Raw genomic sequence first — 144,179 nt, 5'->3', positions numbered from 1 at the left:
GTCCTTGCCCTGTTTCCAGTCCCAGCTCCCTGAGAACGATGCACCCACCTCTGCTGTTTTCCTGCTCATAATGGTTATTTCAGTTGTTTTTTAATGTGACTGTATATAATATTTAATATTTTTTCATTCATCCTATGTGTTTAGAACAGAAAGTAGAGATTTCTGCATGTACTCATTCTGTCATACTGACCCAGAAATTTTGCTTCTATTTTTTAAATAAATTATTCTTGAGGTAAACAGCAAAAAGCAAACTTTTATAAACTTAAAAATCAAAAAACTTTTACCTAATTATCTGACCATGACATACAAAGGTAGATAAATAATTTTTCAATTTTCTCATTATGCTTAATATTATATAAACAATTGAGATAATAACTGTTATCATAATGACATGATATTTTCAAAGTATGTGGCTTCTTCAAAGCACTTGCAACTCACAAAATTCCTGGAGGAATAAATACAGTTTGAATTATTATCTCCATTTTTCCAATGAGTAAAGTTAAATAATCCACACAACTAGTTACATGGTCAACTCAGGATGCAATCTTACCTTTTATATAGAAAAACAACACTTATGGTTATTCAAAGATACATATTCCAGATCAAGTGCTCACTCCACTAGATAAATGACACCCAAGCTTTTAGAAAATATTTGTTGACAAAATACTTACTGATAAAATATTTTAATAGCTTTAAATGAATTCATATAACATTAAATTCTGTAGCATCAACAAATGTTGAAAATAGTAATAAATGTTATATAATCAGTTCAGAGGTTATGCTTGCTATAAATAAGAATTCACAAATCTTGATGGTAGCTCCACAGCATCCAAGCATTATACAAATCTACATCTTTCATGGAACATCCTCAGTCTCCAAAAATTTCATTAACAATATTACATAATGAAACTCTACCTGAATTTCTAAAAGAATTAGAAGAGTCCTGATATAATTTGATTATGGTGTAATGCAAAATGAATCATTCAATGGGAATACAGCTATATATAGATATAGGTATAGATAAGAATACAGATACACATAAGAAGACAGAAATATATAAGAAAACAGAAATATATAAGAAGGTCAGTAGGATATATAGCTTCTTATAATTCCTAGAAAGTAACAAAATTAAGGCAAAAAGAAGAAAAGATATTAGACAAAAAGAGAGACAAGAGAAAATATTAAATCTACCACCCTTTTTCCAAGGCTCATAAGTCTTCCACTCTACTGATTATTAAACGATGTTAGAGAAATATATTTCTTCTTTTTTTAAATATATTTTATTGATTATACCATTACAGTTGTTCTATTCCCCCCCTTCAATCCCCTCCACCCACACCCTTCCTCCCCCACCATTGTCCCCCCCTTAGTTTATAACCACGTGTCTCAAGTTCTTTAGATTCTATATTTCTCCCACTATTCTCGCCCTCCCCCCTATCTATTTTCTACCTACCATCTATGCTATTTTCTGTGCCTTCTCCCCTCTTCTCCCCCTCCCACCCCCCTGTTTCTAACCCTCCATGTGTTCTTCATTTCTATAGTTCCACTCCTGATCTAGCTGTCTTCTTGGTTTGCTTTTGTTTTAGGTATGGTTGTTAATAACTGTGTGTTTGCTGTCCTTTCACTGTTAATACTTTTCATCTTCTTTTTCGTATATAAGTCCCTTTAGCATTTCATATAATAAGGGCTTGGTGATGATGAACTCCTTGACCTTGACCTTATCTGAGAAGCACTTTATCTGTCCTTCCATTCTAAATGAAAGTTTTGCTGGATAAAGCAATCTTGGCTGTAGGTCTTTGGATTTCATGACTTGGAATACTTCTTTCCAGCCCCTTCTTGCCTGTAAGGTCTCTTTTGAGAAATCCGCTGACAGTCTGATGGGTACTCCTTTGTAGGTGACTGTCCCCTTATCCCTTGCTGCTTCTAGGATTCTCTCCTTCATTTTGGTCTTGGCTAATGTAATTATGATGTGCCTTGGTGTGTTCCTTCTTGGGTCCAACTTCTTTGGCACTCTCTGAGCTTCCTGGATTTCCTGGAAGTCTATTTCCTTTGCCAGACTGGGGAAGTTCTCCTTTATTATTTGTTCAAATACGTTTTCCACTCGTGGCTGTTTCTTTCCCCCTTCTGGTACCCCTATAATTCGGATGTTGGAACGTTTAAAGATGTCCTGGAGGTTCCTAAGCCTCTCCTCATTTTTTTGAATTCTCATTTCTTCATTCCTTTCTGGTGGGATGTTTTGTTCTTCCTTCTGGTCCATTCCATTGATTTGAGTCCCCGTTTCCTTTCCATCACTATTGGTTTCCTGTGCATCTCCCTTCATTTCAATCAGTCCAGCCCTCACACGTTCCTCTAATTTGTAACTTTGTTCCTCTAATTTGTGACTATAATCAACCAGTTCTGTGAGCATCCTGAGAAATAGTGTCCTGAATTGTGCTTCTGAGAGGCTGGCAATTTCTTGGTCGCTTAGAGTTATTGGCTCTGGGACTTTGAGTTCTTCTTGTGCCATCTTTCGGGTTGTTTGTGCCTGTTCCATAGCAGGATCAGAGCCCTAAAGTGTTCACTAGAACAGGGCAACTCAGTTGCTGGGTTGTGACGTTGTATGTGGGGGCGGGGTCAAAGAGGGACAATGGCTCTCACTGGTCTTGCAGGGCAACTAAGTCGCTGGGTTATGACACTGTATGTGGGTGCGGGGTCAAAGAGGGACTCTGGCGTCCCATCTGCCGCCTGCCACCTGCCGCCCTGGCCCTCACCAGTGCCGAAGGGCAACTAAGTCGCTGGGTTATGACGCTGCATGTGGGGGCGGGGTCAAAGAGGGACTCTGACGTCCTGTCCGTCGCCTGCCGCCAAGGCCCTCACCGGTGCCGCAGTTGCTGCCGTCAACGGGCCCACGCGTTTCGTCCCACTGCACGCGAGTGTGCCACCGCCGTCAGCCCTCGCCCCCTGGGGCCTGCGTGGTCTGTCTCACTGTGCCCGAATATGCGCCCGCGGTCTGCCCCGCACCCCAACTGGTTCCCGTCTGCCTGCGCGCCTGGGTCGGGGGCCGTGTCCTGCCCAACCCTGCTTGCTGCTGGCTCCGCCCCTCTTACCGTCCCGTTGAACGGTTAGATGTAGTCGGACTTCCGTATAATTCAATTTTCTGTCTTTTGGTTGTGTCTTTGTTTCTCCAAACCTTTGTTGTATTCAAACTTGGTTGTGGGAGAAGGCACAGTGTTTCCACCTATGCCTCCATCTTGGCGGAAGTCAGAAATATATTTCTTCTTAATGTAGCCTGTCCTTGAAGTCACTACAGGAAGGAAGATCTTGCTGATAAAGGCCAATGCTTTATTTTGTAAATATATTACTTGACTATCAGAGACTGAAATAAGGTCTGGCTGTCATGTTTTGAAAAACTATATATGGAATAAATCTTCACAGGCAATTTGGTTGCACTAAAATATAATTACTAGCTAGAAGTATCTCCACACAAACTTTTTACTCAAAAAGATCTTTTTTCTCCCTTCAAGAATAAGATAATAACTAGCATTATTTTATGTAATAAAATTAATTTTTCTGATTATAAAAGTAATACATGCAGTTTGTGGAAAAAAGAGAAATATTAGGAGGGAGCAACATTAACCACTATTAATATTTTGTCACTTATCATCTAGTCTTCCATACTTTATGTTTTCCATATCTAGGATCATAAGGTCATATACTCAGAACAGATGAACAGAGGCACACTACAGGAAAAGACCTGAATTAGCAATGGTCAGCCTCATGGAGTTCCTGTGGAGGGGACCTGGGTGGAACAGGAAAGATTTCTCAATTTCTTGATTTAATCACTTCTAAAATTTTTTACATCTTACTGAAAAAAAAATGGAATTCAGAAATAAAACTATTTAATGGAGAATAAATGAGGGAAAAGTCCGTTCTTTTTATACTTAACCTTTTTAATAATATTCTTATGGTCCTAAATTTGCACAGAATTGTAGAACCTGTGAGTTGAGAGATTATTTTTTTCCAGTCTCCAGAGGTGAAGAAATTAACCCAAGAGGAATTAAATTACTTCACAGTAAAACCACATCTCTAACCTCTTTGACTTACATGCCACAGGTTCATATTAATTTATTTTGTATAGCTAAATGGCATGTGTATTTTTCTGATCCACTCTGACATTAGTCTGGATTTGGCATCAGCAATATTCTAAGTCATTAAGAGCTTTACCCAAGAGACAAATTTAGATTGTCCCTTGTTATTCTCTTTCACAGCATTCTGTTCTTTCCCTTGATAGCACTTGTCACATATTTTAATGACATATTCACTTGTGCTTATTTATTGTTTTCACCCTCACCAGACTGCAACTCCACAGAGCTAACACATGTGTGTGTTCTGTTCTCCACTACATACCTAGTGCCTGGTATAGTGCCTGGTATATAATGACTGCCCAACAGCATGCAGGCAGGAGGTCATGAAGTTGTTTACTGTGGTTTCTCTTCATTGCCTGCCCTTTCACGGGCACCCAAATTACCTCAACTTATTGAGCACTTGCTATGTTTTAGAATTTATACAATGTAAGAAGCAAATCATATGTGTAAATGTACTTTAATTTCATAAATTATCTATTTTATTATCTCTGTTGTACAGATGAAAAAGACCAAACCTGGGAGAAGTTAGTTAAATGTCAAAAGGTCAGAAACCCAGTAAGTCGCAGACACAGGGCTTAATCTCATGTTTAACACCAGGGTCTAAATTCTGAACATTTATGCTATCTGGCTTCTAATTTCCTGGCTTTGACTGATGTTCAAGATTCAGTAATGAGAATAGTTACACTTTATCCTTGATTTAAATTTTTTCTGGGCTTCTGGGTTAAGACACCAGATTGAACATATGCATCTAATTTTGCTCTCTCTCCAAACCCTACTAAAATGACAGTAGAGAGATTTTTTTTAAGGAATAAAGTCATAAAGATGAAGAGAATGGAAGAGGAGAAAGCAGCAAATATATTTGGAAGCTGTAAAGCAAAAGGACGAGTGTAACAGATTTAGCAAAGCTAAGAAAGCTGGATCCTAAACTGGTAGTAGGGAATGCCAAGAGCCAAAGTGATTTACACTGTACAGATGGTTGGCAGTGGAGATGAAGAGTGGAGTAGCTAAAGTGAGAAGAATTAGTTGAGAGCTTTTCAAGAAACCCTTAGGTCCCAAGATCCCACCATGACCACCACGCAGCACAGCTGACAACTGACCTTCCCCACCTAAGCAGCACACTGGTGTGTTATTCCCTGGAGACAGTCTCTGTTCTGGGAAACCCAGGCACGGTTAGAGGCAGAAGCATCCTACTAAAAGGGGGGATCCTTTCACCATTCAGTTGAAACAGCAAAGGTACAACTGAACGGTGAACCCATCTCCTATCTGATCCCTCTTCCCCTTCTCAGGTTCCAGATGAGTGGAAGCTAAGCTCCACCTGAAGCTCCAGGCAGAAGACTAGAAGCTCCTTCTTGAGGACTCTGCCCAGCCCAAAGGAAAAGAACGCTGACACTGGAAGTCCCCCAGTGAAACGCCTCCAAGGACTCATCTTACAGAGAAGTGCACAATCAGCAAGCCTCACTCGTGTTCTCAGAGAGTCTTAGCAGTTTTTAGTCCTATGTACTTAAGTATTAACAAAAATGTAGAAGTTAGAGTTTAAAATAAACAGAAGAAAAGCACTTGAAGGAAACAAACTATGTAAGGGAAACTATACAGGGAAAAGAAAAGATGCAAAGACGATGAAATTAGATGGTTTCCAACTTATCAGCAACACTGGAAGCTAGACGGCAATGGAGAAAATACTTCAAAATTCTAAAGAAAAACTATGTCCAACAGAGAATTCTATGCCCGGTCAACTGTCAATCAAGAAAAAGGGTAAAATAAAGCTATTTTCAGACATGGTTGGTTTCAAGCAATTCACCTCCCATAATTCAGCCCCAGATGTTGTCTGTGTGCTACAAAATGAGGGGGTACCCATGAAAGAACACATGGGGTTCAGGAAATGATAGAGTCCAAGGAAATATCAAAATAAGTGTACAAGGGCTATCATCTCCAAGTCCCGTATCTGTGCCTGGAATAAGAGCACAGTCGGTCCACACCGGAGTGGGCCAGACGGCCATGGAAGGTGCCTTCTGGAAAACGCAAACCACTGGGAGGAGTTTTCAAGAATCAGCAAAGTTTGGGGTTGAGTAAGTGACAAGTATTAGAAAATCAAGCCAAAAAAATGACAAAAAGATGACAATTTTTAACCCCTGGAAAAAATAAATTTGAGTCAGAAAATGAAAAGTAGTCACAGTTTAATGCATGGCTCAACTAGACAGCATTTTCATAACTCTAATGTAAACGATGAATATTGGCTAGTAAAATAAAATGTGACTCAATTGGGACACCAAGGAAAGGCTGGTTAAAATAAAAATGGTTTATTTCTACTATAGTGAGAGGTCACTATAATGCTTAAAACTGAAAATTCAAAGAATTATACAAGGATGTTATTTAAAAACCTGTAAGTATATGTGAAATGAATGAACAAAAAGGCTTCCAGGAGGAGGAGCACTGGAGTGAGTCCAGGACTGCTTGGTGTCTTGTGAAGCTGTTAACCACTTTACACTACTGCATATACAAATTTAAAAATTGAAACCAACAAGAAGAATTTTAGTGTGGATAAATGTTTTTGTGGTAAAATACATCCTCTCTCCCTCCCTCTCATTATTAATCTATGCCAGCCCCTCCAGCCAATCACCTGGAGAGGAAATTTGGCTTGGTTTAAACACAGAAGTTGACTTACTCTGGTATCTCAGTAGAAATCAATTAGACAATAAAGAAGATGATCGCCTTCCCAGTACTCTATATAAATGGGTCCAAAGCTTGCTGAAAATGATACTGTAGTTTTCTCATGAAACAATGCCTTTGACAATTTCTTTTTTACTTCTGAGTAACCCTGTATTTATTTCTGCTGATCTTCTCCATAAAAGCTCTACGTAATGGTATGTGTTGATATGTGACACTCCTTCCAGCCTTTACTCCATTTATATTTGTTTATCTTGTTATTTCCCTTGACAGATAGATCCCTGTGTTAATATTTGACCCATGAGAAAGGTGTTCCGCCAAAGAAAGTCCTCGGTGGCCTGAAACAGATGGTGAGGCCCAGTCAGTGCCTTAGGGAACTCAGATTACATTTCCAAGGCGTTCTCATATAACAGCTGTGTGCCTTTGATCAAAATACTGAGACACACAAACCCTCACGTCCTCCTCTGCACAAAAACAGCCAGGATCCTCCTGTTCTCTTGGATCAAGGAAAGCCATGCCAGCTGCCCACAGGTCCTCATATGCAGGAAACACTCACGTTCCCAGAAGACCTGCAGAGACACAGGATGACATGGGTCAGACAGAAGGAGGACCTCAGCATCCACAACAGTGCTCGGCACATAGTAGGGGTTCAATAATTATTCGTTGGGTAAATTATCAAATAAATACACTGATGCTCCATCTGGCATGCCTTTACTTTTCTCAGATTAACACATTACTGCTCATCCTTCAAGATCCAGTTTACCTATCTCTTAGACACTTTCTCTGACACACTGTATAGCTGTAATGGAACAGGTTTCTGTTGCTTGTTCTTATAACATAATATTGCAGTTACTTGGTTACATGTCTGTCCTCCCTACAAAAGTTTTAATTTCTGGAGGTCTAAGGCTTTGCCTCATGTTACTTGGTTACATGTCTGTCCTCCCTACAAAAGTTTTAATTTCTGGAGGTCTAAGGCTTTGCCTCATTTATCTCTGTAGCCTTGCTGCCTTACATAGTGCCAGCATACTTATTTATTCATTCAGCNCTCATCCTTCAAGATCCAGTTTACCTATCTCTTAGACACTTTCTCTGACACACTGTATAGCTGTAATGGAACAGGTTTCTGTTGCTTGTTCTTATAACATAATATTGCAGTTACTTGGTTACATGTCTGTCCTCCCTACAAAAGTTTTAATTTCTGGAGGTCTAAGGCTTTGCCTCATTTATCTCTGTAGCCTTGCTGCCTTACATAGTGCTGGCATACTTATTTATTCATTCAGCAGGATTCAAGTACCTGCTGTGCTAGTGTGCTAGCTGTGTTCCAGGCACTAGAATGTGTCTGTGGATACAACAGTGAACAAGACATGTGCTTTCCATGTTCTCAAGTTTACGTTCTATTAAGGGTTGCGGGCAATTACAGTTAGTGTGGTAAGTGAAGATGACAGAGGTTGTGAGTGCATTATGGAAGCCCAAGGGAAGGGCATCACATTCAAAATCTGAGGAATCAAGAAGAACCTCCACAAGCAGGCTTCCTATAAAACCAAAGAGCATCTGAGGAATATAGAAAAGTTAGCCAGAAAGGGTGAGAATGAGTGCTACAGGAAGTAGAGCTGATTTGGGGAATGGAAGAAATGAAAAAGGAATGGAGAAACAGAAGAAAGGAAAGATTAGAAGAAGGGAGAAAAGGACAAGAGGGAGGAAGAAGGAAGGGGTGGAAGATGTGATGAAGGGACGAAGGAAGGAACACTGTAATATCTTATTTGCCAGATAGTTCTTCTTCATCAGGTGACATTACCAAAAGCCTTAAAACTGCCAGCTACCCCATTTCATTTGGAGAATCCATTTTTATCCCAGGCACAAAAGCTTGGGCTATTACAGAGCTCAAAGGGACCATCACACCTAGCTCTATCCCTCTTATTTTACAAATACAAAAACAAGCCCCACAGAAGTTAGTAATAGTATTTTGCTTTTATCACTCATCTTACAAAACATTTTCACTCCTATCCAGTTTGAGCCCCAAAGCCCTATGAAGCAGTCTCGTTTTTTTTTTTTTACATGTCAGGAAACTGAGGCTCAAATGGAATTAGTGGTACAGCTGCAATCCAGGTCTTCTGGTGTCATACTCAGTGCTCAATGTGCCATGCCTCAGCTCCTCCACCAAAGTCACACCATTAGGAAAAGAGCCAGCTGCAGACTTAACTCCTTCCAGAAGGCAAGAGCGTCCTGACACCTGATACAGATTGAACACTGCTAATTATCACACTGTGTCCCAATTACAAGAACACTGAATGACTTGGCCAGTAGCCTGGGGGAAGCTGAAATAATTGGGGTTTACTTGGTCTTGCCTTTATTTGGTGTCAGGATATAATAGATTAGCCTTGTTACACATTAAAAAATTGCTAATTTTGGTGATATAAATGTCTATAAAAGTGAGACTCCATAAACAAATTAAAAGATAAACCACAGACTGGGGGAAATATTAATCGGATATAAAAGCAAAGAAATAGCATCCATAACTCAAGAAATTCTTGCCAGTCCATAAGAAAGACTTATAACCCAATAGTGAAATGGACAAATGATATGAATAGACAGTTTATTTAAAAGTGAGGAGACTTAATGGCCAACAAACATGTGAAAAATGTTCACTGTAAATCAAGAGATACATAGAAAAACAGTAAGATAAACTCAAAGATGGGCAACAAAGAACTCCGATTTGGAAGGGAATCAGACAGCATACAGTTGAATTGCAAACACTCTATGACCCAGCAACTAGTTCCATTTCTAGATATGTAGATAGATAGACAGTCAGACAGACAGTCAGACAACGAGGTAATCACACACACACACACAGAGGTATGTAGAAGTAGGTTTGGTAAAGCAGTGTTTGCCACCAATTTTTAAAAAGCAAATCTCAGAATGCTATATACTATGTTACCATTTTATAACTGAGAATAACTATATGATATTCAATACATATGTATAGACAACAGTGTGAAAGCAGGGACTAAATACATACCGAGCCTATGATAACAGCTTCCTCTAGGAAAGGAGAGAAATAAGGTTAAGAGAAGGGAACATAAGACCTTTAACTTTGTTGAATGTTTTTTCTCAAAAAATGTTTTTAAATGTGTATCTAAAATTCTAAAGATATTATCATTCTAAAGAAATACATTATAATTATTTATTTCTGCACCAAAGTTATTTTTAAAACATTTTAATAAGCCTTACATTTCACATGTAAGTTTCAAATATTTTCTCTTCTACCCCAGACTTAACCTCTGTTTCCCCCTCTGTCAAAGGACCAAATGGTCATTAGATCACTTCTGAGATTCCTTTCTGCCTTGACTCTCTATCCTATGAAATCTTAAAGACCGAAGGGATTGTAGATGAGTGACCTTTTGTTCGAATGAGGTCTGGAAAGGGGCTAGGAATACACTGTCAGCTGTTACAAGGGAAGGAAGCCCTGGAACATTTTTTTAAACTAGGAAAGCTGCTTCTTTTCACAGTAGCCTCACCCCAGAGGCATTCCTCAGTTGGTGGCTTATCTATTTATGTTTTGAGAACCCTATCTAAATTAAGCTTTCACACAAGGTTTACAAGGTGATGGGTTCTGGACTTTCCCGATACCATTTGTCTCCCCTCACCCCAAGCCATACACTTTGACATGAAACTTCATTATCACTAATTCTTATATAAAATATTAGGCTTAGAAATTTGGTGACTTTATACCCCTAAAATAGAACTTTTATTTGGAACTTCCCATTTTCCTGTTTTTGGTTAGAGAAGTTTCTGTAAGGTTGGGGATTTTTTTAAGATTTTATTTCTGTATTTTTAGAGAAGGGAGGGAAGGAAGAAAGAGAGGGAGAGAAACAGCCACATGTGGTTGCCTCTTGCACATCTCCCCTACTGGGGACCTGGCCTACAACCCAGGCATGTGCCCTGACTGGGAATTGAACTGGTGACCCTATGGTTTTCAGCATTCAATCCACTGAAGCCACACCAACCAGGGCCTAAAGTAGAACTTTTGATCTGAAACAGGTGTGACAATAGGATAAAATGTTTGCAATCAGGATGGTCCCAGTATATCTTCAGTCTTAGGAAAAGCTGAAAAAGAAAACCAGTTAACAGTTTACACGGAAAGACTGGAAGGACCAAGGATTTCATAAATATTCAAGCTGTCCTTCAAGTGCACACAAAATCTTGTGGAGAAGTCTACTAGAGATAAGTTTCATTCAACCAAGAGAGTACTAAGAAAACTTCAGCAAAAAAACTGATGACAAGCATTTAATATATTTAATTGTAGAATAAGAATAAAACAAGGATTAAAAAATAGGTGGAAGAATAGTATGTAAACAAAATATAAATGATGCAACTAAATAATAAGAAGAGAAGAGGTAAAGAACTCCCCCCCCCAAAAAAAAGATGATGCATTCTGATGGGAAAAATACCATTTCAGATGTAAAGAATATTATTAGTTTTTTTAAAAAGTAACTAGGAAAACTAGGTAAGACTTTAAGACAAAGAAAATTATTATATGTAGCCCCATGTTTATTGCAGTGTATTTATGATAACCAAAATAGGAAAGCAACCTGTGCCCATCAACTGGTAAATGAAGAAAACATGTGAGATATATATGTATGTAGTATATATGTGTGTGTGTGTATAATATATATGTATATATTACATATATATTCAGCCATAAAAAATATGGAAATCACTTCTGGCCAAGATGGAGGCATAGGTGGAAACACTGTGCCTCCTCACACAACCAAGTTTAAAGACAACAAAGTTTTAGTAACAGAAATGCAACCAAAACACAGAAAATTGAACTATACAGAAGTTAACAACAACGAATCATTCAGCCATACTGGTAAGAGGGGCAGAACCAGCAGCAAAGCAGGGTCAAGCAGGAAAGATCCGCCAAAATGACCCAGGAGGGCAGGCAGCCATTGGCAGATCGCAAGTGTGGGGTAGCAACGGGTGGACCCAGTGAGGGTGCAAGGCAGCAGGTTGACTGCCGTCTCACATTCCTGCACAGATAAATGAGGCAAAGAAGCGAGCAGTGAGACAGACCTCCAAGGCCCCAGTGGTAAGAAGCAGCAGAGGGGACCGCCATTACCCCTCTCTGACCCCGCCCCCACATACAGCATTACAACCCAGCGACCTGGGTCACCCCACCCTGGTGAACACCTAAGGCTCCGCCCCTCATAGGTAACAGGTATGAACAGACCAAAACATTATGGCTCAAGCAGAAAAAGAGCTCAAAGCCCCAGAGCCAATACTTCTAAGGGACAAAGAGATAGCCAACCTATCAGATGCACAGTTCAAAACACTGGTGATCAGGCTGCTCACAGAACTGGTTGATTTTATTCACAAATTAGAGGAACAAATGAAGGTTAAACCAATTGAAATGAAGGGAAATGCACAGGAAAACAATAGTCATGGGAAAAAAACTGAGACTCAAATCAAGGGAGTGGATCAGCAGGAAGAAAAAGTGACCAAACAGAAAAGAATGAAGAAACAAGATTTCAAAAAAATGAGGAGAGGCTTAGGAACCTCCAGGACATATTTAAACATTCCAACATCCTAATTATAGGGGTACCAGAAGGGGAATAGGAACAGCAACAAGTGGATAACTTATTTGAACAAATAATAAAGGAGAACTTCCCCACTCTGGCAAAGGAAGTAGACTTCCAGGAAGTCCAGGAAGCTCAGAGAGTCCCAAAGAAGTTGGACCCAAGAAGGAACACACCAAAGGCACATCATAATTACATTAGCCAAGATGAAAATGAAGGAGAGAATCCTAGAAGCAGCAAGGGATAAGGGGACAGTCACCTACAAAGGAGTTCTCATCAGACTGTCAGCTGATTTCTCAAAAGAGACTTTACAGGCAAGAAGGGGCTGGAAAGAAGTATTCCAAGTCATGAAATCTAAAGACCTACATCCAAGATTGCTCTATCCAGCAAAGCTTTCATTTAGAATGGAAGGCCAGATAAAGTGCTTCTCAGATAAGGTCAAGTTTAAGGAGTTCATCATCANAAGCATAGTAGGGGAAATATAGAATCTAAAGAACTTGAGACATGTGGTCAGAAACTAAAGAGGGGGAGAATGGTGGTGGAGGGGGTGTGCAGGGTGGAGGGGAATGAAGGGGGGAATAGGACAACTATAAGGGCATAATCAATAAAATATATTTTAAAATAATAATAATAATAAAAATAAAGAAAAATTTCTGTACCAACAACAAAAAAATATGGAAATCTTTTTTGTGACAATGTGGATGGACCATGAGAGCATTATGTTAAGTGAAATAAGGCACACAGAGAAAGACAAATACCCTATGATCTCACTTATATGTGGAAGCTAAAAAAAAAATCCCAAATTCATAGATACAGAGAACAGACTGGTGGTTTCCACGGCGGAAGGGTGGAGGTTTAGAGAAATAGGTGAAAACCATAAAAAATACAACCATTCAGCTGTAAAATATATGAGTCATGAGGATACAATGTACATAGCATGTGACTATAGTTAATGATACTGTATTGTTGTGTGTTTGAAAGTTTTCTAAAGGGTAGAAAGTTTTAAAAGAGCAGATTACAAAAATTCTCCTCACAAAAAAGAAGTTGTAACTACGTATAGCCGTGGCCATTGACTGGACTTGCTGTGGTGGTTGGTCTTTCACATGCAAACATCAAATCATCATGTTGTACACCTGACACTGATGCAATATTGTACATCAAGTATATCTTAATTTAAACACAACAAAGACAGCTAGACAACTAGTAATGCAAATGTTCCTGGATACCAAAAGAAATGTTTTAAAATAGTAAACAAACACAGTAAATACAGCACATACACTAATCATAGCATTACATAAATTGTGGAGTTGAGGAGTGAGTTCCAGGATATATTAAGTGAAAAAAGAAAAAAACTAAAGAGAGGGTATAGTGTGCTAGCTTTCCTGTTAAAAGAGGGAAACAAGAAATACACATGTATCTATTTATTTTTTCAAATAAAAAGTAACCAGAAAATGAAATGGACCACCCACAAGGGGTGGGGTGATACTGGGAGAAGTGAGAAGAAAGAGCAGCAATGCCTCTCTCAAGTGTAGTATTTATTTTTGGAAGCATGTTAGTGTTCTACATATACAAATAATGAAATTAAACCCACCAGAATAGAGGAGACTGAAACTGAGAAGAAACAGAAACCAACGAAATCAATTGTATTTCAAATGAGAGAGAGAGAAACCTGAAGTGGTATGGATACAGCAGTTTTGAATGTACTTTGTATTCACTATAGGACTGAGTAAATGTAATTATATTTGAGGAAGCTAGAGTTCTCACAGTGGAAGAAAAGAGGTACAACTATGAAATGGGCAAAAGAAAGGAAGCACCTTATGATGCTGAACTGGCACTGGAGGTATACATATGAACTCCTGATAACTAAAGCATACCAGCAGCAATGAGCATTCCTAGTGCCCAGGTATTGGTTTATATAAGTAGCATCACCAAATTAGAGAGGGCAATGGTGTTGAAGAAAGGGGGTGGGTTAGCACCATTTTTGGCTTTTTAATGGGTAAAGATTTTTAAAGATTTTATTTATTTTTAGAGAGAGGGGAAGGGAAGGAGAAAGAAGGGGAGTGAAACATCAGTATGTGGGTATGTGGTTGCCTCTAGCACACCCCCTACTGGGAACTGGCCTGCAACCCAAGCATGTGCCCTGACTGGGAATCGAACTGTTGACACTTTGGTTTGCAGACCCACACTCAATCCACTGAGCTACACCAGCCAGAGCCGAGGGAAAAAAGTTTTAACATGGATCTACACTTCACACTATTAATCAAGGTAATTCCACACTATCAATCCAAGGTAAATCAAGGTAAATAACGTTGTAAAAGGTAAATCTATAAAGTGAATCACCTAATGCTCTTAGTAAAGGACTTTTTAAAAATAAGATCAGAAAGCAAAAAACATACAGAGAAAAGTTTATAAGATTTGACTACATCAGAATTAAGGATTTCTGTGTCAATTAAGCACCAAGTAATATGATGTCAGATCAGAAAATGTTTGCAACATATACATTAATTCCCTGTTAGCTGCAGCTTTACTTTCTGAGGTTTCAGTTACTTACAGTGTACAAGGTCCAAAAATATTATGTGAAAATTTGCAGAAATAAACAATTTATAAATTTTAAAACATGTGTGGTTCTGCTAGCATGATGAAATCTCATGATTCCCACTCCATCTTGTGGGAGTGCGATTCATCCCTTTGTCCAGTGCATACATGCTGTGCTGGTTAGTCACTACGAACCATCTTGGTTATCAGATCCACTGTCAGATGGATCTGATAGCCCAAGTGACCTTTATGTTACTCGATGGCCCCAAAGCTCAAGAATAGTGATGCTGGCAATTTGGATATGCCAAAGAGAAGCCAGAAAGTGCTTATCATCTACTGTCAGATGGCAAATAGAACTAACTCGAAGTCACGCTGCCTGTATCATTTACCTCACCTCATGTACTCACAGAGCCATTGTATCATCTTACATCATCACAGGAAAGGTGAGTACAGTACAATAAGATATTTTGAGAGAGAGAGACTACATTCACATAACTCATATCACAGTATATTGTTATAATGTTCTATAGTCTTTTATTATTACTTACTTGAATTAAAAGCACACCTCAGAGATATTGTGGGTTTGCTCTAGACCACTAAATAAACAAAGTGAGTACAGACATACCTCATATATATTGCAGTTTTAATTCCAGATCGTGCTGTAATAAAGAGAGTATACCAGTAAAATGAACCATAATCTCTTTGCTGGTGAAAAGTCTAGTCTTCAATCTGCAAAAACACACCAGTGATGCACAATAAAGCAAAGTACAATAAAACAAAGTATGCCTGTAACCTCCTACTGTGCCTAACTTATGAATTACACTTTATCATACATATATATGTATACAAAAAAGCATAATATATATAGGGTTTGGTACTATTCACCGTTTCAGACATCCACTTGAGGTCTTGAAACATGTCCCTCTCAGATAAGAAGTAGCTACTGTAAAAGCAACAAGAGATTAATTCAAAGGAACACCTGAAAACAAATAAAAAGGAGACATAGAAAATTTAAAGATAAATAATATGAATAAGTAAATAATATGAGTAAATAATAAAATTCACAAAATACAAAAGACAAATGACTGGCAAATGTATGTCCCTCAACTCACAATCTTTCTCTTCCTCCGACGCGTCTGATATTCTTGTTCTGGTCATCGGGTCCCTGCACCAGCCATTGCCTCAGTCCCAAATGTTCGTTTTCTCTAAAATTTCCTGTGACCCACTCTGTCTTGCTATTCAGATTTTAGTTTAAATGCTCTCTTCAAGGAGGTCTTTCTATCCCACTCCACTTAACACAGCCTTTCCACTGCCTGCCCCATCATTCTTTATTACAAAACCCTGTTTTATAGTTATTTTATATTTATTATTCAGGGATATATTCTTCTTCATCTGTATGCAATTCCTCTCTCTACCCAGAGAGTAAGACACATGGAATAGGAAAGCTGTGCTTTGTTCAACCTTGTACACGTGGTGCTTAGCATATAGTTGGTGTTCAATAAATATTTGTTGAGTTAATGAATATATTATTGTATGAAAAAGGTAATACAATTCTATTGCTGGCTTAGTGAGTGTTTCAGACAAGGTTGTTCAATCATAATTAAATGACTAATTAATGGAATCTTGCTAAGCAGTGTCAAGCATCAGACAGAGAACTGGACAAGATGGCCATTTAATATGGACCTTCTAAAAATAACAGTTATGAGTCAAAGGAACACAGTTCCCGTGGATACTTTGTTTTGACCACAGTAGCTGGAGCTCATATCTTAGTCAAATGGATTAAGCCAGTTGAAACTGAACCCTCTATAGGACTATGCACATTTTAAATACCAACAACCTAGAGGGGCTCTGATGTGAATTCCAGCAACAAGGGGTGGTGTTTGTGTGGAATATTCCACCAGGCAGAAATATTCTAACCATGAAGCTTTGTGACTCAAGGTCACTCGCAGTTGCTTTCCACTTTAAATCCTGTGGCATGACAGTCACCACACGATAGTGAGAACCCCCACATTTATCCAACCAGGTCTCATAAGAGACCTGTTTCTTATGATCAGGTCTCAGGGGAAGCAAGATGTTATAGCACTACACCTACCATTTCAGTTAAGGCACAGAGACCTTGATTTAACAAATTGTTGAATTTATTTCAACAGAGTACTCACATGCTTAGGAAATCTGTCCTACAGCTTCTCAGCATGCCGCGCGATCTCTAATGACCCATCTATGTAACCTTCACTTGCCCAGGGTAACATGAGCCTCGTCCCTGTGGATTTGCAGGGATGTCTGTTTACGAGGTTTGGTTTGTTTTGGTTTTGTTTTACTTTAGGTGAAGAATTAAATTAATACAACCCTAATTCTTAACACATTATCATCATCAGTCCATGTAAAACACGACTTCTGGTGTATCTCTTTACTCTTTCCCTTCATTCCTGGTCCTCAAAGTCACTATTTTTTGTATAATGTTCTCAACTAGGCATATATCCTTATGAAATTTGTGGTGTTCCACTTTTTCCTTTTTATTGAATTTATTGGGGTGACACTGGTTAAGAAAATTATACAGGTTTTACAGTTCTGCAACACGTCATCTGTGCACTGTGTTGTGTGTGCACCACCGCAAGTCAGGTCTCCACCCATCACCACTTATCCCCCCCATACCCACCTCCGCCTCCGCCCACCCTGCTCTCCCCAGCAATCTCCACACAGTTGTCAATGTCCATGAGTTTTTTTCCTTTTTTCCTCCTCAATCCTTCCACCTGCTCCATGCAACCTCCACCCCCAACTCCATGTTTATGTAAGTTTAATATAATTTCAATGTTTCGTACTTCTCTCACTTCGACACCATTATTTTTTTAAGATATTGTTTATTTAATTTGTAGGGGAAGGGAGGGAGATGGAGAGGGAGAGAAACATCAATGAGTGGTCACTTTGTGCTCACCCCCTACTGGGGACCTGGCCTGCAACCCAAGCATGTGCCCTGACTGGGAATGGAACCAGCGACCCTTTGGTTCGCAGGTCAGCACTCAATACACTGAGCCACACTAGCCAAGGCACTTCGATGCTATTCTTAAGATACATTTATTCCTGCATGAATACCTAGTTAAAAGCTTTTATTTTAGTCTATATACACTACATTTTCATTACCCAACCTCTTGTGCAAATATTATTGCTATTTTAACAGAATGTTATTTTTTATATTATTNTAAGATATTGTTTATTTAATTTGTAGGGGAAGGGAGGGAGATGGAGAGGGAGAGAAACATCAATGAGTGGTCACTTTGTGCTCACCCCCTACTGGGGACCTGGCCTGCAACCCAAGCATGTGCCCTGACTGGGAATGGAACCAGCGACCCTTTGGTTCGCAGGCCAGCACTCAATACACTGAGCCACACTAGCCAAGGCACTTCAATGCTATTCTTAAGATACATTTATTCCTGCATGAATACCTAGTTAAAAGCTTTTATTTTAGTCTATATACACTACATTTTCATTACCAATGAAATATTGGTAATATTTCATAATAAATAGTGTAATATTTCATTACACTACATTTTCATTTGCAATATTGTGCAAATATTATTGCTATTTTAACAGAATGTTATTTTTTATATTATTTTCAAGTTTGTTATTATTGGCTTAGAGAAACGGTGTTGATTTTTTAATAATATGACCTCTATCCAACAATTTTGCCAAATATTTGCATTAGTTTGCATATATTTGCATGTTGAATAGATTGTTTTTAACTGTATTTTATTGATTATACTACTACACTTTTTCCAGTTTTTCCCCTTTTATCTCTGCCCCTACACCCCCCTACACCCTACACCCCCCTAACCCATCCGCATTCCCCCCACCCTTAGTTCATGTCCATGGGTTGTACATATAAGTTCTTTGAATTCTCTATTTCCTATACCACTTTTTACCTCTCCCTGTCTGTTTTTTCCCTGTCTGTTTTATGCCTAACAATTATGCTGCTTCTTCCCTGTGATCATTTCCCCATATCACTTCCCAGCTGATAACCCTCCATGTGATCTCCATTTATGTGATTCTGTTCCTTTTCTAGCAGTTTTCCTTTTTTAAATATATATTTTAATGATTATGCCATTACAGTTGTCCCATTTCCCCCCTTCATTCCCCTCCACCCTGCAGAACTCCCCCCACCATTCCCCCCCTTTAGTTTATATCCACATGTCTCAAGTTTTTTAGATTCTATATTTCCCCTACAATTCTTGCCCTCCCCCTATCTATTTTTTACCTACTGTATATGCTACTTATGTTCTGTGTCTTCTCCCCCTTTCTCCTCCTCCCACTACCCTGTTGCTAACCCTCCATGTGATCTCCATTTCTATAGCTCCACTCCTGATCTAGCTGTCCTCTTAGTTTGCTTTTTTTTTTTAGGTGTGGTTGTTAACAACTGTGAGTTTGCTGTCCTTTCACTGTTCATATTTTTCATCTTCTTTTTCTTAGGTAAGTCCCTTTAACATTTCATATAATAAGGGCTTGGTGATGATGAACTCCTTGAATTTGATCTTATCTGAGAAGCACTTCATCTGCTCTTCCATTCTAAATGAAAGCTTTGCTGGATAGAGCAATCTTGGATGTAGGTCTTTAGATTTCATGACTTGGAATACTTCTTTCCAGCCCCTTCTTGCCTGTAAGGTCTCTTTTGAGAAATCAGCTGACAGTCTGATGGGAACTCCTTTGTAGGTGACTGTCCCCTTATCTCTTGCTGCTTCTAGGATTCTCTCCTCCATTTTCATCTTGGCTAATGTAATTATGATGTGCCTTGGTGTGTTCCTTCTTGGGTCCAACTTCTTTGGGACTTTCTGAGTTTCCTGGACTTCCTGGAAGTCTATTTCCTTTGCCAGAGTGGGGAAGTTCTCCTTTATTATTTGTTCAAATAAGTTATCCACTTGTTGCTGTTCCTATTCCCCTTCTGGTACCCTATAATTCTGATGTTGGAGCACTAAAAGATGTCCTGGAAGTTCCTAAGCCTGTCCTCATTTTTTTTGAATTCTTGTTTCTTCATTCTTTTCTGTTTGGTCATTTTTTCCTTCCTTCTGATCCACTCCCTTGATTTGAGTCCCAGTTTCCCTTCCATCACTATTGTTTTCCTGTGCATTTCCCTTCATTTCAATTAGTTTAGCCTTCATTTGTTCCTCTAATTTGTGACTAAAATCAACCAGTTCTGTGAGCATCCTGATCACCAGTGTTTTGAGCTGTGCATCTGATAGGTTGGCTATCTCTTTGTCCCTTAGAAGAATTGGCTCTGGGGCTTTGAGCTGTTCTTCTTGAGCCATAATGTTTTGGTCTGTTCATACCTGTTACCTATGAGGGGCGGAGCCTTAGGTGTTCACCAGGGTGAAGTGACCCAGGTCGCTGGGTTGTGATGCTGTATGTGGGGGCAGGGTCAGAGAGGGGCAATGGTGTTTGTTCTGCTCTCTCTCAGGTTTCAGTCTCCTTTGCTGCTTCCTGCAAGCAAACCAGGCCCCCCTGGTGCCGGCTTCCTGGTGTGTGGGCCTGTGCATCCTCCAGGACCCTGTGGCTCTCCAACAAACTCTCTGTGATCCTGGGATCTTCTCCCGGCACCTCCACCCTGAAAGTTTTTCCAATTGGTGCTTTTAGGCTTTAATTCCCGTCACTGGGGCCCTAGCCTGCGAGGTCTGTCTCACCGCTCACTCCTTTGCCTGTGAATGTGTGACCATGATCAGCCAGCCACCTTTCACTCCCACTGGGTCTGCCTGTTGCTGCCCCACACCTGGGATCTGCTAACTGCCGTCTTCGCACCTGGGTCAGTCTGGCCACCCTTTTCTGCCTGACTCCAACCCTCCTACTAGTCTGGCTGAATAGTTTGTTGTTGTTGGACTTCTGTACAGTTCAATTTTCTGTGTTTCAGTTGCATTTCTGTTACTAAAACTTTGTTGTCTTCAAACTTGGTTGTGTGAGGAGACAGTGTTCCCACCTACTCTTCCATCTTGGCTGGAAGTCTCTAGCAGTTTTCTTAGTTTTTTTTTTTCGGTTTTTGTTGTTTATTTTTTTAGGTTTGGTTTTTGATGGTTGTGAATTTGTTGTCATTTTACTGTTCACATTTTTTTCTTTTCTTCTGTTTCCTTAGGTAAGTCCCTTTACCATTACATAGAATAAGGGCTTGGTGGTGTGGAACTCCTTTAACTTGACCTTATTTGGGAAGTACTTTTTTCTGCCCTTCCCTTCTAAATGATGACTTTGCTAAATAGAGTAATCTTAGATGCAAATTCTTGACTTTCATGACTTCAAATACTTCTTTCCAGCCCCTTCTGGCCTGTAAGGTTTTTGGGGTTTTTTTTTTTTGAGAGACTGCTGATAGTCTTATGGGAACTACTTTGTAGGTAACTGTCTCCTTATCTCTTGCTGCTTTTAGGATTTTTCTCTGTCTTTAATCTTGGGTAATGTAATTATGATGTGCCTTGGTGTGTTCCTCTTTGGGTCCAACTTCTTTGGGACTCTCTGGGCTTCCTGAACTTCCTGGAAGTCTATTTCCTTCACCAGATTGGGGAAGTTTTCCTTTATTACGTGTTCAAATAAGTTTTCAATTTCTTGCTCTTGTTCTTCTCTTTCTGGCACCCCTATAATTTGGATATTGGAACATTTCAAGTCATCCCAGAGGTTCCTAAGCTTCTCTTCATTTTTTTTGAATTCTTCTTTCTTCATTCTGTTCTGGTTGGATGTTTATTTCTTCCTTTTCTTCCAAATTGTTGATTTAAGTCCTGGTTTCCTTCCTGTCACTGTTGGTTCCCTGAATAGTTTGCTTTATTTCACTTGGGGTATCTTTCATTTGTTCTTTCATTTTTTGAACAAACTCAATCAGTTCTGTGAGCATTTTGATTACCAGGGCTTTAAACTCTCCATCAGAGATGTTGGCTATGTCCTCATCACTTAGCTCTCCTTCTGGAATTTTACTCTGTTCTTTCATTTTTGGCCCTGTTTCTTTGTTCAGGGCACCTGTTGTGTTGTAAGGGGGTGGGGCTAGGTATTCATCAGGGCAGGGCAACCCTCTTTGCTGCCTGTGGGGAAGGGGCCAGAGAGGGAACAACCCAGCTCACCTACTTGTCTCTAGCCCACTTTCCAATGAATTCTCATACGAGACTGGCAGTTTCTCCCACCTCAGCAGCCACTGTAGTCCACAGTCAGCTCTGAGTCTCAGTTTCCTGTTCAGTCAACCCCACCCACATGGTCTGCTGCTGTTGTAGACCACCCTGCCTGGTTCTAGGAATTGTATCTCAACCCCTTGTGGCCAAGGGTGAGGGTCAACTTCTGGAATGCCAGCCACAGGAGACAAAGCTTGTCTCTGGTAGCAAATGCTGCCTCAGTTTCCTCTTCCTGTCCCCAAAGTTTGGTCTGAAGTCAAAAACAGGTAAGACCCCTCACAGCAGGGGGCAAACTAAGCCAGACTCGATCACTTGGGAGGCCTTCATGGAAGGACTCGGGGGGCTTCAGCAAAGAGCAATAGACTCTTGCCCCCCGGGTTTGACATAGCCTGAGTCCCCATGTTCTCTGGGAGAAGTGCTTCCTGGCTCTGATCCCCTTAAGCCTGAATACCTGTTGGGAGAAGTGCAGCTCCCTGCCTTGCTAGAGTGTGTCCTGGGGAAAAATTTGGCATCACAAAGACTTCCTGATAAACCTGTGAAATCTACTCTGCTAAGAGTGCTTTCATGCATATGTTAAGGGTTTGAGCAGGAAACCCTAAAACTCTGTTCCTGACAGACTGACTCATAGTAAACCCTCAGATTTCTTTGAAATGTTATCTACTGTTTGATCCTTGCTGCCCTGTATTCCTGTGTATTAGAACACAACAAAAAGCCCTGGAGGAGGAGGCTTGAGGCCTTTTTCTCCTCGGAGAAACTGGCGCGCTGCTGGCCTTTTCCCCTGAGAAACTGGCCACTGCCCACAGCCTTTTCCCTCTGGGAAAATGGCCACTTCTCCTCCCCAAGCAGATCACATCATGTCTCTGTCATATTTATGCACCTCATTTGTGACACTTGGGGGGACTTGCGAGGAAAGTCACCCCCACATGCTTCCTCACCTCATGTTCTCTCCATTTGCCCATCTTACTGGTCTGGTTGGTCTGGTTGACTATTTCTTTAATTCCTTGGTTGTTGGAGTTCCATGCAGTTTGATTTTCTGGCACTTCTGGTTGTTTATTGATTTTAGGTTGGTCATTATCCTCCTTTTGGTTGTGGGAAGAAGTGAAAGGTTTCTACCTACACCTCCATCTTGACCTGAACTCTCTTCAATAGATTGTTTTTATCTTTCTTTCTGGTCCTGGTATCTTCTGTCTTTTTCTTGCTTTAGAACTGTCCAGTACTTTCCACATCATTAAAAAATACTGGTGAATAAAGCTATTTATTGCAGTGAAAGACTGGAAAGAATCCAAATATCCATCAGTAAGGAACTATTAAATAAACTATAATTCATCCACATGATTTTATAGAGTACTAATGAATGATAAAAGGAAATGAGGAAGATCCTTATTTTGCTACAGAATAATTGCAGGGATATATTGTTGAATGAAAAAGCAAGGTTCAGAACAGAGTGTATAGTGTGCTTCCTCTTACCTAAGAAAGAAGAGATACAAATAAAGGAAGGAGAAAGATTTGCCTCCACAAACTGTTAAAAATGATTAAAACAAACTAACATCAAGTGGGCAGTTTTTATTGCCAAGGGTCCAGAGATCTGCAACATGAGGCAGAAGGCAGGAAGCTTATATAGGATAAAGAACAAGAAACAAGGAAGTATAGAGCCCAGAGTTGACTTGGTATATGGGAATTGGCTGGCTGAATACAAACATTTTCTGATCAAGCAGAGCATTTATAAGGGATGAAAGTTATCTAAGATTCAATTTGGTAATGTGACACCCCAGGCAGGTGCAACTGCATCTTAGCCTAGAAATTTAATTCAACAAAATTCTCCAGACTTCCAGTCAAGATGGCAGCACAGATAAATACAGCCCACCTCCTCACAAACCATATCAAATTACAGCTAAAATACAGAACAAACATCACTCAGAAACAGAAATCAAGTTGAATGGAAGTCTTACAACTACAGAATTAAAGAAACCACATCCATCAAGACTGGTAGGAGGGGTGGAGGTGAGAAACAGGCTGGTCATTCACCCACATGTGGTGGATAAAAATTTGGGAGGGATATCTTGGGAGCAAGCAGTGGCACACCCACACCAGGAATGCCAGCCCAAGGTTCCAGTACCAGGAAGATAAATCCCCAAAACTTCTGGCTGCAAAACCTGGCAAGAACTGAGTCAGTAAAAGACACTGCTGGAGTCCCAAGCAGTTCCTCCTAAAGAACCCACACACGGACTTACTCAGATGGTCTCCCTCTGAGCTCCAGCACCAGGGTAGCAGCTTGAAAGGCACCAGTGGCACACAGAGAGGAACTGAAGTATCTGGCATCAAAGCAAGGGTAGGGGACAGCTTTCTCCCAGACAGAAAGATGGGAAGAGGCCACTGTTCCTTTTCTGAGCCCTTTCCCCACAGTGCCACAGAATCTGAAGGAGGATGTTATATCTGAGACTCCATTTACCTGGCTAACATTGCTTGTCCCACCCTGAAGATCCCCTGAGACTTCATCCTACCCATGTTATGGACCCACCCAAACCACTAACCACAACTATCCCATATAAATGGCTGGTCTTAGCTCATACTTCACTACTTCCTAAATGTCACCAAACAAGAAACAGTCAACATCAGTGAATCCCCAACGCCCATACCTCTTGCTAAGTGGCCCCAGGCCCAGCACTAACAGCAGCCAACCTAGATTCACAGCTTGGCTTCACTTGTAAATCTCCAAGCCCAGCACAAGTAGCAGCCATCTCAGAGTATTTATAGTTCATGCAGGGTGGCCCTGGGCAGAACACAGGTGGGAGCTGACCTTGGCCTGTACCACCCAGGAAACCCCAGAGCCTGCGCACCCAGTGGACAGCTGTAGACCACATCAGAGCACAACCACCTTGCCCCTGCACAGCTGATCTCCATGGATGGCAGAAGTTCGTGGTCCGTGGTGATACCCAATCCTTGCAGTGACTGGCCTGGCTATGCATGACCCATGGACAAGAACAATGGTGTGGGATTGTCTGAGGGTATGGGGCATGCTGGGTGGAGTGGGGCAAAAGCAGAAAAATAGGGACAATTGTAATAGCATAATTAATAAAACATAATTTTAAAACACTCTTCAGGCTTTGATTCAAACTAGGGTAGAGTCAGGGCCTTTACTCTTTATGCTTGTAGGAGTAAATTTTGACCTGACAGTCTCACTCGGTAACTACTGTCTTTATTTGTTTTGCTTCATGACATATCTATTGAATGCGTTTTCAATTATTAAATTTTTATACTCAGGATATCTACTTGGTTCCTCTTGGTTGTTTTTAGTCCCTGCTTCACATAACTATTTCTTTGAGGACATTTAGTAAGCTTATTTTATTTTAAGGAGTTAGTTCCTGTTTTACACTTGCTGAAGAGAAAATCACAAGCCTCAGGTAGTGTCATTTGTGCTAATTATAGCCCATGACACTAAACCCAGATTTAATACCTGACCTAACTGCTGTCAGCCTTTCCCAGAAACACGTTTTAATTTTATTTTTTAATTACAGTTACATTCAATATTATTTTGCATTAGATTCAGGTGTATAGCATAGTAGTTAGATAATCATATGCTTTACAAAGTGTTTCCCTAATATTTCCAGTACCCACCTGACACCATAGAGAGTTATTACAATATGATTGACTATGATCCTGATGCTGTACTTTACACCCCTGGGACTGTTGTGTCCTACCCATGTGTACTTCTTCATCCCTTCATCGTTTTCACCCAGTTCCCCGATCTCCTTCTCTCCGGCGACCACCAATCTGTTCTCTGCATCTATGAGTCTATTTCTGTCTTGTGTGTTTACATTGTTCTTTAGATTCCACATGTAAGTGAAATCATGTGGTATTTGTCTTTCTCCATCTGACTTACTTTACTTAGTGTAATACCTTCCAGGTCCATCCACGTTGTTACAAATGATAAGATTTTATTCTTTTTATGGTGAGTAGTGCTCCATTGTCCAAATGTGCCGCTCCTCTTTTATCCACTCACCTACTGACGTGCACTTGTTTTGCTCTCGAATCTTGCCTGTCCCGCAGGTGCATATATTCTTCTGAATTAGTGTTTGGGTTTGTTCAGGTATATATCCAGAAGTAGAATCACTGGGTCATAAGGCAGTTCCTTTTTTTTAATCCTCACCCAAGGACACTCTCATTGATTTCAGAGAGAGAGGCTGTTAGAGAGAGAGAGAAACACTGATGTGAGAGAGACACATCCATCAGCCGCCTCCTGCACGGGCCCCAACTGTGGATCAAACTCAAAAGCTAGGCCTGTGCCCTGACTGGGAATCAAGCCCACAACATTTCTGGGCTTTTTTAATGTGTGTTTTTTACAGTCCTAGTTTTAACGTTTTCTTTAATCCTCACCTGAAGATATGTTTATTGATTTGAGGGAGAAAGAGAAAGAATTATTGGTGTGAAACAGAAACTGGTAGGTAGCAGCTAGGAATCGAGGGCCAGAGGGGGATTGAATCTGGGTGCCTGCCGTACTACCTAACAGAGAACCTACAACAGGAGGCTAGAAACAAAAGGGAGACGTGTCTCACCAATTAGTTCAGCAGCCCTGAGCCTGCTCTGATAAGGTTGCCAGATGTTCTGAACATTATAAATAAAACTATAATAGCCAAAAATGATAATGCAGGAGGAGGGAAGCCCTTGAAATTCTGTATGTATCATCTCCACTAGCTGGGAAAGAAAACCTTTAAAACAGTGTATTGATCCCCACATCTGGATGGGGAGGAGGAGGGGGAACCTAGAAGCTGACTAAAGTGTATAACCCCTGAACCCCAATAGTGCACTCTGATTAGCTGAATGCCCACTTTTAGCCACTTTTAGCTCAAGGATGTAGAGCAAACTAACAAACTTACTAACAACTTAATTTCCTCTATCCATGGGGCGCTCAGACTAGCTGGATGCTTGCTTGTGGTTTCGTGCTCAAGTGTATTTCATAAGTAAACTTGCTATCTAATTTCCACTATGCACGCTGTCTCTCACTCGAACTGTTCTCTTCTAAAGGCAAGAACTGAGGAGGGGGAGCACCTAACTTGGGTCTCCCCAGTAACAAAACGTTGATCAGTTGAGTTGCCTCCTGTACACACCATGCCTGGGGTTTGAATCAAAACCTGGAAATGTGCCCTGACCAGGATTCAGATCAACGTACAGGACAATGCTCCAAGCAACTGAGCCACCCATCCAGGGCAANTAATGTGTTTTTTTTACAGTCCTAGTTTTAACGTTTTCTTTAATCCTCACCTGAAGATATGTTTATTGATTTGAGGGAGAAAGAGAAAGAATTATTGGTGTGAAACAGAAACTGGTAGGTAGCAGCTAGGAATCGAGGGCCAGAGGGGGATTGAATCTGGGTGCCTGCCGTACTACCTAACAGAGAACCTACAACAGGAGGCTAGAAACAAAAGGGAGACGTGTCTCACCAATTAGTTCAGCAGCCCTGAGCCTGCTCTGATAAGGTTGCCAGATGTTCTGAACATCATAAATAAAACTATAATAGCCAAAAATGATAATGCAGGAGGAGGGAAGCCCTTGAAATTCTGTATGTATCATCTCCACTAGCTGGGAAAGAAAACCTTTAAAACAGTGTATTGATCCCCACGTCTGGATAGGGAGGAGGAGGGGGAACCTAGAAGCTGACTAAAGTGTATAACCCTTGAACCCCAATAGTGCACTCTGATTAGCTGAGTGCCCACTTTTAGCCACTTTTAGCTCAAGGATGTAGAGCAAACTAACAAACTTACTAACAACTTAACTTCCTCTATCCATGGGGCGCTCAGACTAGCTGGATGCTTGCTTGTGGTTTCGTGCTCAAGTGTATTTCATAAGTAAACTTGCTATCTAATTTCCACTATGCATGCTGTCTCTCACTCGAACTGTTCTCTTCTAAAGGCAAGAACTGAGGAGGGGGAGCACCTAACTTGGGTCTCCCCAGTAACAAAACGTTGATCAGTTGCCTCCTGTACACACCATGCCTGGGGTTTGAATCAAAACCGGAAATGTGCCCTGACCAGGATTCAGATCAACGTACAGGACAATGCTCCAAGCAACTGAGCCACCCATCCAGGGCAAGGAAGTTCCGTTTTTAATTTTTTGAGCATCCCCCATACTGTTTATTTCTTCCTTCTGCTCCAAACCATTGATCTGAGTCCTGGTTTCCTTCCCTTCACAGTTAGCTCCCTGTGCATTTCTCTTCATTTCACTTTGAATAGTCTCCACTTTTTCCTCCATTTTGCAACCATACTCAGCCATTTCTCTGAGCATCCTGACTACTAGTGTTTTCAACTGTGCATCTGATAGGTTGGCCATCTCTTCATCACTTAGTTCTATTTTTGGAGCTTTGATCTGTTCCTTCATTAGGGCCATATTTTTTCATCCCAGCACAGCTCTTTGTTGTAAGGGGAGGAGCCTTAGGTATTTGCCAGGATAGAGCAACCCATTTCACTGTGCTGTGCTCCTGTAAGTCGGGGAGGGGTCACAGAGGAAACAATGCTGCTTGCTCAGCTTAGCTCTTGGCTGGCTTTCAGTCACTTCCCCTGCTACCCACTAGCAAATTGGGCCCTTCTGGTGCTGATTCCTGCGGGGGCAACTTTCCTCACAAGTCCCCCCATGTGCCATGGATGAGAGTAAACATGACTGAGACATAATGTGATCTGCTTGGGGAGGAGAGGTAGCCAGTTTCCCAGAGGAAAAAGGCCTTGAGCAGTGGCCAGTTTCTCAGGGGAAAAAGGCATTGAGCCCCTTCCTCCAAGGGCTTTTATTGGGTTGTAATACACAGGAATACAGGGCAGCAAGGATCAAACAGTAGGTAACATATCAAAGAGATCTGAGGGCTTAGTGTGAGTCAGTGTCTGTCAGGAAGGGGGTTGCAGAACTTTGGGGAGACATACTCATTTCCTCTCGGACCCTTATCATAGGAATGAAAGCACTCTTAGCAGAGAAGGTTTCACAGGTTTATCAGGAAGTCTTTGTGATGCCAGACTTTTCCCCTGGACACGCTCTAGCAAGACAAGGAGCTGCACCTCTCCCCATCAGGTACTCAGGCTTAAGGGGATTAGTGGCAGGAAGCGCTTCTCCCAGAGGACATGGGAACTTGGGCTATGTCAAAGCCAGGGAGGGGGGGGGTGGCGAGAGTCCATTTCTCTTTGTTGCAGCCCCGAGTCCTTCCATGATGGCCTCCCAAGTGGTCGTGTCTGGACTAGGTTGCCCCCTCCTGTGAGGGGTCTTACCTGTTATGGACTTCCGACCATGCTTTGGGGGTAGGGGGGAAACTGAAGCAGCATTTGCTACCAGAGACAAACTTTGTCTCCTGCAGTTTGCATTCCAGAGGTCACTCGTTCATCCTTAGCCACAGGAGGTAGAGTTACAATTCCTAGAACCAGGCAGAGCGGTCCACAACACATTCCCAGGTGGGTGGGTTTGTGTATATTCTAGTACCCTGCAGGTCTCTCTCCAACAAACTCTCCTCTAAGGCTGGGAGTTTATGCCACTGCTACAACCCCTACAGGATTTTACCACCAGAGGTTTATAGGCTTTATTTCCCTGTGCTGGAACCCTAGGTTGCGAGATCTGTCTTGCTTCCCAATTATCCACACACACATGTGGAACCACTCGCTCCACCAGCCTCCACCTTGCCCACTCTGGTGCCTCAGCTGCCACCTTGCCACGAGTCCTCTCTGCCCTGGCTGCCCATCTCTGCCCCTCCTACCAGTGTGAATGAATGTTTCTTCTTTAACTCCTTGGTTGTCAGGCTTCTATACAACTCCATTTCCTGGCAGTTCTGGTTATTTTTTGTTTTTAAATTTGTTGTTGTCCTTCTTTTGGTTGTGCAAGGAGGCAAAGTGTATCTACCTATGCCTCCACCTTGGCCAAAAGTAATTTTCAGTTCCTTTTATGCATTTACCATTAAGGAGGGAATTGGGTAAGCTGAAAAGAAGGTAGGAGAAAGCAAGGTGGGGATTAAATTACAGAATTGTTAACAAGATTATCCGATGCTTGAGGGTGGTTATACCTTGAGGGTCTGAAGAAGAGAGGGTCTGTATTTCAAAGGTGTGTTAACCTAAAATCACTAGAATAACGACAGGGCTTGCTTGAAGCAAAGATAACTCTTTTACTAAAAATGTCATATGCCCAGCATATAACTTCTGCCATGATCTACTCATTTAGGAATTTATGATCAAATCACCCCATAGGTTACTTTCCATAGAATTCTTTTTTCATGTACAATTTCCCCCTTTTGATCATAAGCCAATCTGATGGCTGCATTGATGACCAACAGTTTGGTTAGATATTGTGGTCTTAGAGCAATAGGAAGGCTGATTCCCAGGAATTCTCACAATAAATGTCATTTTGGTGCAATGGTAGACCATTGGGAATGGGGCAATATCATAACCACAGGATGTGAGTTGAGGCAAAATTTCCCCCAAAAGAAAAAGGACAGGTAGAGAGAAGGCAGTAGGGTTTTATGACATTCATTGTGAAAAGCAATCCAGATCATTTCTATCCTGTGAAATACCATGATCCAAGTTCTGCCGCTCATCTCATTTTCCTGTATTTTGCATCTAATAAAACATTTACATAAACCACAAAAGAGTATCAACACATATATTTTCAATAAGCAAGAGCAGTTGGATTTTACAGAAAAACTCAAAAAACAAGTATAAATATTATTGGCTGTCAAGGATCTTTAAAGACTGTCCTGGGAGCTCGCTGTGAAAGGAAGAGGTTATGTACTTGGCATTTTCTTACAGCGGCTTTGTCAAGACTTCAGTCCTTTTTTTTAAACCTCACCCAAGGACATTTTTTTCATTGCTTTCAGAGAGAGGGGAAGAGAAAGAAAAAGAGAAGCATGATTTGAGAAACATCAATTTGTCACCTTCAAGTACACACCCCAACCAAGGATCAAACCTGCGACTTTTCGGTCTACAGCACAACACTACAACCAACCGAGCCACACCGGCCAGGACAAGAATTCCATTCTTGATGGAGGGAAGTACAAAGTCACAATCCAAGGCCTCAGATACAGAAAGAAAAACAGTCTGCACCCACATTTGCAATCCACCACGAGTGACTAAGAACACGGTCTCTGGACACTAATTGCCTAGGTTTGAGTGCTGGCTGTGTCACTAATGGTTGTGTGGCCTTGGACATTACTCAACCTTTCTGTGCCTCAGTTTCCTCATCTGTTTGATGGAGATAATCATAGTACATATCTCACTGAGTTGTGAGATTAAACGAATTAATGCTTATAAAGTGCTTAAAGCAGTGCCCATCACAAAAAGCCTACATGTGCTTTGTTTTGTTTTATCTTCCCCTTGTCTCTCTCTATTACCTTGACTGGGCTCATCATATTCCCTCCTGGAACAAGAGATCAATCTCTATCACCCTCCCTCCTCCCATCAAACTTCTTCCCATCCCTCAAGGCTGTGCTCAAATGCTTCTTTTCCTCACCACATTTCCTTTTCCCTTCCCTTCCCTTTCCCTTCCCTTCCTCTTTTTTCTTTCTTTCTTTCTTTCTTTCTTTCTTTCTTTCTTTCTTTCTTTCTTTCTTTCTTTCTTTCTTTCTTCCTTCCCTCCCTCCCTCCCTCCCTCCCTCCCTCCCTCCCTTCCTCCCTTCCTTCCTTCCTTCCTTCCTTCCTTCTTTCACTGATGTTTTGGAGAGAGAGAGATGGGAGAGATTTTGTTATTCCACTTATTTATGCATTTATTGGCAACAGAATAGTTACAGAGAGAAAATGGACATGACTTGACCGGGATCAAACCCAAAACCTTTGCATATTGGGACAACACTCTAACCAACTGAGCTACCTAAGGGCGTCTGCCTTTCCTATTTTAATTGGCACTCTAACATCACTCTTTATCTCCTTGATAGCAGTGGTCACATTTTTCCTTGCATGGATAATATATGAGGTCTGTTTAGAAAGCATCCAGCCATGTAATATGAAACGTGGAAACATTTATTGAGTAAGATACAAGATACAGGAAACACTGTACATGGAACAATGACGCCTCCATCCTCTTCAAAGTAGGCACCTGGGAACCTCACACAGTTCTTCCAATTAACATCAGCTGCCCCATCATATTTTCCTGAATCTGATCGACTGTCTGAAATCTTTTCTCTTTCAAAGGTGATTCTAGTTTTGGGAAAAGCCAGAAGTCACAGGGCACCAAATCTGGGCTGTAGGGGGGCTGAGTCACCTGGGTGATTTGATGTTTTGCCAAAAAACTCTGCACAAGATGACAAACAAAAGCGGGTGTGTTGTCATGATGAAGCTGCCAATCACTAGTTGCCCATAGCTGCAGCCTTCTGAATCATCCCAGTAGTTTCTGCAGAGCAATGTTCAAGCTTAATGCAAAATTTGATGCTGATTCACTGCTCAGCTCTCTCAGTCATTTTGAATGAGACAGCCACACAGTACACATGCTCACTCAACGGCATCTACCACCCTCACTGACTAGTACAGTGAAGTCATCATTGTGCACACATGTGTATTCCAGCCCACTCTCCTTGGCTGTCATATTACATCAATGTTGCACAAACCATTCTCATAATATATTAACAATAGTTGGACATTTTTCCAGACAGACTTAGTATATTCATATATAATCCTATATATATATTCATCCAAAAACAATAATGAGCTTCTGCTATGTTCAAAGCAAGTGATAAATAAAGGGCAATGGATAAGGCATTCAAAGTCCATGGGCTTACTGGACTACAGTAAAGAAGAGACATAAATATAAGCTTGTCTCTTCTAGATTATACCTCCTGAAAGCAGGGATGATGTCACATTCACTCCATTTTCCACATGTTCTAGTCATAGTAATCACTCAGAAGCTACTAACTGAGGTGAAATATATTTGAGTCGAATCAAGTGTTATCAAATTGACAATGTGTCATTGGGTCACTGGTTACCTCTTATTTTGGTTGCTTGTGACAAGAAAGAGAGCTAGATTGACTTTAAATCTTTTCTTTTAAGATTTTATTTATTTTTATTATCTTTAGAGAGAGGGGAAGGGAGGTAGAAAGAGAGGGAGAGGAAACATCAATGTGTAATTGCCTCTTGTGCACCCCCGACTGGGGACCTGGCCTGCAACTCAGGCACGTGCCCTGACTGGGAATCAAACTTAGTTTGATTAGTTCACAGGCCGGCACTCAATCCACTGAGCCACACCAGCCAGGGCTGCCTTTAAAACTTCAATAATGGCCTTTCGCAAGTCATTTCTTCAAGCTTTCCTATTTAGGAAATTAAAACAGATATTTGAATGAAGACAGATATTTTCTCCAGTAAAAGCCAGAAGGGTCAGTTTCCAGAGCAAGTATCTCTTGTGGCTTTTCATAAAGTCTGTGTGAACAAAGTCTTTTCATTAAATGAAATTTGTGTGCATGACTCAGGATATAGTAGACCCAGGGGGTTACTGTCAGTAAGGTGACATGGCTGAGCTCTGAATATGCCCTCATGTCCTAAATCACAGGGTATGTTGATGGGACAAGCTTGTAAGAGCCTCTAACCATGGAGTGGTTTGAGAGGTCAGTGTAGCACAAGACAAAAACAATGTCATCAATAAATATAAAACTCATAGGGTTCTGATTTTTCCTATGACAGCTATTTTTAATAAAATCAGAATATATTTTATCCTTTTAATGGGTGTGGCTGGGAGAGCCCTAAGCACATGTACAGTCTACACATGTAATACCCCCAAATGGGCTCAGTTGCTGTTGCTGTTGTTACTCAAGCTCAACAAAACTGAGATGGTGAGGGATTTAACAAAGGTCACAAGATCGGTTTGTAGCTAAGATGAAACTCCAGACGTGCATCTTACACTCTTCCCAATAGAGCATAGGGCACAAATACCAAGGGTTGTGTGTGTATGTGCACGTGTTCATGTGTATACCCTTGCACGTGTGTGTGCTATATCTTTGGGTCAGAAGTGGAAAGCATTCACAAAAGACACGTTAACCCAAGGAAGGCTGGGATTCCGAAGATCTGGGCTGACCTGCTCCCTTTCTGGGGATGCAGTTGCTGTAGGAAGCAGAACTTCTCTGGGTCTTGAAATCTCAGAGTGAAGCACCCCCCAGAGACCTTAGGCCAGACGGGGAACCAGTTCTTGCCTAACTGCCAAGGAGTGTGGCTTCTGCTGCAATGGACTGAATGCAAGAATCAGGTTTTCTTTTGGGGGTGGGGAGGCAGCAAGAGTGTCAGTCCATCTTCTGTGTCTGGTGCGGAGGCTGGGGAGAGCATGTGATAGAGATGGCAAGCACCTTAGTCCTTCCACAGAGGGCAAATTTTCATTTTCGCAGATGGATGATAAAACAAATCTGAGTGCAGTCTTACAAATCTTTGTCTTAGGAGCTTGATGTTTGCAGCCCACGCCAGGGGAATATGGAGCCTCCAAAGTAATACAATCTTAATCAGATAAATGTCCTTTTACCACTTATTAATTATCAGAATGTCAATAACAAGATTTTGCTGAACAAAGAGAATCTCAGGGGACTCATTCCTGTGTAAACAGTATTTATTTTCCAAAATTTTCATTTCAACACTGCCATCTAGTGTCCAGTTCTGTGATTCACCAGGTCTCAGGTTACCCGTTCAAGGAAGAGCTCTTGAGTTCCTGAACAGGAAGGTCGATATTCTCTGCCTTGGAAAGATACCTATGAAATTTTGTTAAATGAAATAAAGAAAATTTTCAAATGGTATGTACTACACAGTTCTATACATGTAGACTTGTGTGTATGTATGTGTGTAAACTTTATATATAGTGTATGCATGAAAATCTGGAAAAATATTCTCCAAATTATTGATGGTATCTCTGGGGGGTAGTATTTGGGAGAATTTTTGTTACTTCCTTATTCTTATCTGTACTTCTTCAGTTTTCATAACAATAATCAATCATTTGTGCAGATAGGGGAAACGTTTAATTTTTAAAAAGACCAAATGAGGCCCCAAGATGAGAATCTATCAAAAAAAAGATTACTTTATGAAGTGCAACATATTCAACAGAAATACTTTGAGCAATGTATTCCTTTGATCTTAAAGTACACCAGTACAGTTAGGTAATGTTTTTCTCTCCTTATACTAGCTACTATTTAATGAATGTTTACTCTGTGTGAGGCACTGTGCCGAGAGCTCTTTTCATTCTAAATCTTAAAACATCCCTGGAGATGAAACTACTGAGGTGGGAACGCTGAGGCTCAGAGAGATTAAGTGACTCACCCAAAGTCACCAACACCATATGAGATTCAAACCCAGGCATTTCTGCAAAACCTGAACACTGAACCACGCTACAACTTCCTAAGAAATTCCCCCACATTATGTACAAGTAGCAGAAAATGGAGTCAAGTTGTTTGAATGCTTGCTAAGTGTCAAGCACCATTTTTTAATCTTTGTAGAACTCCATGAAGTAGATATTTCTTAGAGTGCAATTGCATTAGAAATAAGTAAAAGTCCATCTTTATGTAACTTCACCTAGCATCACAGAGATCATGAGCATTGGCTATGCGCCAAGCCCTTTTCTAAGAACCTAACAGGTATCAATCAATTTAATCCGCCTAACAACCCCATGAGGTAGTAGGCATGATTATCCTTCTCATTTTGCAAATGAAGAAAATGTTCAGGGAGGCTAAGTGCCTTGCCCAAAACCTAGGCCAGTGAAAAAGCTGGACTTTGAACACAGGCTTGACGAACTCCAAAGCCCAGATTTCCTTCCACCTGATGCTTGCCTGGGCTCAGGATACGGACCAACACACGTTTAAAATAAATCATTAAAGACGAGGCTGCCATCGTTGCCCTTTAACAAAGGAGGATCTGGGGCCCGATGACTTGAACACAACTTCCGTGGTCCCTCCCCATCCAAGCACATAGTAGAAATGCTTTTCTATAACCCTTCAGATTTGGAGGTGGACACGTAATTTGCTTCGCCCAATGAAACGTAAGCGAAAGTGATAGATGTCAGCTCTGGGCAGTCTCTAAGAGACAGGGAAGGATTTTCTGTTTTCCTCTTTCCCGCTGCTATGGCTGCTCCATTAGCCTGGGTCCCGGAGTGAGGAAAACTTGAAGAGACCTCAGAGGACAAGTGCTACAACCCAAATCAAATACTTGCTGTTTTAAGCCAGTAATATATTTGGTATGGTTATAGCAGTGTAACTTAGTCCATCCTAACTGATACGAGCCTCAGTTTCTGTGGACAGTGAAGGCTGGCGTCAGACAGCCGGGACCTGCAGGGCTTAAGAAGGAACTAGATTAACCATAAGGTTCAGCTGAATGTGACCGTGAGTTTTGCAGAAGAAATATTTATCATTTAGATCGCCTGGGAATGGAGCAATTATGCCTGCAGTTTTTCCCTGAGTCTGCACAATATCCCTGAGCTTTATCTAACTAACCCTTATAAAGTAAACACGGAGACGATGTTCAGGGTCATTGTATCTCCATCAGAGGACGAAGCCCCACCTGGCCCCCGGTTTTCCTTAGACTGTCTGTGTCTGTGTCTTTCTTAATCTCCTGTCGCTCTCCCTCACGGACCTCCTCCTCGCGCTGGTCGCGGCAAATTTCCTCATTGTTAATTGGGGATACAAATCGAGTCTGCCATCTAGGATGTAGTGGAGTTTAAATAAATAATGCATGTTTAACAAAAAGTTTTGTGCACTCCCAAACGCATATAATTTCTAGATTAATGAGCGATGAGAGTGGAAAGTGGTGAAGAATCGCCCAAGATCATCCAGATTTTTAATGATAGAATCAGTTTCTTTTCTTCCGAGCAGTCACCTGGAGAGTCTATACACATGCTAATGACCTATTCAGGTATACAGATATACAGATTCTCCCAAATTAGTTCATGTTAACACCGCAGTGATCATACTTTCCTCTAATTCCTTTTCTATTGAACTTGATTGTCCTTTCTCAGGGACTATGGTATAACCACCGAAAAGAAAATCTACTGATCTAGGTCTTCTCCCAAGTGGAGTAGCATTTCCTCATCAAGTATTTCCTAAAATGTTTTGTTCTGCTCCATTTTAACTGATGCCAAGAATGAGACTGCCTGGGAGACGTTAAAACGCAGTTAATAGAAATCACCATTGCGCATCACCCTAGAGAGTAAATTATCTTTTGCTTTTTCACATCATAGAAGTATTACTACTTACCAAATCAAAAATAATGATCGCAACTTTCGGACTGGCTTGAACATGAGGAAAACATAATCCACAAATACAAATGCAGCATTATTGAGTTCATGTTATTTTTTAAGATTTTATGTTTGGCATTATGTTGAATGTTTAAAACTGGTGTGGCTCAGTGGATTGAATGACCAACCTGTGAACCAGAGGGTCTTGGGTTCGATTCCATATCAGGGCACATGCCTTGGTTGCAGGCCAGGTCCCCAGCTGGGGGTGTGAGAGAGGCAGCTGATGGCTGTATCTCACACACACATTAGTGTTTCTCTCTCTCTCTTTCTCCCTCTTTTCTTCTCTCTAAATAAATAAATAAATAAATAATTGTTTTTTAAAAATGCATGTACTTGTGAACTTTATCTTTCCACTAAGGCTTTAGCATAATACAAAGGACACGACCTGTCCAAAAGGACCTTATAATTACATCAGGAAGATGATATATTCACATAGATTGTTAATTAGGTAAGTTAGCCATAGAAGGCCATAGACCTCAAATTGCATATTTTCATAGAATCTCCATTTTCTTATACTAGATTAATACTACAAACCAACTTTTGAAAACTCTATGCTCAGCCTAAAACAGTACCTGACTCTATTGCTCGATAAATATATTTTTGAATGAATAGTTTCTTTTTCTGCACTGGGCAATTGGTATTTACATAACTCTGACTATTTTACCTCATATTGCCCATCCTATTTTATAAAAAGGAGTGAGAATAACATGTCAATGATAAGTGTATTGTAATAAGTATAATTGTCCTGGAACAAAAATGGAAACTCTCTATTTTCAAAAATAACGAGATCACAAAGTGCTACATCGATAGCCTCAGTCAGGGTCACCAGTCTCTGAAGCTGTGAAGAGGGGAAACTTTTCAAAATGTATACATAATAGAAAGTGCTGGAAAGGTATCATCACTTTATGTGCCTAACATGTAAGAGGTAGCTGGATATTTTGGTATTTTGGCTTTTTAGCTCTCTTGGAATGAACCTTCTCACCCTTTCTAAGATGTACGTGTATTGTTTGACTTCCACATTCAACTGCCATGCATGTTCTGAGGAATGTGGTGTGTTTGTGCTACCGGATGGGCAGTGGGTGTTGACAGGGTGGAAGAAAAGAGGACGTGCTGTGGGCATTCTGGAGACAGAGGGGATCCTGCGGACTCCATCACCAGGAAGGAGGAGATGGGCTTGAGCTGAAGCTTGGAGAATGAAGTAAGCACTAGATCTACAAAGACGAAGTGGAAGAAAGAGTTGTACCTAAGGAGCAGTGCCTGAAAGCGTGTGGAGGCAGAATCCACCGAGCCCTGAGCACAGATCAGGGCGGAGGCTTCTTGGCTGAATTCGTGTGAACAGGCAGTGACAGGTAATCATACTCGGGTGGAGAAAACAGTCAGTTAGGCTCAGCTTGGACTTAATTCTAAGAGTAATCAGGAGCCATTGAAGGTTTCTGGGACAATGGGGGATAGTTTAGAAAGCTTCCTCCGGCAGTAATATATAGGACTGAGAAAATTTAAGCAATATAAAGAGGATAAAAGAAACTGTAGAGAGACTCAAGATAGATGGCTATAGGACTGGTCCAAACAAAAGTTATAAAGCTTTAATAGGATGTGAGAACAAAGAAAAAGGGAGAGACAGACACACAGTCATGAGAGATATCTCCAAATACTAACAGACATGTGTGCCCAATGCATGCTAAGGGTAAGAAATAAATCCAGGATAAACTCAAATGTTTGAATCTGAGCAGCACCAGAGCAATGCTGTTAATAAAACACAAAATCAGAAGTGGAAACTCAAAGGTGAGAGCAGATGATGAAGGATGTGAAGGGGACAGAAACCATGACGGGCTTTGGTTCAACTTACTAAACCTGAGGCAATGGTAGGCTAGTGAGTTGGAGAAACGTCTCTCTAGAAGGTTGAAGAATATTCTAGGACACAGGCTTATTGTTTGGGCTAAATGAAGTTGTCTTTGGTAACCCTAGTTACCTTTCTTGAGCTCATCCTAGTACCAAAGGCCTAGGACTCTTACCTTCCTGTTTCTTCTCCCTGCCCCGTGCATCTCCCTCTTGGAGATCTATTTGAATGTCCTCCCATACCCTCACCAGCCTTCTTCTGGGAGATTGACATGGAGTCACTGAACTCCAGGAAATTACATAGTGCTCTGCTCTCTACAAACAGATCTCCTAGTGTTTCCTGGCCTGTCCTTCAATCCTTCCACTCTTCTCCCCACAATGAGACATGGACTTGAACCATATTCCTACATCATGGCCAAAGAATTCTCAAGACAGTACACCATGCTGACAAGCCAAATATGGCTCTCAGTCAAGTGACATGCCCCTGCTTTGGAATGCCTGACACTAATTAACAGATCAGGGATCAAGCCTTGGCCCTTCCTCTCCTCCTGTCTAATCCTCCAAATGGACAGCAGGCATCAAATAAATGTTATATGTCAGTTGTGTCCAACTAAAGGTACCACATACTCTCAATCCAAGAGATGCCTCTGTATGTTTGTCAGGGGTGGAGGCAGATTCCCTGAAACTATAATGAAACACAGGTCTAGCTGTCCACCACCTCAAAAGCCAGTAATTGAGAGGTAGGAGCTGATGTAAAGGAAAGTGGTTTTATTCAGGTGCAGGCAACCTAAAAGATGGGGGACTCTCGTCTCGAAGCCCACCTTTGCATCTTAGGCATCCTGGCTAGTTCATATAGGGGAACCATGGGAAGAGGGGAACTAAGGAATTTCTGGCGACGTACAGCTTCTCAGCTCCTAGGAGGTTTCAGTGTTCCCTCCTGTGTGCATCATCATGTAGTTTCATCACTCCATCTGCGGTTTTTACTGATATTGGGAACAGGACTTGCAGGTAGTGTTTCTGCTGGTTCTGATATGAGTCATTGATACTTGCCCAATATCATGTGATCAGGGTCATTCCTTGGTTAAGCAGGAGATGCAACTGCTGATGTCTACAAAATCTTTACAAGGAAACTTTTAATACATGGATCTCCTGAGTTTGTTAGTAAGCTTATTCTATAATTACCACCTGATTTATACATTATGTTCATTTCAATCACTGTTAAAATTCCCCATTGTCAATTCTTCCTCCATATCTATGGAGCTATTGATGTCCTCTGAATCTTCTGGGGGAGTGAATTACCTGACACTGTTGTAAAGAGTTAAAAGCAGATATATTTCTTAAGAGTGTCTGTTGAGCAGATACAATTTTTCTGGCTTGGGTAACAATAGACAAGCATTATAAAGAAAAGAATGGTTAAACCTAAATTAAAAATTTCTCCTAACATGTACCTGAGTCCTTGTGGTATCCGTGAAAATAGACTCATAAACCAATCTCCAGGTCCTTCAAAGGGAGGGGTGTAATGGTCCAATGTTTGTTGAAGCCAGGTAGCCTGTTGTCTGATTTTGGTGATGCCTATTTTCACCTGCGGTGAAGTGTCAAAGCAAGTACAACGAGAGGAGCTGATGTTCATGCAAACTCCTCCTTGTTCTGCTAGTACGTAGTCTAAGGCCATTTGAAGATAACTTTAGCTAAAGAGTCCAAAGATTTCTGAATATTAGCAAGTGAGGTGGCAGTTTTATTGGCTATGGTGATTGAAGTCTTGGAGAGATTCCAAAGTACGTAGTGAAGTTCCGTTATTCCTCACTAGGGTAATAGAGTACATCTAAAGGAATATTCATTACCATCTGGGATTTCTTCAGGGAGAGCTCAGGCCATTCAGGTAAACATTGACTGTTTCCCTGGAGTCCCACTTTCCCAAAGAGTTTGAGTTTCTTCCTTGTAGATCACAGTTCTCCTCTGGGTCTCCCCAAACAGGTCAAAAGTACCTGGAGTTGGAGTGTATGTTCCAGTTGGGCCTGCAGGTAGAGCTGCTATCTTTCAGGAGAAAAGGTTACTTGGGTGGGCAATTCACAGAGCAAATCCCATCCCAGCAGAGGGATGAGACATTCAGGCAAATAGAGGAAGCTGTGTGATAACTTAAGATTTCTGAGCTGGTGTTCTAAAGGCTGGAGGGAGGCTACTTCCTGCATTGTCTTGTTACCCCTATGACTGAAATTGTTGTGGGTTTTTTCCTTTCAGTCAATTTGCTGTTCAATACTGAGTAGGTGGCTTCTGTGTCTATTAAAAGTCAATCAATTTGTTCCCCATTGTCAATTGTATCTGAGGTTCCTGTGGGGAAATAATGATTGGTCAGTAGGTCTAGAGGAGACCCTGGGGTCCTCTCATTCATTATCTAAGTCATCATTTTATTTCACCATCTGCCTATTTGTCTTTTTTTAAATTTATTTTTCCTATGCCCCTGCTAAGCCCCCAGGCTTTCTGTTTTGGTGACCTTCTGCACCTGATCTATCATGCTTGCTCCAATCTTGTCTGTGCATAAGTAAAAATTAACCTTTGAAAACAACTAACTAGAGTTTAATATCCATAACTGTGTATTACAGAGTCTATTGAAACACAATTTCTCTCCCTTGAAATTACTCTTATTTTTTATCAAAGAGCCAAATCAAGAATAATTCATTTACTGCATTAAGTCAAGTTTCAATTTGCATAAACACAATAAGAATAGTAGTTGATTATTTAGGCTTTCTTAAATGTGCTCTGCTGGAATATTATAAGAAATTTCCAGATTGAGCTTTAATTAGGTCTGCAGGGTAGAGAAATCAAGCCACGCCTGCAATACCTATAACTTTGGGTGACTTATTCAAGTTCTTGAAGTCCCACAAATGTCCTGAGGTATTTCCTTGCCATCTCCCAGCAACCTTCATTCTTCACCTGGAAAGACTGCCATAAACCTTATGAATAAGCAAGATACCAGGCTATGTCTCCAAAGGGCTTTCATTGGCTTCAAAGCCAATCTTCATTCCTTAAAGCTTTTGCTGATATCCAAGGTCTAGTCATGTCATGACATTCCCATCAAAGTCTTGGTAGATAAAACTATAATTGGAAACTGGCTTTATGTGCCCTGTTATGAAGACAACAGGTTCTAATTGGATTTATGCAAACAAACATATTGCCAGAAAATAATACTACTCTTTCAATAAGAGTTTCCAAATTCCAGAGGGATCAGGTAGAAAGAAAAATATGAATGCCCCAACACTGCTTATGAGAGTATAATTTACCAAATTGCTTTAAGGGGAAAAGAAAGCAAGTTTCCTTATGTCTGAAAAACAAAAATTTAAAAACTAGCAGTATTTCCAACAAAAAGTTACAAAAATTATAATCATCTTTAGTTCATTCTGTCCCATAATCAATTTTTGTTCTTCCTAATTATTTGCCAGTATTTCCATAAATCCAGTTATTCTATAGTTCTAGTAATCTTCATCTAATTCAAATATATAATATGAAAACTTATTCTCTTTGATATATAATTTAGAATAAATTAGTCTTTTACATAGATCTTTCTGAAGATGTAATATATTTATAAGTACATCAGAGAAAAACAACAACTGTCACTAAGTGACAAAAAAACTTTAAATGACATGGTTATAGATCTGATTATAATGCAATTGATGAAGAAATTTGCTTTCCTATAACAACATTTTAAGATACAATTAGAATTACAAACAAAAGGATATCAGAAGTTTGTAGACTCTTAAAGATTTTTATATAATCTCTAGAATATCCATTTTAATAATGAAAATATGTGTATAAAAATAGAATATAGCTATTATTTCTTTGTTTAACAAAGCTTTCCATGTACTTTAACTATATCAAATAGGCCTAATTGGTTCAAAATTTCTTCTTCATAAGGAGAAAGAACACATCACCATGCATTCCAGGAACCCATTGGAATAACTCCAAACCAATTTTAGGTCAAGAAACAGTCTCTTAAAATTTAAACCCTGGGAAGGTTGTCAAATATATCATTTTGAAACAATATTAAATTATTTATTTACCCAGTGACAATTAAGGTATCAAACATAAATATAGGCTAGCAAAACTTTAGTTCTGCCCTGGCTGGTGTAGCTCAGTGGATTTAGCACAGGCCTGCGAACCACACAATCGCGGTTCGATTCCCAGTCAGGGCACATGCCTGGGTTGCAGGCTGGTTCCCTGCAGGCCAACTCCCAGCAGGGGATGCACAAAAGGCAACCATACATTGATGTTTCTCTCCCTCTCTCCTTTCCCCCTCTAAAGATAAATAAATAAATAAATAAAATCTTAAAAAAGAACTTTAGTTCTTATGATAAAGAATATGGGTTTCTAAGTAATTAAGTACCCGATTAGCACAATATAACACTATATATATATATTTAATATATAGAATCTTTGCTTTCTAGGCAGATAAAGGAACAACTTTTTCCTTTTTCACAGACTGAAAAAGAGCCAAACAAATTCTGTATTAGTTTATTTTTGATATTAGATTTATTTGCCTAATTAAATTTGTTATTCAGCTTACCCATGATTTCCACTAAAGATCTCTGTTCATAGACCTCTTCAATTTACAGAGACTCTCTGCAATGTAAATAAACCCTCTCTGACCTACATAATCTTTCCGCAACTTACATAGTTCCTTTTAGTTTTCTGCTTCTTAACTCATTTAGAAATAACTGATTTCAGCCTGGCTGGTGTAACTCAGTGGATTAAGCATGGGCCTGTGAACCAGAGGATCACGGTTCAATTCTCAGTCAGGGCACATACCTGGGTTGCAGGCTAGTTCCCAGCAGAGGACACACAAGAGGCAACCATACATTGATATTTCTCTCCCTCTCTCCTTCCCTTCCCCTCTAAAGATAAATAAATAAAATCTTAAGTTAAAAAAAGAGATAACCAATTTCAGAACAAATTACTTTTTTCAACAGCTGTTTTCATACTCTATACTTTCTGTTACCAAACCATACAGTTTCTTTCTAATTTAATTAAAATTCCTAACTCCTAAAAACCTTGATTTTTAGTGGCAACTAAAAGCAAATAACAGCCCTGGCTGGTGTGGCTCAATGGATTGAGCATGTGCTGTGAACCAAAGGGTCACCAGTTCAATTCCTAGTCAGGGCACATGCCTAGGTTGTGAGCCAGGTCCCTAGTGGGGCCACATGAGAGGTACCAGGACCACACATTGATGTTTCACTCCTTCTCTTTCTCCCTCCCTTCCCTCTCTCTAAAAGCAAATAATAAAATCCTCGACAAAATATTGGCAAATCGCATCCAGCAACAAATTATAAAGGTCGTACACCATGACCAAGTGGGATTCATCCCAGGGATGAAAGAATGGTTCAATATTCGCAAATCAGTAAATGTAATACATCACATAAACAAAAGCAAAGACAAAAATCACATGATCATATCAATAGACAAGGGAAAACCTTTTGATAAGATACAACACCCATTTCTGATAAAAACACTCAGCAAAATGGGAATAGAGGGAGCATTCCTCAATATAATAGAGGCCATATAGGAGAGACCTATGGCCAACATCATACTCAATGGGCAAAAACTAAAATCTTTTCCACTAAGATTAGGAACAAGACAAGGTTGTCCACTTTCACCACTTCTATTCAATATAGTATTGGAAGTTTTAGCCACAGTGATCAGACAAGAAAAGAAAATAAAAGGCGTCCAAATCGGAAAGGAGGAAACAAAACTGTCATTGTTTGCAGATGACATAATAGTGTATATGGAAAATCCTATAGACTCTACCCCAAAATTGCTTGACCTAATAAATAAATTTGGCAAAACAGTGGGATACAAAGTCAATATCCAGAAATCAAAGGCATTTCTGTACACTAATAATGAAACAGCAGAAGTAGAAATCAAGAAAAAAATCCCATTTGATACAGCAAAAACTAAAATAAAATATCTGGGAATAAACCTAATCAAGGATGTAAAAGACCTGTATGCTGAAAACTACACAACACTGAAGAAAGAAATCAAGGAACACACAAACAAATGGAAACATATACCGTGTTCATGGATTGGAAGAATTAACATCATCAAAATGTCCAGACTACCCAAAGCAATGTACAGATTCAATGAAATACCTATTAAAGTACCAATGGCCTATTTCACAGATATAGAACAACCACTTCAAAAATTTATATCGAACCATAAACGACCCCGAATAGCAGCTGCAATTTTAAGAAAGAAGAACAAAGTAGGAGGGATCACAATACCTGACATCAAACTATATTACAAGTCCACTGTAATCAAAACAGCATGGTACTGGTATAAAAACAGGCATATAGACCAATGGAACACAACTGAGCCCAGAGTTAAACCCAATTCTCTACAGTCAACTAATATTCAACAAAGGGGTCAGTGACATAAAATGGAGTAAAAATAGCCTCTTCAACAAATGGTGTTGGGAGAACTGGACAGCTACATGCAAAAAAATGAAAGTTGAGCACCAACTTACACCATACAAAAAAATAAATTCAAGGTGGATAAAAGACTTAAATATAAGCTGTGACACCATTAAAGTCCTAGAGGAGAACATTGGCAGGAAAATCTCAGATATTTCACACAGCAATATTTTTACCGGTATGTCCCCGAGAGCAAGGGACATAAAGGAAAGAATAAACAAATGGAATCTCATCATAATAAAAAGCTTCTGCACAGCTAAATAAAACAGTATTCAGATAAAAAGAGAACCAACTGTTTAGGAAAACATATTTGCCAATGACACCTCAGACAAAGGTTTAATTTCTGAAATATACAAAGAACTTACTCGACTCCACTCTAAGAAGACAAGCAACCCAATTAAAAAATGGGGAAAGGACTTGAACAGACACTTCTCCAAGGAAGACATACAGAGGATCCAGAGACACATGAAAAGATGCTCAATATTGCTAGCTATCAGAGAGATGCAAATTAAAACCACAATGAGATACCACTTTACACCAGTCAGAATGGCCATCATAAACAAAGCAACAAACAACGAATGTTGGAGAGGTTGTGGGGAAAAGGGGTCCCTAGTTCACCATTGGTGGGATTGGAGACTGGTACAACCACTATGGAAAACAGTATGGAATTTTCTAAGAAAACTAAAAATAGACCTGCCTTTTGACCCAGCAATTCCACTGCTGGGATTATATCTTAAAAACCCTAAAACACCAATCCAAAAGAACCTATGCTCACCAATGTTCATAGCAGCACAATTTACAATAGCCAAGAGTTGGAAGCAACCTAAATGCCCATCAGTAAATGAATGGATCCAAAAACTATGGTATATTTACACAATGGAATTATGCAGCAGAAAGAAAGAAGGAGCTCCTACCTTTTGCAACGGCATGGATGGAACTGGAAAGCATTATGCTGAGTGAAATAAGCCAGGCGGTGAAAGATAAATACCATATGATCTTACCCTTAACAGGAACCTAAACAACAAAACAAGCAAGCAAAATATGACCAAACACTGAAATTCAGAACAGGCTGACAGGGACCAGAGGGGAGAGGGGAGAGAATTTCAGGGGAAAAGGGGAAGGATTCACAGAAACTAGTATAAAGGACACATGGAGAACAACTAAGGGGGGTGGAAATGGGAGGGAGGTGGGGAGCACGGGGGGGTGGACTGGGATGTGAGTGGGGGATGGAAAACTGTACTTGAACAATAATTAAATTAATTTTTTAAAAAAATAAATAAAAGTAAATAATAAAATCTTAAAAATAACAAAAGCAAATAATTAGCATTTTTATTTTGATAATTTTATTAATATCATTTATTAATTTTTTGAAACAGGGTTCCCCCCTGCCACTGGCAAATACATTCACATTTTCAAGAGAAATACTTTAAATAAAGTACAAGATATATTCATTAATATACCCAAATCCACTTTCTAGCTTCCCTGCAATAAGAAGTCAAAGTAGGCAAACTCAGATCAGTTAATATTTTAGTATCCTATTATTTAAAAATATCTATATATTTAATTATTTTCATCACTTAACCCAGCAAAATTCCAAATTTCCAAGTCACAATAGACTTTGGGAAATTATGTTTAGGTATAATTATTACTGAAAGGCTTTATCAAAAACTTTTAATTTTAGTCAAATTTACTTATTAGTTCTTAACAAATTAATGAGATTTTGGAGTCAATTATTATCCAAGTCATTTTCATGACAAATTCTGGAACAAAGATCAATAGTATAGATTTACTCCTGTAAACCCATGCAAAACAAACATATAATTTATGTTAATAACTTTAAAAGATAGCAATTATATTCAAACCAGCTTTTTAAAAATATATTTTATTGATTATACCATTACAGTTGTTCTATTCGCCCCTTCATTTCCCTCCACCACCATTCTCCCCCCCTTAGTTTATAACCATGTGTCTCAAGTTCTTTAGATTCTATATTTCCCCCACTATTCTTGCCCTCCCCCTATCTATTTTCTATCTACCCTCTATGCTATTTTCTGTACCTTCTCCCCTCTTCTCCTCCTCCCACTCCCCTGTTGCTAACCCTCCATGTGATCTCCATTTCTATGGCTCCACTCCTGATCTAGCTGTCCTCTTACTTTGCTTTTTTTTTTTTTAGGTGCGATTGTTAACAACTGTGAGTTTGCTGTCCTTTCACAGTTAATATTTTTCATCTTCTTTTTCTTATATAAGTCCCTTTAACATTTCATATAATAAGGACTTGGTGATGATGAACTCCTTGAACTTGACCTTATCTGAGAAGCACTTTATCTGTCCTTCCATTCTAAATGAAAGTTTTGCTGGATAAAGCAATCTTGGCTGTAGGTCTTTGGATTTCATGACTTGGAATACTTCTTTCCAGCCCCTTCTTGCCTGTAAGGTCTCTTTTGAGAAATCCGCTGACAGTCTGATGGGTACTCCTTTGTAGGTGACTGTCCCCTTATCCCTTGCTGCTTCTAGGATTCTCTCCTTCATTTTAGTCTTGGCTAATGTAATTATGATGTGCCTTGGTGTGTTCCTTCTTGGGTCCAACTTCTTTGGGACTCTCTGAGCTTCCTGGATTTCCTGGAAGTCTATTTCCTTTGCCAGACTGGGGAAGTTCTCCTTTATTATTTGTTCAAATACGTTTTCCACTCGTGGCTGTTTCTTTCCCCCTTCTGGTACCCCTATAATCCGGATGTTGGAACGTTTAAAGATGTCCTGGAGGTTCCTAAGCCTCTCCTCATTTTTTTGAATTCTCATTTCTTCATTCCTTTCTGGTTGGATGTTTCGTTCTTCCTTCTGGTCCATTCCATTGATTTGAGTCCCAGTTTCCTTTCCATCGCTATTGGTTTCCTGGACATCTCCCTTCATTTCAATTAGTTTAGCCTTCATATGTTCCTCTAATTTGTGACTATAATCCACCAGTTCTGTGAGCATCCTGATAAACCGTGTCTTGAATTGTGCTTCTGAGAGGCTGGCAATTTCTCGGTTGCTGAGAATTATCGGCTCTGGGACTTTGAGTTCTTCTTGCGCCATCTTTTGGGCTGTTCGTGCCTGTTATGTATGAGGATCGGAGCCCTAGGTGTTCACCAGAGCAGGGCAACTCAGTCACTGGGTTGTGATGCTGTATGTGGGGGCGGGGTCAACGAGGAGCAATGGCGTCCCGTCTGCCGTCTCCTGCCGTGGCCCCCACAGGTGCGGCAGCTGCCAGTCACCGGGCCCACTCGTTTGTCCCACTGCACACGAGTGTGCCACTGCCATCAGCCCTCGCCCCCTGGGGCCTGCGTGGTCCGTCTCACTGTGCGCGAATGTGCGACTGCAGTCAGTCTGCCCCACACCCTGACTGGGTTCGGGCCACTTGCGCGCCTAGGTCTGAGGATCTTTCCTGCCCAACCCTGCTCCGCTGCTGGCTCCGCCCCTCTTACCGTCCCGTTGAACGGTTAGTGGTTGTCGGACTTCAGTATAATTCAATTTTCTGTCCTTTGGCTGTGTCTTTGTTCTCCAAACCTTAGTCGTATTCAAAGTTGGCTGTGGGAGAAGGCACAGTGTTTCCACCTATGCCTCCATCTTGGAGGAAGTTCAAACCAGCTTTAATATGAAATATTTTTCCAGACCACACAATCCTGAAAAGAAATATTTTAAATAGTTCTTATCTTTAATTTTTTACCATACATATAAATAGTATTATTAATAATTGTAGCAAAGACAAGATTTTTTAAGATTTTTTTTATTTGTCCTTGCCAACTTTAAGAGGCGGGGGAAGTATCAGGCTTGGGCAAAAAGCAGCTTGAGTTTAAAAGGACCTTTTTCCCCTTTACTTGAGGTGAAGTAATTGTCTCTGCAGTTTCCACAACTTGCACAGTTTGTGGAGTGGTATTAATTGCCCTATTATTACCAGGCCTTCAGTAGCTCCTGAACCTGCAGAAGGAGGAATCAAAGTACTTAAAAGATTTATCTCCTCATTATTTTATTCTTTCTGAGTTTACAGTCTGTCTGGGAGGGGAGTGAGATCTCTTCCCCCTCTAAGAGCCATCAATTTAAATCCTTTCTAAATAGAATCCTTATGATGTAACAATACGAAAGCTTGCATATAAGAGGTCTTATCCCATTTACCAGAACTTTGGCGAAAACAATTCTAATTTGCCATTGATTTATAGCTGTAAGGTGACCAGTCAGCTAAAATTCAACCTAATGGGTTCTCTGATGGCATCAAGACTGAGCTGCCTGTTTCAAAACAGAAACAAAACAACATCTAAAGCAAGGACAAACGTCAAACAAATGAGTACTCTCCAACCAAATCCTCTAAAAGGACGGACTGAGACATTAGCACAGATGACCTTCACAAGGTCTAATTGGAAGAATGCCCAGATCATAAAGACAGAGGATTCCCTGTGTGGACAAAACAGCAAAGAGCAAGCTCGGTCCTTAAAAGATAAAGAAGACAGCAGAGAACAACTGTAGCCAGAGTTTTGTTTCAGACAGAGAAGAGCTCTCAAACAGAGCAAATATTCAAAACCCAGAAATCCATTAAGCAGAACACCAGAAGTGTGCTCTGAGTCTCACACCAGAGAACCGAGTTTTTTCCTAGTCACTGAGCTGTGCCCATTGCTGTGTGAAGCATGTTGACTCCTACATAACCTAAGATGGTTTGAAGAAACCAAGCAGAGGGGCAGGGACTCCTGCTTGTGCATATCAGGGACTTACCCAGTTTGGAGTCTGCTGACTCCCCCAGCTGGAGTCCATTGACTCCCCAGAGACCCATTTCCTTTCAAGGGCAGAATGTTTAAAGGCAGCTGCTGTCTTGAGAGGGAGAGCAGAGAAAGTGCCCAAAATAAAGAGCTCTAGGCAGCTGCTGGGAAATCCCTGCAATCCCTGCCATGGGGTCAGCCTGCCACAAGCAGCTCGGACCCCAGCCCAAGCTGCCCAGGCCGTACAGGGGTCCACATTGTCCTATCTGGGGTGCCAAAACTGTAACTGAACACAGATCTGGCTGCCTGCCAACTTGAAAGCCAATACTCAAGAAGCAGGTGCTAATGTAAAGGAAAGTGGTTTTATCCAGTAGCTTTGAGATGAGAGACTCCCATCTTCCAGGTTGCTAGCACCCAAATAAAACCACTTTCCTTTACATCAGCACCTGACTTTTGAGTGAGTATAAGGCTTTCAAAGTGGCAGGCAGCTGAACCTGCATTAAGTTACAACACTGCTCCAATCAGTTTATAACATCAATTTCTGGAGAAATAAGATGTTGGGGGCAGAGGGGACAGGATGATGGTGACAGTGTGTCTGTGTGTGCCTTCCATATAAATGTGCATGCACTGAAGTAGCAGACCTTTCATGAAAACCAAGATGGATAAGGTCCCACATGGGATCATAAGACCAACATCAGGATAGGAACTTGAAAAAATGTGAAATACTCAGGCAAAAATGGACAAACACAGTCACCAGGCAGAAACATCCAAGGTCAAAGAAGGTGGGACTCCACATGGACACTCCAGCTACTAGCACTACAAGTCCTGTACCTCACACTTTGTGTATGGAACCTGGCCTTCCCACAGGGCAGGCCCCGAACACCAGCAGTTGAGTGGTGATTGTAGGGCATCATCTGAGTGCTCGTTATGCTCAGTTAGAGTCAATAATTGTTCAAATGGCTCATGTTTTATTATGGGTATCACTTCTCTCCCCTTTTCAATCTAAATTTCCTTCTCCAAAAGTATTTACACTTTGAGATTTTAGGGCCTTAAATCCTTTAGGTAAAATTTCGCTGTTTTGAAGAGGCTTTATTCCCCTTGATATAGCACTTACATATTGCCAGGATCTCAAAACATTCTTTATCAGACTGTTGGGAGAACTGCATGTTCAGCATTACCTAATTTCCTCATAAATCTCTTGCCTTTTAATCAGCTAAGTGGCTATCTGCTAAATGTCCCTGATTTATTGACATCTCATGAGGGCTGAGGATATGTCCAGATACTAAGTGATTAAATGTGGATGAAAATGGCACATCACCATAATAATGATAGAAAAGGGAGTTGTGACTAGGCATGCATAAGACCTCACAGAGATGAATGTAGACAGCGTCTTAAAAGGGCAGGCTCCAGAGTTTTCCAGAGGAAACTGCCCTACCCAGCTAGTTTTTACACAAAAATCTACCCAATTCCTCTCATTAAAGATCCATTTGCATTTGCTGGCTCAACAATTCCATAAGAACCCTGGCCCCTCTAGATTCACTGTCTCAGAGAGGCAGTGGCGAACTGTAAGCTGAAAGGAACCCTGGATTCTGTTTTCACATTAGCCACCCACTGTGTGACTTGCAAAGAAGGAGGTTTCCACTTTTTCTTCAAGATCCCCATTCTCCATATGCTAATCAAGGGCAATCCCTGACAAGGACAGTCATCATGACACTCTTCTATGTTTTAATTTTTTTCTTCAGTGAGTTTTTTGAGGTAAACAGAGCATGTGGAGAGATTCCAGGGAACAGAGACTATGGGGGATATGTTGGTTTTTAATTCAAACAAAGAAATTATGATGCCAGTTGCTTTGGTGGACAGCAAGCTGGCAGAAGGGTAAGAAAAAGAAATACAAAGGCTCCCTGGTGACACCCCTTGGACCTGGTCTCAACTGCACACTCTGTATGGAAAACAGAGCTGTCAAAACAGAACCAATGACAGCAGTTAAAAACCAGCCCAGACAGCTCTGCAGTCATTCTGTCACCAGGGACGCTCCATGCTCTTGGCCACACCCAGCCACAGGTGCACACGTGTCCCTGGCCACCTGAACCACCCACTGGAATGCAAAGACAGATCACTTAATGGCACTGCGGATCTGGAAAAATAAGTCTCAGCTATAAAGACTGTCTGATTTGGAGAGTGTGAGAAGCCAAAGCAGAGTGGGGACTGTTTTGGGGGTCAAGAGACAGACACCCTAATTGCAGGTCACCTGTGGGATGCATGGTGTCCCCTTGGTAACCAAACAGGGGTTGCTGAGAGGCCTGCTGCCCAGGCCTGAGGCCTGGCTGGACTGCAGACCAAATCCTGGCTATGGACAGGAAAAACCCCTTCACTCCTCTTTCCTTCTGAATATTTTACATGGGATTTCCTTAATTTGTGCTTCCCTTTGGTTTGAGTCAAAAAGAAGAGGGAAAGGAAAAAAGAAACACACACTTTTTGTCACTTTTCCAAAACTGAGGAGAAAAAGGTGACAGTGGGCATCAGACGTGTTAGCAGATGCTTCCTGGGCCTGGTGTGGGTCACCTCGCTGAGGGTGCAAGGTGACTCAGCACTCCTGGAACTGTCACTGGCCTTTGGGGCCTCATTTCTACAGGAGGAGATGCAGACAGGCTTTGTGGTGGCATTTTAGTTACGTCACACCTCCAAAATGGAATCTCATCATAGTGGTCACTGTTGATGGTCATGTCGTATCCATCTTTCTCTCCAGGTACATAATGCATAGGCCAGTTCTGTGGACATCGCAGAAAAAACAACGGCAAATTCTTAACTTATTCCATCTCCAAAGTTTTAAAAGATCAGACAGTTACTAAAATAAACCATTTCTCAAATGCATTCTGATGGCCTTGGGCCCAGGGGCCACCAGAAGAGGGAGGGCCCAGCTGAGGGTGGGGCTCACCGAGGACAGGCAGGGACAGCTCGGCTGAGCCAGTCTCAGAGGAAGGCGGCGTTCCTCAAGGAGGAACACATCAGAAGATGTGCTGGTCCTCTGCTGGTCTGGTGTGACTCTGACTTCCCGGTTGTTCCTTAGAGGCTGCTGCCGTCCAACTTTTTGTCCATATGTCTCTGGGGAGAGTGAAAAATGTGTTCTCCAAGTTGATGTTGGCCTTAGCACAGTCTCCATGAACTTGATTTCACAGTCCAGGGCCAGCTTCTCTCCCGGTTGTTTGAATACTAGTCTCCTTGTTATTCAAGTCACACTCTTTCCCAAGAATCTCCTCAACATCTGTAGAGGTGTGCTCCTCAGTATTTCAAATCCAGTTCTGGATGTTGCCAAAGGTGATGTTGCAGACCAGTACGATGCCCACTGTGACCCTGTAGTAGGCATAACACCCTCTTTTAAAACCAAACACTCCGACTTAGCAGGACATTATGTTGGCTCCATAAAACAAAGGATTGTCACAGGTCTTTGTTATAATTGTTAAAGCGCCACCTGCTGGAAACATCTCATAACACATACCAATTCTCTGTGAGATGCTGGTATCAGAAAGATGAGAATTGTCAGTTCCTGTCCACAAGAGACCCTAGTTTCAAAATACAAGAAGTGAAAATGGCCCCAGCAAACAGTCTCTTCTTACAGTGTTACCACAGTCCAACTGCACAATTCATTACCTCTATACAACACTAGGAAACTGTTGAGCAGGGGGTTTTTAATGGCATAAATTTCTACAAAATATTAAAAAATGAATATTGTTCTAATGGGCAGAAAAGAAATTTACAGGAGGGTCTCCACTTAAGAACATGTTGTGTTTCAAAAGCTTGCATACAGGCCAGATGTTTAAAAGCACATTGTCCAGGCTGGTTAAGAAACTTGCAGCTTTTACAAACTTACTTAAACCAGGATGACTTACTGTACTGCTATTTAGTTGCAGGATGTGATTCACAGCAGTGCTTCTCTGGAACACTGAATTCTGAGGTTTAGCTTGGGATGCCCAGATTGGAGCTGCATTGCCCCTCCCGTGGGACCAGGCCAGGGGAAACACTGGATTAAGGGGGATGAATGGAAAGGGCAGAGCAGGGTAAGATAATTTACTGCCTCCACGTGCCGGCGTAAAAGGCCTTATTTTAGGTCAATTTCCCTTTAAGTGTTCTGAACTGGGACCAAAGACAAAGTTCATTTAATAAACACCAAACAAATGAGACCACCATAGGACTAGAAACATGGTGAAAGGCTGTTGTTGACCTCGAAGAGCTCAACCCCTAGTGAGGAGCGGCAGTTCAATGGGAAGCACTTCAGTAAGAGCCACAGGGGAGATGTGAACAAGCGCCCCAGGTGCCTCCGAGGGGGACCTGGTCGGGCTGGCCCGAGAATGCCTGCGTAGGAGGGACGGATGGCATTGGAGCTCAGCCTTGACCGACATGTGGGAGGTTGTCACCTGGAATTCCCTACATCATCACTATCCCTATCTATACAGGTTTATTCTTGGGTATTTTAAGAAATAATCTGTGTATTAGTCAAACTGAAAGTCTTCCCCAAAATGGCAAACATTTTAACATAAATTTTTTCACTGATTGACAGTTGTTATTGGTAGGAAGTGGAAAACCAAACATCCATTTAACTTACTTCACAGAATGAGAGGTTATTTTGCTCTAAAAAAGAAAAAAAAGAGAATTTTAAACATTTATTTGGGCAAATAATCTGTGATCTGAATCTGAAATTCCTTTTATCACAATGTAGCCCCCAAAAGATAGGTTTATTTCACCTTACCAAAGACATGGTTCTGAAAAGCTAGATATGAAGAAATGTTGAATATATTGTTGTGTAAAATCAACAAGGGTAACAGTTAATCAAAGAAACCACACAGTGGACGTATTTCCATGAAATCAAAATCTTTTAATAAAATGAACACTTACCATCAATTTCTTTATTATATTTTTATCAAAAAGAAGTTTACATACAGAGTTTTTGTTGTGGTATACTGATCATTGATATAATGATGCTACCTATGAACACCTTTATTAAAGAAGTGTCGTAAAAATCTCATGGCGCATAAATATTTGCTAGGAAGTAGTGCCGTATCCCCCTTTAACGAGGAGGACTGGGCTCCTGGGTTCACCGCACTCCACTTCAGTGTTTCCACACACAGACACTTGTCCTTCAGGATTCCTCCCTGCTGCCCCACCCACCTCCCTGCCAGACACAACCAGTCACCAAACCTCAGCTGTGGCTTGTGGACAATGGCTTGCTTCCTCAGAGGGACAAAACCCAGAAGCTTCTAACTGAGGAAACCTACTCCCAAACCACCCTGGACTGCCCCCACTCCTGACCGCCCAGCCCAGCCCAGACAGCCTGCTTTCAGCCGTGTCCTGCGGCTGGTTCATGTGGGCACCTGCTCCATCCTGCTTGCCCACCTGTGCCTCAGAACTCCAGAGGGGGTCCCACACCTTGTCTCCTGACACCGGCAACCACTGGTCCTCCAACACACGAAAACGCAATCCTAGCCTTGGCTTCTGCTTAATCTTGGCATTTCTACTTTTAATGCATTATTCTGTTTTCCCCTGTAAAATCTAACCACTGGGTCCAATCCAATGCTATGAAGTATTTAAGTCATAATTTTCCAAGTGTGCCCTTTATCCTGTGGCAACGCCCAGCATCCCAGGAAGCCTCAGGGGCACATGCTCGCCTTCTCCTCCAGCTACAAGGCTGCAGAGTGGGTCTCCTGGAGGTTCTCCTCAAGCTTCAGTGCCAGGTTGTCGATTCCAATGCTGGTGACCGGGGGCACGCTGCTCTCGGCCGGCTCTGCCGTGCGCGTGGGAGTGGAGCAGAACAGGATGAACCCCACCATGATGATGGTGAAAGACAGGATGTAGAGTCCGGAGAACTAGGAGGAGAGAGGAAGAGCTGCGGATTACGCTCCCTCACGTACACATTCTCGCAGCCGCCTTTGGCCAAAACCCTCCTACACGTGTGTACCGGGGAACGCCTGGTTTCTGACGTCACCGCCTGGCACAGCAGCCGACTGGCTCCTTGCCTCTCTAGGAAATGGAACTTCTGCCTTTTTCTGTGACAATCCGGCTCCACCCGACCTCGCAACTAGTTGCACTTAATTGAGAGAACAAAACGTCCGTGTGGATACCAGGGGAGTGCCCAATTCGAACCCAAGGCACAGCTCACAATATTGGTATGAAACAGAGGAACCAGAACCTCAGATAAAATGTGGCTGTACAGATGCGACACCTTGTCGTCAGTCCCTCACATGTGCGATTCCAGTAAAATCCATTTTGTTAAAATGTAATAAATTATCTTGTTTCCATGGGCAACTGTTACATAGTAAAATTTATGGTGGACTGAGCAGATCCGGATCATTAGAGCTGGAAAGAGCCTCAGACAGCACTCTTTTCAGGAGAGTCTGAAGCCCAAAGAGGCCACGGGTATAAGGTCCAGTTGGACAACCACAAAGAATGGAGCCCGGCAGGACGGATAATAAGCTATAGTCCGTGCTGACAGACACACCACGGGGATGGACAGAGTTCCTGCTGACCCTCCCCAACCTGCCCTTTTCTCAGGATGAAAACAATCACTCAGAACAAAATGCAGTAAGAAAAAATGCTAATTCGTTGTGTATTTTTTACTGAAAATAACATTTTGACATAATGCAAAGTTTAAATAAATCATGAGTACTCTGCACATTTGCTTTTATTTGAATGGTTAGGGAAACTATGTAGCATAAGGATGTGTGATCAAATGCCCAGGATCATTTTTTCCCTTCAAATAAGCAAACACAATTTATAAGTGGTCCTGCTAACCTGATTTTAAAATTAAGAATGGAGTATGCTACTTTATTCAAGCCAATAAATACTTTTTAAAAATATTTTATTTATTTATTTTTTTAGAGAGAGGGGAAGGGAAGGAGAGGGAGAGAAACATCAATGTGTGGTTGCCTCTTCAGTGTCCCCTGCTGGGGACCCGGCCTGCAACCCAGGCATGTGCCCTGAACTGGGAACAGAACTGGCAGCCCTTTGCCTCACAGGCCCGTGCTCAATCCATTGAGCCACACCAGCCAGGGCCAATAAATATTTTTAAATTAGCTTAGGTTTCATAGTATGACCAATAAAAAGGGTTGTAATCAGGGGATAACAAAGAAAAATAATAACAAACCAGGATGGGCTGGGGAAGGAAAAGAGAAAGGTGAGAGGGAGAGAGGGAGAGAGGGTGGGGGAGAGAAAGAGAAAAGAAAAAACAAAATACACTCCCAAAGGTAGAGGGAAAAACTAAATAGGTTTTTGAAATGAGTATTAAGTAGACTGCTGGTGGTCTCCAGCTGTGGACTTGTGTGGGTGCCCCTGGCTCCGAAGTGTTAATATTTCACAGGTGCTCAATTACTTCTTCACCTAAACCGGGGGTGTTGAGTTCATTTTCACTGGGGGCCGCATCAGCCTCCCAGTTGCCTTCAAAGGGCCAAATGTAATTTTAGGACCGTATAAATGTAACTGCTCCTTAACAGTTAAGCGAGAGCTAGGCCCTGCCACCAGGTAGAAACAAGGTCCTGGGCGGGATAAAATAAGGTGGAGGGCCACATTTGGCCACCGGGCCTTGTGCTCGCCCCCTGTGACCCAAACCTTTAGAACTCCTTAAGGAACGGAATAGCCACAGCCCTCCCTAAGGCAGAAAACCATCACGGGATTCAGTGGTGATGTGAAGCCAGTATTTAGGTCAAGCTGAGATACGCAACTAATTTCCTACAATTGGCTTTAATTCTTCGGTCCAATAGTCAGCACAGTGACCAATACGTAGCTGGTGTTTAATAATGTTTACTGGGGGGAGAAATTCTAAATACCAAAGGAAACCCTGCACTTTTTAAGTTGGTATTATGAAAGCTAATTATGCTGTTATAAGATGATCACTGTTACCTGTGGGAAAACTATATAACTTATTTAAAAAAATGTCTTGGTTTGGTGGGTTTAAATATTTCGGGGGGGGAGTATCTTATCCCTGTTAAGAAGGCAGGTGATTATATCAAGGCACCTGTTTATATCAAGGGAGAGATTGTGAGGGAATGAGGTATGCCTCCAGAATTAAAGACTCTTAACTTCCTTTTAAAAAAGAAATTCAGAGAATATTAGTGGGATCTATACAGAAAGTTTCTGTGGCCAGTCTGTTTAACAGGTATTTACTCAAGGTCAATTCCAAAGGAGGCAGAGTCTGATACAAATGAGTGTAGAGAATTTGACATAGTCTCCAATTCTGAGAACAGTTTAAAGTCATGTGGCCAAAAAAATGCCACACACAAGGGCTTTGCATAGCAAAGTCAGAGCAGTTAAAGAGCAAATATTTACACCTGGGAGCTTATAACAGTTTGGTAGTGACGAGTGTACTTTTACCTCTAAGCTTTCATTTCTTTACCCTTACTTCCTCCTTTGACATTATTTTACTTAAAAGGGGAAGCCGAAGTTAAATTACTAAAGCTAAGTCACTATGTTTGGTTTTAAAAAAAGACACAGGGAGCAGGGCCAGTAGTTACACTGTTGAGCTCTCAGGCTTCCTGCGGGTGTGGCCTTGAACCGCAGAAGGAAACGCAGCCCTCCCCCGTTGCTGGCCGAGTGAAAGGCAAGCACAGCACCAGGGAACACACTTCCACAGGAAAAGCACCCTGGCCTGCCAGGATCCTCTGATTCCCCCTGACATCTTCTTTTGACTTTTTAATGACGCTGGTAAAAACCTAAAATATTCTTTCAGTCTTTGTTCAGGAATACCTTAACCAGCAAGTGTGCAAAGATCACAGCTGGTTCCTGTCACAAGTAACCATGCAAAATGGTTTACATTCCTTAAGTAGAAATTTCTAAGAACCCACTGAACGAGGCATTGTAAGTTCAAAGCCAATTCCTGGGAATAGTGCAAATCGGTGCCAAAGATTTCTGCCTGGATACAAAATTTACCACTGCTATCACCTCCTGAATCCAAAAATATCAAATCACAGCCAACAATCTATTTGTTCAAACGACTGTGGGAAAAGACAGGTTGACCAGCTTTTACTGAGGGTGTACTAATGAAAGGTGGACTTCTAAGGTGGCAGTTCTCAAACGCAGTCCAAAGACTCTTGAAGGTACCCAAGGTCTTTTCAAGAAGTCTGTAAGTTCAAAACTCATTAAGATAATACTGAGATGCTACTTGCCTTTTTCATTTTCATTCACTTAAAAGTGCAGAATCGAATGTTCCAGATATTATATGAAATGTGGTTTCACAAGGCAGAATGAAGAACCAGATATGAGAATCCAGCTGTTTTCCATTAAGCCATACATTAAAGAGATTTTTAAAAATGTATATCAATGCTATTTTCACTAAATTCTGCTAATTTGAGAAATACAGTATTTTTCAAAAATACTTTATCCTGCCCTGGCTGGTGTAGCTCAGTGGATTGAGTGTCGGCCTGTGACCCACACGATCACGGTTCGATTCCCAGTCAGGGCACATGTCTGGGTTGCAGGCCAGTTACCAGCAGGGGACTCAGGAGAAGCAACCATACATTGATATTTCTCTCCTTCTCTCCTTCCCTTCCCCTCTAAAGACAAATAAATATTTTTAAAAAACAAAAAAAAACTTTATCCTAACATGAGTTTATTATTTTCTTAATGAGTTAATATTTTTAAACATCTGTTTTAAATTCTAATATGATAAGTCACAGAAATAAGTGGCCTGCAGTCCTCAATTTTTAAGCATTTTTTAAAAGGATCCTAAGATTTAAAAGTATGAGAACTGTTGTCCTAAGAATTTTCAAATTAACTGTGAAGTACAAAAAAAATCTACTTATTTGGTTCTCTCTAAAGCATGAGATTTTAACTTGATAAATTCATAAGCTTGAGATTCTCATCTTAATACTGAAAACAGAGAGGAAGGTGCAGTGGAAACAAGACTAGACAATAAGACTGATAACGAAGATTTAGCGTTGACTCTGCCACGAACCCGCTGCTCACTAAGGGTAAGTCACTCAACTGCACGGACCTCCCTGGGCCTTTGTTCCCCATCTCTAAACTAAGATCATTCAGTCCACAATTTTCCAAGGAAGGCATGTCAGACTCTCCAGAGACACTATGTTTGCTGTCTTGCTTCCCTGGGGGACACGGATCCATTCCCTCCCACTCCACTCTCCTGGAGAATTACTTCATCTACCAAGAGCTGTTACTGATGGGAGCAGGTTACACTCAGGAGTGCTGTGAGGCTGCGGAGACAGAAAAAGTGTGAAAAACCACTGAACTGAATTACCTTTAAGGTCCCTCCCAATATAAAACTACTATGGAAGATGGAACCATTCCGGCCCACTGCATGCATGATAATACAATTACCTCCTTCCCTTCCCCTGGGCACCACAAACCTTTTATCTGTGTACTAGGGCTTTGCAATATATAAATGTATCAAATCAACATGTTGTACACCTTAAATTTACACACTGCCCATTATATCTCAATAAATCTAAAGGGGGAAAAAGGGAAGCTCAGGACCCCCAAACTAGGTTAGACAGTCTCTCAGAGTCACAGTAGCTCTGGATTCCTTGTTCGTCACCAGGCAACACACATCAGCAATTCCTTGCTGTAGTGTCCTGGGCCACACCAAAGAGGAGTCCGTTGCATTTTGCCCTTTAGAAAAAAAAAAAAAAAACTAGAACAACTCTTATTTGGGCCAATTTTCTAATTCGGAAGCAGTAAGAAGTGAGGATTGTTCAGGGAAATTCACACAAAGAGAATGAGATGGTTTCCTTTTTTATCTAAAATCCTGAAGAAACCCGCTACTTCATTTGGACTAAGCAAGTGTTCCTATTTGAACATGATTTCTATTTGCTTACCTTATAGCCAAAGAGAAAGAGTCCAAAGAAAAGGCTGTAGAGGTCGGCTGTCAGGATGCCCAGGTTGACCGAAGTGGCACTGGTAACTTTAATCACCAGCGGCATGAAGCTGTACAGGCAGAACATGCAGAGGGCGAATGCCACAAACAGCAGGGCTGGCAAAACACGGAGAAATCAGAAGACAAGGCGCTTAACTTAAGGTCCGGCTGCCACATAACATTGCCTAATCCTTTAACATACTATCTACAAAGCTCCTAGTTAGTGTCAGCATTGCAAATGAGACATACAAAACTCTCAGGAAAAACATAACAGCAAGACATGATATAGGTGAAGAAGGGCTTCAAAAGTCCAACAAGTTGTGAATGGCCAGTTTTGGTTTTTTTTTCCAAAAAAAACTGGGAAACTCGAGATACAGATCTAATTTGAAAGCTCACGTGACCTGGGTCAGCCTTTTCAGAATTCCTAGTACAGGCTATTGGGTTAAAAATTAATGTCTATGGAGGTTCATTTACAAGTTCTCAGAGAAAACTCAATGCAAACCACTAGAGCTCTCTGTGTAGTGAAGTAATCTGTGATTTTACAAAAATGCCTAAGCATTATTAAAATGAGGTGTTTAATATTTTCTGATGTGTGTTTTTGTCAGAAGAGAGGATGCTGACTAAAAAGAATGATCATTTAATGTACATACCAATTTTCCAGTCCCAATGAATGTTGACGATGTCCTTATATTCCACAAGCAATCTAAGATCAAAACAAGAGGTCACAAAGATCCACATACTAATTCTCACTATTTTATAAATATTTAGTTGTTCTACTATGGACAAGATGAAGAATTATGTTGACTTTTGAGTTTTTCTTAGACTATAAAAGTAACTATCTTTTTAAAAATAAAGAGGACAAAGAAGAACACCAGGGGAGTCCCCAAACGCACGCTGGCCTCCTGGAGAAGCGCTCCCAGCAGCAGTCAGCTGCAGGGGGAAAACGCACATTCAGTCTTCCCTTTGGGTAGGGGGCTCGTGTTTTCCAGAAATAACTGAAAAAGAAAGTCTTTACTGGCAACGCCTCTACCACACGGACGAGAAAGCGAGGCACCGTTCTTGGCATTTCAAAAATCGAATACATCCTTAGCAAGTAACTGATTTCAAAAGTGAACCTGGGCCAAATTAACCATGGATATTGGTAGCTGGAGAGTAACCATCTGACATACTTGTTTATTTTGTTTTTAAGGAACGTTTTAGACTTACAGCTGTATGCCACTGATAATTGTTCCAAACAAGCCCACCATTCCTAAAAACTCCTGTCTGCTCAGCTTCTTCACAATGTACTCTTCACACACATTAGAGATGGCGTAGAGGGAAGCCCCGAGGAGGACCAGGACGTCCCCGATCAGCACGTCACTGCCTGCAGGAAGACAAGACACCAACCGGAGCACACTGTCAACGGGAAATCTCTTTACCTTGCTTCCAAGAGTTTATCTGCTTTGTGTTCATTGAAATTAAGATTTTTGGAAGGAGAAGCTCTGATTTCTAGAAGTTTAAAGACTCCTGACCACACTTGGGCACCATTCTGCTGCGATTTCCCACATTTTGACTCCACAAGAGCCATTCCAGAAGATGGTGGTATGTGCTTTAATGTAAGGTCTCAGGGAAGGATTCTAGGACATGAAAAATTAGTGGAATTTATTGAAGGGAAGTAATTGAAAATCATAGGGAAGGAAGCAAAGTAAGCGAGGTAATTTTTCTCATAAAGGAGATACTGAAGTCACTTGTAGATTGAGTGAATTCAGAGACCTCATTGAGATTTTATACCATCAACTGCCTGAACTTTGATAAAGAGTATCAAAGTGTTTTCATCAATAGAGTAGACACAAAGACTCCATTTGTTTTTGTTTTGGGAGGGGTTTTTTTTTGTTTTTTTGTTTTGTTTTTGTTTTTAAAGAACCTATAGTAGGTTTCCCAGTAACTAATCCAAATGTATGGGCCAAAGAAAGATTGTGAATATATAAAGAAACTTTTTTCATGAAACAAACAAGTATGACATAAAGAAACAGGAACTGCGCGCAGGTAGGAACATAAAGAGTGCTCTGTGAAGTGATTACAATGCCGAAGAAGCAAGAAAATCTGAAAATAAAATTGAAAAGATATGCTCTTGCCAGTGTGGCTCAGTGGATTGAGTGCCAGCCTGTGAACAGAAAGGGTTGCCTGGGTTGCTGGCCAGGTCCCTTTTTGAGTTGGGGGCATGCAGGAAGCAACTGTCATGCATCTCTCACACGTCCACATTCCTCTTCCCTTTCTTCCTCTCTCCCCCTCCCTCTAAAAGTAAATAAACAAAATCTTTAAAAACAAATAAATTCAAAAAGACAGTTAACCAGGACATGCTTCACTGACTTTTACTATGTATGTGAAAAATAAAAGCGAAAACCTAAGCAAAACTTTTCCCTGCGACTGAACCAGAAACAAGTAACATGTCTTACCTGAACTGTCTTCCCTCCCTGCCAGTATGTCTGCACCAACCATAGTTCCTACACCCAGCAGGCAGACAGCCACGGCAATGAAATGGATCACTCTGTATCTTGCATAAAGAATAAACCACGAAAGAGCCATCAATACAGGAATCCCAAAGCAATCCAAAAGCTGCATGGAAGGAGAAATAAACAGCTTACAACATCTGTCATTAGCTAGCGCATAGGTAAGTACTGGTAAATAATAATAAAAGTTAGCATTTATTGAGCATTGATGATTGCCAGCCTTGTACTAAGTGCTTTGCCTGCATTAACTCATTTGATCCTCACAGCAACACTATGAGATGGAAACTGCAAATCCCTTGTGGAAAAACAAAGGCCCAGAGAGGTTCAATGAGTTGCCCAAAGTCACCCAGTTAAAAGTCAGAGAGATAGTTGCTGAACCCAGGAATTCTGCCTGAGGGCCTGTGCCATTTACCTCTACACGCCCACCTGGGTTGACCCTTAAATTTGATAGGGACACTTTCCTACCTGCATGTCCCCATTCACACAATCAATAAATATTTAAGCTTGGGAGGTCCTGAGAGGAGCTGGAATGTGGAGGGAAAAGGAGACAAGCCCTGCCCCCAGGAGCGTTCAGAAGGCTGGACAGACACAGAACAAATAGTCACACAGCCAGATATTTCATTACAATTGGGCTGGTTATTATGAGAAAGCAAGAAGGCCCAAGTCTCCCTGACCCCACCATGTCAGACAGACGTTTGGTCACAGCAAATATGGTGCTTGTCATCATATGTTCCTCCACTTTCCTGGGTCCAGAAAATATGTGCTACACCCCTGATATTGCCAGTCTGAAAGGCAGAGACTTAAAGGTGACAAGATTATAGCAAGTCCAAAATCATTTGTAAGATAAAGGAAAAAACAGAGATTTCATCCACTCAGTTCTTCACAAATTTCGTAGAGTGCATTCAAGGATAAAAGGTAGTCCTTACACTAATGATGTTTCTCAATCTGCTGTTTTATTGCTCTTCCTGTTGTTTTTAACATTGTCCCTGATTCTCTCTGAATCTGTTTAATCTTGGACAAGGCAGGCCCCTAGCAACATCCAGCAGCCTGTCTGGTCCTGTCCACAGTTGTTTATTAATTGTCTGGCACTTGGATGCCATCACTGGAGTCGGCACCCCGCCCGTGTGCAAGCGTGGGCACCTTGCCTGGTTATTTACTCCGGCTGCAGAAGTCTAACCTCTTAAATGCTTTATGGAGCCTCCCCAAATAACAAAGCATTAAACGATGCAAATGATAACAGCCTGTCCCGAAGACACCAGCAGAATCCAGCCATAACGACTTAACAAAGTCTGCACTGCATTCCTTACAGACAAAAAGTAGAAAAAGTAACTCCAAAAACTCTCACAGGAGACTCCCCGTCCCCAAATTGTATCTTAAAATCAAACTTAAATTTGCTCTGTTTTTAACACTTTTGATGGGCGATGAGCGACTATACAAGGGAGTTGTCTGTGCTGTAGTAAGAGTTCTAGACTCCCGGGCCCCTGACCAGCTGTGTGAGTGACAGCCAGTCACCCTGGGCCAAAACATGAAGAGAGCAGACCAAATGACCTCACAAGGAAGTCCCTTCCAACTCCAAAACTCTAGGACTTCTCATCTCTCAACATGGAAACTCCTTTTTGAAATGTACTCTCAGTGACTCTGATGCTTTCAGTTCCAGGAGTTCTCCTATTTAATTTAATCTTTAAAAATTATCTTGTAGCCCTGGCTGGCGTGGCTCAGTGGACTGAGCACACCGGCCTGCAAACCATAGGGTCACTGGTTCGATTCCCAGTCAGGGCACATGCCTGGGTTGCAGGCCAGGTCCCCAGTAGGGGCCGTATGAGAAGCAACCACACATCGATGTTTCTTTCCCTCTCTTTCTCCCACCCTTTCCCTCTGTCTAAAAATAAAGAAAATCTTTTAAAAAAATTATCTTATAGTCACAGTAAGCAAGGTACCACGTAACACCTGGGGGATGGGGAAGGCACAAGTATAAAAATGAGTTAGACTGTATTAGCGATACAATGGAGTACAGAAGAAGGTAAAATTGAATTAGAGAATGGAGGAAGATGCTTCAAAAAGGGTTACATTCTAAACAGAAAATAGCAGCACGAGAGGGAAGCCTCCACCTGTGGGTGGGGACCGTTTCAATGTGGCAGTGAAGTGGGAGGAGACACAGGATGTCCTTGGCCACATCATGACCTTCATGTAAACTACAGCATTACTACTTGTCATTACAGAATCTTAGACCCAAATTTCCACCCTTTCAGATCACCCAGGCCAGAGATGTGCTCAGGCAGAGAATCAGAATTCCAGTGACAGGCACTCTCCACTGCTGGAGGGGGCTTTAGTTGTTAGATGACTTTTAAAAAATATTCCCCTTGCTATAGCCATAAATGCAAAACTTTTGACAACCCAATACTTAGGTTTTTCTAAGAGACCAAAATGAAATACATGAACTTCAGTCTCAAAAACTCAAGTGCAAGTATGTGTGCAAAGTTGTGTCTTAACAAAACTTTGTGTTTAGATCTTGCAAGAATTCAAAACTTCTAATCATTTATAGTCAGAGATCAAAGTTTCTGGAAATTATAATCAACTCATTGAATTCTGTGTGAAATTATTAGGGTAGATGTGACTACAAAATGCTACTTTCTACATACTTATCCCCTCACTGCCCATTGTTTAAAGTACAGTTAATGTCATTTGTGATGAACATCCTTCAGGTAACTCCTCGTTTCAATTTTTATGAAATTCTGGGTTTTTTCATGTAAACCATAATGCCTCCTATAATGTCTATCTTAACAAATATTTCCTATCTGGGCTTTTAAACCCACACCAATCAAGAGCTAAGAGGTTTGCTGTGTACAGTGCTTAGCACAATGTTACAGAAAATAAATCATTTAGTAAAATGTATTATTTACAATGTATTAAATAGCATTTAATGTATAATCACATTGGAAAAATCCTTATCTTTTCCAAGCGAAGTAAGTCTAATCTCACTTTAATTTTTCCACATTCTTAAAATCTGGAGAGCAAATGTGAACACCTCTGTTTTACATAGTGAAAAAAGCAGTGTATAAAAAAAGTATAAATTCAGCCCTGGACAGGTAGCTCAGTTTGTTAGAGCATCATCCCAACAGGCCAAGGTTGCATGTTTGATCTCCAGTCAGGGCACTTACAAGAATCAACCAATGAGCCCTGGCTGGTGTAGCTCAGTGGATTGAGCGCAGGCCTGTGAACCACACGATCGCGGTTCGATTCCCAGTCAGGGCACATGCCTGGGTTGCAGGCCACATGCCTGGGTTGCAGGCCAGTTCCCGGTTCCCGGCAGGGGACGCATGAGAGGCAACCATACATTGATATTTCTCTCTCTCCTTCCCTTCTCCTCTAAGATAAATAAATAAAATCTTTAAAAAAAAAAAAGAACCAATGAATGCATAAATAAGTGGAACAACAAATCAATGTTTATCTATTTATTTCTCCTTTTCATTCTCTCACTAAAATTAATAAATTTAAAAAGTTTTAAGTTATAAATTCATTAAATGGCAAAGTCTAAACCTGGCAATGGAATCTATCTCACTTGTAACTTTATTTATAAGACATTGTATTGTTGGTAATGTGTTAGTCAATGCCACAATACATCCCATAGTTTCCAAACATTAAGACGACCAAATCGGTCTTCCTCAACTCCACCAAGTTGAAAAGTACTGCTATACAGGGATATTTTTCTTTCAATCCAGTGAGAACAAACTAATAAATAAGCATGTAAGTTTTGCCTTTGGTTACCATCTCTTCCCAAGATGTCTGGTAGGTTTCTTCCCATTGTTCCTTTCTCTTGAATGTGTACTTTACTCACAGACCTCCAATTTTTCTGTAGGACCAAGATACACCCATTCTATACGCCATGTGTGAGCAACACATAAACAGAACTCACAATATTAACTGCCAATGAAATGTTTACGCTTATTTTGGTAGAAACAGTTCTAATCTGCTATAGCATTTTCGGTTTGGGAAGTCATTAACTTGTAAACTTTGCTAATTCCAGGAAACTTTACTCATTAGCACATATGCGTTACTGGAAAACAGCATCCACCTGTGCGTAGGTTTTTCCAGTGAACAGGTTTTCAATAAAATTAGGTTAACACACGTGAGTTCAGATTCTTCTCTTAAAGCTATAAAAACCACATTGGTCGGAAGACTCCCTCTCACCTGGACACTGGTTAGGGACGTGTACTGGTACGCTCTGACGGTCAAGTAATTAGCTTCCACATCAGCTATTCCCAGCAGAATGTACTTCCACCATTTTCTTTTCAAGATGTATAAAAGGTTATCATTGCCTGGTTGAAAGAAATCTGGATTAGTACATTTTACTTGGAAATGAGGCCATGCATGCTGATTTAGCGTTTGCTGTGTATTTGGGGTGTGCCCCCCACCACCAATTTCCATTACTCATAACCCGAATTCCTACAACAGTTCTGCAGAGTCAGTCAGATTTTTCCAGTACAAGGCCCCAGCTAACATGTCATCACAGACCACGTCTTCAGTGAAGGCATCAGAGAGAAAATAAGGAGAAAAGTGGTTAAATTCCCTTTGCCATTGTGATAGAAATACAATATCCAGATATGAGTTTGGATGTTGCCATTCTTGACAAGCTACAGATTATCCCGGGAAATGAAATGTTTTCTAATGAAGTCGTTGCCTAGTTAACCTCCACTCATGGGCTTCTTCACAGAAAACTCTGCATGTGGTCATTCTTTTGGAAGAGATATGCTCTCATGAGAAAATTGTCCGTGGTAAGTTTGGAAGAAAGACTTAGTGGCACCAGTGAAGAAACACCTTATATTCACCAAATTCTATTTAGCTTCTTTGGAGAATCTAGCATCACTGGAAATAGAGAGTTGGCACATAGACCAGAAGGCTTATTATAAGATAACCTACAAGGAAATATAGGTAATGAGAATCACAACCAGATGATTATCATTAAAACCCAATTAACAGGAAAGTCCTAAAAATACACAGTTAGTCTTCCTCAACACGAGATGGTATGAAAGGCACCTAAGAGCCATCCTTTCGGGAGACCGTACTGCTGTGCTCGAGTCAGGCTGACTGACTGACGCACAGAAAAGAGCGAAGTCCAGGGCTATTGATCATGTACCAGTTCTGTTTCCAGTTCCTAAAGCTCTTGTCAAATTTGGTACATTCCCCTTTGGAGGGTTCCCCCATTCCTACAACTGATTTCTATTTTGTTTCAAAATATATTTTTTTATCGTGACACCTAGGAATACTGTCAACACTTTAGGGTTCATATTAAAACAGGGTTAGCAAATCCTACATTGAGGCTTTTAGTTTGTGCCTTAGATATGATAAAAATGGAAGGATTGTACCCTCCCAAATGATTTATTTGGGTTACCCATTATCTTCACATTCCTAAGTCCAATCTAATTCAGCTCTTCTCTTGTGGGAACAATTGTTATTATCAGGACTAGCAGCCCCTAATGCAGAATGGCAATAAGAATGTGGGCTCTGGGGCTGGCTGCCCAGGTTGGAATCCTGGCTCCACCAGTTATTACCTGTATGACTTAGAACAAGTTATCTGAGTACTCATACCTCAGTTTGTTCATCTGTAAAGTGGGGATAATAATACTCACTTGACTTGTTGAGAGGCTTCAATGAGTTAATACCAAATCTAAAAAAGTTAAGCAATTAAAATGATGCCTGGCACAAAAATGTTTCTCAGAACCTAGTTTTTTCCCATTTTTGTGTAGCTAGTGAGAAATGATAACTCTATGCTGATTTCTAATACAACTTAGCCAGCCAGTGATAAAGATGCTAAATCCTCGCCCATTCCTCGTCTTTGTTTCTCTGGTAACATAGACTTGATCTACGTGCAATTGATGCTCCATTTAGCAGTTTCTCCACTTGGCTGGAAGTACAGATTTTGGAAAGTGAAGTTTTTAACTTCAAGTGCTTTAAACATTGTCTCTGAATCTTATCAACAACAGGAAACAAAATAGAACCTAACTTGTAATAGCATTTGAGTTTTTTGACAATTTCTATTCCAGTTGGGTGCTACTTATTTAATCAGCAATTTCAGAGAGTATGCATAATCTCTAGTCAACACTTTCACAGAGCAGGTATCACATTTTTCTAATGACTTTTATAAAAACAGCAATAGTTTTTCCTACTCTTAGTTTTGCCTAATGTTTTATTTTTAAATGCCTAAAAGCCACTTTTTAATGAAGATAATTTGTTGAAAAGGTTAATTCCCACATTTGGCATACCTGATTGAAATACCAGCATCATGGTATAAGTTAACAACAGCAAGCAATAGTTGATAAAGCTCTGAAGCATGGGGGTGTTCACTTTGTATTTTTCTGCCAAATACTGGCTCGTAATGGCTGTTCCGCATATACACAAGGACAACATCTGACCCAGGGCAATTGTTTTCAAAATATTCCTAGAAAATAGAGAAGGAAATTTGAATAACTTGCAAGTAAGTTATGTACCTTACACACAAACACATAACATGCACAACACACACAGCCCACAACACATACTTTAGTGATCAGCAAAAAAAGAAAATGTTAATTATTTTAGGTGGTTAATTATTTCATTTTATTGCTTACTTTGTATGCACAAAAAATAAACTGCTGGTTTTTTTAAAAGATTTTATTTATTTATGTTTAGAAAGAGGGGAATCGACGGAGAAAGAAAGAGAAACATTAATATGCGGTTGCCTCTCATGCGCCCCCTACTGGGGACCTGGCCCATAACCCAGGCATGTGATCTGACTGGGAGTCAAACCAGCAACTTTTTGGTTCACAGACCAGCACTCAGTCCACAGAGCCACACCAGCCAGGGCTAAACTGTTGGGTTTTGAGAGACTACATTTTTATTCTTTTATGTTTCTAATTTCCCCATCATTACCAAAAAACATATAGTCTCCCATTTTATTAACCATCCATTTAGAAATCATTTTGATTACTTAGCTATGTCATACACTATTTGAAGTAAGCGTGTGTGTGTTTTATGTGTATGGTTTTTAAAAACTCAGCTTTAACTCATTTTAAAGTCTTCCTACTCATGAAATGTTTAACATATTCTCATCCTTTCATCCTCCCTGTCCTGATTTGTTCAACTAGAAGTAATGGTTTTCAATGTTACTGCATGTTAGAATCACAGCGCTTTTAAAAATGTCAGTATCAGGCTGTGCCTGATGACCTGAGAACAATTATGTCCTCACATTCTGGGGTGGATCCCGGGCAGGCAACAGTGATGGTCAAACCTCCTCGGGTGATTCCAACATGCAGCAGAGACTGTGCATCACTGTTCTAGAGGCAGGCACCTAGAATCTATAAAAGAATAAAATCGAGTTCTGGCCAAGATGGAGGCGTAGGTAGAAACCCTTTACTTCCTCTCACAACCAAAGAGTCCAAAAGCAACAAACAACCAGAGGCACCAGAAAATCAAACTGCATGGAATTCCGACAACCAAGGAATTAAAGAAAAAATCAAGCAGACCCAGAAGGTGGACCCTGAGGCGGGGAGGAAGCAGAGGAGGGGGCCTGACCCCCGAGTTCCATGAGGCTGAGCTAGAGGGACTGAGTTAAGGGGGAAACTGAGACTCAGAGCTCACTGTGGGCTACATCTGGGGTTGCCACGGAGGGAGATACTTCCAGTGTAACATGGGAGTCTGTTGGAAAGTGCTCTAGAGCTGAGCAGGCAAGCTGCATTGCTGCCTCTCTGGCCCCTCTCCCACAGAGAGCAACACAGTGCAGCAAAGAGGGTGGCCCCGCCCAGGTGAATACCTAAGGCCCCACCCCCTTACAACTTATCTGGTACGCCAAGACAAAGAAATAGGGCCCAAATGAAAGAACACAGCAGAACTAAGAGATGAGGACATTGCCAACCTATCTGATGGAGAATTTAAAGCCCTGGTAATCAAAATGCTCACAGAACCGACTGAGTTTGGTTGAAAAATGAAAGAACAAATGAAAGATACCCAAAATGAAATAAAGCAAAATATTCAGGGAACCAACAGTGACAAAAGGGAAACCAGGATTCAAAGCAACAATTTGGAACAAAAGGAAGAAATAAACATCCAACTGGATCAGAACAAAGAAACAAGAATCCAAAAAAATGGAGAGGCTGAGGACTCTGGGACAACCTGAAACATTCCAATATGCAAATTATAGAGGTGCCAGAAGGAGAAGAGCAGCAGCAAGAAACTGAAAACTTATTTGAACAAATAATGAAGGAAAACTTCCCCAATCTGGCAAAGGAAATAGACTTCCAGAAAGCCCAGGAAGTCCATAGAGTCCCACTGAAGTTGGACCCAAAGGAGAACACACCAAGTTACATCATCATTAAGTTACCCAAGATCAAAGACAAAAAGAAGATCCTAAAAGCAGCAAGAGAGAAGGAGAGTTACATACAAAGGAATTCCCATAAGGCTGTCAGCTGATTTCTCAAAAGAAAACTTGCAGGCAAGAAGGGGCTTGAAAGAAGTATTCAGAGTCATGAAAGTCAAGGACCTGCATCTAAGATTACTCTATCCAGCAAAGCTCTCATTTAGAATGGAAGGGCAGATAAAGTGCTTCTTAGATAAGGTCAAGTTAAAGGAGTTCATCATCACCAAGCCATTGTTATATGGAATGTTAAAGGGACTTATCTAAGAAAAAAGAAGATCAAAAATATGAACAATAAAATGACAACAAACTCATAACTATCAACAAGTGAACCTAAAAGAAAAGAAAAACAATGAAAACAAAAACTAAGCAAACAGAACAGGAACAGAACCAGAGAAATGGACATCACACAGAGGGAGTTCAGTGGGGAGGGGGAAGGGAAGGATGGAGGGGAAAAGGTACAGGGAAGAAGAAGCATAATTAGTAGGCATAAATATATGGGAGAGATAAAAATGGTATAGGAAACAGAGGACTCAAAAAACTTATATGTACAACCCATGGACATGAACTAAGGGTTGGGGGAATGCTGGAGGGTTGGGGGGCAGGGTGGAGGGGGGATAAAGGGGGAAAAATTGGGAAAACTATAATAGCATAATCAAGAAAAAATACTTTTACTCACATGAACAAGTATAAAGGACACATGGACAATAACTAAGGGTGGGGGGCAGAAATAGGAGGGAGGCGGGGAGCATGGGGCGGGGGGCTGGCAGGGTTGGGAATATAAGACAGAAAGCTGTACTTGAACAAAAATTAAATTAAAAAATTATTTTAAAAAATTAAAAATTAAAAAAAAGAAAAAATACTTTTAAAAAAGGAAAAAGAAGAATAAAACCCAGACCCTCTCCTTTAGCATTTTAAGAGAGAAAGAGGAACCTCAAGAACCAACTAGAAAACAGCAGTCTTGCAACAGTCATGCAACCAAAGGGCTGAAGAGCACACAGGTGCTACCGATTAATTCTGTGTGAGGGACTAGCTGGCAGTGCAAACTAGGAAAGATTTCGTGGAAGCAGTGACATTCCAGGCAGGTTTATAAGGATATAAAGGATTTCTAGAAGAAAAAGTAGGGAAAAGGGAATTCAGAAAGCAGTAACTAGGACCAAATGCAGAGGCACAAACACGCAGGGGTGGGTCAGGAAACACCAAGTGGGTCAGTGTGCCTGGGGCACAAGGGCCACAGCAGAGAGTGGTCATAGGTGAGACACATCGTGGAAAAGTAAGTTGAGGCCAGTTGGTCAAAAGGTTTGAATGGCACACCGAGAAGCTAGGCCTTTGTGCCATAAACAGGCGGGGGCCATGGAGGTTTCTGAACAGAGAGATTTACTAAAGTAACTCTGGTGTTTAGGAAAAGGAGGATCAGTGAGATGAGAAATTAGGCAGAGGAGCCAGTAAGAAAGCCAGCATAATGACCCAGGCCAAAGTAAGATCTGAGCAAAAGCCATATCAGCATAAATGGAAAGTAGAGAATGATTTAAAAGACTACAGAGCCTAGTACACCATGAAATCTCTGGAGGAGATATTGAAAATGATATCTGGGCCCTGGCTGGTGTAGCTCAGTGGATTGAGTGCGGGCCTGTGAAACACACGATCGCGGTTCAATTCCCAGTCAGGGCACATGCCTGGGTGTGTGCATGTGCCCTGACTGGGAATCGAAGTCAGGCATGTGCCCAGTCAGGCATGTGCCCTGACTGGGAATCGAACCGCAATCATGTGGTTCGCAGGCCTGCGTTCAATCCACTGAGCTACACCAGCCAGGGCTAAATAAATAAAATCTTTAAAAAAAAAAGAAAATGATATCTGGGTTTCTAGACCAGATGACTGACTGGGACAGGGAATGCAGGATGAGAGCAGCTTTGGGGCAAGGGGAGAGTGGTGAGCACATTTCAGAGCAGAAGAAATTGAGGTCACTGAAACGTTGAGAGGAAGAACAACAAGAGGCTTGGAACAAGCAGGCTGAGATGGCCCCCAGGGAATCTCTGCTTGCTGGTATTACTGCCCCTTGTAATCTCCTCCTCCCAAGTGTGGGTAGGATCTGTGACTTGCTTCTGACCATTAGAATATAAGAAAAGTAATGGGATGTCATTTCCACAAATCCATTGCATAACTTCCATCTTGCTAGGCAACTCTCTCTACTGATTCTCTTCCTTGCTGGCTCTGATGAGACAAGCTGCCACATAGAGAGGCCCGCATGGCAAGGAACGGAGGGTGGCAACCGCCGGCAAGGAGCTGAGGCCCTCCGTGCCGAAATCCACAAGGACGTGCATCCCGCCAAATGGAATGCGCTCAGAAGCAGATCCCTCCCCAGTCTAGACCCTGCCCTGGATGACACCCTGACTGCAGCCTGTCTGAGACCCCAAAGCAGAGGGCAGAGCTAAGCCATGCCCCGATGCCTGATCCATAAAACCTGTGATATAATAAATGTGTGTTAGGTTTGTGGTAATTTGTTACAGAGCAGATAGATAAGAAATACAAGGTTGGAGCTCTGGACTTCAGAAAGTTAGACCCTATCTGTTTTGTTCTCCACTCCATATCCAGTGCCTGGTATTTTGCTGTCGCTCAGTAAATATTTGTTGAATGAATATCAATGGATGAAGTAATTACCATATATACCCAAATATATGGTAACCCCTAATATAATACTCTTCCCCACTTTTCCAATGAAGTGCCACAGTCAGAGAAAGACAGATTATGTAAGTGCCTTGACACTGAAGCTAAGAGTGGAAAGACGTTTTAAGAAGGAAGAAATCAATACCATAGTGTCCAAAACTGCACAGCAAAGAGGTGACATTATAGCTAAGGAGACACAGCTGGCCTGGCAAGCTGGAAGTTGCTAGAGATCTTTGAAGGAAAGCTTTTTGTTAGTGGTAAAGCCTAAAGTCAGATTTTAATTGGCAGTTGGCTGGGTGAGTAAGAGATGAACACCAAACATAAACAGCTCTTTTTTACCTGATGAAAAGAACAGGCGTGTGGCAACAGTGTGGTGAATGATACTATCTTGTTAAAGTACCGAGGAAACTTACAGCCATTTGGGAGATGAGCAGAAGCAAATTTACTAGTAAAACCTTGAAGACTGACAAAGCAATTTAAGAGCCGATGAAGACTGACAGCCAGTTCCTGGGGTTTAGGGACAGGGGTTGAGAATGTTGCAATTTTTATTTAAAATGTTCTCTCTCTAAATATGTCCTTCCAGAACTCTTCTACACAAAGTAAAAAAAAAAACCACCAAAACAACAGAAGACAGAGAATATCCACTCTAAAAGCTTATAAAGTATTCTTTTTTCTGGAATAGCTGTTTCAGTAACAAGCAGCCAGCCTCAAATGATCCTTGCACAAGGGCAAACAAACAATCCTTGCACAAAGATCCTCAAACGATCCTTGCACAAAGAAAGGGGATGCTTGCTGGCTGAGACAACCTCAAAACACTTGCAGGACATCTACTTCGTGGGAGGCTATACAGATACGAAATGAAGCAGGCCCTCCCTGTGCCTGGGAGGTTCAGCTATGACTGGAAGTGAGTAGGCAGGCAAAGTAACAACTAAGGCACAGCCAGACAAGTGTGAAAACAGACTAGTTCAAAACAACACAAAAATTCAAGAGTCCACAAGATAGGCACAGTGAGGAAAGGCACGCCAAGCAGGAGGCACGGGGCTAAAAGGATAGGGTCCGTTCAGGAACTGCGAGTGGGCTAGTGTGGCTGCAGCACAGAGCGTGGAAGACAAGCAGCAGCAGGTGAGGACGGGGCACTCAGAACAGAAGCCTGGTCAAGAAGGGTGGTGAGGTCATCGAAATCTTCTGAACAGTAAAGCGATTAGCGAGGTGGGAGCTGAGCATTTCTAGAAATGCCATTGCGTCATATGGCACAGAGCACCCAAGCCTCACCCAACTCCTAACATGAAAACAACATGCACAGGACAGCTGAGATAGACAGAGGGGTGTAGAACAACACCCCGTGTTCTGGATCAGACGACTGGATAGACAGCAGTATGGCTCACCAAGATCCCCCAAACAGGAGGACAGGGCACACTTGGAAGGGAGAATAACTCCATGTGGAACATGCTGGATTTTGCTAAATTATGAGACAGTCGAGAAGAAACGTCCAGTAGGCAGTTTGGGGCTGAGAAAAAGGACTGAGGTGAAGACACAGGCTTGGGGATCATGAGCACAAAGGTGGCAGCTGAGGTTGGGATGTAAATGAGGTCACTATAACGTACGCATAAAAAATGGAAAAGAAAAGAGGGTTTAAAAAAACAAAACACCCTGAGAAAGAGCAACATTAAGGGGCTGGAGGAGGGAGAATTATAGATGGAGAGAGAGAGGGGCCTGGCCAGAGAGAGAACAAGGCAGGAAGAACACTCTGGAAGCAACAGAAAATGGTGTTGTAAGGAGGAGCTGCTCTTCAGTTTGGACGGGGGCCCCACTGCCCTGCTGGCTCCACTCTCCCTCTCCACAAACCCAGCATCCACTCTTAGCAGGAGGCAGCGCTCTGAATCCCTGCCTCTGATGGGGTCGCTCCCGTGCCTAAAGCCTCTCAGTAGTTCCCCCTGGCCCTTCCAGGAAAGCCAAACTTGAAAATGGCCCATAAGGCAACCTCCCATCTGGCCCCTGCCTAGCTCTCCAGCCTCATCTTGGACTACTCTCTCATAGCTCCCATTTTAAATTTTTTAAACTTCTTCTAGGATATTGAGAATACAATCAAGAATACAATAATACATAACCAACATGTATCATATATCTACCAGTGTAGGGTAAGTGGAGGCAGTCTGGCTTCCTCACCCAGGTGTCTGGGTAGCTAAGGGGACCAGTGTTCCCACAGCCTTGGAGGGGCCTGATAACCAGTGTTCTCATAGCCTTGAGACTGGGTCTGATAAACTGTCCCCATAACATGAAGTGAGCTCGCATGCACAGAATTATGTTATGTTATGTTACGTTCTGGCAATTTTCTGGCTTTGTTCCCCTCTAGTACTTAGACAGGTAGGGACCCCCTGCAGGGGTGATGATGATGAGAGACACATAAAGTGCCATGTGTCACCTGCCATGGACAGGTGCCACCATGGATACCACGCTGGGGAGCAAGGGCCATGACGTGAGACACGCAGATAGACATGCTGCTTGCAGCATGTGTGACTTGCCCATCCATGAATAAAGGCATGCCAGACATCCCAACAGCTCCCTGAAAATTTTTCCATGCAGGTGCACAGATACCATGGACCTGCCTGGCCTTGAAGGGTGGCAACACAATCAGCGTAGCCGTCAGGATTCATTTCAGAACAGTGTGGTGCTGGCACCCCAGGACGGGGGCTTGGAGTGGCCAATCACCGGCAGGGCAGGTAGTATTTGGTGGCCAGGCTCCCCACAGCTTGACCTCCTACCCCATGACTGGTTCTACGTCTGTGGTGCACAGACACAGTGGAGAAAGTCCTGTGGGTGGTGGGGATGACCCTAGAAAAGCCCAGTGCCTCTGCGGCTGTGGGGGCTGTGGGCTCAGTGTTTCTTTCATCTTTTCGAGCTGAGACAGAGACTAAGCTTTGAGACAGTGAAGTTCCAAGAGCCCTGAGAGGGAGCAGAAGCCCTGAAGGCTGAAGAGGAGGCTGCACTTCTCACCTCTGTGAAGTAGAACACAGGGGCAGAGAGGAAAAAGGCCTTGAAGGCTTGAGTCTGTGCCCTGGTAAAAAGCCTCTGAGCAGCTGAGCTGCTGCAGTCCCCTCCCCACTCACAGTGAGTGATTCAGGGGGAAAGGGTGAGGGGAAAAGGAACTGAGTTCTCTGAGGCTGAGAACTGAGTTCTCAGCAGCTTAAGGCTGCTGGAGGAAGTTTGGGTCTGGGCATCCCCCTCCCTCCCTGCCCCACACAGACGTGGAACACAGTGGTGAGAGTGACTGGCCAAAGGGCAGGCCGGGGCTGAGTGCTCTGGTGCCAGCACCCAGAAAGCTCTGCTCCCAGCAGGCAGGTCAGAAGAGGCAGGGACCCCTGCGGGTGAGCAGTGTGGGCTGCTGTGCCTGTGGGTCAAGGCTGGGTGCTCAGAGCTGAGCTTTGCAGCAGTGTTCCAGGAGGAGGGGCAGCGGTGGAAGTTGTCAGAGCTGGCGGAGCGAGCTGGGAGGCTGTGAGAAAGCAGGCTGGAGCTGGCACAAGATAGGGAAGCAGGTGCTGGCACCCAAAAAGCTCACTGAGAGGGAGTGGGCCACAGAGCTGTGGTGGCAGCAGTGACCCTGGAGTCCAGCACCTGTCAGAGAGGTCCTGGAAGACGACAGCGACACCTAGAGCCACAGAGATGGCTGTCACTGGAGTCGCAGAAACAGTGGCCCAGTCACCTGAAGGGATGCAGTAGCGGTGCCAACAAGCAGTGCCAACAACCGGCACCCACGGTGGGGCGGGGGGGTAGGGGGTGGGGGTCGTGCACTGGTGCTCCGCAAGTGCGCTCCTAGTGCCCACACACCGGCGTCGGGTGCAGGCCTAAATTATCCATCCAAACCCCAGGGGTGTGACCAGAAAGGCCTGTCCTGTGCGTCTAAAGGACCATTTGGCCGTCCCAATCTTCCAAGAAGAGGAAGAAAATATTCTGCTGGACCCTGTGAGCTAGATGTGCATGTGACACAGGAAGGCTTTAGATGGGGTTTGTGGCAGTGATTGGAATGGCTACATCACCCCTTGGGTTTCTGGTCCCAACTATGCAGAGGTACGGTACTCTTGATGGAAAAGCAGTTGGCTGCTGCATATGCTGCCCTGTTGGCCACTGAGGCCATAACAGGAACTGCCCTCATGACAGTTAGGGCCACACATCCCATTGCAGGGTAGGTCCAGGACTGGGTGGCCAAGCCTCATAGTGGGACGGCTCAGATGCCCAGGCTGGCTAAGTGGGGGGGTTATCTGCAGCAAAGGAGTACTCTGTCCACTAGCCCTTTGTGGGCTGAGCTACAGGAAGTGTTAGGTCCAGTTATTTAGGTAGATGAGAAATCCACTGTTCCTGTCCCTACAGAGGAGGTAGAAAATAGCCCCTTCCGGGAAGGGGAGGCACCTATTCCCTCATGCATGGTACACTGACGGGGCCAGCAGGGGCCAGCCTGCTGTGTGGACGGCTGTGGCAGTCCAACCAGAGACAGAGACGATCTGGTCTGACACTAGTGTGGGACAGAGTAGCCAGTGGGCGGAACTCTGACCCACATGGCTCGTGGCGGTCAAGGAAGCCCCACCCCCGACCATTGGCACGGATAGTGGGGCAGTATACTGGGGGCTAACATTATGGATTACCTGGCACACAAATAAATGGATGGTTATGCATAGACCATTGTGGGGACAGGCTTTGGGCAAAGACTTGTGACAGTTAGGCCACCGGAAATGAATTGCTGTATATCATGTTACTGGGCAGGCACCTCTTGCCTCCCCTGGGAATGATGAGGCTGACACTCCAGCCAAGCTGTGGTGGCTAGAAAGGGTACCTGCCAGTCCCTCAGGAAGGGAAGCAGCCCAGTGGGTACACTGTCGCCTCTTACATGCTGGGCAGAAGACCATGTGGTCCACTATGGAAACTTGGGGGTTACTTGTCACCTTACCAGAGGCATAAGAAGTGTGTGAGACCTGTCTGCTCGTGAGACCATCCCCGAAGGCCTGTGGGAACTTCTGTACAGATAGTGCGGGGACGGTACTGCCGACCTGGTGGCAGGTGGAGGTAACTGGGCTCCTACCTAGTTCAGAGGGGTGTAAGCATGCTATCACAGGTGTGGACACAGCCACAGGACTTTTAGCTGCTTATTCCGCATGGCACCCAGATCAGAAAGCAGTGGTTGCTGCACTGGGGCACTTATGTGCTGCTTATGGGCGACCCCTGATCATTGAAAGTGATCAGGGGATGCATTTTACTGGGGCCTTGGTACAACAGTGGGCCCAAGACATGCAGACTGACTGGAAGTTCCACGTGACCTATCATCCCCAAGCTGCTGGAATGACTGAATGGTACAATGGCTTCTTAAAGCAGGGTCAGCGAGCTGCAGCTGCCACCCCTACTCTGAGGGGTTGGACAAAACACTAATGGACCATCCTCCAGACTCTAAATGAGAGAAGTCGGAGGGGGTGCCCAGCTGTGGTGGAAACACTGCTCCACTGGACTGGTGCTCCTACTCAGCCACAGGTACAGAGTAAAGATGCCCTGCTGAAACCAGGCACGGGGAAACAGGGGAATGTTCTCCTGCCTGCTCCGGGGGGCCTGGGGTGAGGGCCTGGAGTGGCCTTAGGAAACCAAAGCACCCCCCCTCCGCCCATGCGCTGGGTGGCTCTTTTGCCCCTTCAGGCCAAGGGGTGTAGAGAAACTTACAAATAGTGCCCTGGGTGATTGGGACTTGGCCCCCCGTCTTAAAGGTGACATATTCAGGACCAGCAGACCACAAAATGCTTCTTTGTGGCACCTTGGTGATACCCGTATGGCCCATTATGAGTTCTCCCCTGTTATTGCAAGTAAGCAATAGCCCCCAGTTGAGGCACAAAAGGTCTGGTGTTCATGTGCGGGAAGATTTCTCTGCCAGCGATTGTCTTATCGGCTGACCAGAAGCTGACTTGTATATTGCCAGAGAGTCGTGACTTGCCTTTACTGGTACCTATAACTGCTCTGTCTTTTCTCCCTTAGAGTGCAAGGTAACACCTTAGTGGACTGGGTTCATACCTATGCCTTAGTGGCTGACCAATCAGCATGCTGGGTCTGCACTGAACTCTCCCTGAGCACGTTGACTGACTTCCCATGGTGCATCTCTCCTGTTTCTGTCTCAAATTTGACTTGGCTTCCAAACCAGTGGAACAGCAAACATCCCTTGTGGAATGCTCCCTGGACTGACATCTATGCTGGGGCCAAGCAGTGGTATGACCAGCCCAGGGTGTTAAGCAACTACTCTGTATGGGATGGCTCGGGATGGCCTACAGCTGAGGCCGTGGAGCTGGCTGGACCAGCACGCTGTTGCATTGAGAACTCCAAAGGACAAGCCCAGGCGGGCTGGACTCTGACAGGTCTGTGTCAGACCCATATTCCTGGACATTGCTGGGAGGCACAGAATGGCGCGTGGGCTGCTGTTCCCACTGGGACCCTCTGGGTGGGTGGCCCACATGAGTGGCCTTACTTGCACGGGAATTGGACTGGCCGTTGTACCTGGGGGCAGCCTGATTACCTGGTTTGGGCTGCATGCTGTTGAAGCTTGTACTGTGCTGCGGCAGCCCTTGATTTGCTTGCTTGTTGCTGTAGTCAGTGTAGCCTGTACTGCTGTTGTGGGTTATGGGTGCAGGGCTCTGCCCTCCCACCAAGGGACCTTTGCAGAAAATTTCCTTGCATAGACTATAAGGTGAGGAACCCATTGGGGTGGATTATAGGGTAAGTGGAGGCAGCCTGGCTTCCTCACCCAGGTGTCTGGGTAACTAGGGAGCAGTGTTCCCATACATAGCCTTGGAGGGGCCTGATAACTAGCGTTCTCATAGCCTTGAGACGGGGTCCGATAAACTGTTCCTATAATATAAAGTGGGCTTGCATGCACAGAATTATGTTACGTTATGTAATGTTCTGGCAGTTTTCCGGCTTTGTTCCCCTCTAGTACTTAAACAGGTAAAGACTCCCTGCTGGGGGCCATGATGACAAGAGACGCACAAGGGGATGGGTGCCACGTTGGGGAGCAAGGACCATGACATGAGACATGCAGACAGACACACAGCTTGCAGCATGCGTGACTTGCCTGCCCATGAATAAAGGCATGCCAGACATCTCAACGGCTCTGTGAATATTTTTCCATCTGCACAAATACCATGAACCTGCCTGGCCTTAAAGGATGGCAACACAACCAGGCAGCTTAAGAAATAAAATATTGTTGACCTCTGGTCAAAATGGCAACATAGGCAGACATGGCTCATCTCTTCACACAACCACATCAACATTACAATTAAAACATAGAACAAACATCACTCGGAACCATCAGAAATCAAGTTGAATAGAAGTCAGACAACTACAGAATTAAAGAAACCACATGCATCCAGACTGGTAGGAGGGGCACAGACACAGAATGGGGCTGGTCCCTCACCCATGTGTGGTGAATAAAAACTCAGGAGTGATATTGCAAAAGCAAGGAGTCCCAGCCTTGTACCAAGCTCCGCATGCAGCCCAGGCTTCCAGTGCCAGGAAGGTAAGTCCCCATAATTTCTATCTGCAAAAACCAGCAAGGATTGAGTCTGTGGAAGAAACTTCTGGAGCCCCAAGCAGTTCCTCTTAAAGAGCCCACACACGGATTCACCTACTCAGACTCACTCCCTCTGAACTCCAGTGTTGGGGTAGCAGCTTGAAAGGCACCAGTGGCATACAGGCAGAAACTGAAGTGTCAGATATAAAGGTGAGCAGAGGTCATTGTTCCTTTTCTAAACGCTCCCTCCACAGAGCAAGCTGGTGCTATATCTGAGACTCCATCAACCTGGCTAACACTATTTGACCTGCCTTGGAGATCCCCAGAGACTCTGCCCCACCCAATTTTGGGGCCCAAGCTGCTTTTCCATACAAATGGCTCGTCTTGGATCGAGATTGGAAACTTCCTAAATCCTCTCAAACAAGCAGCAGCTGGCCTCAGTGAGCCCAAGGCCCCGGCACTGGCAGCAGCAGCAAGCCTAGATTCAGAGCTTCAGTTTGCCTGGGAATCTCCAAGGCCAGCACAGTAGCAGCCATCTCAGATTGCTTTAGAGCTCAGACAGGCTGACTCTGGCCCACACCACCAGAAAAAAAACAGGGACAGTGCACCCAGTGGACATCTACAGAGAATGTCAGAGCACCGCAACCCTGCCCCTGCCCTCCATGAAGGGCAGAGATTGGTGGTAAGTGGTCACAGCCAAACTTTGCAGCTGACTGGACTGGGTAGATCCCTCCCACTGATCTGCCAACAGCAACCAAGACTCAGCTACAAGAGGAGGGTGTACTCAGCCTTCACAAAGGGTGCACCTTGAACACCCAGCTTGGATGACAGAAGAGGCTGTGCCACTGGTCCTACAGGACACCTACTACATTAGGCTACACTACCAAGACACTGAGTCATAGCAGCTCTTCCTAATACATAGGAACAAACACAGGGAGGCTGCCAAAATGAGAAGACAAAGAAACATGGCCCAAATGAAAGAACAGATCAAAATTCCAGAAAAAGAACTAAACACAAGGGAGGTAATAAGCAATCTATTAGATGCAGAGTTCAAAACACTGGTTATAAGGATGCTCAAGGAACTTAGTGAGAACGTCAACAGCATAAAAAAGATCCAGTCAGAAATGAAGGATACACTAATTGAAATAAAGAGCAATTTATAGGCAAACAACAGTGGAATGGATGAAACCAAGAATCAAATCAATGATTTGGAACATAAGAAAACAAAAAACAACCAACTGGAACAACAAGAAAAAAACCTCCCAAAATGAAGACAGTGTAAGCAGCCTGTAGGACAACTTCAAGCCTTATAACATTTGCATCAGAGGAGTGCCAGAAGGAGAAAAGAAAGCAAGAAATTAAAAATCTATTTGAAAAAATAATGAAAGAAAACTTCCCTAATTTGCTGAAGGAAATAGACATGCAAGTCCAGGAAGCACACAGAGTCCCAAATAAGATGGATACAAAGAGGCCCACTGCAAGACAAACCATAATTAAAATGCCAAAGGTTAAAGATAAAGAGAGATAGGCCCTGGCTGGTGTAGCTCAGTGGATTATGCGTGGGCCTGCGAACCACACGATCGAGGTTCGATTCCCAGTCAGGGCACATGCCTGGGTTGCAGGCCAGTTCTTAGCAGGGAACTCACAAGAGGCAACCATACATTGGTGTTTCTCTCCTTCTCTCCTTCCCTTCCTCTCTACAGATAAATAAATAAATAAATAACATCTTTAAAAAAAGATAAAGAGAGAAACTTAAAAGCAGCAAGAGAAGTTAGTTACCAGAAGTATGTTACCAGACAGACGGGAGGGGGGAGGAGGAGAATGAGTGAAGAGGCAAGGGGATTAAAAGTACAAATGGGTAGTTACAGAATAGCCACAGGGATGTAAAGTGCGGTATAGGAAACAGAGAGGCCAGAGAACTTATACCCAAGACCCATGGACATGAACAATGGTGTAGGGATTGCCTGAGGGAGTGTGCTGGGTGTTGGGGGTGGGGGGGTGCCAAGGCAGAAAAATCAGGACAACTGTATTAGCACAATCAGTAAAATATAATTTAAACAAAGAAATAAAATATTGGCAACATCAACATATCCCCTTTGTGTTTGTCCCAACCTCTTAGCCCTCCTGAGGCAACTACTTTCCAGAACTTGGCATCTATCATTCCATGGGTTTCCATATAATTTAATATTTATATGAGGATCTCTAAATCATAAGTAACATTGCTTTGTTTTTAAATTTTATAGAAACAGTATCATAATACACGTGTACTTTTGCAACTGGCTGTTTTGATCAACATTGTTGGAGAGATTTTTCTAAAGTGATACTTTAGCTCTACTTCATTCCTTTCCACATGACACATCACACTTTATTCATTCCTTGTCGATATTTATGTTGTATTCCAATTTTTTTCAAATTTTTTGTTCTTATAAATAATGCCTCTACAAACATTCTGGCTTATGTCTCCTGATGTACATATCTAAGAGTTTTTGTGGTTTTTAACAAACTGGTATGGATGGGTTACTGATGTGCTAAGCAGCAGTCCCCTGGGCACTCAGGATGGCCTTCTGGGGACCACAGCAGGCCCACCTGCTGGAGGCTGGGGACTCAAGAGCACCTACAAATGTTATGACTTGCAATTCATACCATGGGAAGTTTAAAGGAATCATTTGCTTTAAAGATATATCTAAGAGTGGAATTATTGGTCTGAGGGCATAAGCATCTTCAATTTTACTTGTTTTGCTAGACAACTTTTTAAAGGTTATATTACTTCATTTAGTTTACTCTTCAAAAGGAAGGAGCTGAAAACGTCCACCCTTCAAGCAGGAGGAACAATATCACAAACTGGCCAGATGTAGACATTAGGCTAGGGAAGGAAATGTGTGCCCAGGTGAGCAAAGGGCTAACACCTGGCTCCCACAGAGGCAGCAGTTGTTAAGGACACTCTCCCCCATCACAGGCTGCCGGGGCAGCCTGGATCCAGTTCACTACCGCTGCCTCTGTGCTCACTTCTTCCAGAAGAAGGCACGGATTCTGGGTTTTTGGCTGCCCTATCCCAGGCAAAAATTCACCACATGTCCCTGTAGACTAGGAGTCTACAGAGCCAAAGCCAGAGAATGAAAAAGTTATTTTAGGGGCACAAGTGTTATTGTCCTTAGCCACCCACTTCCTCCAGGAAACCTGTGGTGAAGGGTACCTGGCCAAGTACATGGTTCCAACTTTTCTGTATTTCACAATCAAGTGGTACCATCAGAGCACACACTTCCAGCATGACTCTCACAACAACCCTGAGGAAAGGAGTCTGACTACACCTGTCACAGGTGGGGAACAGGGGACTCAGAGAGGCTTCATAACTCGCCCACAGTCATACAGTTAGTCAAAGGCAGAGCCACACAGCACTCTTAGCTATTAAGAGACTAGCTAAGAACTCAGGGAGTTCAAATTAACTTACAGAAAGCTTATGTCTGGAAGAAAGTCTCGGAATTGCAACACTTTGGTGCCAATGCCCACTTTTTTAGGTGAAGGAACTGTGGCCCAGAAGAGGGGAGTGCTTCGCTGAAGACCACACAGAAGCAGAGTTGATGCCATTAGACATCTGCTGTCCCACCGCAGCGCATGGTCTTGGGACAATAATGGAGCAGCTGATATAGTCTTAGCTTCTGTGTCTTTTTCTCCTCGCTCTCTTTCCTCCAAACACCCCTCTAATTTACCCTCCTTCACTTCTCCATTATGATTTTATGACAGAGCTCATATTATTAAACCCCTTCTTCAAAGGATCCTTGCAACCCACCTCACTATCCAGAGAGGGTTCTAGCCTGACTTCTCTCCCACCACTAACGCTGCTTTCCTGTGCAGCAGGGGATGAGCTGGCTGTCCAAACTCCAGNTGGAGCAGCTGATATAGTCTTAGCTTCTGTGTCTTTTTCTCCTCGCTCTCTTTCCTCCAAACACCCCTCTAATTTACCCTCCTTCACTTCTCCATTATGATTTTATGACAGAGCTCATATTATTAAACCCCTTCTTCAAAGGATCCTTGCAGCCCACCTCACTATCCGGAGAGGGTTCTAGCCTGACTTCTCTCCCACCACTAACGCTGCTTTCCTGTGCAGCAGGGGACGAGCTGGCTGTCCAAACTCCAGGTTGCTGTAAAGCTAATCAAGTGGCCGATAACCTAATCGAATTCAGAACATTTTTCACATCCCATAATGGACTTGGAAGCAATTATAAATTTGAACTACGTGAGAATAAGAAGTGTGGAAGCACTGAGCCCTGTTCACAAATTGACAAAATTCCTCCAGTTCAGCTCATATGTGCATTCTAACACAGCACACCTAAGCAAGCTGTCTTCCAACTGTAAAGTATAACCATCTTCTAAAAAATAAGAGAGAGAGTCACAAATTGAGTATGGATATTTAAAGTTACAGGAATGTACTTCTCTTGGCTCCAAATCATAATGACCTCATCTATAATGGAAGAACAAGAGAGAGAGGGAGGGAGGGAGGGAGGGAGGAAGGGAGGGAGGCAGAAAGGGCTGAGGGGGGTGGAGGCTGAACAAAAGGAGAAAGAAGAGGAAAAACAGACTTGTAGAGAGAGACAGCAAAGGCCTTGAAACAATTTTTGTTACTTATGGTTTCATATTTAAGTATTTGCACTTCATCACAAGGTCCTAGTTCATGTGAATTGTGAACTGAACCCAGGGGTTCTTTATACCATAACAAAACCTGTTCCTTTCTAAAGGAAGCTGCCAGGAACAATGTGCGTCTAGCTGTGGGATATATATCCTGTCACTGTTTTTTTCAAATGGAACCACCACTGAAATGCACTTCAAAGGCAGGATATGGTGCAACTCCAAGACGCATTTTCCAAGGTGGCTTCACAGTGTGGGAGCCAGGCCAGGGGAAAGCAGAAGGGAGAGTTGTGGATCATTGGGGCAAATTTCAGAAAACAGGTAGGGGATAAGCTGAGTAAGGTCACTTCTGACTACTTTACTATTTGGATATATTGTATGAATTGACAGACTGAAAAAAAAGTATTTTTAAGGCATTTTATTTCCTCCATGACTTCCTTTCCGGAAACCTAAAGGCCCTTGATCACAGACCAGCAATGTGAACAATTCCCAGAAAGATTCCAAAATGAAAGAAAGGCTATAATAAGGAGTTTTGCCTAATGCAAACACTAGTTTTACATAAAATATATGAGACACAATGATGGAGTTGATTCATTTCTTTAGTTCTTCTTCATTTGCAACATCAAGTCAGACCGGCAGTCCTTTAATTGGGCATACACTAAATAATCATTGAAGGCTTAAAAAGAAAAAAAAAATGACATCCAGACTAGCCCAAACCAACTGAATCAGATTCTCAGGAAGTGGGGTCCAAATATTAGCCTATTTTTAAAAAGTCTCCTGAATGAATCCAATATACAAGAAGGATGGCAAACTGCTGAATTATTCTTTCCCTTTTATTTGAAGAAAGAAAGTGTTCCAAAGGACTGATAAAATAACATCGTTTGAATGCAAATCACACATTTTTCTTTACATTATGTGTCAATAAACCTGTGCTGCTAGATGGCACACTGTCAGCTAAAGGTAGGATTTAGCAGCAGAGCTAAAAGACTTCTACAGAACACAGCTTCTTAGGGGAGATTTTAAAATTCATTACATCCGCCACCTGTAAATACCTAGTACAGAATAATAACTTCAGCACTTCTATAAAAATCCTATTACAAATCTGAAAAGAAATATTCATTTAGAGCAAATCCTCATATTTAGCACATAGATTACCTACTGTCTATTACTGGAGCATTTTAAATCATATTAGAAGCAAGCTAGAAAACAAATAAATAGTTTTTCTTCCCAAAGTGAGTAGCAGCCTGGTTGACCATATTCTTTCCATATCTACATTTCTATGGTTCAAAAATTTAGCCATTAGTGTATCACCTAATTCTAATTAGTGTAAATAGCTAACTAGCCATTTGAAGAACTCACACTCTGATGTACTAAGACGTCCACTCAAAGTGGACAAAAAAGTCAGATTTCAAAGAATAGAAAATGTACTACTGTGTAAGTATTATTACCTTAAAAGGAAGGCAAGTAAGAAAAGGAGATTTTTATGGGTTCTTTCCCCCACTGAGTTAGATCTTATTTACAATAGGTGCTCAGTAAATGTGTATTAAATTATGAATAAATGCTGCAATAAATTATTGAGACACCATAACATTAAGATGCAAGGTAGGAGACCCTGATAGAAGTGAACTCAGGGCAGTCACAGCAGAAGAAAGACGAGCTCAGGAGTCAGATAAAACAGGGACCTAAATCAAATTTGAAACATGACAGATAAGAAACAGGAGCAGGCAAGTGCAAACAGCGGTCTGCATCATTTTTGGTTTTGTTTTGTAAAAGGCTATAGAGATTGCACCCCAGATACAGCCCTTGGGAAAGGGGTATTCCTTCTGAACATAGTGAAAAGTACGTTAGACTTTGATTTAGAGTAACTCCATCTCTCACTGGTGTTATGAGTTGGATACATTAGGTAGCCTCTCAGAAACTTTGTTTTGCTGTGTTTTAATGGGTGTTAACACCACTTGTACAGGTTTAAAGACTAATTGGTGTAACCTATGTAAAAGTGCTTACCACCTTAAACACTCAGTGAATTTTCTTTCCTTTCTTCCTCTGGTTCACCCAGCCTTTGGAAACATCGTGACCAGTACTATCCAATAGAACTTCCTGCAATGGCGGAAATGTTTCATAGCTACACCATCCAATACAGTAGCTACTAGTTATGTAGCAATCAAGCACTTGAAATAGAGATAATGTGAATTCTTAAATGTATGTCATTGAAATTTAAAGTAAATAAGCCACAGGTGGCTACAGCCTATAACCATATTGGACAGTGTAGCCACCGCCAGCATCGCGCGCTAGAAGTTACTGTGGTGACCAAAACATTGGAGAAGCGGCTCCTGTGCACTTGAAATGTGGCTAGCAGGGTGAATGAGGAAGTACATTTTCCCCTTTACTCCGCTGTAATTCATTTTCACCTAAATGGCCACACATGGCTGGTGGGTACACAGCTCTAGACCAGTGCTTTTAAATCTTAACGTGGCAGGAACCACCTGAGGGTCCTGTTAGACTGTGTATTCTGATTCAGTGGGTGGAGAGAAGCCTAAGGTTCTGCATTTCAGACAAGCTCTCAGGGGAGGCCTGTGCTGCGGATCCATGGGCCACCCCTGGGACCAAACCTGCAGGAGCACAGCTCCAAAGCTGGGCTTCCAATTCTGAGGTCTCTGAACTCTGGGGACCCATGGAACTGTGACGGAAACCCACTGGCTGCTCGAGAGCTGTCTTTGACCCTTCCAAAAGCTTAGCAGTACTGCTGACCATTGCTGGTGAGAATGCGGAATGATGCCATCCTTATGGGGGTGGTGGAGAGGGGCGAAATTTCTAAATTTTACTCCTAGGAATCTATTCCTTAGATACTTTGGCAAAAATACAAAAGGTATACATGCAGACTTCCCCATTTATANGACCAGTGCTTTTAAATCTTAACGTGGCAGGAACCACCTGAGGGTCCTGTTAGACTGTGTATTCTGATTCAGTGGGTGGAGAGAAGCCTAAGGTTCTGCATTTCAGACAAGCTCTCAGGGGAGGCCTGTGCTGCGGATCCATGGGCCACCCCTGGGACCAAACCTGCAGGAGCACAGCTCCAAAGCTGGGCTTCCAATTCTGAGGTCTCTGAACTCTGGGGACCCATGGAACTGTGACAGAAACCCACTGGCTGCTCGAGAGCTGTCTTTGACCCTTCCAAAAGCTTAGCAGTACTGCTGACCATTGCTGGTAAGAATGCGGAATGATGCCATCCTTGTGGGGGTGGTGGAGAGGGGCGAAATTTCTAAATTTTACTCCTAGGAATCTATTCCTTAGATACTTTGGCAAAAATACAAAAGGTATACATGCAGACTTCTCGATTTATAATAGTAAAAAATTAAAGAAAAAAAAAATGTTTACTAGTAGGGAACTGGTTTAATGAACAAAAAGGAGTACTGTGCAGCTTTAAAAAGCAAGACAAATATTTGTACACACTGCTGTAAAGTGACTGCAGGATATGCTTTAAAAATAAACAAATATGGAGGAAAAATGGGTACGAGATACTAACATTTACCCATCTTTGTTAGTATTGTTAAATGTAAAGACAAAATAAAAACTTTTTAAAGTCACCTATAGATCAGGAAAGAAAGCAAAGGAAAAGGCATGCATGTCTAAATATATCTTGTTTCACATATTTGTCTTTGGAGCCATGTAAATATTTTACATAATTATAAAACAAAAATTATTTTTTTAAAAAGCCACATCTAAAATAAAAAAAAACAAAATTTAAAGTAAACTTAAGTATATTTTAAGTCAGTCTGTAAAATGAAATAAAGAGGAATTATTTCAGGTGACTTTAAAACACACTAATTTAATAATACATTCCTACTAGAATATAGTGTAAGAATTGTAAAATATCTTAAATTGTTTGCAGAAGGTACTGGCAGTACTTTCAGGTTGTGGAATAAAGCAAAAAATTATATTAATATATTAATTTTTGATACAGGAAAAAAGGTGTAAGATTAAAGAGGTTAAGTTAAAAACCCCTATAGTTCTGAATTTTACTGAATGAATGAACTCAGAAGACATTTTATATTTTTGTAAGTGTGGATTTCCTACATTTGTTCACTGTGAAGCCCTGAAACAATGACCAACCAACAATCACGAACACTCCTGTGCCTAGAACACGGCAACTCAATTACACTCGGCACTAAAAAGAACTAGGGCTCCTCACGGAGTGATTTCAAACCTGGGCGAGAAAAGGACAAACTGGGCCTGGAGCGCCTGTCACCACGAAGGGCTGCGATCAGGACAGAAAGATGTTCGGAGCATCCGTAAGAGCAACTGCAATGGACTGAAACACCTCCAATACGTTTAAATCCACACGTTAATCGCAATACTTACAACTTTAAAATATATTTTATTGATTATGCCATTACAGTTGTCCCATTTCTCCCCCTTCATTCCCCTCCACCCTACAAACCCCCTCCCACCGACATTTCCCCTCTTTAGTTCATGACCATGTGTCATAACAATACTTAAACTTTTTAAAAAATAACTCATTGGTCATCTTTGAAGGATGTCAGGGAACCAACAGGTTATTTTGAAAACTGGTAAATAAAGGGAAAAAAAAGCAGACATTTATCTTGCCCTTCCTATATAAATTATACTTCAGGGTAATAAATTGATGATAGAGAGTTTGTCTTTGTAGAAGTATGTAGATTATAACTAAAAATAAAATGACAGAAATAGGATATCATTTTACAACCACTAATAGAATAATGAATCTAGCTCTGGCTGGGGTGGCTCAGTGGGCTGAGTGCCGGCGTGCAAACCAAAGTGTCGCCGGTTCAATTCCCAGTCAGGGCACACGCCTGGGTTATGGGTGAGGTGCATGAGAGGCAACCACACTATGATGTTTCTCTCTCTTTCTCCTTCCCTTCTTCCTCTCTCTAAAAATAAATAAATAAAATATTTAAAAAATTTTTAAAATAATGAATCTAGGTAATAAACCCCAATAGATCCTAATGTAACAAAAAGAGAGACAGGCAAGCATTGCATACCTTGTGACAGCAGTACACAGTATCAGTGAAACATTCTTGCCAAAAAGAAAAATATAGGACCACAGGATTTGTAATAGGTCCATGGTCCATGAGAATATTCTGGGGAATGGATGAACTTACATGGGAAAAATAGATCCTTATTTTCAGTAACATTTACTGAAGTTTAATATTCCCTTCAATTATGAACATAGACAACAAACCATAATAGTACTAGCAGTACCTATGAGTTTGCTACAAAAGAATTTACAGATATTTTTGTATCATGCAACAACTGTTGCTGAAATCAAAATATCATTTACATTCATCAGTACTCCAAAATCATGGTAGTTAAAGGCCCATTGTCAGATCTTATTTAATTTGGGGGGGGTTAAATAAAAGAANATTCATCAGTACTCCAAAATCATGGTAGTTAAAGGCCCATTGTCGGATCTTATTTAATTTGGGGGGGGGGGTTTAAATAAAAGAAGCACTTACAGTGAGGGAGAGTTGTGGGGGGGAAATGCAAACAACCATAACTGAACAACAAAATAATTTTCAAAATAAAGTAAAAAAATTAAAATGCATTCAAAATAAATGGAAAACCTAAATGTAAGACTAAAACTATAAACCCTTAGAAGATTTTTAAAAAGCATATATATTAACATATCATAATGTGTTTTTGATAGTTTAATAGATGTAATTGGTTGCTATTATGATCCTATGTATTTTACTTTATGACTTTAAAAACATTATTCTGAGAAGGAAATACTTGAAACCCACCAGAAAGATACAATCAGCAAAGCTCAGAATGTGGAAAAATCTACATGACAAATGGACTATTTCCTCAAAAATAAACTGTAAGAATAAGGGGAAGCCTACAGAAAAAAAGAGATATAGATGTAATAACCTTGAAATACATGGGCCTCTTGTGCATCATGACTTTGTCAATGAAAGTCCAAACCTATAGAAAAATTTTATAAGAGTTTATTTACACCAATAACTTAGGAAGCAAGATCTCAATAGATTGAGGAAAGCCTTCTGAGAATGACAATATGTTATCAGTTATTTTTATACATTTAGAGTCAAGAGAAAAGCTAAGAAAGGCTGCATGAAATCCATTGGTGCTAGATTAAGGAGAGGGCAGAGAGCAAAGCAGGGAGATCTCTCGGACTGGATAAAAAGTAAAACAGAGAGATACATACTTCTTTTAGACTGGTGGATATAGGATAGTTAATATTTAACATTTACAGTAAATAGAGCTGATATGTAGGCAACAAGATAATAATGAGAAGTTTCAAAACTAAGGAGGACTTCCACCAAGATGGAGGCATAGGTGGAAACACTGTGCCTTCTCCCACAACCAAGTCTGAATACAACAAAGGTTTGGAGAACAAGGACACACCCAAAAACCAGAAAACGGAATTATACAGAAGTCCCAAAACTACGAACCGTTCAACGGGGACGGTAAGAGAGGCGGAGCCAGCAGGGCAGGACAGATCCCCCGACCTAGGCGCACAAGCAGCCCGGAACCAGTTGGGGTGTGGGGCAGACTGACCTTGGTCGCACATTCGTGCACAGTGAGATGGCCCTAGGGGGCGAACCCACCAGCGGTGGAGGGCTGACGGCGGTGGCACACTCGCGTGCAGTGGGACGAAACGCATGGGCCTGGTGACGGTGGTAGCTGTGGCGCTGGTGGGGGACTCAGCGGCAGGCGGCAGAGGGGAAGCCATTGTCCCTCTTTGACCCCGCCCCCACATACAACGTCACAACCCAGCACCACCCTGGGTTGCCCCACCCTGGTGAACACCTAGGGATCCAATCCTGCTAGGTAACAGGCATGAACAGCCCAAAAGATGGCACAAGAAGAAAAGAACTCAAAGTCCCAGAGCCAATAACTCTAAGCGACCGAGAAATTGCCAGCCTCTCAGAAGCACAATTCAAGACACTGTTTATCAGGATGCTCACAGAACTGGTAGATTATAGTCACAAATTAGAGGAACATAGTCACAAATTAGAGGAACATATGAAGGCTAAACTAATTGAAATGAAGGGAGATGCACAGGAAACCAATAGTGATGGAAAGGAAACTGGGACTCAAATCAATGGAATGGACCAGAAGGAAGAACAAAACATCCCACCAGAAAGGAATGAAGAAATGAGAATTCAAAAAAATGAGGAGAGGCTTAGGAACCTCCAGGACATCTTTAAACGTTCCAACATCCGGATTATAGGGGTACCAGAAGGGGGAAAGAAACAGCCACGAGTGGAAAACGTATTTGAACAAATAATAAAGGAGAACTTCCCCAGTCTGGCAAAGGAAATAGACTTCCAGGAAATCCAGGAAGCTCAGAGAGTGCCAAAGAAGTTGGACCCAAGAAGGAACACACCAAGGCACATCATAATTACATTAGCCAAGACTAAAATGAAGGAGAGAATCCTAGAAGCAGCAAGGGATAAGGGGACAGTCACCTACAAAGGAGTACCCATCAGACTGTCAGCGGATTTCTCAAAAGAGACCTTACAGGCAAGAAGGGGCTGGAAAGAAGTATTCCAAGTCATGAAATCCAAAGACCTACAGCCAAGATTGCTTTATCCAGCAAAACTTTCATTTAGAATGGAAGGACAGATAAAGTGCTTCTCAGATAAGGTCAAGTTCAAGGAGTTCATCATCACCAAGCCCTTATTATATGAAATGCTAAAGGGACTTATATAAGAAAGAGATGATGAAAAATATGAACAGTGAAAGGACAGCAAACACACAGTTATTAACAACCACACCTAAAACAAAAGCAAACCAAGAGGACAGCTAGATCAGGAGTGGAACCATAGAAATGAAGAACACATGGAGGGTTAGAAACAGGGAGGTGGGAGGAGGAAAAGGGGGGAGAAGGCACAGAAAATAGCATAGACAGTGGGTAGAAAATAGGGGGGAGGGCGAGAATAGTGGGGGAAATATAGAACCTAAAGAACTTGAGACACGTGGTTATAAACTAAGGGGGGGAGAAGGGTGGGGGAGGGAGGGTGCGGGTGGAGGGGAATGAAGGGGGGGAATAGAACAACTGTAATGGTATAATCAATAAAATATATTTAAAAAAAGAGGCTAGAAAAATGTACAGATGATTTGCAAAGTGGCCCATCAAATAACAGATGTCAATATTTTTGATCAATCTATCTGTATTAGGTGGGCCTGAGATCATTTTTACCTCCTCTTCACCAGTTTCTTGATCTTTAAGAAAATAAAACAAGAAATAGCTAAATAGAAAAAAACAAAACAAAACTAAGGAAGCTACAGGGCCAGGGTGTGGCTGCCCACCATGACCTGCCCAGGTGGAATCTATGACCACACCACATTTCAGTCCTCTGACCTGTGAGATCTGCTAGGCAGCCCCCCCTTTTTTTAAAGGTCTCTCTAGGAACATAAATCAGCATTCCATCACCCCACTGAGACCTTGCTGCTACTTCTTTTTTTTAATATTTTATTTATTTATCTTTAGAGGGAAAGGGAAGGAGAGAGGGAGAGAAATGTCAATGTATGGTTGCCTCTGCTGAGGAGACACAATGTATCATGTATCCCCTGCCGGGAACTGGCCTGCAACCTAAGGCAGCCCCCTTTTATTCACCATTTGAATAAGCTATTTATAAAATTATGTGATAATTGAGAAAATTTGAACGTGGACTAGATATTTAAGAAATAATTTTTAATTCCTTGGTAGAATAATGGTATTATTACTATTTTTAAAACCTTATATTTTAGAGATTAATACTGAAATATTTATGCATGAAATTATATGATACCTGAGATTTACTTTAAGACAGTTCAGAAGAAGTGAAGCAGAGATTATTGAAACTGGGTAATTGGTACATCTCAATTCATAATAGTTGCTAATTTTATTTGAACATTCCCATAGTAAAAAAAAATTTTTAAAGCCTAACTGCGCTGGCCAGTGTGGCTCAGTTGGTTGGAGTGTCACCCCATAAACTGAAAGGTAGAAGATTTGATGCCTGGTCAGAACAGGTGCCTGGGTTATGGACTCAGTGACCCCAGTCAGGGCACAGAAGAGAGGCAACCATGGATGTTTCTCTCCTACCTCCCTCCCTCCCTCCCTCTGTTCCCTTCTTTCTAAAATCAATAAGCTATCCTCAGGTGAGGATTTAAAAACTGAAAAAATAATGAATAAATAATTTAAAAAGTCTAATAGCAGTCCTGCATTTACCCATGATAAGGTTGTATAGACAAACCAAAACATCACATTTATTTGCTTTCAGATATAATTACACAAATCAAGTGTAGTAATTTCTCTTGCCATTCAGAAGCTTTAGTGTGTGATTAGGTAAAAGAGAGAAAATACATTCATCATTACTTAACAATTTCAATGTAAAGGAGTTGCGAGATCTTTCTAAATATATCATTCCTGGAAGAAAAATAATAAAATGGGGTTATAGTAGAGGAAAACCTTGAAGGTTGCTCATCTAATACAAAATGCCTCACACTGTATTCTACTTGGTATACGCCTCAGGTTTCCCAGGTAGGTTATAGGCTCCTGAAAGGCAGAATCAATGCCTTTGTTCCTCCAGCGAGTCCATATTAATTCTTTATATAAACTTCTGAATGGCTGCAAAGGTGAAAAAATGCCAACGGTGAAGGAGGCCTTTCTGAAACCCTGATTAGTCTGTCTGCAGCAGGTGGAACTACCCAGGACTACGAAAAGAAATCACTCTACGGTGTAACCTAGAAACACTGTCAACCCAATACCACCAGAAAGCACTTAATTTTAAAATGAAGATACAAAATAAGTTGCAATGCATATTGAAACAGGACAGAGTGACAGAGTGATGGGGTCTGTCCTGCTGGGCAATATAAATTTTAGAAAAAGGAAACCTGCCAAGTTTCTCCAGTGTAAGATAGGAATAAAAGTCCCCAGTGACAGTGACAGTTCAATCTTAACTGCTTGTGAGGCAGATACCAAGACTGTAATAGAATCATGAGGAGATGGGGATATGTAATTCCTTTTGTCCTTGTTCTAGATTCACCAAGCAACTTCAGTTCTTATATTTCCTAAGTAGTTTGTGTTTTTTTTTTTGGGGGGGGGGGCGGGGGGGCTGGGATGGTCTTACTGTGACCAGCTGTCCAATTTAACAGCAAAAACTCTCATTATAAATTAATATATTTATTTTCAAGTATAAATTGTGAGTTCAAACAGCAAGAGCCACTTTATCTAGAGCCTGGTCACCCCCAAATTGTGAACTGAGGGTGACATTCCAGACACAGAACCAAACAGGAATCGGGGGGTTCAGCTGTCAGCCTTCTTATTTACAATTCTAGAAGCATGTTCATGAAGTTCTGCCAAGACCATGGCCTGGCAGTTCATGAAGTAATGAACAAGCTTTTCCAAAAATTGCCCCATAAATCATAATACCCGTTATATTTTCTTATATTTATCATTATAGAAAAATGGAACAGGACTCTTCTAAAATTAGTAAGATATTTTTTTCTCTACTTTTCTTCACCATATGTCATCTTGAATGTCTTGACTAGAAGGGAGGGAAAGCTAACAAATTTCACAGTATTCTCTAACAATAGAAGAAAAGTTTAGAAAAGAGCAAGCTTAATGTGGGTCTAAATCCGGCGAGTGACCTACAGGATTACATTCAGTCGCTTTCGTGGTAAATCAGGATAGTCGAAATGAACTTTAATTTCTGGGCCTTCCCAACTCTGCTAGCTCCTGTAACCATTCTGTTCTATTCTCACTTTGCAAGAACAAGAGAAGCCCTAGAGCCAAAGAATATGAGTGGAAAGGGTAAGAAGTCAATGACTAGACTGACTGATGGATCAAACTGACCAAGTGAATGTCTTAAAATTAACAGAGAATTTGGGTGGGACTGTAGGACATTTTGTTGTGTTTTGCTTTCCTCTGTTTTGTACATACCTAGTTTTCTAACGTTGAGAAATCTATTTTTCTTTCTTAAAAGAACCAGGAGTGAAAGGACCAGAAGAAAACACAAAGAACTTTAGAAGACTTCCTAATGCCTCATTTTGAATCCTGTGCTAATTTAGATTCACAGCTCACCTTTCCTCTATTTTCTCCCTCTTCCTCCCCCTGCCACCTCCTTGACCCCTAGGATTCTCTGTTGACAATTCAAGGTTTCCAAACTGCTGGCGTAAAGCTCCCTGGACTTACCAATGGGGCATCCATCATCACCTATTATTTATTTATTACAGTCACGCTAATGGATCCCATCCGAATACCTTACTTTATGGTTTTTTATAGTACCTCGCAATTTAGAAAAAGTTTTCTATACCCTATCTTATTTGATTTTGGATCATTTGACACTGCTGTGGGGTTAGAAAGAAACTGAGGCTGAGGGAGGTGAAATGAGTCACTGACTGACATTGTTCGAAAGCAGCAGAATAAGCTCCCGGCCCTAAGAAGAGTGCATTTGCTAGCCCACTATGCTCCCTCCAACAAGATTCTGCTAAAATAATTTCAAAATAAAGCATATATCCTTGCTTTTTTCCCCTCTAATGAACTATTTGATGAAATTGATAAAAGTACAAAAATACAAGTTGACTGATTTTAATGCATCCCTTTTTATAAATGCCTGATCTTTTATGTGATCATTCAATATGACTTTATTATTATTTTCCCATATATGTATAATATATAATATATTCCACTAGAGCTACAGACTCAGTTCTTACAGAATTAAGTCAGTTATCAGTTATAATTATTTTACATTTTACCTGAAAATTTGTGTGCAAATATATCCTAAAATACTTAGAGCAGTTTAATAAATACTGTTCACACTACTGAATTATACAACCTTCTGCAACACCTGGCAACATTAGTCATCACAGTATCATCCTACAGCCTATAAGGGAAACCTACCAATATCATATCCTCTAGAAAATTAGAGTTAAACAGAAAATCAAATGGATGCTGGTTGAGGAGCCAGCACTCAATGCCTTGATTGGCTACTGAAACTTAACACACATATTCTCTCTCTCTCTCACACACACACACACACACACATACACATACACACACACAAGTGTGGAGAGAAAAAGAAGAGCCACTCGAGGTATTTGAAGGTAACCACACCTATGCACTGGACAGAAAACACCTAGAAAACTGCGGCCTTATCCAGGGGAGCTGATCTGTCTCTGGAATGATCAGATCAAGTTTACACCTGTCTTTTTTCAGGAGAGGGGTAACCTTTGCAGTAGTACACCAGTCTAAGACTTCCACCTAGGGACCAGAATGTGTGGGGATTCTCTTTGCCTGCTTAGTGAAAATAGTCCAAACTGACAGGCAACTTCTACAACCCACAGTGACCCTTAATGGTACCCAATTCGAGTCAGCAAATATTTATCTAGTGCCTGGCAGATTCCTGACACTGTGTCAGCTCTGGGAATATAGAGAAATAGTGAACAGAGCCCAGCCTTCGTGGAATTCACAATGCAGCAGTAAAGAAACGATTAGGACGGGACCTAACCCAATCTGAGATTTCATGAAAGGCTTTACTCATGAAGTGATATTTCATGGAGGCTTAAGAATGAAGACAAGTTGTTCAGGCCAAGAGAAAGGGAATAGGAATTGCTGGGCTGTCCCAGCAGAGGGACAGTGCTGTCATTTCTCCAGCGTGACTGAAGCCGGTAGCTACAACTCATGCAAAGGAATGAGCAGCCACCCAGTCCCTTGCAAACCTGCGGTACAACTGGAAAAGAGCGCAGCATTTTCGGGTTGACTATTAAACACAAACCATGCACAAAAGGTTGTGGGTTAGAGGACAAAGGTTTCCTTAACATTTCATGAATTATTGTGAATTATTGCTTACATTCTCACCAGTATCCAGGTGGTCTTTGTGTTGTAAAGCTATTTTTTTATTGGAACTATTTTTAGATTATATCACCTAATGTAGGAAGCAGAATCATGGTTCCCCCAAAGTGTCCATGTCTTAGTCCCCTGTGAATAGGTCACTTTAACTGGTGTGATATTATGATATATATATATACATATATATATATGCATATTAGTATATGTAGGTACGTATATGTACATTAGTATATCTTGGTCTTGGCTCCTGGATGATCAGAAGTACGAGGTGACCCCCTGGGACTCGGAACTGCTGTCTGGAATGGGAGTTGTGGGAGTAGGAGGGTAATCTTGTGGGACTGAGCCCTTAACCTGTGGAGTCTGTGCTAACTCCAGGTGATTAGTGTCATAACCGAATCACAAGATATTCAGTTTGTCTGGAGAGCTGGGGAATTGGCTGATGCAAGAAAAACCCACACATTTGTCAGAAGTATTGAGCATGGGAAATTTCTACATGGCAAAGGGACTCTGCAGATGTGATTGTGGTTAAGTTCCTTGAAATGGGGAGGTTATCCCAGATTAACCAGGTAAACCCAATTTAAAAGACCACCATTCCAATCTGTTGTCAGAGGGAGATGTGACCGCAGAAATAGTCAGAGAGATACATGACTGGCTTTGAAGGTGGAGGAAGGGCACAGGCCAGGGGATGCAGGCAGACTCTAGGAGCTGGCAAGGCAAGGAAACCTCACCCCCCCATACCTCCAGAAAGAACACAATCTGCTGACGCCTTGAGTTTAGTCCAGGGACTTGTGTCAAATCTCTGCCCTAAAGAACTGTAAAATAGTAAATCTGTGTTGTTTTAAGCCTCAACACGTGTGTTAGTTTGTTATGCCAGCAATAGAAACTAATAAACTACGCCAACAATTCTTATGATACTTTAAATACTACTTGAATCATAAAGCTACAACTAGGTACATTCATCTAAATGAATTTCCTTGGTAATGAGATAATCTCATCAAATGAGCAGAATCTATTAAAGAGCTGCAGTCAAAGCAGATCAGGAGCTATTCTGGATTAAAAGACCCTCATCAGTTCGCAGGGAGGAAAATAAAAACATGCAACAAACCAGAAACTATGAAAATAGTTTTAGGTAAGCCAACAGAAGTAAAAATCATAAACCCTGTCATTTTTCCTTATATGTTGTGTCCTCCATGACTCTTACGGTAATCAAGAACATAGGGGAAACATTAATACTCACCCTCTACACAATAAAAGAGAGGTAAGTGCCAGTCACTGAACTAAATTCTTATGTATAAGTTCTGTCCAGAAGGTATCCAGCCATGTACTATGAAAAATAGAGACATTTACTGAAGGAGATACAAGATACAAGTGACATTGTACATAGGACAATGATGCCTCAGTTGCCTTCAAAGTAGGCACCTTGGGATCTCACACAGTTCTCCCAATAGCCATCAGAGGCCCTGTTGTATTTTCCCGAATCTCATCAACAGTCTGAAATCTCTTCCCTTTCACAGGTAATTTTAGTTTGGGGAAAAGCCAGAAGCCTCAGGGCACCAAAACTGGTCTGTAGAGGTGCTGAGTCACCTCGGTGATGTGATATTTTGCCAAAAAACTTTGCACAAGACATGATACACGAGACAGCATATTGCTATGATGAAGCTGCCAATCACCAGTTGCCCATAGCTGCACCTTCTGAATCATCCAAATAGTTTCCATGGAAGAATGTTCAAGCTGAATGCAAAATCTGATGCAGATTTATTGCTCTACTCACTCTGTCATTTTGAATGTGACAGCCACACAGTACACATGCTCTCTCAATGATGTCTACTGTCCCCACTGATTAGTACAGTGAAGTCATCATTGTTCACACATGTGCATTCCAGTCCACTTTTCTGGGCTGCCAGGTTACATCGATGTCACACAAACTGTTCTCACTATATTAACAATGGCTGGACTTTTTCTGGACAGACCTAATATATTAATTTATTGGATTTTCATGTAACACTAAAATGTAAGTATCATTTTGCCAAAGTCCAAGTCTTTTAACTAAATTCATATAGTAAATAAATAGCAGCACTGAACTAAAATCCAAATAAAACTCTATTGTGTAAAGAAAAATAATAGGAAAGGTACCAAAATTCCGAAGGATGACCTCTCAATTTCTATGGCATTTAGATTGTAACCCTCTTTCTCCACTTTCCTTCCACTTTTTGCCTGCAGTACTTCTTTCTTTAAAAAAAAGTTTTATTTATTTATTTTTTAGAGAGGGGAAGGGAGGGAGAAAGAAAGGAAGAGAAACATCAATATGTGGCTGCCTGTTGCACACCCCCTGCTGGGGACCTATCCCAAAAATCAGGCATGTGCCCTAGACTGGGAACCGAACCGGTGACCCTTTGGTTCACAGGCCTGTGCTCAATCCACTGAGCTACACCAGCCAGGGCTGCCTGTAGTGTTTCATATGTCTATTGTGTTTGATTTAGTAGATTAAAAAAGCAGAAACTGTCATGGATATTTTTGTGCCCCCTCCCTTACATACATATTGACACAATATCTGGTACTGTTATCATTAATGTGGTTACTGTTACTATTATTACTATTCATATTATTACTGTGACTATTGTTATGAACAATAATAATACCTACACTCACTGAGTGCATACTATGTACCAAGCAGTGTTCTAAACATTTCACAATTTTATAGTCCTAATTCATTCAATCTTCCCAACAATCCTATGATGTAGGTACTATTATTACTGCTATTTATAAGTAAAGAAACTTGAAGCACAGAGATGACAGAAAACTTGCCCAATAACACACACAGGGAGCAAATGATAGAACCTGGAGAGCAACTCAAGCAGTGTGGCCCCAAATAACTGTTATATTGGAAGTACTCTACTTGTACCGTTAGGGGCTCTGAACACCTTTCTTATCATCCTAACAAAAGTGAGGTGGCTTAATAAAAATACCAGTGCCAGGTGCCACATTATGTGCTTACATACAGGGTGGGACAAAAGTAGGTTTACAGTTGTGCATTGAAAAATAATATAATTAATAATAATATAAGAATAAAATCTGTGTTTAACATACTTACAACTATATACCTACTTTTGCCCCACCCTGTATGCTGTTTCACTTAAATCTCACAAAAACTCTTGAGAGATAGAAATTGTTTTTTCCTCCTTCATAATATTTATTTTTTTTACATTGTTGTTCAAGCATAGTTTTCTGCCTTTCCCCCATACCCTTCTCCACCATGCCCAGCCAACTCCACCTCCCCCCGCCCCACCGTTTCCACCCTGCCTTGTTATTCTCCATACGTCCTTTATACTTGTTCCTGTAAACCCTTCACCCCGTGTCCCCATTATCCCCTCCCCTCTCCCTCTGGTCATTGTTAGCCTGGTCTCAATTTTAATATCTTTGGTTATGGTTTGCTTGGTTGGTTGGTTTGTTGATTATGTTCCTGTTAATGGTGAGATCATATGGTATTTGTCTTTAACCACCTGGCTTATCTCACTCAGCATAATACTTTCCAATTGCATCCATGCTGTTGTGAAGGGTAGGAGCTCCTTCTTTCTTTCTGCTGCATAGAATTCCATTGTGTAAATGTACCATAGTGTTTGGATCCATTCATTTACTGATGAGCACTTAGGTTGCTTCCAGCACTTGGCTATTGTAAATTGTGCTGCTATGAACATTGGAGTGCATAGGTTCTTTTGGATTGGTGTTTCAGGGTTCTTAGGATATAATCCTAGCAGAATTGCCAGGTCAAAAGGCAGATCCATTTTTAGTTTTTAGAAAATCCCATGCTATTTCCCACAGTGGTTGTACCAGTCTGCAATCCCACTAACAGTGCCCTAGTATTCCCTTTACCTCACAACCTCTCCAACACTTGTTGTTTGTTGCTTTGTTTACGATGGCATTCTGACTGGTGTGAAGTGGTATCTCACTGTGGTTTTAATTTGCATCTCTCTGATGGCTAGTGATACTGAGCATCTTTTCATATGTCTCTGGACCCTCTGTATGTCCTCCTTGGAGAGGTGTCTGTTCAGGTCTTTGCCCAGTTTTCAATTTGGTTGCTTGCCTTCTTAGAGTGGAGTCGTGTGAGTTCTTTATATATTTTGGATATCAAACCCTTTTCTGAGGTGTCATTGGCAAATATGTTTTCCCATACAATTGGTTTCCTTTTCATTTTAATGCTGTTTTCTTTAGTTGTGCAGAAGCTTTTTATTTTGATGAGATCCCATTTGTTTATTCTTTATGTCCCTTGTGATAGGGGATATATCAGTGAAAATATTACTGTGTGGAATTATCTCAGATTTTCCTGCCTATGTTCTCCTCTAGGACTTTAATGGTGTCGTGACTTATATTTAATCCTTTTATCCACCTTGAATTTATTTTTGTATAAGGTATAAGTTGGTGCTCAGGTTTCGTTTTTTTGCATGTAGCTGTCCAATTCTCCCAACACCATTTGTTGAAGAGGCTATTTTTGCTCCATTTTATGCTTCTGCCCCCTTTGTGAAATATTAATTGACCATAGAGACTTGGGGCTATTTCTGGGCTCTCTATTCTGTTCCATTGGTCCATGTGTCTGTTCTTATGCCTGTACCAGGCTGTTTTGATTACAGTGGCCTTGTAATACAGTTTGATATCAGGTATTGTGATCCCTCCTACTTTGCTCTTCTTTCTCAAAGTTGCTGCAGCTATTCATGATTGTTTATCATTCCATATATATTTTTGAAGTATTAATTCTATACCTGTGAAATATGCCATTGGTACTTTAATAGGGATTGCATTGAATCTATAAATTACTTTAGGTAGAATGGACATTTTGATTATGTTAAATCTCCCAATCCATGACCCAGGTACATGCTTACATTTGTTTGTGTCTTCCTTAATTTTTTTCTTCAGTGTTGTGTAGTTTTCTGAGTACAGGTCTTTTACCTCCTTGGTTAGGTTTATTCCTAGGTATTTTATTTTTCTTGTTGCTCTATCAAATGGAATTTTTTCCCTGATTTCTGTTTCTGATGTTTCATTGTTGGTATACAAAAATGCCTTTGATTTCTGAATATTAACTTTGTATCCTGCTGTTTTTCCAAATTCATTTATTACATTGAGCAGTTTTTTGGTGGAGTCTATAGGATTTTCTAGGTACACTATCACGTCATCTGCGAACAATAACAGGTTTGTTTCCTCCTTTCCAGTTTGGATGCCTTTTATTTCCTTTTCTTGTCTGATTGCTATGGCTAGGACTTCTGATACTATATTGAATGGACGTGGTAAAAGTGGACAGCCTTGTCTTGTTCCTGATCTTAGTGGGGAAACTTTTAGTTTTTGCCCATTGAGTATGATGTTGGCTGTAGGTCTCTCATATATGGCCTTTATTATGTTGAGGAATGCTGCCTCTACTTCCACTTTGCTGAGTGTTTGAGATAGAAATTGTAACTGTACCAGTCACAAGAGTTTCAGCCATTTAGAGAAGTTGAATAACTTGCCCGAGGTCAGAAAATTAGTATGTTTTTCCCATTCTACACATTGCCTCCATAATAAATATATACATACATACATATATACATACACACACATGGTCTGTTGGGAAAAAGTCCAGCCATGTTAATATAAGAACGGTTTGCACGACATGGATGTAACCTGACAATGAAGGAGAGTGGACCAGAATATGCAAGTGTGAATAATGACAATTTCATCGTACTAGTCAATGGGAGCAGTAGACACCAATGAGTGAGCATGTTTACTGTGTGGCCATCACATTCAAAATGACTGAGTGAGTACAGCAATGTATCTGCATCAAATTTTGCATTAAGCTTGAACATTCCTCTGTGGAAACTATACAGGTGATTCAGAAGGCTTTCAGGGATGATATAATGAGTGCATCACAAATAAAAGTGTGGCACAAATGCTTCAAAGATGGTTGAGAATCTGTTAAAAGTGATCCACGTTCTGGAGGGCCTACAACAAGCAGAACACATAGGAATGTTGAGTGTATACAGGCTGCCATTTACAAAGATCAGCAACTGACAACGAGGGAATTAGAAGCTGATCTGGGGATTCCAAAACTACTGTGCCTGAGACTTTGATGCAGGATGTGGGCACAAAATGTGTTGTGGCAAAATTCGTTCTGGCTTCTGCATTACAGAGCAGAAGGAACATCGTGCTACAGCTGCTAATGACTTGATTCAAACTACCCACTAACCAAATTTGGTGGCCTGTGATTTCTGGCTTTTCCCCAAACTAAAATCACCTTTGAGAGGGAAGAGATTTAGATCATTGACGAGATTCAGGAAAACACAATGGGGCAGCTGATGGCAGTTGAGAGAACTGTATGAGGTCCCAAGGTGCCTACTTTGAAGAGGACTGAGGCATCATCATCCTACGTACAATGTTTCTTGTATGTTCTTCAGTAAATGTCTCTGCTTTTCACAGTATACGGCTGTATACTTTCTAGACAGGCCTTGTATGTGTGTGTGTATGTGTGTGTGTGTGTTATATAAAACACTAAGGATTAGATACCATGCAGGGAAATCAACTGATACAAATTGTCCTATATCTCCAACAACAGGCACTGACTACCAAAACTCATTTGATTATATGTCCTACAATTAATTATTTTAATCAAGTGTGTCCTTATGAAATTGAGAGAACATACAATCTATTTATGATATTATCCCTCTGTCTTCTGATAGTTTCCTTATTTTTTTGTTTTTTGTTTCTTTTATTTTTTTCTTTCTAGTTCACCCTCTGATTTCTGATGGGGTTAATGAAAAATAGTGAAACATTTTCAAATCACCTATTCTCCTTGGATATAGGTCAAAGAAACTCGAGTCCCACAGTCTAGCTGGAGGGAGGGTCTACGCTAAACTGTGAGCAATACATGGAGAACCTGTGATCTATCTCTAGACCACAGCGGGCAAAGACAAGGCCCACAGGCCAAATCCAGCCCTCCACCTTGTTTTATCTGGACCAGCACCTTGTTTCTACCTGGAGGCAGTGCCAAGCTCTTGCTTAATTGTTAAGGACTATTTACATTTATACAGTCCTTAAAACCACACTGGGCCCTTTGAAGGCAACTGCGAGGGTGATGTGGCCCCCTGTGAAAATGAGTTTGACACCCCTGCTCTAGATCCTCCCTCCCCCACAGATTCTTCTGTGAAAATTCGAAGAGGGACACCAATGTGAACACACTCCAGAAATCAGGAACAGGAGCTCCAGAATGGCTGACAAGGTGGGTGTGGAGATGGGGGAAGAGTAGACTGGGAAGGATGGGATTAGTATTGGGTAATGAGTGTACTATTTCAAGAGTCTGGATGATGAGAATCTATGACCCTGTGACAGGTACACAACCCTCTCTCTACCCACCCCAGTCTGGCACAGTGCCAAAAAGAGCAAGAACCCTGTTCTCAACAGGCGGACAAGAAGGCATGTCCATAAACTTTTTAAAAATGTTATTGATTTGGAAGCGAGAAACATGGATTTGTTGTTTTGCTTATTTATGCATTTATTGATTAATTCTTCTTTGTACCCTGACTGCAGAGCTGAACCTACAACTTTGGTTTATTGGGATGATGCTCTAACCAACTGAGCTACCCGGCTGAGGCTCATGCCTATAACATTTTAAATTCCTAATACAGCCTGCCTATGGAGGCCAAACAGGATGTTTTGAAGGGCTATTTTTTAAACTATTGTAATATTTAAGTGAACCTCCTTGTGGATTATCAAAACAAAAATACATTATCAAACCTTGAGGATTTTGTTTGTTTGTTTTTTGTGTGGTTTATGCTGTAATAAATGTAATCCTCTGATGAAGATAATCAACTCGTCTGCAGCCAGAAGAATGAACTCAACAGTGAAAGCAAAGCACGTAGAGAATCTGGTGTGGTTTGGGTTCCTGGCTGCAGTGGCTTCTCTGCTCTCTGTGGTTTGCCACGTTAATCCTCCTTGAATTCTGTGAAGCAGTAAACCTTCTTTTTCGCCTGCGCCAGTGGTGCGAAGAATTTCTCTGCCAACAACCAAACTAATACACTCATCAAACACCCCCCAGAAACCAGAAGAAAACAGGACTCTAAGCCTGACAGAGAAAGTTCCTGGGGACTCAGCCGGCAAGAGAAACAGCCTAAGGGAGATTCCTGTGAGTCAGGTTAGCCATTCGGCAGCACTCCACAGGCCTCAGACCAGAAAAGCTCACTCCCCTCCTCAGCCGGCTTTAGCTGCTCTAATTTAACGCAGCTAACTCAACTACTCCGGAACTTTTCAACTGAACTGCCCTATTAGGTGAGAAATAGCTGAGCATTAGTGGGAAACCGGATGCAGCCCCCGCTTTTTCAGCTCTCAGGTGTTACCTTTAAAATGCATATTATTTCCCAAAGTAATACGGCTATTTCTCAGAAGTGGAAACACACAGGCCAGTAAATATAATAGAGACCTAACTTCAATAGTCATTAGGGGTATGCAAATTCAGAAATACTCTTTTACACGCATTGGTCAAAAATGTGAAAGATTGATAGCACTCAGTGTTAGAAAAGATGTTTGTTTCATAATTGGCTGATGGGTACAACCACTTCGGAAGAGCTGTTTGGCATTATTTTATGGAGCTGCACAGTCACACATCCTGCAATTCAGCTCTTTTTCTCCTAGATGTATGCAATATGAATATGTGTGTATACAGGGAGCTCTTGTACATGTCCACAGAAGACATGTAAAAGAATGCTCCTAGAAGTCCTATTCAATATAACAAAAACCGCAAAAAACCCAGACGCCCATCAACAGAATGAATGCATAAAGTGTGGTATATTGCACAGGAATATTATATGGAGCCAAAACGAGTGTTCTGCAGCATCAGGCAACAATATAAATGAATCTCAGCAACGTGATATAGTGGGCAGAATACATCCCAATAGGTTACATACTTATTAAAAGCATAATACCCTTTTAATAAAGGAAAAATGATAATAAAGATATATTAAAAATACAGAGGTATAAAAACCAGACAAAAACAGGAGCAAGGAAATAATGAAAGGGGATTCAGAATGGTGATGATCTTTCATTGGGGAGGAAGGAGAGGGAGGAAGAAATGACCAGTAGGTACATGGCCATTCTGGTTTTAGGACTGATGGTGATTTACAGGACCTTACTGCATTAAAAAGAAACTTAATTTAGCCACTCATGGGCCTACAATGAAAGTGTATCATGAGCTAGGGACTATGATTAATCCACTTCTGTGCAACAGGAGTCTCAAAAAATAGATGAATGATGCTTCAGGAAGATGAGCTACATTTATCCTTGTGACTTTATATACTCTCTGGAACCCCTGAAGATACAAACAGCTGAGAGCAAAAAGCCAGTGGGAGGCAGTGTAAATTGTCCCAGGCTCACCGCCCAGCTCACAAGAGACAGGGTGCCACAATGGTGAGGAATATAGGTCCTGGGGCCAAGACTGCCTCAGAGGGGAGAAGAAGAAACCTGGTTGTGTTTCTTACTGCTGTGTGACTAGTCCTGCTCTGGAAAATTACTTAATCTGCCTCAGCTTCCATGCCAAATGGGACCGGCAATGACAGTGTTATAACCCTGCAGAAAATGACTGTAAAGATTACATGAGTTAATTTCCCCTGAGGTCTTGGAATACTAGGTTGACCTAGAAGCACTAGGTAAAGTGTACTCAAGAAAGTTGGCTTGTTTTTTTTTAAGAAAGAGGGGAAGGGAAGGAGAAAGAGAAACATCAATGTGTTAGCGAAACATTGACCGGCTGTCCCTTGCACACCCCTAACTGGGGGCCTGGCACTCAACCCAGGCATGGTCCCTGCCTGGGACTCAAACAGACTACCTCTAACCCCCAACCCACTGAGCCACACCAGTCAGGGCCAGCTTATTTTTATCTCTGGCTTGATACTACTGTGAAAAGTTTAGGAAGTGTTCTAAACACCTCTGGGCAAGCTAATCCCAGTACTACTTTGGGAAACTCTAAATCACAGCAAAATACTAGCCTCAAGCTCTCAATAAGGATTTGGTCCTTAAAATGCTCTGGTTTCCAAGGAATGACTAGAAAGATGTTTGGGACTTAGCTGTTGTTTTTCACGTAACCTATCTCTGCATCATTAACATAAATAACCAAGTATTTGTGACACATCTGATGACTTTAATTAACACAGATTCCTGTAACCATCCAAAAATATATATATATATATATCCTAAAATATGTGGACTAAAAATTTCTATAGTTTATTAAAATAAAAATCATTTTTAAATCTTTATACAGGGACTATTAATGCCATCAGTACAAGCAATTCTAAGGAACTGGTGTCTACAGTTAACAGGTTAAAGGCCATAATTTAGAAAGAATGCGGGCTTCCAGGGATACGCTTAGTAACAGAAAAAATCACTAGTGACAACTGTGAGAAAAAAGTCAGAAAAAAATAATTCATTTCAATGGCCCCTAAAAGCATTACTGCCACTCAGCAGAATAAATTTCTCAGTGGTAATCCTGAATCATGAAGAAAAGGTGATGTGTTTATTAAAATGCAAGTAGTCTCATATTTGTCTTAAATGCACCATGAAGACTTTTAAATAATGTTTTTTTTGGGGGGCGGGGGGGGGTAAAATCTCCAGGATTAGTTGCAAATGGACCCATTGAGTAAGTGATTAGATTGGCCTACAATATAAAGTTGTTTGATACAAACCAACTAAGTGCTTTAGAACTGTTACCCAAAATTTTGAATAAATTAATTAACAGAAGTGAGTAATCCATTACATAAATAGTCCCATTCATTTGGATTTAAAAGGAAACTTTAAAATCTAAAAAAGTGAGTTGTATGTTACCTATAAAATCCACCTGGATGAAATGGTTTATTTTCTTTGATAATCCTCAATAAATAACAAGAAAGTTTTTTTATACTTTTTAAGTAACTTACAAAAACTTATATACATAAATAGTTACCTTGGGAGGCAATCCACTTCTTCCACAGATGTGGCTACTTTCAAGACATCTCTGAAAACTCCTCTTCAGAAATAGCTTAATTTTATTTCAGTCCTAACTCCTACATCTTATTTATTAAATCTGGTTGTAAATAGGTTTTTACTGTTCCTAGAAATCAATTACTACCATTTCAGTTCAATGCCAGGCACAAAGTAGTACAGATATGTCAAAGATGAACTACCATCTCTGGCCATAAGGCATTCTCCCCGGCTAGTGATAATCACCTTTTACTTCATGGTAAATGTAATGAGTTAGGAACAGACACCTGGAGGGTACAGAGGAAGGGCACACAACCCAAGACATATAAGAAGAGTCACAGAAAGGAGTCAGGGAAGACTGCCTGTCATGGTGCTGTCTACAAAGAGTCTTAAAGCAGCTATGAGAGAGGTTGAAAGCAAAAGCATTCAAGGAGAGAAAACAGGTGTAATGGGGCAGACTATGGTGTGTGTGAGGAAACCAAGGCTTGTGCAGGTGGAGAGCCACGTGAGAGATGGATGTGCTGGGAGATGAGCCCACAGAGGGGAGAAGGCCAGTGATAGAGGAAGTTGAGTTCACGTTGAGAAGCTTGAGCTCTCACAAAACAACAAATATTGCATGACTCCCTCTACAGGAGAGGTCTAGAACAGTCACATTCACAGGAGCAGAAAGCAGAATGTTAGTTACCAGGAGCTACGGGGAGAAGGGGATACAGAACTGGTGTTTAACAGGTTTAGAGTTTCTCTTAGGGATGATGAGTAAGTTCTGGAAATGGAGAGTGGTGATGATTGCATAACATTCTAAATATACTTAATGTCACTAATTATACCCTTTTAAATGGTTAAAATGGCCCTGGCTGGGTATGTCAGTTGGTTAGAGCATAGTCCTGATACACTAAGGTTGTGGGTTCGATCCTTGGTCAGGCGGAGCACATACAAGAACCAATGAATGCATGAATAAGTGGAACAACAAATGAATGGAACAAATAAGTGGAACAAATCAATGTTTCTCTCTCTCTTCCTCCCCTCCTAAAATCAATAAATAAAAAATTTTAAATAAAAGTATTAAAATGGTAAGTTTTTGTTACATATACTTTACCATGATAAAAAACACTAAAACTATAACAATTGTGTTCAGGTAGAAAAGGAGAAAGGGGTGAGGGGAGGAGAGGAAGCAAAGAGGAGGAGGGGAACAATACCAGAAGCAGTAGCAACAGCCACAGCTTAAGCTGGACCCAGGAATCAGTGGCTCTCAGACTTGTTTTAGCAGCAGAACCCTTTCTTCAACATCCTGCATAAAAGCCCAATGACAAAACAGGCAAAGCAAAAAGCCCCGTGGGTACGAGAAGCCAGCCCAGAAGCCCACCAGCAACTCTTTCCCAACTTGCCTCCATAACAGACCCTAAGGAACCTCCAGGGAACCCAGAGAGCTTCCCCAGTTAGCGAGCCACTGGTACAGGTGATGGGAGGAAGCGGAAACGTGTTAGCCTGAACAAGAAGCAGGGAGATTTCTGAAACAGTAAAATGGGTCTGGTCTTTAGTATCAAAGGAGAGGTCTCAGCTCAGCCTCGTACCAGCCATGTGCCCTACAGTGTGTTCTGTACCCGGCTGTCAAAAGAACTAAGAAAACGATTTGTGTAGGATTGTCTAAGGACTGATGAAATGTGACTAGGATGCCCCATATGGAGCATTACATCCTAAATGCCCCATATCATTTGGGGTGAATTTGGGTGCCCCAAATGATAAGGGTGAACTATCATTTGGTGGTAGCTATTGCTACCCTTTACTTTAATTTGGCATCACTCTGGTGCCCGGTTAGTGAGATTTGGAGGCATGGACAGAAGCTATGACAAGAGTCCAATGAAAAGTCTAAAAAGCCTGAAATTCAGTAGTGACAATAGGGACTGGAAGGGGGGATGAACTCCAAAATTTACTGGAAGTGCCATAGAGATGGAGGATAAGAACTGGCAGCCATTTCATCTTGCTCCGAATCAACCAGAAGTGAGGATCAGAAATAAGCAGGAAAAATCCAAAGGTTGCCTAGAACTGGTGTGGTTGGTATAGGAGAGAGGACTGTAGCCTGGGGCAGAGAACAGCCCAAGGTCCAGTGGAGTGTAGGTTGGAAAAGAGCTTCTAAAATCCCGCCCTTACCTTTCCCCTATATTCCATGGGGACAATTGCCGACTGTGCCTTTAACAACTCCTTGTTATATTGAGAAGTTAATAAAAAAGTTCAGGCTGTCCAGCTAGGAATCCATCCACCACCTCCATGCTCCTAATACTAATGGGCTAAACCCTAGAGAAAATGCCTACTCCTTCTTCTTCCAAAGCAGCTGAGGATAAAGCCATGGTCGTAGCATAGCCTAATGAAGGGGCAAAAGACAATGCAATCAACAGCGGTTCTGTGGTGCCCAAGGATTCTGCATCCTGGTGTTCACCCCTCCCTTCTACTTACAGTCACCTGGAGGGACTCAGAACTGGGCCTGGCCATTGGCTCTCCCCCAGGACATAAGGGGACATGCACGAGAATGCTCATCACAGTGTTGTTTGTGGAGGCTGGTGCAGCAGGACAGTAAGAAGCTAGGAAACCTGCTTGGCAAATAAAATGGAGAACCTGAGACAGAAAGCTGAAGAAACTGGCTGAGCAGTTTACAGCCAGATACAGAGGGTCGCCTCCTTAGAGATAACATATAGGCCTCAGTTGTATTTCAGCTCCAGGCTCAGAAAAGCAGCAAAACCAGGTGGATGACCCCAGGACCAATTATAATGACTAAGGACCTGGCACTGACCAATCAGTGGAGACCATGATCCTGAAAGGGCATGTCTGGAGAACTGATCAATGTTGTGAAATCTTTTCTACACAAAGATAAGAACCCAACACTACCTACCAGCCATCCCCAGGCAAATCCAGCCAGGGCTAAACTCGTGTCCCGTTGACACTAGGAGCTGGAAACAACCTGGGTGTCCATCACTGGAGTGCCACAAAAGCACAGAATTGTCTACAGCAGTTAGTTAAAAACAATGGGATAAATTAGTCAACCAGGTGTGATTTTGTCCCCTAAAGAGACATTTGACTACGTATGGAGAGATTTTTGCTTGTCACAACTCAGAGGTGAGGGGTCAGGGGTAATCTGGCAGCTCTACCCTGGGTGAAGGCCAGGGATGCTGCTATACCCTGTAAGGTACAGGACAGGCCCCCACAGCAAGAATCATTCAACCCAAGATGTTGGTAAAGCTTCAGAGGGGAAATACTGGACCAAATGAACAAACAACATGACTGAGTCACATAGTACTGAATAAAAAACTTAATTCTAAAAGAGAGATGGTCAATTTCAGCCTGGAAATAGTGACTTTTTCCAAAGTATTTATAAGAGCACTAATGATTAAAATGGCTATACTTCCAAGAAAAACTTTGTTTTTATTTATCAATGAGTTCATTTTTAACTGAAGTATAGTTAACATAAAATTACATTAGTTTAATGTTTACAACATAATTATTCATTTGTTTGTATACATTGTGAAATAATAACTCCTAGAGACAAATAAAATTATTACTTGTAAAATCTACTATACTGAAAGATTATCAAATCTATATTATCAATTTAAAATTAGAGCTGTAATAAAACATGTTACAATGTTTTTACCTGCAAAGCATAATGTCAGACATTAAAATTTACATTCAATTTGATTGAGCAAATTATAATCTAAGGATTTGTTAGCTTTGTTTTTTATTTTTATTATTTTTTAATATATTTTATTGATTATGCCATTACAGCTGTTCTATTCCCCCCCTTCATTCCCCTCCACCCTGCACAACCCCTCTCCCACCATTCCCCCCTTTAGTTTATGACCACATGTCTCAAGTTCTTTAGATTCTATATTTCCCATACTATTTTGCCCTCCCCCCTATCTATTTTCTACCTACCGTCTATGCTACTTATTTTCTTACCTTCTCCCCCCTTCTCCTCCTCCCACTCCCCTGTTGCTAACCCTCCATGTGATCTCCATTTCTATGGTTCTGCTCCTGATCTAGCTATTCTCTTGGTTTGCTTTTGTTTTAGGTGTGGTTGTTAGTAACTGTGAATTTGCTGTCCTTTCACTGTTCATATTTTTTTTAAACATTTTTATTTTATTTATTTATTTTTTTAAAATATTTTATTTATTTATCTTTAGAGGGGAAGGGAAGGAGAGAGGGAGAGAAATATCAATGTATGGTTGCCTCTGCCGAGGACACACAATGTATCGTGTGTCCCCTGCCAGGGAGTGGCCTGCAACCCAGGCATGTGCCCTGACCGGGAATTGAACCGCGATCCTCTGGTTCGCAGGCCCGTGCTCAATCCACTGAGCTATACCAGCCAGGACCACTGTTCATATTTTTTATCTTCTTTTTCTTAGATAAGTTCCTTTAGCATTTCATATAATAAGGGCTTCGTGATGATAAACTCCTTGAATTTGACCTTATCTGAGAAGCACTTTATCTGCCCTTCCATTCTAAATGAAAGCTTTGCTGGATAGAGCAATCTTGGATGTAGGTCTTTAGATTTCATGACTTGGAATACTTCTTTCCAGCTCCTTCTTGCCTGTAAGGTGTCTTTTGAGAAATCAGCTGACAGCCTGATGGGCACTCCTTTGTAGGTGACTGTCCCCTTATCTCTTGCTGCTTCTAGGATTCTCTCCTTCATTTTAATCTTGGCTAATGTAATTACCATGTGCCTTGGTGTGTTCCTTCTTGGGTCCAACTTCTTTGGCACTCTCTGAGCTTCCTGGATTTCCTGGAAGTCTATTTCCTTTGCCAGACTGGGGAAGTTCTCCTTTATTATTTGTTCAGATAAGTTTTCCACTCGTGGCTGTTCCTCTTCCCCTTTGGTACCCCTATAATTCAGATGTTGAGATGTTTAAAGACGTCCTGGAGGTTCCTAAGCCTCTCCTCATTTTTTTGAATTCTTGTTTCTTCCTTCTTTTCTGCTTGGTCATTTTTTCTTCCTTCTGGTCCACTCCCTTAATTTGAGTCCCAGTTTCCTTTCCATCCCTATTGCTTTCCTGTGCATTTCCCTTCATTTCAATTAGTTTAGCCTTCATTTGTTCCTCTAATTTGTGCCTAAAATCGACCAGTTCTGTGAGCATCCTGATCACCAGTGTTTTGAACTGTGCATCTGATAAGTTGGCTATTTCTTGGTTGCTTAGAGTTACTGGCTCTGGGGCTTTGAGTTCTTCTTGAGCCATATTTTGGTCTGTTTGCACCTGTTACGGATGAGGAGAGGAGCCCTAGGTGTTCACCAGGGTGAAGCAACTTAGTTGCTGGGTTGTGACGCTGTATGTGGGGCTGGGGTCTGAGAGGGGCAATGGTGGTCCCCTCTGCTGCTTCCTGCTGCTGGGGCCTGCGAGGTCTGTCTCACTGCTCACTCCTTCACTGGTTTATCTGTGCTTGAATGTGTGACCGCAGTCAGCCTGCCGCCTTGCACCCTCACTGGGTCCGCCTGTTGCTACCCCACACCTGGGAATCTGCCCACGCCTGCCTGCGTGCCTGGGTCGGGGGATCTTTCCTGCCTGACCCTGCTCCACTGCTGGCTCAGCCCCCTCTTACCGATCCAGTTGAATGGTTGGTTGTTGTCGGATTCCATATAGTTCAATTTTCTGTGTTTTGGCTGCATTTTTGTTTACTAAAACTTTGTTGTCTTTAAACTTGGTTGTGGGAGAAGGCACAGTGTTTCCACCTACGCCTCCATCTTGGCAGAAGTCCCCGATTTGTGAGCTTTAAAAACTCTCAGTAAAATGTGGAAGGGCAGTGTAAATAAATAAATAAATAAATAAAAGATGAGATCTATAATAAAAATTCCTATTTGGAATTCATTCATTCCAAATTCAATTATTCATTCACTCATTCAATTCATCCATTCAATTATCTGATATTAATTGCATATCTGTTGCAAGATAGATGCTGTGCTTGGCAGAGTAGACCAGAGTGATCAGCCCTGGCTGGTGTGGCTCAGTGGACTGAGCACCAGCTCGTGAACCAAAGGACTGCCCGTGAAATTCCCAGTCAGGGCGCATGCCTGATTTGGGCCAGGTACCTGGCGGGGGGACCTGTGAGAGGCAACCACACATTGATATTTCTCTCCCTCTCTTTCTCCCTCCCTTTCCCTCTCTCAACAAACAAATAAATAAAAAATGTATTTTTAAAAAAAACAAAAAAAAATTTAAAAATCACAGTGATCAATACTAAAGATTCTTCACCTCCTGGAGTCTAGTAGAAGAAGCAAATGTTAAGGAAATAATTACACAAATAAAAGGGAGATGGGAGGAGACATTTTGGAGACTGGTATGATCTAGATTTTCCCAATCCTCCACTTGAACGGGCCACAAAAAGTCCCTCAATTTACATCTTTGCTTAAATAACACTGCAGAACAGTAGCCTTTGCAGGCCTACACACCAGCTTAGGATGGTACTGTCCATACAGTGAGAGTTCCATAGATGTTTGCTGAATAAATAGATGAGGGCTGTACAGTTAAACACCACTAAATGACTCCTTCAAAAATTTCTGGGCTCAACCTTTGAAACAGGAAGGTGAACAGAAAGGAGGAATCAAAGGGCCAGACTGTTTGCTAGACAAGAACAAGGAGTGCGTGTAGATTGACTAGCTACTATTGTTCTTCCCTCCACAAGCCCGTGCCCTCTCATAACAAGCTACTTGCAGTTCCTTCCGTAAAACTCTCTAGCACCTCCAACGCTGACTGCCCTTTCCTCACCTAGTCCACCTGGAAAGCTCTTATTCATGCTTCAGAATCCTTATCACCTTGTTGCGCTCCCTAACCCTACCTCACCCTGGGGGACTCCGTCTCTGCCCTCATGCTACCTGTGTTTTGGCCTCACCTCTAAAGCACTTACGATAACCTCATCACCTCTTACCATAATTTAACCATGAGCTCTCTTAGGAAGAGGACCAGAGCCTATTCATCTTTGTAGCCCAGGACTAGTCTAGAACCTAGAACATGGTAAATACTCAAGGTTTAGCAAACGAAAGAACAAATGAATGAATGAACACATGTCCTGTACAGTGCTACAAAAAGGACAGGATAAAATTCATGCCCTCAAAAAGCTTACTGTCTATTCATTGGGAAAGCGTAAATATATCAAATAGTAACTAAAGTTTTTTGCTAGAGATACAAGCTTGACAGTCATCATATGGAATATGCATTTTTAGATATGAATTAAAATAACATACTGCAATGTAAACAGCTAGGTGGCATACAATTAAATAAATCTTCAGGTATTCCTGGAAACACATAGCCTCCTCCTACAGTGTTTGTCATTTGAATTGATAGCAATACATGACAAAAGACAAAATTATACACAGTCTATCTGGAAACATGCAGTGCTCATTATTATGAATTCTTGGCGCATAGTGATTAATTACTCATAAACTTTCATTGAATGAGTGACCTGATATTCCTAATCATAGAGAAAAGTTATCTATGTGCTAGTAAGGCAGGTATATGAACAGTTGGGGTTATTTAGAATATATTCTTCTCATAATGAAAACAGAACCAGCTCTAGACCCCAAGTTTTTCCCCTGTCTTTAGGACCAAGTTGCCAAAGGGCTATTCTTACCCACTTTTGGTGTAAGGAGTAGAAGAACTGTGTGGCCACAAACTATCCCTCTATCTCTTATCCATGTGATAATAACACACCTAACTCACCAATATCTCTCCGCCCCCGTGGTTCCCTTACCAGGGTTGGTGACTCATGGAGCTAAACTCAAATTTAGGAGATGACTTTTAATACTGAGAGTTTAAAATATTGAGTATAAGGAATACTGGAGTTCCGGCCAAGATGGAGGCATAGGTAGAAACACTGTACCTCCTCACACAACCACGTTTCTGAACAACAAATATTTAAAAACCAGAATGCAACCAAAACAGAGAGAAAATTAAACTGTACCAAAGTCCGACAACAACCAACCATTCATCCAGACAGGTAAGAGGGGTGGAGTCAGCAGCTGGCAGAGAGGGGTCACACAGGAAAAAGCAGCCAGACCGACCCAGGCATGCAGGCAGTGGCTGGCAGATCCCAGGCATGGGGTGGCAACGGGCAGACCCAGTGAGGGTGCAAGGCAGCTGGCTGACCGCAGTCACACATTCATGCACAGATAAACCAGGTGAAAAAACAGACAGTGAGAAAGACCATGCAACTCAGGGCCCCAGCACCAGGAAATAAAGCCTAAAAGCACCAATTGGAAAAATTTTCGGGGGTCAAGGTGCCAGGAGGGACTCCCAGGCTCACAGAGAGTTCATTGGAGAGACCCACAGGGTCCTGGAGGGTACACAAGCTCACACATCTGGGAACTAGCACCAGAAGGGCCGAATTTGCTTGTGTGAAGCAGCAGAGGGGACCAAAATCCGAGAGAGAGCAGAAAAAAACACCACTGCCCCTCTCTGACCACACCCCCACATATAGCATCACAACCCAGCAATGTGGGTTGCCCCACCCTGGTGAACACCTAAGGCTCTGACCCTCATACGTAACAAGCGCAAACAGACCAAAACATTATGGCTTAAGAAGAACATCTCAAAGCCCCAGAGCCAATACTCCTAAGCATCTAAGAGATAGCCAAACTATCAGATGCACAGTTCAAAACACTGGTCATCAGGATGCTCACAGAACTGGTTGAGTTTAGTTGCAAATTAGATGAAAAACTGAAGGCTAAACTAAGTGAAATGAAGCAAAATGTACAAAAAAACAATAGTGATGGGAAGGAAATTGGGACTCAAATCAATTGAGTGAACCAGAAGGAAGAAAAAAACGACCAAACAGAAAAGAAGGAAGAAACAAGATTTCAAAAAAATGAGGAGAGGCTTAGGAACCTACAGGACATCTTTAAATGTTTCAACATCCAAATTATAGGGGTACCAGAAGGGGAAGAAGAACAGCCAGGAGTGGAAAACTTATTTGAACAAATAATAAAGGAGAAATTCCCCAATCTGGCAAAGGAAATACATTTCCAGGAAGTCCAGGAAGCTCAGAGTCCCAAAGAAGTTGGACCCAAGAAGGAACACACCAAGGCACATCATAATTACATTAGCCAAGACTAAAATGAAGGAGAGAATCCTAGAAGCAGCAAGAGATAAGGGGACAGTCACCTACAAAGGAGTTCCCATCAGACTGTCAGCTAATTTCTCAAAAGAAACCTTACAGGCAAGAAGGGGTTGGAAAGAAGTATTCCAAGTCATGAAATCCAAAGATCTACAACCAAGATTGCTCTATCCAGCAAAGCTTTCATTTAGAATGGAAGGGCAGATTAAGTGCTTCTCAGATAAGGTCAAGTTCAAAGAGTTCACCATCACCAAGCCCTTATTATATGAAATGTTAAAGGGACTTATCTAAGAAAAAGAAGATAAAAATATGAACAGTGAAAGGACAGCAAACTCACAGTTATTAACAACCACACCTAAAACAAAAGCAAACCAAGAGAATAGCTAGATCAGGAGCAGAACCATAGAAATGGAGATCACATGGAGGGTTAGCAACAGGGGAGTGGGAGGAGGAGGACGGGGAGAAGGTATAGAGACTAAGTAGCATAGACAGTATGTAGAAAAGACAGGGGGGAGGACAAGAATAGTATGGGAAATATAGAAGCTAAAGAACTTGTGACACATGGACATGAACTACATGGGGGTAATGGTGGGGGAGGGGGTGTGCAGGGTGGAGGGGAGTGAAGGGGGAAAAATGGGACAACTGTAATGGTATAATCAATAAAACATATAAAAAAATTATAGGTGAACATGGCTAACATAATTTTTTAGAAAAAGGAGTACTGGATATCTGGTAAAATGCACTTTTCTGATTGATGGGTAAGACAAGGAGAAAATACGAACCAGAATCCAAATGTCTGTGAAACCAGAAAAGTCAGTGTTTGTGCTGCCTGTCACTACCAGAACCAATAAGTAGAGACAAGGATAGAATCTTTAGGAGTGCTTTATTCAGATGCTAGCAATATGAGGAGACAGTGGGTTATGCACCCTCAAAAACAATCTTAAAATCTCATCTCGAGATTATCTTTTTATCTTTTTATCTCATCTCTTATCTTTTTATAAGAAGACAGAGTAGGTAAGCAGTTTGGAAAAAAGGATTAATTGGATGAGAGCTACAGCGATTTTCCTAGTACTTCTTTATCTGTTCTTCAACAACTCTTTACCAGTGTCACAGACATTCCCTCCCTGGAAGACAATGGCTCAGATACCCAGACCCCCTGGAGTCATGTGGCCATGCATTCCAGTTGCTGGAGTAACAGCTTTCCATGTGCATTAATCACTTACGCCTGTCAACTATGATTGAAGCTAAAGTCTTTAACTCTTGAGTTTCCCTATCATCTGAACTATTGCCAGAGGTAAGACTGACACCCTTAATGACCTGAAGATCTCTGCCAACAATAGCAACAAAAAAAGGTCCAGCCCAAGGCTCTCAGAATAAATAAACATCAATAAAGAGAAAAGTGCAGGATGTATGGCAGGAGGGAAAGGAAGCCTCAAGGCCTTCTGTCATCCCTCACTCATTCGATCATTCATGTGCTAAGGATTGTGGAAAATAAAAAATGAAAAAGACAATTCTGCTGTTAAGCACTTTCCTTATCAGAAATGTAAGACACCTACAAACAGTTATTATACAAGGAAGAAAATAAATATCCACAAGGGAGATACCATAAAACTATGTTCAGAGACAGAAGAAATCTCATATTTAGGAAGCTATTAGATACTCCTGATTGTAAAACATACCAGGATTTTGAAAATTCTAGAATATTAAGTCCTGGCTGGTGTGGCTCAGTGAATTGAGCACCAGCCTGTGAACCAAAGGGTCTCAAGTTCGATTCCTGGTCAGGTCATATGCCCGGGTTGCAGGCCAGGTCCCCTGTTGGGGGCATGCAAGAGGCAACCGATTGATGTGTCTCTTGTGCACTGATGTTTCTCTCCCTCCCTCCCTTCCTTCCTCTCTAAAAATAAATAAATAAATAAATAAATAAGATCTTTAAAGTTAAGTTAATAAATAAAATATTAGAACACTAAAAGAAAAAAATCAATGCTAATCCTTGTTACATCTTTCTTAAATGACATCTGCCATATCGTCTGTCCCAACATGAGGGCTGCTGGCATCTCTTGGGGCAATACCACATTTTCCCATCACCAGGGAATGGAGAGCTGATGATGAAACATGTAGTAGCATGAGCCAGCTGTCTGCCCACTCCTGCGTAGTCAGCCACTTAATCCTCACAACATCCCCAAAGTAGGTACCATTATTATCTCCATTTTACAAATAAGAGGGGAGTGGTGGTGGTGGTGGTGGTGGTGGTGGTGAGGGAACTGGAGACAACTGTACTTGAAGAACAATTAAAAAAGAGAGAAAGAAAAAAGAAGCAAATAAGAAAACTGTGGCCCTGGCTGGTGTAGCTCAGTGGATTGAGTGCAGACTGCGAAACAAAGCAGCGCCAGTTCACTTCCCAGTCAGGGCACATGCCTGAATTGCAGGCCAGGTCCCCAGTGGGGGCCACGTGAAAGGCAACCATACAATGATGTTTCTCAGACTCTCTTTCTGTCTCCCCTCCCCTCTCTCTAAAAATAAACAAATAACATCTTTTTTTAAAAAAAGAAAAAATGGGGCAGAGAAGTTAAGTGACTTGCCCAAGGTCACCCAGCTAGTAAGCAGCACAGACAGGATTGGAATCCAAAATCCGTGGCCTTAGCCATTTATACACTACGCGCTGCCTCTCAGCTGAGAACTTGTGGTTAAATTTTTCAGAACTTACACAGCTGCATGATACAGGTGATTTTTGGTCAGCTTTCCCCTTTAAATACATCCATCTATTTAACACTATACGTATTTATATATGACAAGAATACATACACTATTACTGATCTAGTTTTGAAAATGGTGTGGCTTTTCAGTATATAGTTTTCACAATCTTTAAAGAGAAATTCTCTTTGTTAATCTGACAAAAAATCAAATGCCTGTTTCATGAGAAGTAACAGTGGGCAGGCGTGGTTAAAGCTGCAGTTTAGACGGCTTGCGCTACACCATTCCTTACAGGTCATCTCACGGCCTCAGGGAAATAGCTTAGCCTTGTTTATTACTTCCCCATCTGCAAAGTGGGTGTGAGAACAGTGAGGTCTCATGAAATAACAAGGATTAGCTGATACTAACCACTTTCATTGCTAACTCAGCACAGGACTTCATACAGCGAATGCTCACTAGATGTTGCCTTTCATTATTTAGATCCTGAGTGATTTCTATTTACAGAATTCAAGTCTTCCAGTAGCCCCAGAAATGCTTTCTCTGTTTCAGAATCGCTATCAATTCCTTAAGCGCATTTCTATTTCCCACGGAGCCCAGTGACACTACAAGAAGGCTTCCCTGGACCCCAGCCTGGAGGTGGCCATGTCGCCTCGCTCAGGCCCCAGGCCTGGGAAGAAGGCAGGCTCTAAACTACCTCCGGGCGGCAGCACAAAACTTAACCCAGATTTCTCACTTGGGTGAACTCATCTGTTAAGGATGATTCCCGGGCCCTGTCAGACGTGCTCTGCTGCAGAAGGACCGGGGCGTTGGCGCCAACCGGAGTAGCTCACCCATCTGCCAAGCCCAGGAGTGGGCACCCCTCCTTCACAGCATCCCTGGGGACTTCGCCCCCTCCCCGCTGGTAGGCCACCAGGGACCGATCTGACTGTGCCAACAGGGTGAATTTCCCCCAATCTTCTGATATTCATGCCCCCCGATCTCTAAGAAGGGGCCGAGGGAGGAGCCCCAAGAGCTTCACAAAGCCAGGTGAAGAGCCCCATCCCTGACGCACATGTTGAGTCCTCCGAACCAGTTCCAAAGTCCGCGCACCGCCGCCTCTCCCCGGCTGCCGGCTGAGTGCTCCGCAGCCACGTGTGAGCAGGTCCCGCGCGCAGCGCCGCAGCGCTCCCGCCCGCTCCCGCCGCCCCTTCCACTCACCAGGTGAAGAGTTTGCCTTTTATCCTGCGCAGCAGGCCGGCGACTGTGCTCCTCGTTCCCTGTGCCTGCGGCGGCGGGGTGCCGCTTCCCGCGGGCGGCGAGACTACCTCCATCGGAGCGCCAGCGGTCTCCGGAGCCCGGAATCCCCCGAAGTGCCGGGGCCCGGAAGACAGGAGGCGGCGCCTGCGGACCGGCGGGGGCTCGGCTCGGCCCCTGTGCCCGCGCTCCCGCGCCGCTCGCTCGGTCCTCTCTCCGGCTTCTCTGGCAGGCTCCTTCTGCGGCAAATCATTAAATGTCAAACCCCTGGGGCCAGACAAGAATACATTTGCGATTGCAACCTGGCACCTTCGCGGGAGCAGGGAGGGAAAGGGCGCTTTTTCTCTGCCTTAGCTGTCGAGCCTCCGCGTTGGGTGACACCCAGTCTGCATTTCAGGTTTTTATGGTCCCTTATTAAACATGAGCAAATGAGGTGATACAAGGTTATGCCCGCGCGTCCTAACTTAAAAAGCCTTGATTTAGCAGCTGCCTGAACTTTGCTAACTGGAAAGAACCGGCTGGCCGTTCCCTCAATCTCCCAGACTCCCTCCCTCTGACTAATTTAGAAAACATTTTCCATCTAAAGGAACTGGGGATGCTTTAGTTCCGTTTCTTTTCCTCGAAAAACATGGGTAAAATCTTGAAAGGATCCTGGAAACCTGTCTTTGTGGTGTGTCTGCTTCCTCACCACGTGCTCGGTTTGCTTTTCAGTGTATCTGGGAGACACCCTCCAGGGTGCGACACGACCAGGGCGCTCAGCCCGGAGGCCCAGGCCACGCCTTCCTCCCGGGGCTTCTGTGGACCAGGAGGGACCGCCAGCCAGAGTCCCAAAGTTCCTCTCGCTGACAGGGCTTCTGTGGGCCTGAGAGACTCCTGCTTCCGGAAAAGAACTAGGAAGACAAAAGAAAAGGTACCGGGGTCATTTTTACTCCCAACTACCTCGTTGGGCAAAAGGACAGGGCGTGGAGATGAGGAAGAAGCATAACAAATGTAACTTCAAATGGGTTGACAGTTCAATGAGGAGATTCTAAGAAAGAAAATAAATTTTGAAAAAAATGAAATGCAGCTTTAGAAACCCCAAGTGCAGCAACTACAGGAACCCTAAATTCTAAGTGAAGTGATTTTTTTGTAATTGTCAAAGTAATATGGAGGGAAAAAACAGAAAAATAAGAACATGGTCATCCATAGAGGGCTAACTGAATAGTATGCATGGTACAACTTCATTGTGAAACACTATGACAATATGGAAAAGGATGCAAAAGAGCTATACCAGCCCTTGAAAGAAATTATCTCTAGCTATTTTTGAGTAAAAAGGTACGATACAGAAAAGTGAGTACATTTAAAATGATCTCACTTTCATAAAGCCACCAAACCATTAAACCTTGTACACTGTTGATGTTGAATTTTACCTGAGCACTATAGACCTGGAAAACAGTGATGGTTAAGAAAACTGCTGTAGTAGACAGTTAGCCAGGCTGGAGCAGAGTAGGAACAACAGGCCAGGTACAGAAGGTCACAAGGATGGACGGCCTCAGGAGCCTAGCAACGGACAATTAAAAGGTGGGACCTTATCCAGGGTGACCTTTCTTCCCCTAGCTTATTGCTAGTCATAAGGTTTAGACCCTCCCGTGACCTTTCTTCCCTGGCATGTCGCCAGCCACCCAGGAGACATCCTTAGAGGAAGAGCAAAGGGAATTGAAGAATACCCTCATATGATTCCCACACAAGACCTTGCATGACTACTCTCTTAAGCATTAAGCCGTAAGAGATAACATCTAGGCATATTTCAGCTCCAGGCCCAGAAAAACAGCAAGACCACCTGGGGCAACATCATGGCTAACATCAAGACCAGTCACTGGAGAGACCAAAACCATGAAGGACACACCTGCACACCTGCAAAGCTGATACAGATTCTATTGAGATCCTCCTCTGAGTCCTCCAGATAAAACCCCTCAGGACCAAGGAACCAGCCTGAAGCTCTCTCTCTCTCCCTATCAATCTCTCTCTCATGCCCTAGTCTCTTGTAAGTGGCATACTGCGAACAATTGCCCTTCCCCACGCGACTCATGTAAGACCCAGAGGTACTCTTTGTCAACCTAGGACAAGGCCAGACCCTTGCCTCATAAATTATTAGCTGAACTACCTATCCCCCCTGACTAATAGAAACAAAATGCTCCTTAACCAAACTGGTTAAATTCTTCTTCTTCCCCCAGGCCTGGGAACTTGTATCCAGTATGGCCTGAGCCAGCATATAACCCTTCCTTAACAGGCTCCCCCTATGAATATGTTTGCCTCAGGGTAAAACATTCCCTGATCTACTATGCAGTCTAGCAATCTTCTCTTTCCACTTCCCACAGGCAGGGAATATTCTCCAACTTCCTATTGCAATACCCATGCCCCCCACCACACACACACACCCCTTGCAGTCCTTTCAAACAAAGTCTCTCCTTACCTAAATCAGGTTTGTTTTTTATTTCACAATATGTATGTGGTTAGTGAGCAAGGAGAATAGTGTAAGTAATCTTTAGGAATACGGAAAGAAAAAGAAGAAAACTCAATTAAAATATTCCAGCATGTCTGATAGGTTCCTTTTATGTAAAAGTATGTATTTTGAATAAATACATGCAATTAAAAAATGGACTTAGATGTGGCAAGCTGAATAATGTCACCCTAAAAACATCCAGTTCCTAATCCCTAGAACCTGAGAATGTTCCTTTATGCAGTAGTCTCCCTTATTCATGGTTTCACTTCCACAGTTCCAGTTACCCGTAGTTACCCATGATCCAAATATCTTAAATGGAAAATTCCAGAAATGAGCAATTAATAAATTTTAAATTGTGAATCATCCCTTTGTCCACAGTGTCAGTGCTGTACATACTCCCTGTTCCTCATTTAGTTCTCAGTTGTCAGATGGACTCTTGCTGTATCTCAGTGCTTACGTTCAAGCAACTTAGTTCACTTAATAGCCCCAAAGTATAAGTAATGATGCTAGCAATTCCAATATACCAAAAAGAAGCCATAAAGTGCTTTCTTTAAGTCAAAAAGTATGTACGTATAGGAAAAAAAACACAGAATGTATAGGATTTGGTACCCTCCACAGTTTTAGGTATCAGTGGGGCTCTTGAAACATATCTCCATGGATAAAGGGGACCACTATATAGCCAAAGGGGCTTTCGAGATGTGATTACATTATATGCCTTGAGATGAAGGAGACTATCTGAATTCTGTGATTGGCCATAATATTAGAGGAAGGGAAGCAGAGTGAGAAGATGATACGATGATGGGAGCAAAGATTAGAGTGTTACAATTTTTTAAATTTATTTATTTTAATTGTTGTTCAAGTACAGCTTTCTGTCTTTTACTCCCATCCCAGCTCACCGCCCCCAGTGCTCCCCACCTCCCTCCCATTTCCACCCCCCTTAGTTTTTGCCATGTGTCCTATATACTTGTTTCTGTAAACCTTTCTTCCCTCTTTTCCCTGAAATACCGCCCCCTCTCCCCTCTGGTCCCTGACAGCCTGTTCTCTATTTCAGTGTTCTTGGTTATATTTTGCTTGCTTGTTTGTTTTGTTGTTCAGGTTCCTGTTAAAGGTGAGAGTGTTAAAATGTAGGAGGCGCTAGAAGCCAAGGTATAAAGGCAGCCACTAGAAGCTCAGAGCCTCGGAAAGGAAGTAGCCTTCCAGACTGGAGCCTTAGCTGGAGCCCAGTAAAACTGATTTCAGACATCTGATCTCCAGAATTGTAAGAGAATAAATTTGCTTTGTCATTATGTTAGTGGTAATTTGTTATAGTGGGTATAGAAAACAAAAGCAGATGTACATACACTCATGTGTAGAGCTCATGATATACTGTCAAGTGAAAAGAAAGTTACAGAGTTGCAGAACAATTGTATAACATAATTCCATTTCAATAAAAACCACCAACTAAGTAACTAAGTATCTTTATATGTACATATACCTATATGCATATCTTTATGCTTCCCTGTTTGTATATGAGCAACAAGGAGACTGTGGAAGAATACAGAGCAGGCCACTGATACTAGCTTAAATCATGGGAGTGGTGGTGGAAATAGTGAGGATAGGAATTCAGAGAAGAAATGGCCTTATACATCTCCATTTCGTGTTCTTACTTATCAGTTAAGATACATTAATATGTAGTTAAATCACATTAATCCTAATTCAAAACATGTTAGATTCAGCATATCGCCTACACAGGAAAAAGAAGCCAGTAAATATAGTCTACCACTATATGTGGACTCTAAAGTTAAGAACAAAATTATAGGCAATATTTTCCAAACAGAAAATCCTCAAAAAATACCAGTGGGCAGGTCTTACCACTGTTACTCCCACTGCCCAGGTTCAAGCCACCATCACTGCTTAACTGGACTGTTGGGATAAACGCTCTCTCAACAGTCTGTTCTCTGCCCAGCAGTTAGCGTAAACCCTTTACTATACAAGTCATATCATGGCACTTATCTGTTCAATACTGTCTTTTAAAATACTGTCAGAATAAAAGTTAAAGTCCTAGACTTCCGCCAAGATGGAGGCATAGGTGGAGACACTGTGCCTTCTCCCACAACCAAGTTTGAATACAACAAAGGTTTGGAGAACTAGGACACACCCAAAGACCAGAAAACGGAATTATACGGAAGTCCGACAACTACGAACTGTTCAACGGGGACGGTAAGAGAGGCGGAGCCAGCAGTGGAGCTGGGTCAGGCAGGACAGATCCCCCGACCTAGGAGCACAGGCAGCCCGGAACCAGTCGGGGTGCAGGGCAGACTGACTGTGGTCGCACATTCTCGCACAGTGAGACGGACCACGCAGGCCCCAGGGGGCGAACCCAGTGGTGGAGGGCTGATGGCGGTGGCACACTCGAGTGCAGTGGAACGAAACGCGTGGGCCTGGTGACGGTGGTGGCTGCGGTGCCGGTGGGGGTCTCGGCAGCAGGCGACAGAGGGAAGCCATTGTCCCTCTTTGACCCCGCCCCCACATACAACGTCACAACCCAGCGACTTAGTTCCCCTGCTCAGTGAACACTTTAGGGCTCTGATCCTGCTACAGAACAGGCACGAACAGTCCAAAAGATGGCTCAAGAAGAACTCAAAGTCCCAGAGCCAATAACTCTAAGCAACCAACAGATTGCCAGCCTCTCAGAAGCCCAATTTAAGACACTATTTATCAGGATGCTCACAGAATTGGTAGATTGTAGTCACAAATTAGAGGGACATATGAAGACTAAACTAATTGAAATGAAGGGAGATGTCCAGGAAACCAATAGCGATGGAAAGGAAACTGGGACTCAAATCAATGGAATGGACCAGAAGGAAGAACAAAACATCCGACCAGAAAGGAATGAAGAAATGAAAATTCAAAAAAATGAGGAGAGGCTTAGGAACCTCCAGGACATCTTTAAATGTTCCAACATCCGGATTATAGAGGTACCAGAAGGGGGAAAGAAACAGCCACGAGTGGAAAACTTATTTGAACAAATAATAAAGGAGAACTTCCCCAGTCTGGCAAAGGAAATAGACTTCCAGGAAATCCAGGAAGCTCAGAGAGTCCCAAAGAAGTTGGACCCAAGAAGGAACACACCAAGGCACATCATAATTACATTAGCCAAGACTAAAATGAAGGAGAGAATCCTAGAAGCAGCAAGGGATAAGGGGACAGTCACCTACAAAGGAGTACCCATCAGACTGTCAGCGGATTTCTCAAAAGAGACCTTACAGGCAAGAAGGGGCTGGAAAGAAGTATTCCAAGTCATGAAATCCAAAGACCTACAGCCAAGATTGCTCTATCCAGCAAAGCTTTCATTTAGAATGGAAGGGCAGATAAAGTGCTTCTCAGATAAGGTCAAGTTCAAGGAGTTCATCATCACCAAGCCCTTATTATATGAAATGTTAAAGGGACTTATCTAAGAAAAAGAAGACAAAAATATTAACTGTGAAAGGACAGCAAACTCACAGTTATTAACAACCACACCTAAAACAAAAGCAAACCAAGAGGACAGCTAGATTAGGAGTGGAACCATAGAAATGAAGAACACATGGAGGGTTAGAAACAGTGGGGTGGGAGGAGGAGAAGGGGGGAGAAGGCACAGAAAATAGCATAGATGGTAGGTAGAAAATAGATAGGGGGAGGGCGAGAATAGTGGGGGAAATATAGAATCTAAAGAAATTGAGACACGTGGTTATAAACTAAGGGGGGGAGAATAGTTGGGGAGGGAGTGTGCAGGTGGAGGGGAATGAAAAGGGGGGAATAGAACAACTGTAATGGTATAATCAATAAAATATATTTTTTTAAAAAGTTAAAGTCCTTCCAATGACCTGTAAGAGAATACGTGGTCTGGTCCCTTGTGGTCTTAGTGACCCCATCTCTTTTTCTTCCCCCTTGATCTCTGTAATTCAGCCACACTGGCCTTCAACTCAGCTCATCAAACAGACCAGTACACTCCTATCTTAGGCCTCTGCATTGTTCTTCTCCCTGCCTGGAATGCTCTTCTCTCAAGTGTCCTCGTGACTTGCTCCTTCACCCCCTTCAAGTCTGCTCAAATGTCCCCTTGTCAATGAAGCATTTTTTTTTTCAACAAAACATTGATCACCCTGTTAAAATGGGCAAATGCTATTCCCCTAGTTCCTTACCAGTACTACTTCTCTCCTTCCCTGCTTTTTCTCCTCGGAAAATTTCACCATCTGACCTATTACATATATTCTTAATTATTCGTTTATTGATCATTGCTTATTGTATCCTCTTTACAATATCAGCTTCACAGAGGCTCCTAATATATTCTCTGTGCCTAAATCAATGTTTTGCACATCATAAGCAACCATAATTTTGTGGGTTTAATTTTTTTACGTAGCAATGGTAGTAATGTTCTAGCATTGCTCCAAAATAAATTCTTCCCTTTACTGAGGATTATTGGTCAGTCTACATTATTTTGGTATCAGGATTAAAATAAATGGAGTGGATCCATAGGCACCAATCCATAAATTTACAGAAATTTACTGGAAAAAAATTATTTAGATATTGGAGATTTTGCACATAATAACCTTCTTACAAGTACCAGAAGGTAGCTACCACTTATTAAGCACCTACTGTGCCGGATATTTTACAAACTTCAATACTGTTTCAGTTATCTATTGAATGTATCAAATTACCCAAAGTTTTAGTGGCTTCAAACAATAATCATTTTATTATCTCTTGTGGTATCTGTGGGTCAGAAATTTGGAAGGTCTGAGCTAGGAGATCTAGCTCAAAGTCTTTTACGCAGTTGCAGTCAGAAGGCAACTGAAGCTAGAAGTCCAGGGGCAGGGGGACAGTGGGGAGGGGTGTTTGGGCTGGAGCATCTAGGGGCTGACCAGCATCTCTCTCTCCACTTAGTCCTCACAACCTGATGACTGGAAGCTGGTCTGCTTACATGGAAGCTGGTTTCCCTCCCAAACCTCCACTCCCAAGCAAGTGTTCTAAGAAAAAAGACAAAATATAGTTGATGTCTTCTAGCCAGACTATATGTGAATACACACATAGTTAAATAAATTGAATGTATTACTCCTTGCAGTGAGGGAGAACAAATCCCCTGGGAGAACTACAGGCTATCTAAGTAAGAGGATGTTAGAAAGAATCTACTATAGGATTTGGGCTTTGACTGAGTTATTTGAGGAAGGATTTGAGGAAGGAGGGATGGATTCTCCAGATTGAATGCTATCAGATTGGATGCAATTCTGATGGGTATCTCAATTGCCTTACCTACTTGGAGAGCAGACTAAGATGAGGATAACACTGCAATTGGTGAAGAAGTAGCCCTCACTCATTTTGACCAAGAGGAGGAGAGCTGGTATTTCGTGGGTGGCACAGTGACCTTGTTTTGAGCTTAGACAATGTTATGAAGTGGTCTTGCCTTGTCTCATTTCATCATGGTCTCAGAGCAATGTTGTGTGAGGATAGTACTTCTAAGATGTTCAGTAAGAAAAAAAATATGGCCTAGCATCTAAGTGCCAGTTCAGCTTCAAAATGATGAAGACTGCTTTTTTACCCCTTAGTATCTCTTCTCATAACCCAGCTTCAGAAGTCACATAGCACCATATTTACCATAATCACAAGCCCTTCCACATTCAAGGGGAGACTCCATTATGGACTGAATATCTGTGACCTTCCAAAATTCATGGGTTGGAATCTAATTCCCAAAATGGGATGGTATTTGGAGGTGGGAACTTTGTGAAGTTACAGGGCATGAGAGTTGAACACTCCGAGAAGCCAGTGAGCTAGGTCACTCTTTTTTCTACCGCGTGAGGATACAGGGAGAAGTTGGCAGTCTACAACCCAGGAGAAGGCTCTCACCAGAACTTGACCATGCCATTACCCAGATTTCAGATTCCCAACTTCCGGATTTGCGAAAACTAAATGTTTGCTGTTTAAGGCACACATCTATGGTCATTGTTTATAGCAGTCTCAGTAAACAAAGACAACCCCCTACATCCCAGTGGAGATGTGGCAGAGTCACATGGAAGGGAGCATGAGGGATAGAAGATACTGTTGCAGCCGTCACTGAAAAATATAGTCTGCCACACGTGCTTCCTAAAATGCTAGGCTCATTAGCACTTATTAACCTATTAGCACTGTTTTTTTCAGGTAAGTAAACTAAAGCTCAGAAAGATTAAGTAGCATGCCCAAGATCTTCAGAATAGTAACTGACTCTGATATCAGGGTCACTGAGCTGCCTCTCTGACTTAGCTGACAAGCATTCCTGAGCCTCTCTTGCAATAGCTTTATCTTCCTGTTTGTAAAAATAATTGTAAATGAACATACTTTCAAATCTCACAGGTGAACTCAATGGAGAAAGAGTAACATGGTGGTTACCGGGTGCTGGGGGAAACGGGGAGACACTGGTCAAAGTACAGACTTTCAGTTGTAAGACAAATATAGCATAATGACAACAGTTAGCAACACTGTGTTATAAACTTGAAATTTACTAAGAGAGTAGATCATAAATGTTCTCACCACACCCACAGAAATGGTAACTGTGAGGTATTAAGAGAAAACCCATTCTTTTAAAAGATCCTGTTTGTAGTATCTATTAACTACATCTGTTGCCATTATACTTGAGACTCACAAAGACAAATAGCTGTCTTGTACCAGCTAAACCTTCTTATTTGCTGTTTCGGAAGTGTTCTAAGAATCTTGGTGTCAATCTGTCTTCAATTTGAATTACCAAAAGTATGCAAGGTACCAAAAATGAGGACGTCAGAATTATTTGCCATTAAGCAGACTAAATCAATAATATTGTGTGTGTAGGTGGCAACTTCGTTTGAAGAATTCACATTATTACCATTGTCTTATTATGGGTCATATTGAAAATCAATCAGCCAGTATTAGTTGAAAACATACGTACAGACCACAGCTCTAGATGGTCAGTGGTATTGTAGACATGAAAGATGCCTTCACCCTACCTTCCATCTTTCCATCATAACTTCTTTGTTGCCCATGAGTTTTTAAGATATCCCTTAATATCTGAACATAAGATGTTTTTAGTTATTTTTCTACAATTGATTTCTAACTTAATTGCATAATAATGTAGCCACAATGGTGCCAACACTTTGAAATTTGCCAAGACTAGCTTTAAGACCTAGTACATGGTCAATTTCATAAATGTTTCATGTGTGCTTAAAATAATATGTATGCTGTAATGTTTTAATACATCCATTACATCAAGTTTAATAATGGTGCTCTTCAAATATTCCATCTCCTACTGATTTTTTGTGTGTTTAGTCTATCAATTATTGAAATATTTGTTAAACTAGTGTTTCTAAAAATGTTCTGGAACCATAAACATCAACAGCACTTGAAAACTTGTTAGAAGTGGAAACTTTGAGACTCCACCTTCAGCCTATTAAATCAGAAGCTCTGGAGGTGGGGCCAACAAACTATATTTAGCAAGCCTTCCTTTGGTTCTGGTGCATGCTAAAGTGAGAACCAGTGCATTCAACATTCCCTCTGTGAAGGGGGCTTTGTCGGTTTCTCCTTGCAGATTTGCCAATATTTGCCTTTTATATTCTAATTTTTTCGTATTGTGTACATATTACTTTTATATTGTTATTTCCCTGGCTAGTGTGGCTCAGTTGGTTGGAGTGTTGTCCTGTAGCTAAAGGATTGCAGGTTCAATTCCCAGTCAGGGCACATACCTGGGTGGTGGGTTTGATCGCCAGTTCCAGCACGTACAGGAGGCAGCCAATCAATTTTTCTCTCATGCTGATGTTTCTCTCTCTCCCTTCATCTCTCTCTGAGAGCAAAAAACAAAAAATGTCCTTGAGTGAGGACAAAAAATAAAGTTTTTACTTATTTTTAATGAATTGAATATGTTATTATTATGAACTGAGACTCTTCACCTATGGCAATACTTTTTGTGATAGAGTCAGTTTTTTCCCAGTGCTACTATATCAGTATCATCTCTAGCTTCTTTTTGTGTAGTTAGTACTGACCTGGGGCATTCCCCCCACCCCATTTATTGCCTTTCAATATGTCTGTATAATAACAATGTTTATACACCTCTTAAGATAGCATATAGCTGGATTTTGTTTTAATTTTCAATTTGACCATCTTTGTCTTTTCATTAGACTTTTGTCTATTTACCTATAGAGTGGTTGCCAGAATATTTGGATTTAATATATACTAAAAAGTATGTGTTTTCAACTTGTCTCAGTGGAACTTTCTTGCCTTCCTTTGTACTGGCTGTTTTTTATCCTCTACTTATTTGAAAGTTGTGTACACTATGTTTATTCTTTTATGGTTGTCCTACCTATTCTAACATGTAAACTTAACAAAGTTAAAATTTGTCTTCGTTCTCTTCCCAAATAATACAAGAACCTTAGAATACTTGAACTCTGATAACTCCTCCAACTTAAATGCTGTTGTCTAGGAATTTAATTCTAGCTTGCTTTTTCTCCTCCATGAAGTAGATAAATTTATTATTGTTTCATTCAGTTGACTATTTAGACTCACCTAGGGTCAGATTCATGGGTGGGTGACACAGGACACCTGCTCAGAAGGGACCCATGCTTGATTTCATGCTCTGTGGCTGTCATCTTGAAATTCTTAATACTTTTTTTTAATGAGGGCCCCTGAATTTGGGGGGCCTTGCATTGAGATCCAAAAGTTATGTAGCCAATCTCCCATTGAGAATTTATTTTCTTTCCACTTGGGTTAGATTTTTAGAACTTCATAGAGGATATCTTTTGATGGTAAAGTCTATTTTTGTCTCTGAAAATACCTTTATTTTACCCTCTTTGTTTTTCAAGATAGCTCTGGTGGGTGTAGAAGTTTAGATTGACTAGTATTTCCTCTCACTGCTTTGAATATATTCTTTGTCTTCACTGTTGCAATTGAGAACCACCCAGACATCTAATTACCATTTCTTTGCAGGTGATCTGACTCTCATACTTCAACTTCTTCCTAACTTCCCTTCTTTTTTGAGAGGGTAAAGGGGGCTGTACATTTCATTATGATGTGTCTAGGGTTTTTTTGCATGGGATTGATTTGGCTTTGTTGGGTTTCCTGGATCTAAAGATATCTTTCAATAATTAAAAAAATATTTAGACTTCCAGCCAAGATGGAAATGTAGAAATACTGTACCTCCTCGCACAACCAAATTTAAGGACAACAAAGATTAAGAAACAAAAACACAACCAGAACAAACAGAAAACTAAACTGTACCGAAGTCCTACAACAACAAACCATTCATCCAGATCAGTAAAAGGAGCAGAGTCAGCGGCCAGAAGAGAGGGGTTCCAGGAGGAAAAGGTGGAGGTTGGTGACTCTCGGGTGGGGAGGAAACCAGCAAACCCAGTAAGATATGCAAGGTGTTTGGCTGACTACAGACACACATTCATGCATAGATAAATCAGGCAAAAAATGGGCAGTGACACAAACCACGCAACCCAGGGCCCCAGTGATGAGAAATAAAGCCTAAAAGCACTGACTGAAAAAACTTGTGGGGGTTGAGATGTTGGGAGAGACTCCCAGCCGCACAAGAGAGTTTCTTGGAGAGACCCACAGGGTCCTAAAATGTACACAAGCTCACCCACCCAGGAACCGGCACCAGAAGGGCCCAATTTGCTTGTGGGAAATGGCAGAGGGGACCAAAATCCCAGAGAGCACAGAACAAATGCCATTGCTCCCTCTCTGACTCTGCCCCCACATACATCATCACACCCCAGCAACTGTGTTGCCCTGCCCTGGTAAACACCTAAGCAAAAACAGGCAGCAACACAGACTGTGCCACCCAGGGCCCCACTGACAGGAAATAAAGCCTAAAAGCACCAATTGAAAAGGTGCTGGTTATGGGAAGCAGCAGAGGGGACTGAAATCCGAGAAAGTGCTGAACAAGCGCCATTAGTCCCTCTCTGACCCCACCCCCACATACAGCGTCACAACCCAGTGACGTGGGTTGCCCCACCCCGGTGAACACATAAGGCTCTGCCACTCACACACAACAGGCGGGACAAGACTAAAAAAAATGGCCCAAATGGAAGAACAGATGAAAGCTGCACAGCAAATACAACTAAGGGACGAAGAGATAGCCAACCTATCAGATGCACAGTTTAAAACACTGATGATCAGGAGGCTCACAGAATTGGTTGATTTTAGTTGCAAATTAGATGAAAAAAATTAAAGCTAAACTAAGTGAAATAAAAGAAAATGCACAAGGATCCAATAGTGATGGAAAGAAAATTAGGACTCAAATCAATGGAGTGGACCAGAAGGAAGAACAAAACATCCAACCAGAAAGGAATGAAGAAACAAGAATTCAAAACAATGAGGAGAGGCTTAGGAACCTCCAGGACATCTTTAAACATTCCAACATCTGAATTATAGGGGTATCAGAAGGGGAAGAGGAAGAGCAACAAGTGGAAAACTTATCTGAACAAATAACAAAGGAGAACTTCCCCAATCTGGCAAAGGAAATAGACTTCCAGGAAATCCAAGAAGCCCAGAGAGTCCCAAAGAAGTTGGACCCAAGAAGGAACACACCAAGGCACATCGTAATTACATTAGCCAAGATAAAAATGAAGGAGAGAATCCTAGAAGCAGCAAGAGATAAGGGGACAGTCACCTACAAAGGAGTTCCCATCAGACTGTCAGCTGATTTCTCAAAAGAAACCTTGCAGGCAAGAAGGGGCTGCAAAGAAATATTCCAAGTCATGAAATCCAAAGACCTACAGCCAAGATTGCTCTATCCAGCAAAGCTTTCATTTAGAATGGAAGGGCAGATAAAGTGCTTCTCAGATAAGGTCAAGTTCAAGGAGTTCATCATCACCAAGCCCTTATTATATGAAATGTTAAAAGGACTTATCTAAGAAAAAGAAGATAAAAATATGAACAGTGAATGGACAGGAAACTCACAGTTATTAACCACATCTAAAATAAAAGCAAACTGAGCCAACTCCTAAAACAGGAGCAGAGCCACAGAAATGGAGATCACATGGAGGCTTAGCAACAGGGGAGTGGGAGGAGGAGGTGGGGGAGAAGGTACAGAGAATAAGTAGCATAGATGGTGGGGAGAAAATAGACAGGGGTGAGGGCAAGAGTAGTATGGGAAATGTAGAAGCTAAAGAACTTATGACACATGGACATGAACTAAAGGTGGGGAATGTGGGAAGAAGGGTGTGCAGGGTGGAGGGGAGTGAAGGGGGAATGGGACAACTGTAATGGCATAATCAATAAAATATATTTTAAAATATTGAGCTATAGGAGACTGTTCTGCATGGTGTCAGCCCAGAGAAGACCCATGCGCATAGATAGGTTCTCCCATGGGGAATCAGGCCTAGATTGTACCTAGGCTGCTATGAGACTTGCTTTTGCTAAAATTCCCTCATCCTGAATTGGGACAGCAAACATTTACTGCATATTTTTAAAGTAACTTCCTGAAATCTTTATTGAACCTTCCAAAGATGAGTGTAACCAGTTCAACCACTTTTCCCTTTGCATTTGCAAATATCCTTCTTCTGTGATGTGATTAGCGGCATTTTCTCCTTTGTTTTCTGTAAAAGGTAACCACTTAAAACTAACCTGTGCATAGTAAATGAAGACCATCATGTAATGTGCCCAGAAAAGGAATAAAAGCTTGCCAAGTCAAAGGTTGAGGTGCTCTCCCCTTGAGAGAGTGGCTGAGGTACTCTAAGGCTTTTTCTCCTCTTGAGAGAGAAGCCTCGCCATCCCTTTTCCTCCACAGGACTCGGTAGTCCCTGTGAATTTCTCATGTCTCATCCACAATGTCATGGACCCCACGAGCTGGGGTCTGCATCATTTAGCCATTATCTTTTTGGAGACTGCCCTTTTACTTTTTATTCCATTATACTCTTTTTTAAGTATTTTTAGTTGGTTATGCTATTACAGTTTTCCCAATTTTCTCCCTTTATCCCCTTTCTACCCTGACCCCCCAACCCTCCATCATGCCCCACCCGCTTAGTTCATGTCCATGGGTTGTACATGTAAGTTCTTTGAGTCCTCTGTTTCCTATACCATTTTTATCTCTCTCCATCTATTTTATGCCTCCCATTTATGCTTCTTCTTCCCTGTACCTTTTCCCCTATCCCCCTCCCTTCCCCCTCCCCACTGAACACCCTCTGTGTGATGTCCATTTCTCTGATTCTGTTCCTGCTCTGTTTGCTTAGTTTTTGTTTTCGTTGTTTTTCTTTTCTTTTAGGTTCATTTGCTGACAATTATGAGTTTGTTGTCATTTTATTGTTCATATTTTTATCTTCCTTTTTCTTAGATAAATCCCTTTAACGTTTCACATAGTAAGGCCTTGGTGATGATGAACTCCTTTAACTTGACCTAATCTGGGAAGCACTTTATCTGCCCTTCTATTCTAAATGATAGCTTTGCTGGATAGAGTAATCTTGGATGTAGGTCCTTGCCTTTCATGACTTTGAATATTTCTTTTCAACCCCTTCTTGTCTATAAGGTTTCTTTTGAGAAATCAGCTGAGAGCCTTATGGAAACTCCTTTGTAGGTAATTGTCTCCTTTTCTCTTGCTGTTTTTAGGATCTTCTCTTTGTCTTTAATCTTAGGTAACTTAATGATGATGTGCCTTGGTGTGTTCCTCTTTGGGTCCAACTTCATTGAGACTCTATGGGCTTCCTGGACTTCCTGGAAGTCTATTTCCTTTGCCAGATTGGGGAAGTTTTCCTTCATTGTTTGTTCAAATAAGTTTTCAATTTCTTGCTGCTGTTCTTCTCCTTCTGGCACCCCTTTAAGTCAGATATTGGAACGTTTCAGGTTGTCCCAGAGAGTCCTCAGCCTCTCTTCATTTTTTTGGATTCTTGTTTCTTTGTTCTGATCCAGTTGGATGTTTATTTCTTCCTTTTGTTCCAAATCATTGCTTTAAATCCTGGTTTCCTTCTTGTCACTGTTGGTTCCCTGAACATTTTGCTTTATTTCATTTTGGGTATCTTTCATTTGTTCTTTCATTTTTCAACCAAGCTCAATCGGTTCTGTGAGCATTTTGATTACCAGGGCTTTAAATTCTCCATCAGATAGGTTGGCAATGTCCTCATCTCTTAGTTCTGCTGTGTTCTTTCATTTGGGCCCTATTTCTCTGTCTTGGCTCACCTGATAAGTTGTAAGGGGTGGGCCTTAGGTATTCACCCAGGCAAGGCAACCCTCTTTGCAGTGCTGTCTGTGGGGAAGAGGCCAGAGAGGGAGCGATGTAGCTTACCTGTTCTTCTCTAGCACACTTTCCAACAGACTCTTTAGTCAGACTGGAAGTATCTCCCTCTGTGGCAACCCCAGCTGTAGCCCACAGTGAGCTCTGAGTCTCAGTTTCCCCCTTAAGTCGGTCCCTCCTGCACAGCTCTGCCAAGCTCAGCAGTCAGCCCTGACCCTCTGCCACCTCTTGGTTTTTCTGAGTCACCTGCCTGGAGGGGGCCACCTTACAGGTCTGGTTATTCTGGTTGATTTTTTTTTCTTAATTCCTTGGTTGTTGGAATTCCATGCAGTTTGATTTTCTGGTGTTTTTAGTTGTTTATTGATTTTACATTGGTTGTTATCCTCCTTCTGATTATGAGAGGAAGTGAAGGGTTTCTATCCACACCTTTGTCTTGGCCAGAAGTCTATTATTTTCTTTAAGACCACCTTTTAAACATAGATGAGACATTCTTATTCTCTTCCCCATATCTCTTCATTTCTTTCACATTTTCCATATCTTTGTCTCTGAACTTATTCTGGATAATTACTTCAACTCTATCTTCTCTTTTTAATTGTGTTTTAATGGTGGTTTAAAGCAATTTTGAAATTTTCATTTAAATTATTTCTTAGTGGTTATTTTGCAAATCTATCTGTTTCCTCCTTATATTTTTAAGCTTTGCTCTTATTTCTTTAAATACTACACAAAGTTATTTTATATTCTGTCTTAAAATTCTACACTTGATCTTAGCCAAAAGGCCAAGAATCTGTCTTAAAATTCTAAAAGCTGAAATTTTTATAGACCTATTTCTGCTGTTCATTGATTCTATCTTTTCTCACTAATGATGGCTTTTTTCTTCAAACTATTCTTTCCTTTGAAATATTATCTGTGAATATTTTAAGTATATTTTTATTATGCTATTACAGTTGTCACAATTTTTCCTTGTTTGTCCCCCTCTACCTGGTACCCCATTCCTTTAAGCAATCCCCCCACTTAGTTCATGTCCATGGGTTATGCATGTAAGTTCTCTGGCTTCTCCATTTCCTATACTATTCTTAACCTCCCCCTGCCTATTTGTACCTACCAATTTATGCATCTTAATCCCTATACCTTTTCCCCCATTGTCCCTTTTTCCCTCCCAGCTGATAACCCTCCAAATGATCTCCATATCTATGATTCTGTTCCTGTTCTGGCTGTCTGCTTAGTTTGTTTTTTAGATTCAGTTGTTTATAGTTGTGAATTTGCTGCCATTTTCATGGTCCTAGTTTTGATCCTCTTTTTCTTAAATAAATCACTTTAACATTTCATATAATAAGGGATTGGTGATGATTAATTTATTTAACTTTACTTTGCCTGGGAAGCACTTTATCTGTCCTCCCATTCTAAATGATAGCTTTGCTAGATAGAGTAATGCAGGTTGTAGGTCCTTGCTTTTCATGGCTTTGTATACTTCTTGTCAATACCTTGTAACCTGCTAAGTTTCTTTTGAGAAATCCGCTGACAGTCTTATGGGAACTCCTTTGTATGTAACTACCTACTTTCTCTTGCTGCTTTTAAGATTCTCTCTTTACCTTTAACTTTTGGCATTTTAATTATGATGTGTCTTGGTGTGGTCCTACTTGGGTCCAAATTGTTTGGGATTCTCTGTGCTTCCTGGACTTGTGTTGTCTATTTCCTTCACCAAATAGCAAAATTTTCTTTCATTATTTTCTCAAATAAGTTTTTAATTTCTTGCTCTTCCTTCTCCCTCTGGCATTCCCATGATCCAGATGTTAGTACACTTGGAGATGTCACAGAGGCTCCTTAGACTATCCTCATTTTTAAAAAATTTTTCTTCTTGCTGTTCTTATTGAATGCTTCTCTCTTCCTTATATTTCAAATTATTGATTTGAATCTCAGCGTCATTTCCTCCACTGTTGGTTCCCTATAGACTTTTCTTTATTTTACTTAGTGTAACATTCTTTTCTGCCTTGGTCTATTTTACGCTGTTGCCATATTCAACAAGTTCTTTGAGGATCCTGATAACAAGAGTTTTGAACTCTGCATCTGAAAATAGGTTGGTTATTTGCATTTCATTTAGTTCTTTTCTAGAGTTTTCTTCTGTTCTTTCTTTGGGCTGTATTTTTTTCTCTCCTCTATTTGGCAGCCTTTCTGTGTTCATTTCTTTTTTATATATATATTTTATTGATTATACCATTACAGTTGTTCTATTCCCCCCCTTCATTCCCCTCCACCCACACACTCCCTCCCCCACCATTCTCCCCCCTGTAGTTTATAACCACGTGTCTCAAGTTCTTTAGATTCTATATTTCCCCCACTATTCTCACCCTCCCCCCTATCTATTTTCTACCTACCATCTATGCTATTTTCTGTGCCTTCTCCCCCCTTCTCCTCCTCCCACCCCACTGTTTCTAACCCTCCATGTGTTCTTCATTTCTATGGTTCCACTCCTGATCTAGCTGTCCTCTTGGTTTGCTTTTGTTTTAGGTGTGGTTGTTAATAACTGTGTGTTTGCTGTCCTTTCACTGTTAATATTTTTCATCATCTTTTTCTTATATGAGTTCCTTTAGCATTTCATATAATAAGGGCTTGGTGATGATGAACTCCTTGAACTTGACCTTATCTGAGAAGCACTTTATCTGTCCTTCCATTCTAAATGAAAGTTTTGCTGGATAAAGCAATCTTGGCTGTAGGTCTTTGGATTTCATGACTTGGAATACTTCTTTCCAGCCCCTTCTTGCCTGTAAGGTCTCTTTTGAGAAATCCGCTGACAGTCTGATGGGTACTCCTTTGTAGGTGACTGTCCCCTTATCCCTTGCTGCTTCTAGGATTCTCTCCTTCATTTTAGTCTTGGCTAATGTAATTATGATGTGCCTTGGTGTGTTCCTTCTTGGGTCCAACTTCTTTGGCACTCTCTGAGCTTCCTGGATTTCCTGGAAGTCTATTTCCTTTGCCAGACTGGGGAAGTTCTCCTTTATTATTTGTTCAAATAAGTTTTCCACTCGTGGCTGTTTCTTTCCCCCTTCTGGTACCCCTATAATCCGGATGTTGGAACGTTTAAAGATGTCCTGGAGGTTCCTAAGCCTCTCCTCATTTTTTTGAATTCTCATTTCTTCATTCCTTTCTGGTGGGATGTTTTGTTCTTCCTTCTGGTCCATTCCATTGATTTGAGTCCCAGTTTCCTTTCCATCACTATTGGTTTCCTGGACATCTCCCTTCATTTCAATTAGTTTAGCCTTCATGTGTTCCTCTAATTTGTGACTATGTTCCTCTAATTTGTGACTATAATCTACCAGTTCTGTGAGCATCCTGATAAATAGTGTCTTGAATTGTGCTTCTGAGAGGCTGGCAATTTCTCGGTCGCTTAGAGTTATTGGCTCTGGGACTTTGAGTTCTTCTTGCACCATCTTTTGGGCTGTTCGTGCCTATTCCGTAGCAGGATCAGAGCCCTAAAAAGTGTTCACTAGAACAGGGCAACTAAGTCGCTGGGTTGTGACATTGTATGTGGGGGCGGGGTCAAAGAGGGACAATGGCTTCCCGTCTGCCGCCTGCCTTCGCGGCCCCGGCGCCACCGCAACCACCACCGTCACCAGGCCCACGCGTTTCATTCCACTGCACATGAGTGTTCCACCGCCATCAGCCCTCCACCACTGGGTTCACCCCCTGGGGCCTGTGTGGTCTGTCTCACTGTGCGCAAATGTGCAACCGCGGTCAGTCTGCCCCACACCCCAACTGGTTCTGGGCTGCCTTCGTGCCTAGGTTGGGGGATCTGTCCTGCCCAACCCAGCTCCACTGCTGGCTCCGCCTCTCTTACCGTCCCCGTTGAACGGTTCATAGTTGTCGGACTTCCGTATAATTCCGTTTTCTGGTCTTTGGGTGTGTCCTAGTTCTCCAAACCTTTGTTGTGTTCAAACTTGGTTGTGGGAGAAGGCACAGTGTTTCCACCTATGCCTCCATCTTGGCGGAAGTCTCCATTTCTGTGTATTAAGTAGAGCTGCTTTGACTCCCTGTCTTAGTAGCATGGCCTACTATATAAAAGGCACCTGTAAATTGTGTGGGGCAGAGGCTTGGGTAACCACCAGGGTGAGGCAACCTGTTTCACTACTTTGTGGCTCTGTGTTGCGGGGAGGGCTCAGAAAGGGGGACAGTGCTGCTGCCTGGCTTCTGGAGGTTTGCCAGGGAGGAAGCTATCTCTTAGCACTCACCTATTTCCAGTCACTTCACTTTCTTCCTGTATTCCACCCTTCCAGGTGTTGTCTAGTGCTGAATCCTAGAGGGGGTGGATCTGAATAAGTCCTAAGTCCATGTGGGCCCTTTAAGAGGAGTCTTCTGAAAATCAGGCAGTTTCTTCCACTGCCCTAACACCCACTGGTTTTTATGGCCAGAATTTAGGGGGATTTATTTTGCTGGCATGGAATCCTGGACTGTGTGGTCTGGCCTGGGACTAGAATTCCTCATTCCCAAGGTATCCCTCCTAATTTTTATCCACGACATGTGAATGTGAGACCACCTATTCCACCATGTATCTGTGTCCACATGCCTCTCCACCCCCGGTCTCCACCCACCCACCCCTCCTACTCATCTGGATGAATGTGGCTTCTTTAAATCCTTGGTTGTCTGACTTGTATACTGCTTGATTTTATGATGGTTCTGTATGATACTTGCTTTGTAATCTAGTTGTAATTTTTTCCATAGTAGTGCAAGGAGGCGAAGTGTATTTACCTATGCCTCCATCTTGATCAGAAGTATCTGTGAATATTTTTATATCTAGATTGCAGCTACCAAACTGGGATCACTTTAAATTAATTTCCATACTGGAGATTTTTTGAGTCACACAAGTAGCATCAGTTAGAACTCTAAAACTCATAAGGGCCAGTTTGTGTTATTGAGGACTTATAAGAACTTTAATTTCATAA

General features: G+C 41.8%; 1 protein-coding gene across 1 annotated transcript; it reads right to left on the bottom strand.

The window, feature by feature from the left end:
- Positions 1-55,261: 55,261 nt before the first annotated feature.
- SLC35F2 (solute carrier family 35 member F2) lies at positions 55,262-123,811 on the bottom strand. The gene is made up of 8 exons (XM_037047718.1): positions 123,548-123,811; positions 69,838-70,013; positions 67,766-67,893; positions 63,524-63,683; positions 62,295-62,451; positions 61,739-61,791; positions 61,051-61,205; positions 55,262-56,094 (listed from the first exon to the last, which is right to left on the bottom strand). Exons 1-8 carry the CDS (start codon positions 123,658-123,660, stop codon positions 55,909-55,911), a joined length of 1,128 nt encoding a protein of 375 aa, XP_036903613.1. The 5' UTR covers positions 123,661-123,811; the 3' UTR covers positions 55,262-55,908.
- Positions 123,812-144,179: the final 20,368 nt, after the last annotated feature.

The sequence above is a fragment of the Sturnira hondurensis genome, unplaced genomic scaffold, assembly GCF_014824575.4.
Source record: "Sturnira hondurensis isolate 20B ecotype Veracruz unplaced genomic scaffold, ASM1482457v3 Scaffold0006213, whole genome shotgun sequence".
NCBI classification, from domain to species: Eukaryota; Metazoa; Chordata; class Mammalia; order Chiroptera; family Phyllostomidae; genus Sturnira; species Sturnira hondurensis.
Note: the sequence above shows the minus strand (reverse complement) of the source record. Positions and strands in the feature narration are given on the sequence as shown.

Excerpts from the sequence above, each read along its gene's own strand:
- SLC35F2 (XM_037047718.1), bottom strand. The coding sequence starts at position 123,660 with ATGGAGGTAGTCTCGCCGCCCGCGGGAAGCGGCACCCCGCCGCCGCAG. Across the intron at positions 61,792-62,294 it reads ATTATCAGTGGCATACAGCT|ATTGCTTGTGGAATATAAGG; the intron begins GTAAGTCTAAAA and ends TTTTGATCTTAG. Across the intron at positions 61,206-61,738 it reads TCATTGGGACTGGAAAATTG|CCCTGCTGTTTGTGGCATTC; the intron begins GTATGTACATTA and ends GTGTTTTGCCAG.